The 144,179-nt window shown below is 41.7% G+C and overlaps 4 protein-coding genes, 1 long non-coding RNA gene and 2 other non-coding genes across 8 annotated transcripts; 2 read left to right on the top strand and 5 right to left on the bottom strand.

The window, feature by feature from the left end:
- Positions 1-115: 115 nt before the first annotated feature.
- Positions 116-204, bottom strand: Trnay-gua. The gene is given in 2 exon segments: positions 116-151; positions 168-204. It is a non-coding gene; the product is annotated as a tRNA-Tyr (tRNA).
- Positions 205-33,186: 32,982 nt separating this feature from the next.
- Positions 33,187-52,884, bottom strand: LOC112557320. The gene is made up of 7 exons (XM_025227101.1): positions 52,760-52,884; positions 49,259-49,889; positions 39,248-39,412; positions 34,496-34,622; positions 34,107-34,205; positions 33,797-33,844; positions 33,187-33,426 (listed from the first exon to the last, which is right to left on the bottom strand). The coding sequence occupies exons 2-7, from the start codon at positions 49,269-49,271 to the stop codon at positions 33,249-33,251; spliced, it is 630 nt and encodes a 209-aa protein (XP_025082886.1). The 5' UTR covers positions 49,272-49,889; positions 52,760-52,884; the 3' UTR covers positions 33,187-33,248.
- On the top strand, positions 37,963-38,035 carry Trnaf-gaa. Its single transcript has one exon. It is a non-coding gene; the product is annotated as a tRNA-Phe (tRNA).
- A 6,294-nt stretch (positions 52,885-59,178) lies between the features above and the next one.
- On the bottom strand, positions 59,179-60,587 carry LOC112555254 (growth hormone secretagogue receptor type 1-like). The gene is made up of 2 exons (XM_025223573.1): positions 59,655-60,587; positions 59,179-59,250 (listed from the first exon to the last, which is right to left on the bottom strand). The coding sequence occupies exons 1-2, from the start codon at positions 60,585-60,587 to the stop codon at positions 59,179-59,181; spliced, it is 1,005 nt and encodes a 334-aa protein (XP_025079358.1).
- A 1,417-nt stretch (positions 60,588-62,004) lies between these two features.
- LOC112557083 (beta-hexosaminidase-like) lies at positions 62,005-84,790 on the bottom strand. Of its 2 annotated transcripts, XM_025226710.1 has the most exons (24): positions 84,422-84,781; positions 77,439-77,788; positions 76,943-77,303; positions 76,205-76,650; positions 75,853-76,073; positions 75,082-75,226; positions 74,501-74,668; positions 74,153-74,241; positions 73,643-73,745; positions 73,146-73,386; positions 72,763-73,015; positions 72,301-72,441; positions 72,006-72,052; positions 67,616-67,964; positions 67,222-67,292; positions 66,722-67,003; positions 66,455-66,622; positions 65,847-66,112; positions 65,203-65,650; positions 64,653-64,915; positions 64,162-64,402; positions 63,706-63,946; positions 63,303-63,443; positions 62,005-62,999 (listed from the first exon to the last, which is right to left on the bottom strand). In XM_025226710.1, exons 1-24 carry the CDS (start codon positions 84,477-84,479, stop codon positions 62,840-62,842), a joined length of 5,253 nt encoding a protein of 1,750 aa, XP_025082495.1. In that variant the 5' UTR covers positions 84,480-84,781; the 3' UTR covers positions 62,005-62,839. The 2 variants fall into 2 exon arrangements, with proteins under 2 accessions (XP_025082495.1, XP_025082497.1); XM_025226712.1 differs by lacking the exons at positions 62,005-62,999; positions 63,303-63,443; positions 63,706-63,946 and having other exon boundaries at positions 64,233-64,402; positions 64,653-64,940; positions 84,422-84,790.
- A 5,130-nt stretch (positions 84,791-89,920) lies between these two features.
- LOC112556419 (alpha-mannosidase 2x-like) lies at positions 89,921-123,346 on the top strand. Its single transcript, XM_025225409.1, is given in 24 exon segments — positions 89,921-90,187; positions 91,150-91,491; positions 93,501-93,645; positions 94,095-94,266; positions 96,150-96,277; positions 96,697-96,870; positions 97,735-97,921; positions 100,574-100,751; positions 101,658-101,848; positions 102,350-102,532; positions 102,750-102,864; positions 103,197-103,264; positions 103,607-103,778; positions 103,872-104,005; positions 104,410-104,509; positions 104,680-104,749; positions 104,752-104,801; positions 105,160-105,271; positions 105,569-105,705; positions 106,108-106,249; positions 106,820-106,953; positions 107,245-107,568; positions 108,242-114,273; positions 118,287-123,346. Coding segments are annotated over 23 exon segments (3,525 nt in total). The 5' UTR covers positions 89,921-90,061; the 3' UTR covers positions 108,383-114,273; positions 118,287-123,346.
- On the bottom strand, positions 115,096-117,590 carry LOC112556421. The gene is made up of 2 exons (XR_003097729.1): positions 116,639-117,590; positions 115,096-115,910 (listed from the first exon to the last, which is right to left on the bottom strand). It is a non-coding gene; the product is annotated as an uncharacterized LOC112556421 (long non-coding RNA).
- Positions 123,347-144,179: the final 20,833 nt, after the last annotated feature.

Raw genomic sequence — 144,179 nt, 5'->3', positions numbered from 1 at the left:
CACCCGCAAATAAACGGCTGCTTCATTGAGTGTTACCATTTCGCAAAACCATGAATTATTGATGATCCAATATAGAAAAGAAATAAAATAAATGAGCAAATAAAATAAAATAAACTCCCGCGAGACGGATTCGAACCATCGACCTAAGGATTGCCATCATCATCCAACTACAATCCTCCGCTCTACCAACTGAGCTATCGCGGGGCCGTGAGAGCATCCTCCATCATTTTCTTTATGACAGTCAAAGGACGAGTTTGTGGATCGCTCGGTCAAAGGGCGAACTTTTACTGCCCAGAAGAAAGGGGGAAGAGGGAGGTCGACATTCCCTGTACCTCCATCTGACATTGACTCCTCATCTCCACGCCCAGCACATCACACGGAGTGACAGGGGCAGTGGCCTCAGCCGCTAGGTGTCGTGCAGCGCACAGCGGCCTCGTACAGGACAACACGAGCTCAGCTAGAATGGCTGGAAGGAGAGCAGAAGTATCACAAAAACATATTCTGGGGGGATTTTTGACAAAGAGGCAAGAGAAAAAGTATTTCTAAAAATAGCATCATCTGCATGAACTCAATTCGAAGACAGAAGATGCTCAATGCTCGATAACAGAAAACAGACGAGGACACTCTGTTGCAGTGTTCTCTTCGACACTCGGAGTTTGTATTCAGTTAGAAAATTCTTAAAATAATGGCAGCAAACACCAGTGGATTAACTCTGCTATGTAGTTCAAGCGTGCCGAGCGAACTTCGTCCCCACACCGGACTCCAACATTTTTCTCAAAACATTTCAGAAGTGATTGTTATTCAGTCACTTATACAATACAGGCAAGTCTTGGACTTTCAGTACAACAAAGAGATTTTCCTGTAGCTTAAACGGGAACATGTGCGAGTAAATAGTAAATGTTGCATGCAGCTAAATTAGGGGAAAAAAAAGATTTTATATCGATATATATATATATCAAATGTTTATAAAGTTACATTATGTTTTAATGGTTAAAAAAGTCATTATCAGCAGTCAGTCGTAACTCGTGTTGTCCTTTAAGCATGCCCATTAGCGCCTGTCATTGAAGCTGATGGATAGACCCAGGCTGGCTCTGCTTGGAGCCAGCAAACCGCCATATTGCAGCTCGTCAGGCGATGCTCTCGCCAGTTGGAAAGTCCTCTCATTTTTCATAAGCTGTCAAAATTTTGTTTTGCTTTGACTACTTTTGGTTTCTAAACAGAGGAGTTATCAGGTTTATGTCTGTTCGTGTTTCATGTTGGTATGTATGGCGTTACAAGTGGTAGATGGTGCAGGTTACATAAGCGGCACGCGACATAAAAATAATACTCGATATCGGTAAATCGCATTCACTCCCATGAATCCATGAAACGGAAAAGTGTTCTTGTCAATGCCTGGTTAGTGTCTTAGGGGCAATTTGTTTCCCTGCAAACGGAGCTCTTTCGGTAACGTCTACGTGACCACCACGTAAATGTCACGTAATAAACCATCATTCTTGCGACACGTTGACGTTTGACCTTTGTGCTGTGTGACTATGCATACGATGCTCTCGTAGATAGTCATGTCGCCGTTTGTGAATGACAGCTGAACGCCGACACTTGGACTGTCGCACACACGTGCAGAGACTCAGTTCCTTGCACGGTTCCCCTCCTCCACTTCCCTTGCGAGTTGTGGCCCGTGCCTGCTGGCGACTTCAAAGGCACGATACGAACACTTGCATGAGCATTCGCCGACAAAGGAGAACACGAAACGTAAACATGACCTGTCCTGCCGCCAGTGGACGCTGCGCTTCCGGTGTTGCCTCTCCCTCCCCATCCCTTCCGCGAGACCTCTTTGCACTGCGTTAACAGGCGCTGCCTGGTCTACTTGCCGAATGACTTGAAACTGGTCCAGTTAATTAGCTGAGAGGCTGCGGTGTCAGGTTCTGGTATGTATTGAATAGCTTTTTCTGGGTGGTGATGCCGGGGCTTAAACTGATGGCTGGGTCCATGGGGAACAACTGTCAAGAGGGAACATGCACATAAACATACAACCAAATTAATTTCCGATTCATTAAAGTTCTCTCTGTCCCCTACAGATAACGGTTTCATGTTGTTTGCGCATGGAACGCTTTCTCAAAGTCTAGAACAACGAAATCCATGGAGCCGACTGCATATTTGCACAAATATATTTCCTGACAACAGTATCATCGGGGGGAAAGGCGCCTTATTTAACTGCTTTCATTTTCGTGTCGTCTGACATGGAAATCTGCTCTTATTCATTATTACGGGTCGAGAATGAGGTTAAAGTTTGAGTTCCATGTAAGGTCCGCCCCCTAGTCGCAGTCCATCGTGTGTCGGAAAGCCGATGGCTCTGAGATGACGAATCCTGATACGACGTTGACTCGCACTCCGAAATCCGGTCAGGTGTCTTGTTTCGACTTACGAGGTACATCTGTCGCCACATTTAACTACGAAAGCTTCACCGAGCGGTCGTCTTCAGATCACGGTCTTGTGTTTCATTCCCACAGCGCTCGTGATTTGTGTGTTGATTACCGTGATCATCGAGCTCCCTCATTAAAAAGTAAAGGGCAAGAACACAGTAGATAGACAAGCGGGAGTACAAGGGAGAAATGATGGGTGGTCTGCCTAATGAACCATGGCAGTCAGTATCTGCACTGAGTAGGGCTCAGAGTCGGACAAGATGAGTAAGGTGGGGGGGGGAGTAGGACGTGGAGGAGGGGGAGAGGTGACGGAACAAGAAAAGGAAAAGTTAGTTAAGTAGACATGGCATTACGTTGTCTCGGCAAACACGCTGCTGTCCTCATTAAGTTGGTTTCGAGTGCAAAGCCCCAACCATCAGCAGTTCCGCCGACGACCGCCATAGGCGTCATTTGCGAAATGGAGCGCTTTGTTGGGGAGAAGGAGGGGGCATGCGCAGTGTTGACTTCCGCCGTCGCTTTGAGGGGACCAGGCGGCGAGTGCTGGCCGAGACTACGTGCCTTGTTGGCAAGACAATTGTTTGCCAACAGCTGAAACCAACCAGACGACCACGGGATGGAGGAGGTGGAGGAGGGAATTTCTACGCCAACATTCCGACAAGATGTCTTCTTCATCTAGTCAGGAAAGGATGTACTGGTGGAAGGAAGAGTAACTGGAGCTTGCCGACATTTTGTACAACAGAGAGAGAGAAGGGGGGTATGGTTGGAATGAGGGTTACCGGTCAGTCAGTGTCCAACTTGGCGCACATTTTGTTAGCTTGGACAAACACGACGGTGATTCTGCCCCCAACTTCCCCCACAACTGTTGTCAACACCACCACTACCACCACTTTGGTGATGCATTTTTTATGGTGTACTTGTGGAGGACAAGGGAAAGAGCTATTTGGAAATGGTCGTGGAAGAGAGGTGGGAGGGAGAGAGAAGCATGTTTTAATTCTGACAATAGATTCATCAATGATTGCCACAGTGTTCCCGGCGTGGTCACATGGGACAGTGGAAGAGAGAGAGATAATGTGGCCACTCGCTACCCAGGACCCGCCAAGCAAAGAGGACAGTTCGTGACGTCACACACCGATAATAGCCTTTCATCCACTCCGGCCAGAATCTCGATTTGTTCCAAGACTTGCCTTTTTATCAGATTAATGGGTGGCGAGCGAGTGACGGCGGGTAAACTGACGTACATGGCGTGTAAATGAAACAACATAATTAAGGTCAGTGGGCGGAACGAGCGTTGTCCGGACGCACTTGGGACTCGGCATCAGGAGCCGAGCGCCAGGCGCCAAGTACGTAGAATAAGACTCACGTAACGCGACGTAGAAACTTTCACGTAAATTGAAACGTCAAACACGTAGCTGGGAGAGTACGGATCACGTAACGGGATTGGTTGAGGGGTGAAGTGGGAGGATAAGGGGAGATGGACATTTAACCAGCTTAGGAAATAAACTGTTTACAACTGGCAGCCCCCAGTGTGACGGTTGCGAGGCGCGAGAGGAGGAATCGGTTGGCGTGGCCTCGGGTGATGGCGGGGCCCAACAAAGCGATCGCTCTGTCCTAGATGTCGTGTGGCGTCGGATGAGATAATCACCATCTCGTCATTTCCGGCCGGACGCGCCTGCGCGAGCCGCGCGGCTGCTCCAGCTCCGGTCGCCCAAGCTGTGGCTGCTTCCGTTCACGATGTCGCCATAGCAACGGAAATGAGAGGGACACACCTCTAGGCAAGTTGAAGGGATTGAAGAGTTGAGCGCTGTCTCGCTCTGTCGTGTGTGTGTGAGTGGTCAACTCGCCCACGTGTGTCGGGTTCCACTTGCTGTCAACCGTCGATCGTGGACGTGATGTAACCGTCGGCGGTCTCGCGGTCGTTAGCCGGGCACTGAACTGTGACGGGGGCACAAAGGTGGCGCTGTCTGGCGTTGCTGGCGATGGCTGATCGCTGTCCTCGCGCGCTGCAGCTTAGACATGGCCTTTTGTAGTCGTGGTGCTGATACCATCTCTTCCGATCACCAAACATCGTCGTCGTAATCGTCGTAATGGCTTAATGGCTGTGAGAACAACGACACCAGGATGGATGCAGAGCACTGGTCCATCCGTGACCCGTCTTCTCTACACAACCATAGTATCACATCATCACATTCTATTTCTCGCATCTTCACATTACACTTCTCAGTCATGCTTCTCACTTCGTGAAGGTATGCGCTTTCTTGAAGGATAACATTAGTGTAACAGCGTTTGAACCTGAAGGAATGCCGGTTCGATACCCGTGTCACGCAGCATACTTCTCCAGTTGAACCGGCTGTGGATTGTACACCTGACCTCGTAGAGGGTTGGGGAAGATAAAGCAGTGAGGAAATGTACTCACAAATGCTGACCCTGAGATGAGTGAGGGTTTTGACATCCTCACCTCCAACCGTCAAGTGACGTGACTACATTACCTTATGTATGCGTGGGTATAACACCTTGAGCCCGTTGTGAGGAAGGGTGCATTACTATTTCATTTGTGATGTACTGTTGCACTACATTGTTATTATTTTGCAATATTACCATATTTACCTACTTGTTCATCATCTACTTGTCTGATATCTCCATCATAGCAGTCAGTACACCATCATCCATCATCCTTGATACCATCCACTATATTATAATATCCTCACAGCATCAAGCCTGTTTGCTCCAGATGAATTATTCTCATCAAAATGTCATCAGGGACAAAGGTTTGTCAGACTAGGGACTTGCATCACTTCTGTGGATGTTGTTGGCCCCTCTTTAACCCCCTGTGAGCTGAGCAGTGCTCGGCCTGTCCTCCAGCAGTGAACAGGGAGATCGCATTCAGTGACAAAAGACTATTTTCTCGGCAGCCAGCAATAGTTCAGCTAGTTGACTGTAGTTGAAAAATGATGGCAATCTTTCGGTCCATCTCACGGGAATTTTAAAGAAATTTTATTAATTCCTCAGTTGCTACGCACGTCTGACGGAGAAGAAGTGGAGCAATGCACGTAGAGAATAAATTAAAAGTTTAAAAGTATCACAAACGTCAAGGACTCTAGGTCATCGCATCATTTGCACTGTTTGGAGTTCTGAACAGAGAACAATGGGGAACGGTGTCATGTTGTCAGTTGAGTAGTGATGTTAGTGACTCACCGTGCCACATCATGACAAAGTTCATTCATGTCATCATGCTCCTTCTTCAAGATTCTCTCAGTTGTCTTTCCCGGGTGTGTCCACATGGATAGTCCTAGTCCTCTGTCTGCATGTTGTACGTCCTTCGCGAACTCCGTTCGTTGTCTTTCTCTTACTTTTATTTCCCTCTCTTCTTTTTTTCTTTTTTCTTTCTTAATCCCGCTTTTATCGTTTCATTCTTGTTCTGTCTTGTCTCCACCTCCCTTTCTCTGTCTTTCTCATTCTGCTTTTATAAAATTATCGTTCCATCCATCTTTCTCTCTTTCTCACACTCTCGAGCTCTCTCTCTTTTCTCTCACACACGCCCCCTCCTACCTCCCTCCTCTCTCTCTCACCATTTTCAAGAGCCCGTGTTAGCAACAGGAAGTACTCAACACTCTAGGCCTCTACTTCCGGAATGCCGTAGTGGCAGATGTAGGTTAATGTGATGGCGAAGTTTACTTACCACGGACTAAATTCGCTTTTCGGAAGATAAGAGTACTAAACACACAGACGACGCGTGAATGCATGTTATACCATTCTCAAAACACTCGGGAATAAGCGTTACATAGAACGTTGGTGTCACGTGCAGCCTGGAAGGTCTGTGGTTGTCAGTCGCTATGGAGATTGAAACAGCGAAAAGTCTAAATACTGCAGCATCAAGAGATTGAGATTATTCAACTCTTCCTGTCTTCCGTTGTCTGTGTAACCCAACAGAGAGAGAGAGGAAAACACAATGCCTCAGTTTCGGTGACTGTCGGCCGGTTGGGTTCGAACACTGAACTCCCGTTTCTTCTGACTCAAACACACGTTGGGTGACACGTAATAGAATGATTAAAATAAAATGATTAATGATTAATAAGAGTTAAACCTAGGGCAAATGTAAGAGACCCTCTGGCTAAGAGTCTACGTTCCTCAGAGGCCATTTGACTCAGTATGCCTATTGTACGTTTAATTCAAAGTCAAGGTGAAGTTTTGCCCCATGGCCTAGTGGCCTTAGGGGCAGTAAATGTAAGTGGTTCATCCTGCCCAGACTACGGTATTTGCGGATAGCGGGGTTCATTCAGTTCTTACGCCGCTTTTCTTTTTTTCTTCTTCATCATCATCTTCTTTTACCTTACCTGAAAAATCAGCTAGGTGAACTGTGTGTGAAGGTGGGAGGATTTTCCAGTCGCAAACCATTTGCTTTAAAGTCTCACCGAGGTCACACGTTTATAATTATGCAATCAAATTTCCAAATTAAAATATTACAGGAAGCGTTGGTTGGGTTGGGTGGAAGGATGGTTCGTTCGATTGTTCGTTCGTTCTCCGTCTGTTCTATCAAAACATGTCTGGAAAATATTTCAGAACCTTGTGCTTCTGCTTGTGCATTTATTCAATCATTCACACACTTTCCAGCAGAAGACATACTTAAACGATACTCGTGCGCACACACACACACACACACACTGACTCCGCTCACTGTTCAATCTCTCGCATGTTGCGAGCTACACGCTTGACTAAACAGAACCTTCTTAATGGATCAGAGGTCATGGCTTGCTGTTGGCCACCAAAGATCTTTCACACCAAACCTGCGACAGTGACAACGAAGAAATCGACGAATCGTTGTTCGGTCGTCGACATGTCGATGTGTTTGTCTGCGCGGCGAGGACATCAAACAATGTGGCTTTTTCTCGATATGTGATCAAACTATTGATTTTGGTTTTGCAAATGGGAAAACAGCTTTCCAGTGAAGTCCGCGCCACAAACTTTTTCCCGTAATTTTTGCTTCAGATCGATATCTCGGGAGCCATTAACGAGAGTGGCGAGAGACAGAGACATCTCGTTCAAACACTCTGATGTCTGAGGGACAGCTTGATGGATGGAAGGAGAGAGAGAGAGATGAAAACAAGAGGAGACGAGAGGCAGGAAGAGATGGAGGCACGGAGGGACAGATGGGAGGTGTAGGGGGCTATGGAGGTGAAATTATTACAGAAAATAGTGCTTCTGTATTTCCTGTTCAACTCGTGCAAATGAGGGCATGCCTTTGCGAGCTCACGCATGCGCAATCAGCGGCAACAGTTTTTGGTTTTTTTTGTGGTATTTGATTTTGGCTTGTTTGCTTTTTTCTTTTTGGCTTTGATACCAGCCCCACACAGGTGTGTGAACGGGATGACGAGGTAAGACGTGCGGTCACCTGACTGCTAAATCAGAAGGACTCACCAGCGAACAAATTACTTGCGACGCGCATGCGCGGGACTGAGATACACTCCCATCACTTCCGGCTTTCGTTTAAACGATGTTTTGAGATGCCAGTGTCTGTGCCCTGCATGCACAGATCGGCACAGGTTTGTCATCTTTCCGCATATGAAGACCAGACAGTCTACACGTAAGGGGGGAAAAATCTTGTGAGACCTGTAAAAATATTGCAGAGATGATAGAGACAGAGAATCTGGGTACGTTTGAGATGAATTCCATTTTAGTGCATTTCTTTCCATTTGTAAAACTTTGTTAGAGAACCTTGTTTATAACTTATTTCATCCAATATCGAAGAGTTTTTAATAAGCGTTTCACGAACACCGAAAGAGCAGGGTTAAGATGGACGAACATTGTAGAGACTGTTGCTCAAGGAAGTGGCGTGGTTTAGTGCACTTTTAAAGGATTCAATGGTGGGTAGGTGGCGGATATGGAAAGGAAGCGAGTTCCATTGTTCTGTTGCACAATAACTAAAAATCCTGTGACCGTATTCTGTTGTTGTTGTGACATGAATAGTTAGGTTACTGTCATCAGACGGAGTAGATGTATCAGAGCCTAATGGAGGGACTTTCTACGATATCCAGAAATTTCATGCTTCAGTTGGCACAACACAGAAATCTCAAAACTTCCACCCGGCAGACGAGAGCCTGTCAGCACTACTCACTCCACGTGCATGGAGTCTGTGTTTCTACGTCTCTGAATAAAGAATTGGTGAGATGTGAGAGGCCACGCGACTGCTTCACAATAAGGCAAGATGACACAAACAGTAAGTCACGTGACTTACCATAAGCCACGTGTAAGACATAAAGTATGTCAATATGGCACTGGTATAAAGAACGACAGATGTCACGTGACTGTTCTGAAATAAAAAGATTCTTCACAGGCTGCGTGGCAAGTGTTTTCTAAATAGATAAAATAAACTAGTATGTAACAGTAACTGATTAATTAATAGTTGATATTCAAATTATTCATTAATAGTTCAGCAACGAGGAATACACATTTGAAGCAAAACGTTTCTCGAAAAGACTTTTATGCCTTTTTTTTTCCTCCTGGCATTCTTCCTTAATTCATTTAATCCTTGTTTACAGACTGTTCAACGCTAGCTGTATTCAGAAGACAAGAAAACCTGTGTGTGTGACTGTGTGTGACAGTGTGTGACTGTGTGTCCACTTCCCCAAAGCTGACTGCCACGGCATGAATACGATTTTTGCTATTTGAGTCATCGTGCGAGCAGGAAATAGCAAGGAAATAACAATTTTCCCGGAAAATCAGTGTTTCTGACTGTGGCGAGTGGTGTTACACAAACACCTGCATTGTCCCTGATAAACACACGTAGTGTCCCGTCATGCCGTTCACTGGACTAAACTACTACAGCTTGTATAAAAATCTTGAATTTTCTGGAGTACGTTGTATCAAAGAAGAAACCATTTAATTCTGATCTTTTAAAACAATAAATCTGGTTTATTTTTATTTTGATATACATTTAAACGTTCGCCTGGCCAACATTTTTAGCAGAAGTGCTTTTACTTTCTCCATGTCATATAATCTGAGGTTTTCTAATAAGACAAGACTCAGACCAAGGTCTTTAAAACCGTTGATGACACTTGAAGACAATTGAAAATTGATCACTTATCCTAATTACACGATCAGGCCGTGGAATTAAACGTCTCATGACCAGTGTCTTGTCTGTAAACTGCAGGCTCCATAAATTTCAAAAGTTTTTTTTTTTTAACAGTGCATGAGTCTGAGCAGAAGGCCTGTGAGCTGTTTGAATTCCTACTATTTTATTACTTTTATTTCTTTATATTTATCGTTTGGCACGAGGCTGGCATAGAAGCGTAAACGGCTTTTTCGTGGTATAGTGGCCTGTGAGTGTGTTGTAATGCTACATTGCTCGTGCAGTCCGCAAAAAACATCGCCACCTGGGCGAGTCGACCCTGCCTCTAGCTGCAGATCACGTGACCTAGAGAGTGATGGATGTGAAACGTCAGCTTGACGATAAGCGATGTGAGGTGACAATGGCGCGCTGTCGATCGTCTTAGTGCAATGATGATTGGTAGATGACTGACGATAGTGAATGAGTTCGGACAGTCACGAGCAGAGGCAGACGATGTGTCGCAGTATGGAGTGATCACACCATGAATGTGTTGAGAGTTGGTGATTTATTGAAAGCGGCGATTTATTGGTCGAAGCCTGCTTCAGAAAGAAAAGCATCCAGCTGAGATGTTTAGGGACATCGGGGATTGGTGTTGCCAATGTTTACAAATAATTGTTATTGTTCTGTGTGAGACAGAGAGAGAGAGAATCCTTTCCTTTTATTTTTTTTTGGTGCATGAGTCTTGGTGTCTTCAGCCACATTAGTCTGACATGTCTCGTGTTGTCAGTGCATGCGTCCTGAGGTGTGCCAGGCTTACAATAGGACACCATAGTGTGACAAGACATGACTGCCCTGCTGACCTCCTCTGGAGGTCCATAGATGCAGTTCTCGAACATGACGATACAGTGAACCGATTCTTTTGCCGTGTACTTTTCCTGACTGATTTGCTGCTGTTGTTGTTGTTTGTTTGTTTGTTTGTTTGTTTGTTTGTTTGTTTGTTTGTTTGTTTGTACATTTGTGTACACATGCTACTTTATAATACATTATAGATAAATATATTTCTTACAGTGGAGCACAATGGGTAATTCAACGCTGAGTATTACAGAAGAATATCAATACCAAAAATACGTTATTGTTGTAACAACTCGCCATACTTGATAATTCAGTTTTTTAAACAATACACTGTGCCTGCACATCATGGATTTTCTTTTATTACTTGGGTACAGTAAACACATCTAGAGTGTATTATTTCTGGCGATTACCGGACATCCGTGACAATGAGATTGAAAGGCACAACGGGAAATACCCTTCACTGCGCTTACGTCATCTACATCAGCAGACGACAAGATTCCTCGAACCCTGGTTGAATGGGTTGGGGGTGTAGAGTGAACCCACCCAACATCCTTGTCGAGAAAATGAACCATAGCGATATTACGTATCGAAGGACCTACTCTATATTATTACACCTACGCAATATTCCTTCAATACTCGCCCAGGTTGTGTTTCACACTCGCTGCTTGGAGGAAGATAAGCAGACTAGGTAGGCATGTAGGACTCACAAGCCCTTGCTCACGACAGCCACATCGTCAAATAGCCTCCCACCTCTCACATTGCTGCACTACTTACAGCACCCGCCTGCTACCCTGCAGTGACAGCAAGTGACGGTGCTGGCGACCTGACCCCGTTCCGCCCACCTTAATGCCTTTGAAATTCTTGTCAGCCCAACCCTACCGCCACTTAATCACCAGAACAGACACTTGCCGTCTCTCTGCTCCTTCATCACTGCCACCCGTATTATTATTTCTCCACCCACCGCGGCACGTTCTCTCCCTCACCTGACTTCAATATCACCTTCCTCACCCACCCACCCTGCCACTCGTGTACTATAGTCGCACCTTTGTACTGTGGCGTGGATGCGGGTGCACAGCACACCCCACACCACAGAGATTTATTTACATTATAAACACATTACCTATATCCACAGTGTGAGGGTGGAAGCAGCACACGGAGCCTCCTGTGCGTGTCGCGATCTTGTACCTACCTGGCGGTGCGTCAAAGCCAGCGGCTGACACACACCTGGCGATAGGTGCGCGATAATAAACTCTGAGTTATGAGCGGTGTCTGCTGGGCACGACGCCTTCTGCCTCTCACCATCTGCGTGTTTGAACCTGTACCCGATGTCACTTTTCTAACCGACACGACACTTCGACCCTACGAGCGACACAATTCCCAGTTCGTGTTGAGTCTCGTTAGTTAATTAGTTTCTGGTCGAGTTGGGGGATGCACGCACACGAGCAAGCAAGCACATGTGCAGCACCCCACCCAGCCACCCACCCAGAGGTCAACTCAGGTGTGTCACTGACTCACCTACCAAGTCACTAAATCATTCAGAAACCACCAGTTACCTAGGATGCTGCTGGAAGCTTGTTATCTGTTTGATTGCTATGCATGGAGACAACATCACGAGCACGGGTACGTGACACAGGGTACACAATACAGCAGTAAGCAAGGCACACTAGAGTCTTTATAGGATTACGGGTGCAATGATGGTTAATAGACGAATAAAAGGACAAAAAAGAGAGGGTTCCCATCCCCTTTCCTTCCAAAATCAGTCCGGACGATATATCTTGCATACCTACACCAAAGAGGGTAGGTATATCTACCCTCTCTGCCTACACGAGACAGTGACATGCCACGGGCGGTGGAGGCTTAAGGCGTAGTTGCGATGCACATGTATGAGGTGTCTGCAGGGTGTGTATCTTTAATCTTGTCGGGGCCTGTTTGACAACTTACCTATGCACCCCGGGTATGCTTAACCGCCTTTACCATCCGTCGAGTGCTTTTCCTTCGGCTTAAAAAAGACTGCACGCGACTTGGAAGGTCGACTGAAGGTAGTCGGGTCCTCAACAGTCGGGTACTTTGCGTCACGAGTATATGACCCATAAGTACGAGTTGTTCTTTAGTACGACTGTTCGGGGGTACACCGTATGTAGGTGTGAATGCTGACACCTTTAATTTTTCGCTGTCTCTCTCTCTCTTTTACATGATTCGATGATGATTAATGTTTGGATGCATACATGAGGAGTGAAATCATACTAAATATACCCATATACATTGTATATATCATCATGTACATTTATGAAACTGAGCCACAAAGCCTAAATCATAAAATAGTCAAATCGTATCATATCTCTCTCTCGCTCTTTCTATCTCTCTCACACACACAGGTTCCATACACTGTTGCAGACGTTTGAAAATGAACCGTTCACACGACAGCACGCTTTCAATTTCAATCGTTTCAGATAAGCGGTCTCAGTGGAGCAGACGTGAGGAGGTCACGTGACCCTCAGCTCGGCAGGCCATGTACGTCAGGGAGGACTGCCAGTCATCAGGTCTTGCAATGCTGCAGTAAGTAGGTCCTTCGCCCCCGCGTGCCACCCGTTGATTTTCTGTCCTCCTCTTCCCCCCACCTCCACACAATCTTTTTTTTTTTATTATTATTTGATCGTCGGCGGTGCCACACGGGTGCGGGGGTCAGAGTTCACCAGACGTCATATTTCGGGGCTGAGGGGAGCTGGTAATGTCCCGTTTGTTCACTGTTCACCTTTCCTATTCTCTCCTACATAATTATTATAGAAAATGTGGTTCTAGATTTGTTTGTCTTGGAATTTTAGTAAACTGCATTTCATTCATTTGGGGAAATCGGTGTGTGAGAGAGACACCGCTCGTAAATGTTGTGAGAGAGAAGGAGGGAAAGAACGTGAATGCATGCGCGTGTTGTGAGCATGTGAACGCGGAAAGGGATTGCTTCAGCACCCAGTAATCACCTCGCCACGTCAGGCTCTTCAGCACCAGAAGGATACAGAGAGTCGTGTGAACTGTCCTTTTATGCTAATCTGAACAGGGCAAGCCGGTTTGGTTACTAGGGCAACGGTACCGCGGCTTTCGGTTCGCTTAAAACAGTTTTTTTTGCAAACCGTTGTGGTAGACACCCCTCCCCTACCCCCCCTTTTTTATTCTCTCTCTCTCATTTGTGGTTCAGCAATCAGGTAGAGTGCGCGGCCGAGAGCCACAGAAGTATGGTCCGTGTGCGTGTCACCGGCGATTCTCCACCGGCGCTGGTCCACTCGGGCCAACGGGAATATTCGCGTGGCTGCCATGGCGGTCTGAGGTGAGAAATGTCCACCAAACCTCCACCACAACTCGCGCTGGTGGGTGGTCTGACGATGTAGTCGGCGTTTGACGACAGCTGAGAACTGATGTCTGTCTCGGAGGCTAATTTTCACGGGGTGCTGCTTCCACTGAGGCCGGCGTCTGGGACTGTTCTCGCACTGGAATATTTTACAGAAGTCGGTGTGATGCACTGGGGTGACAAGCAACGAGATATAATTAAGATGAAAGAGGTAGAAGTGTTAATAAAACATATTTAGGTGTATAATCAGGCGAATAAGAACTGATGTACAAAATTATCTTAATACACGGCTGTGAGACAATATCTGCTTATTCTCGCTTAGTCCATTGTATATTTTTTCAGCACAGTCCAGTTCATGGATATATGTTTACAGTGCAGTTCAGTTCACACCTATATGTCCACAGTCCTGTATAGACACAAATTTGCAAAGTGTTCAAGTTTAAAGGAAATCAATCAGCAAACTTTAACTCACAGTCCCACCCCCCGACACGGCCCTCCGCTAGCCCTGATTCTTGGGTCTCGGCAAGAGGGACTAACTATTGGGACTTTGGATTTTGGTGAGGGGATCTTGCTGTTAAAACCCTGAATCTTAGTGAGTTGGTCATTGTTGAGACGTTGAAGCTGAACTTTTTCTTGCTCACGTTTTGTCTCCTGTCTTCGCCCCACAAGAATGATGCCTCGCTATTATCGCCGTGTCAGCCCTTCAAATGACAAAGAACGCAAAGCCAGGCGGGAAAATAATGGAAGAGGCAAGACCCTTAAAAATGAGGTTTTCCGTAAAAGCTCACTTTGAACTTTGCTGTCCCTTTCACCCCAGCATTTAGTCGTCACCATTGCGGTTCCAAGAGGGCGAGGAGTGTAGATGGAAGTTGAATAAAGCTGGGGGCGTCATTTGAGAAGAAGCGCTGTTCACTGTGACCAGAGGCCTCGGAGACGAGGGGGCTATCCATTTACCACTTCCAAGCACACGCCAGCTCAGGTCCCTCCTTCCCACTTGCGTGGTCCTCAGTTGCCACACTAATGACCTCCCTTGAGCCGTTCTCCTGTCGCAGAGGGAGAGAAAGCCAACAGAACGGCTCGTGTCGTCACGCAATGGCGTCGCCAGGACCCGGCCAGGCTGTTCCCTGCGTGACGGCAGGTCCGGAAGCGGCCAAGTCTGCTGGTTGTTGATTGCGACTTTAACGTCCAGTCGGCTGGCTGGCTGGCCCGCCAGATAGTTGTTGCCATCCTTCGGGAGCCCTCTGACTTCCGCTCGGGCTAATGGGCAGGCGCACGTGTTGGCGATTGCGGCACAAGTCCATCACCACGTCGGTCATCGCAAGGACCGGTTCTGTGGGCAGAAGATGAGTATCTTGGGAGCAAGGTTTTCTTTTGTGTGAGTGGAGGAGGGAGTTTGGTCTTAATAGTCTCTTGATTGACTCGTATCGCACGGAGAGGATAACTGTGCCCACCCAGTCAACTCAAAGCAGAAAATCTGTAAAAGAAGCCATAGTCACACCTCACTGCATTTATCGAACACGATTCAGCATCTTTGGTCCGAACCTTAACCTTTGTATAGCTCGATGTATCCCAGACAGCTGTGGCTTTCTATTATCAGTGATTGTGCGAAAGAAAGATAATGAGAAGGAGAAATAAGATAGAGACATTGGATGAGACTTCCTTTCTCCAAGCAGCCTGCTTTGAAGTCAGTGTAAGCGAGTTATCGAACCTGTTCAGGTGAGTGGGGCAGACAAGTGAGTGAGTGCACGGTCTGAGGGTGCGGGAGATGATGAAGCAGCTGGGAGACGACAGCTCGTGAGATGGAGTGTTGGACACGACGGGGAAGGTGGGAAGTAGGTGATGTCTCCCACCTAGAGTTCTGTTTAGTCGATGGTGTGTGTGTGTGGCAACACTTTTGACAGGCCAGGTGAGAAGTGGTTATATTTAATATTTTTCTTCCACTTTTAAGTTCTAGTCGGATGGAATTGTTTCTAATGATTGTCAAGATTATTGAGAGATACACTAATCTGGGGAAACACACACACACACCTTTACGAGGTGAGCTGGCCCAAGCATTGAGACAGTACTTTCGGCAGGAGATGAAATAAATAGACAAGGAGTTTATTATTTTTCTCCCTTTTTTTTAATCTGAAGAGGCAGTCAGGAAGCAGGGTTGCTGCCTTATCCACCACCCACTCACTCCCCACAGTGATGTAGCGCCACTGGAAATAAAGTGCCAGTCTGGACCATTGTGCATGCGCGTGTCCTGACTGGAAACTCCCCTTTCCCACCACCCCCTCCATCTCCTCCCACCCCTATCGGCAGGGGCAGACAAACAGCCTCTAATCCACCGACACTTTGGGTTCGGTCGATCACTCAGGCCCTGCAGAATATTTCGCCATGTTGATCAATTTTGTCAACGTTCGGCAGAAGTCCTCGTGGCTGGGGAGGAAGGGGGACTCCATTCTTCATTGTCCTCTCCTGACTTTTAAGACTGAAGAGCCCGGTTCTTAAAGGAGGCAACTTCAGCTTCTGGGCTGTTCGTTTTCGTGACCGGGCTGCCACTGCGGGGCGGTTTGTCAAGCGCCGCACCTGTCTAGGTGTTCATTAGCGTAATTACCTTTATTGCCGAAGAGCGATGGGCATTTATCACGGTCCCTTCCCGCGAGTGACGGGTGGGCAAACAGCAGGCTGGCTAGTGTCCTTCAAGTGGCAGCCAAGTCGGTTTTTTTTTCACTCGATGGTGGCCGTTCCTGGGCTTCTTCATGGCCGGGACCGACGCCATCTCCGAAAACCCTGCTGATAGCACACTTCCGCCGCATTCACCCGTCGATATACGGGTAGAAGTCACACAAGCGAACTTTCTGCCGTTTTTACCACCAGGGTTAACTTTGCCTTCCCATCCTTCGCAATAACCTACTGTGATGACCGGTACTTGTCCCCATCTATCTATACCATGACACTTTAGCCCCTCACCAGGTGATCAAAATTCCTCATCCCCTTGCACCCTGGCTTCCATTGCCAACAAAAACGGGGAGGGGATAGTTCAAGTCTGGATAACTCTGCAGGCGCAGTAGCTTCCTGCTGTATCCTCGTGCCATGTGCGGTAACCTCCCTGTTTTGTAGATGCGGTTGCCATGGAAACAAACACACATACCAGCTGCCTGACTGTGTATCGACAGAACAATAGTGGCAGAATAGATGCACGGCTCTTATTTCCTCCTCCTCCTCCCCCCAGCTTTCCTTGCGTGCAAACGATGGTGTGTGGAGGTCATCGATAGATGAAAGCTGACACGTTTCGAGCCTCGCACAGAAAACTCTCAGTTTCCTTCTCTGGTCTCCTCGGCACAATTTGTGAACATCTTGGCGTCAGCGCGCCTGCCGTTAGTGACCTTTGACAAAGGACAGCGAGTGAACATCACGGACTCGAGCGTCGGCATCGCTAATCACGTGATTCTTGGACTGGTTGGGAAGGAAGCAGGAAGTAGCTCCCTGGCTTTTTGGGGTTTTTTTTTTTTTTTTTTTCCCCCTACCCTGTATTCGTGCGCTTTTTCACTACCCCTAGCAGTGTCAAAGGTCGCGTCACTCTTCTGTCGCAAGGGACGCATTTTAAAGAGTGTCGGTGAGTGCATTGCGGTCACAGACTAGGGTTGAGTGAACTTGAGTCTAGTCTTCGGACCAGTTACCTTCGTCTCGACTTTTCTTCATTCATCCACCATCATTTGTCTTAGTGTGTTCATGCTGGTGCAAGAGACGCACGCGCTCACGTCTGTCTGTCTGTGTGCGTGTTTGCGTAAGCATGTGTGTGCACGTTTGATGCCTCGTCCACTTTACAAACGGTCCGGCAGATTATGTCAAAGATTTATGATCACGATTAACGCTGTCGTTGAGCTATAAGCATGAAAGTTTCATACCCTTAGGTGGGAGGGGTCGGGTGTTTTGCAGACATCCCAATGTCCCACTGAGAGAACGATATTCGTGTTGGTAAACTGATGATAAATATGTAGTGTGTACCTAATGTGAGACAAGTCACCTGCTTCGATCACTTGCCCTAATTTTTTTTTTGCAGCGCAGTACAGATGTAAAGGCAACAATAGAGCTTGTCTTGGGTGTGAACACAACCGACTCTTGGAGGAAACCTCTGACCAGAACGTGGCGGACAGGAAAGGTGTAAGCCAAAACTATAAGTTCACGGAGCGATTTTTATTAAAGTAGGCAGAATCAAAATTCTCGAGAAATGCGAACGCTGCTTCAGACACAGTCACACATACACTCAAGAACAAAAAACAAAACAAAACCATAAGAGCTAAAACTAATGAGTAATGGGGGAGACGGGAGGTAGACTCAAGTAGGCGCCTTTTGTAGTGTGCTTGGCGAGCTGATTAGTCTGCACGAGGGGTTAAGTGTGCAGGCTGGGTCTCGCTGGAGGTTTGAAGCTGTCGTCTGCTTCCTAGTCGCAACGTCTCATGAGCGCAGCTCACACCCCTCCAGCCACCCACAACAACCCTCCCCCCCCAGCCTCACCACGCCTTGTCTTCCAGTCGAGGCGCTTATCTCCCTTGCAGGTCGGTGACCTTTCCTGGGGGCTGAGTGGTCCTCCTGTTACCTCACGTTTCCTACGCGGAACGCACGAGCGACAGACGGAGAACAACAGAGAGTAAAAAAGAAAATTGTTCTGTTTCGTTTCTCTCACTCCTACATCCCCACCCCTCCACCCATTCCGACCCTCACCATTCACACATATTATACCCCATCCCTTCCCCTCCCTGTCTCGAGGGCCACTTGTGACGTCACTGGCAGCTAGCTACTCGTTGAGTTACAGATGAATCAATGACTAGATCACGCGTGGCAACAGAGCTACAGCGGCACTAAAGACCGGGGAAATGTAGCTCTACGTCTCCGGCGAGCGACGTGAGGGCACTTACGTGACCCGCTTAGTTCGGGGTTGAGGGGAAAACGTCAATCAAAGGTCACGTGACTGCCACAACGCAGGAGGCGGGGTTTCGCGAGTGGCACTGTCATATACATGTACGTCGATGATATAGCTCTGGGTTAAAAAAAAAAATAGCCTAGCAATATGAGTGTGTGTGTGATCGCGCTTAATCGATGTTGGTGTGTGTTGACAAAAGTCGGTTATATGTTGGTGTGGGAAGTGAACTCTAGCCATTAGCAACTCAAGAAGCTGCGTCTTCATATATAAATAAACTCATCGCACGCAAATGAAATGAAAAGGAAAAGGAGTAAACAGTTATCATTCTTCTGTTATCACTGTCGTTTTCAAACGCGCTATGCCTCGGGATGTCGTCGATGGCAGCATCTTGTCAAACGTTGGCATCACATAAAATATACGGATGGAATTATGTAGTGCAATCAGGAGTGCAGTCCTGTAGCTCAGCGCGGCATGGCATCGCGTACTGCAGCACTGCATGCTGTCACGTGATGCGTTACTACTTGCACCCTCTCATACACCCTCCTCCTCCTCCTCGCATCGACTCCCCTCCCTCGCCCCACCGTCATGACTCACGGCCAGTGAACTTAACTCTCCATGACATCCATCCACATCTAAACTTTTCTGTTCGGACCGGGCCACCGTCGGCCTGCCCCTACCACCGCCTCCACCCCACTTTTAATAAACCTTTCTGGAACTCTGTCAGGAATCCAACTGCCAGAGGATAGCGTGGCATGCCGAGTCGTGTGAGACGGATGGCACGCCAAGTGTAGATGGCAAGTAGAGTCTCTTACGCAGACGACAGAGCAAACAATTATATCTAGGATCAGGTCTTGACCTCCTGTTCTCATAATTTCTATATCTTTACTCGAGGTCTGTAGAAAGGTGGTCCGGTGGTGCAACGGTTAGCGCCTGTTACAGTGAGAGTTGGTTGCTGGGTGTTTAGGTGCCATCTTTTTACAGGGCTGACTGCTTTGCCATGATCTAACTTAAGTTGCTGTCGGCGTAAAATACTGATTTTCCCATATCTTATCCCCACCCCCACCGTCTTCCCGTCCCGACGAGTACTGAAGTTGATCCTCAACCATGCAGAACGCGGCGATAATTTTCCAGTTTAAGTCTTTTCAGATTCTGTCATCTGATAACAAGTGTCATTTTACGGCGCATGGGTAATTGCCACACTCTTCCCATCCCCCACCTCGAAAATAATAATAATATTAGCTGAAATGCAACTTAGAAGATGAGGTCTATAGTTGTTGACGGCTAGGTTGCTCACGGTTCGCATGAATTCCGATCCAAGATGATGCAAGAACCGAGATCCGACAGTCGTGGGCTCACTTGTAAGCACATTTCATCTTGCGGAAGCAGTTTCGGCCTCTTCGGAAACGAATGCAGGTGTTTTGTTTTTTTTTTTTTTTTTCAGAAACAGTGTCAGGAATACCCACAACGACCCACAGAGAGCTGTGGTCTGTCGGAGTTTCTATTTAATAAACAAAACACGATATATGTTTCATGCCCACATTTCTTCTGCCTGTCCTAAGTGTGTGATCTGTTGGAAAGGAAGGCACACACGTACAATAAGGAGCTCGAGACAACGAAGGAGATGATGACAGGTGGTGCCGCGATGTTTGCGTCACAGGTGCAGGGAATGCGGTTTCTATGATTTAGGTCAGGGCGCAGGAAGATTCTCGAAAAAACCTGTATGAAGGCGTGAAGCACTACAGGGCGAAGATGAATAAATAAAAGGGAAATGTTGGAGGCATAAATATGCCCCCTCAGCGACATAAAATGGCACAGCAAAAGAAAACTGAAGGAAAGACGAGATTGATTCCAACGGTCTGATTGGTAGATGTCCTACAAGGTAGACAGCCAGAGGCGAGAACACGTCCTGGTGCGGATCTTACAGCAAGAGTCGAAAGACAAGGGATCATGTGGTGCAGGCTGGACCTCACGTGAGGTTGTCCTTTCTTTCCTGACCCCCTGAGTGAGAACACAACCTCCATCACGTGTGTGTGCGATCTGTATTACAAGGATTAGTTATTCACAGTTTGAATACCTTTAGAGATGTTTTTGGAATTTGAGATTGACACACACACACACGAACGCACGCAGATAGAACTAAGTGAGAGGGAGGTGAGTGTGGACAAAAATTAGTCAAGCCTACAACGTATTAGGCTAGATTAGATTGAAGTTTTTTTTGTTTTGTTTTGTTTTTTTTCAATGTGTCTTGTTTGTTTAGAACTCTCGTCACAGAATGTCTTCTTGTATTTCGTCTTAGTCACCGAACCAGCGAAGGTAAAGGAAAGTTTCTTCGGATATAGTCTCGACAAGCACAGACATGTAGGGAACATTCCCTGTTTATTATCACAGAGCCTACATTTCATACCACAGCAAGAAGTTATAGGGGAGTCTTAAGTGGTCCACTGTCGACAAGGAAATACCACCCGCAACAAGGGACACGTGCACCCGGTGCCCTTACTAGACTCAACCTTCCAAAAGAAGTCTATTATGTGATCCTACAGTCAGCCTTTCCCACTCACAAAGTAAGCCTCTGTATGCATGTCTGCCAAGTCCTAAACGCTATTCCTGAGGACCTACCTGCAGCATTGTCCTTGTATATTTCTCGGGATCGCAGTGGAAAGACTCCGTATTTACTGGGCTGTTTACTGAAGACGATGGCAGTGAAAATTAATAGAAGGAAATGGAAAAAATTCCAGAAGTACTTTGGTTGAAAAGCATGACTAATGCGGAACAAACTCAAGGGAGATGCGATCATAATGAATGTCCTTGTATGGGCATCCAGAGAGAACAACCCCGACCCCGGCGATGTAAAGGTTGTGTATATCTTTGTTTGGGTTGAGTAACACACTGTGTCCGCATGCGAAAGACCATCTGGCCCTGACACAACAGACCACTGCACCTAACAACTTCTATATGAGATGTATCGGCTATGTCCACAACAGGAAACGTGGGTGAGAGACAGATCAGGGGAGCCTGGCTGCATCATTTCCGGAGGAGACCTGGTCCTGGGTGCACTCTCCAGACGATCGAATTTTATTTTACAAAGCATCGTCTTGGGTTCAGAGCAGTTCCTCCGGCGCGATGTCTTTCTCTCCAGTGGCCGGAAACGACTACTGACTTTTTCCATGCGCATGCGCGGTGAGCATTTTATTATTGCCTGTGCTGAGCTCAGCTGAAGAGAGTGAAAAAGTGTTTTGATTGTGTGTTTTCTGAATTGCGTTCCTGTAAGACAACACAGGAAACTGAGTATGCAGACCCAAAAGTGAGTTTGTCGGATATCCTTCCTTCATCTCTAGGGAACACCTGCAATGCCATTTTGGAATCCTTTGGGTGGCATCTTCTGATCAAGTGTTTCGAATGGCATCCAGAAGACAGGCTTTCAAGTCACTGACCTTTCTGCAGAACAGACAGAAGTAACTAGAAGGTCGAGGACTGGACTCGTTAATGACTGTTCTCCTATGCAAGATGTGACCTGCTGACCTGCTCCTTGTGCTCGGTTGCGGGTTCTCCCCAGTGCAATGACCTACGGCATCGTATCACCAACTGCTACAGCACGTGCTTGTCGAAGTAGCAAGGAATACATCGTGAAGGGCAGGTGTGCGTTGAGCTTGTGCGCCGTGAGACGTGGGCATTACTTAGCTGACCTTTTTATTAACACTTTTCTCGTCCCCCACTCCAGACGCACACACCTTCTCTTTTCTCTCTTTTGATGTGGCTGTTTCCACTTCCGCCTCTCAAACCTGCACCTGGTCCTTCACATCGTTCAGGCCTGTCGAGTCGACGTTTCCTGCTGCCATGCTGCTTTCTTGGCGGGGCGGTGTCATTAGCTGCTACCTTTCTCTTGGGCTTAAAGTGTGTCAGGATCAATTAAGAGTTTCTGTCGTTTTTTATGAGAAAATAATTAGTAACCGGGTTTGATCTTCAGCGAAGCATGTCCAGACTAGCAATCGGTTCGGTTGCAGATCCACCATTGCGATATATGAAGCGCTTCGAACATTCAGACTTGTCTCTAGGTAATTATTTAATTAGCTTCAGTTGAGCTAAAATTTCTACAGAAGACAACAACAACAACAACAAAAAGTTTGTATTTGTTCCAGTACCGTATATATTGAACTTCTTCTTTCAAATTGTAATTTCTGCTGTAATATCACTTTTTACGAAAGTATACTGCTGGAGTGTTCAGCATTACGATTTTTTTCAGTCAATTCTTTCGACCAATTGTGTGGAACCATTTTTTTATAAACGACCTCAATGTCTCCTAGACCCGCTACTACTTCCCGGATCATCTCAGCACCTAATAAAATGCGATAGCGCTTTTTTTTTTTTTTAAAGGAAACTCGTGTTTTTGTTTTATCCCCTACGAAGCAGGTCGACATTGGTGTGTCAGCTCACCGTGTGAAACATTAGTTATCTGTAGGAACTCGCTCGTAAGGTCTAATGTGCCACACGTGTCCGTTTGTCGGCTGTCTCACTTATTCTTGTCCACGTCTGGACTGAAGATCGTGGATTCGATCCTCAGGGCTCGCTTTATTGGCATCTTTATCTCGCAGGTCTATATATCTCTGACATCGGGTGTCTTGTCTACACAGGCTGTGACCCGCCCCTGGTAATAATAATGCAGCACTGCGTAGATTTTACCGGAGTCTTGATTTAAGGGCTTGCAGACCGAGGGTAGCTCTGATAAAGCATTATCCCAGCGGCAATGTTTGTCCTGCATGTTCCCTGCACGAAGTGACAAGCTTGGAGATATCAGGCGGATCTGTGGACATTTCTGTCCGCTTCTCTCTATCAAGTCTTCTTCCCCTCCCCCCTGAACTCTTTAGCCTCAAAGACAGCCTTACAGTGCACTGCAGGCAACGGGGGTCACGTGACAGGATGGCCACCATGGGGTTTGAGTTTCGACTTGATTGTAGGGACTTGAATTTCACAGGGAACAGTATATGAGTCAACGAAACTCTGAGAGAGCTTTATGCGTGTGTGTATGACATTAGCAGCTTAGGCAGTCTGAAAAGCCTTTACTGGCAGGAGGTGACTTTAAGGTTCTGAAACAATACAAGTAATGATGTCGGGGGTAATTTAAATAATTGGGATCGCATTGGCACAGACAGCTCGAGAGACCGGGTGGCGGGTGGCTATGATAGACAACAGCACACGCCTTGTACAAATGGTAGAAATCAACCGTGCGTATCGCCACACGAGCCCCCCTTACCTCTCAGCTTTTGAATAAATAAAAAACAAAACAAAACCATAGCTCTTGTGAAAACCCGGATATTTGTATCGCTGTAAACACCGCCGCCGTTACGCTTCTGGATTCGCGCCGCAACATCCACACCAACTACTGCGCGCGGAGCCAAGGCGGCAGCTGGGCGATGAGGTGGACTGTCGCCGGAGAAAAACGAGCTACTCGTAGGACAACAATGACGTCCTCCGTCACCGGACATCTGCTCGTGTGTTGACCAACGATCGGCCACCGCCTCGCTTGTTACAGAGATAACTATTGTGTCGGGTACTCGGTCTAACACAAAAAAATCATCACGGGTGGGTGTCGTGCTTAATTTGCAGGTCGTCGCGACTAGATTAACCTTTTCATGACCTCCAACAACACAAGCATAGCAAGCGAGCGTGGACACAGGCGCACACCCCACAATACCCGTATAAAACATAAAACCCGATTCGGGTGGCTCGGGCTGGCGGAAAGCAAAGTAAAAAAAAAAAAAAAGCAGGCCTGAAGGCAAAGAAGTATTTTGAACGTCGACTGCAAAATCTTTGTGTGTGATCTTGTAGGTGATTCTAGACGATATGCTTCTCCGTAATGTGTCAGTCAGTACAATGGCAGGAAAACTACATCCGCGCAGGCCGTCTGTAGGAGAGGCTTGAAAATAAGTGGAACAGATAAGTAGACATGTGATGACAGGCGTTGGTACGTTCGTGCTGTGTACTACTAATAGCTTCATGCAGTGATGTGTTAGCACGCTCAAGCTACGAAGCAGATGTAGAAAGAAGATAACGACAGATCGGTGTGCGAGTAGGGTCACCGCAGTTCTCGTCGCCATGAATGCGTCGTCTGCTTCAAATGTGTGATCATCAAACGATGAAGTTGGCGTGTTCTGTCCACGCCAGTCTTGTCTCTCCTGTGCGGGTTTGGGGTTGGGGAGGGACAAAAAAGTCAGCACGGAGCTATCCGTGTAAACTGCAAGCACATTCGGTGTGGCTCAGCGTGCCGCACTGCGGGCTGAGGTCACAACAGGGTCACGTCATGTGAAGGTGACAACAAATTGGCGATAGGCGCAGCGGACACGCGGAGTGGGCGAATGCAATCAGTTTAATTTAGAAATGGAAATCCTGTGGGCTGAAGAGATCGAAGGAATACCCAGAGCCATCAGCGTGCCATCACCTACGATAGATCAATTGATATCCGGACAAAAAGAAATCTGTCTAACCTTTTGTGTTACAGCAAAAGCGATTCCAGTGTTCGCGATATATTCCTGTCGCTTAGCTGTGAGGATTATTAAGCCGACTGAGCCTTTTAATAGTTAATTATGCTTCGGAAAATCACTTGTTGACTGAAATACTGACTGATCAAGACGAAGGAAATTGTCTACCCAGAGGGAAATACTGCCAGCACGAGGACGGAAACTCTTAGTCAATCATGACGACGCCCATTCATGAAGCATGTGCGCTTAACTCTTGTAAGAGGTCAGTTTGCAACACGGAGTGGTGTCCCTTTCATTATTCTCGTCACTGATTGGTGGTTTGGTTTGGAAATTTGCAAGGTCATGAACCCTGACCGGCGCCCTTGCGCACTCAGACGCTCTCTTACGAGACGCTGCTTCTGAATCTGGGACAAACGACATTTTGCTTCGCCGAGGTAAATTACATTTTATACGCTGTGATCAGCGCTGTTGACCTTCAAACGCTGATCCTTTTTATCGAAACGTATTTACGAAAGGCTTTTGAATCGATTACAGTGACACGAACGAAGACTTTAACCCGCATTACCGCCTGGAAATTGTTGAAACCGTGAGTCAACACTTGGCTCGTTGGCCTGTGTCGTCTGCGTGCCATCTCAGTGACAGGCGACATCATGGGCTGAGCCAGTGTGCTTCGCTTGGCTAGACACGTGGCATGTACACACCTCACCATAGCGCTTTTTTTTTTTAATCATCAGAAGAGACGGGCCGTGGATGCTGCAGGTATGGGATATGATATATTCTGGTAATTAATCTTGTAGTTTCGTTTTATGTCGCAGTGCCTTTGCGCTGGGTACAGCGGGGATCTAAAAATATATCTCAGGATAAATCATTGAATGATTACCCTCTCTGATATACGACCTTCACATAAAGGCGGCGACATCGGATGATATGATAAAAGTTTACATCAAGCTGATGTGGGTAGCTATTCGCAAACGTAATGGATGTATGGTGGTAAAGCCTTTTTGTTTTTGAATTGATATCAGCACCAAACGTGGACAGCAAATAACCATTTTCACTGTTGAGCTGGACAAGAGGAAGCGAATAAGTCGTCAGAAGTACCGACCGCTGGGACAAAACGCTCATTAACTGTTCATGCACCTAATGTATTCTGTTAGCATGGTTAAGTGTCGCACTTAACATCGGCGTATTTGGTCGCTTAATGAGGTGGGCGGAAGCAGAGTAGGAAATATTATGTGCAAGTCTGACCTAGGAATAAAAAAAAAAAAAGTTAGATAAATGACAACCGAGTTGCTTTAGTTCTAATATTATTACTTATTCAAGATTTCAACCAGACATTTTTAAAAACTAATTGCTAAAATTAAAATGTCCTAGCTATTCCGCCAAATAATTTTTTCTTTTCAGTTTGTTAGCTGTAAAGAGAAAAAACTAATTCTGTAAAAAAAATCTTATGTTGAATAAATATTTGTATTTGATGACCTTACAAAGTAATGTTGGAAAAAATGTTTCAAGTCATATTAAAGTAATAATGATAATAATCCTTATGTCCCACATTGCATTATCTTAGTTAACCTTCATATTGTCAATTTATTTCAAGAGGATGCTTATCTTAAGACCTATGGATGTTCAACAATAACTAGGACACACAGCAGTGCAATGTCAGGATGAATAAGATAGGGAAGAAAATATCCATCAAATATGCCATTGAAGCAGAATTTGATACTACTAAAAGAGAAGGCCCAAAACAAAAGAATTAGAACCTTATGAAATGAAGTCGGTTTGTACTTTTACGAAAATGAGAGAGTGAGACTTTTTAGTCAACCATTGCCTAGGATGACCATACCAATCAGTACTCAGTATTATTAGCAAACCATACCTTTGTTACATATGCTGATATGTAAGGGAGAGTTATTCTGTGTTTAAAGATTTCTAAAATGGCATAATGTGAAAAATGAAGTAGCTGACTTTTGCCCATGTGACCACGATTTTCCATGTAAGTTTCAGATGCACATTTGACAGGAAGGATAAAGAGGAAAAGAAACCATATTCCTTGTGTAATTTTCCTTGAATGCTAAACTGATTAAAATGTTTCCTTAGTAGGTTGCTCAATTACGTCTTTAACTTCCTTAGTTAAAAATCATTAGGACAGATTTGCCAGAATTGTCTTATATTGCAACCCTTTACTAATGGCACCAGCACCCCCTTGCTGACTGTACTTAGTAGCAGTTTTTGATGGCACCATCACATCTAGGTCCCTCACATCTGGCCTGTGATCAACATTATAATGTCAGATTTGATGAATGAGAAGGGATGTGTCTTTGTACAGAGTGCAGGATCAAAATTAATTCTGCAGTCCCCATATTTTTGTTAAGTAGCAGTGAAGATGATGTGTCAAAGATTTGCTCAATAGCTTATGTTTAATATTGCTGAGGGGAAGGGGTGTCAGTGTGTACAGTCAGACAACTGCTGTTTATGGTGATAGACATTACGATAACTAAGTGAAGCGTAATGCCCACCATCTGAAATAAGTAGGATTGAACTATCATCATATTTCATTTGAGTACTGCTGTCCAAATTGGGGAAAAGTGCACCACAGGTCATGTCAGGGGACATCACCCTACTGGACTAATTTATTGAAGAAAGAGCAGGCATTTAGCTCTACATTCTTTCAACGAAAAAGAGACAGTGGTCCTTTTATTCTGTTATTTCAGTGTATGACCTACATTAGTAGCTTAAAACATCTTTAAAAAGTCTACACAACTAATGTAGTCCAACTAAGATTTAAAATGCTTTATACAGTGGTGTCTAAGTTTCTTGTTGTCACTCTTGATCAACTCCATGTGACACTTAGCTTTGTAATTTCACCATTATTTACAGACAATATAAAATAGTGTGATAAGTGTCACATGTACAGCTTTGGTGTTGTATGAAGATTGCTTTTGTCCCTAGAGGAGGGATGGGGAGAGGGTTAGCCCTTGCCAAGTTTGATTTGGCAGGTTATCTGGTAGTCCCAGTAGCAAGTGCTCTGCTGGGTGCTGAAGTTGCCGGGAGAAGCTGGCTGGTACAGATAGTAGCTATGACATCACATCAACAGAAGGATGCAGCAAGTCCACACTTGTTCTTTTGAACTGTTACAGTGACACAGTAGAGCTTCGAGGTCAATAAATGTCTTGTATGGTCATTGTCGCCACCTAGTAGTCTTTGAAGTTTGTTAATAGAATTATAGTTTGGCTTTGTCATTGTTTATGATGAAGGGTTTTAGCTAGCTGGTCTAGATTAACAAATAACAAAGTAAAAGGTTCTGCTATATCAGTGAGAACTGCTTTTTACAAAGATCTTTGGTAATAAATCACTGTTAATAGAGCTTTGAAGGCGGTGTTCAAGCCCATTTTTAATTTCATTTTTATAGTATCCCTACTTCTGAAACTGCAAGGGTGGTGAGACATGTGCATTATACTTGCTTCAGAATTTAACTTCCTGTCCCAAGCACATCGAGGCAGGGTGGGAGGGCGAGACTACTGAGAGCTTATGAGCTGAAGTAGTAAGTGTTTGCAAATGTGATCCATGCCTCGCCGATTCACTGTAACTTAAGAAACAGAATGAGGGTGGAGGGGCGGGTGGTGGTAAATGAGGAGAGGGGTGGTGAACAGCGCGAGGCTTTGATGTATGTTTGCAAGGGACCGCGCGGCAGCAAGTCTCCTGACTGGAGCACGGGCGACAGGACGCAGAGAGCGAGCCGAAGCCTTAGACTTTGGTGGGGGAATAGAGTGGTTAGGTGTAGCTAGTGAACTCACCCAAATCACGCTGGTAATGTCCGCCTTTGGGCGTTGTAAGTTGCATTAATCTGGACATCGATTTTAAAAAAACCCACAACACTCGTAAGGCACTTTATTGATCGTCGGCAAACAATGTAAATAATGATATTAAGAAGAGCACGTTAGGCGAGACATACTATGCACCCTTGTTGACGATTTGCGTGGCTTTGGTTGTTGGCTGCATTTTGCTTGAATTACCTTGCAAGCAGTTTCAGATGATAGCGGCCTGATTTGCGAGAAGGAATGATTGGCCTGCAACGGTTGTGTGGCTGTTGATACAAGCATTATCTGGTGATGTGATCGAAATGTGCAGAGTAGTAAACCTGTAATATATCCAGGCATGTCACAAGTGACATTTTTGTAGCCAGTGCAAAAACGAATCACATATTCTTAAACATGCTGGAACGAAGCTTAATGTTGTAATGCATTTCTGTTATTCTATTTACAATGCAGGTTCGTCGGTGGTGAATGCTGAATTAGACACCCAATCCAAGTAGGAACATCCCCCTCCCCCCAGCATTTATCTCTGTCAAGTGCTTGTCCTCTTGGTAAATGGTTTACAAACATTCGTTACCTGCCAATCGCTTCAGGGCAAGCTGAGTTCGGAGATGGTTACGCTTTTTTGTAGACTAATGAGTTGTTGATTGGGTAATACAGGACAACAGTGTTCACTGTGATTGACCATTTAAGAGCATCAGCTGCAGCCCAAGTATTTGTACCTGCTTGCGGTATCTTGCAGCACGTGACCAGCTAGTTATTACTGTGTATGATTAAATAAGGCCACATGCTTGCGTTACTTAACTAATCCAGACGTGGAGTGTACTCGTCCGGGCCACCCTACTTCCCCCTCCGACCCAAATGATATTTATTCACCCCACCTCCACCACCGAATCCCAGTTGCTCGCATGTTGTGGGTCAAAACCAACAAGGGACTAGCCTTCATAGGAGCGCGAGGGTGAGTGTAAAATTAACTGTTTGGCATTGGCAGCAAGGATTGCCAAAGGGTTAGGAGCATACAGTTGCACTGGAATAGCCTCATCTTAGTGGCCCCCTGCTATCAGAGGAGTGTCACAGGGTGGGTCAAAATCCTTCAATAGAGGGGCGGGGCCTGGCGACTGTTACGCTAGTTGTGATAGGAATAGCGCGGCGTCAGGCTTGGTCACACGGGTCTGGGCACGATTCTCACAGCATGCTCACCTGTAGCTACTGCCAGCTTGCCCAGATAATTGCTAGGATGATATAGTGAAAGAGGAGCAAACCGCTGTACTGCATTCTGGCGGACGGAGTATTTGCCCATCAACAGGGAAACTGTTTGAAATTATCCGATCAGGTCTGGACATGCAGGAACCAAAGCCCCGATCATGGCCAGCGTGCATTTGATGTTCTCCCTTCACTGTGTTGGGGTATAAATGTGCTTGCAGAAGCTGTCGTGGGACCAAGGGTGTGGATGATGGTGAGCACAGAACTAGCAGTGTGAGTTAACTGGCAACACTAGCTGTGCATCACATTACCAGAATAAGTGACGGTGGAGCTGTTTGGTACTTTTGCTCCAGTAAGCTTGGTTAGATATTGATTCTTTCAGCTGGATTATTAAAGGACAACCAGCAGTGGTCCCAAAGTGTTGACAGCTATAACACTTGGAGGTGTCTAAGGTTAAGTAATATCAATTGTCAATTTTGGTATGAAATGAATGAAGCAATTTTGTGAAATTGTTTTTCAGAAAGCGTCAATTGTGCTCAGTAATAATTGGAAGAGTGCCAAAGGCAGCAAAAAATCGCTATTTATTATCAATGGCGTAGGGTGTAAAAGGCATCAAAGTTTTCAGATAGATTGTTCATGCTACTCTTTGTATAGTTTTTGAACTAGCCTCACTCTCTTATTCTGTTTCAGCTGCAAGGTTACAGTTTCTAGAGGCAGCTGCTGAGGTCATCCAATGTTTAAGACAATATGGTTTGTAAAAGTCCTTATCAGTTCTTCGTCCAAATTTTTGTTAAAAGAGAGTGAAAAAGATGTGTATCAGTGTGTGGGTGCGTGCACATGTGGGCATACTTTCTATGTGTTGTAGTCTGAAGAGTTTTCTTGAGCATGTTTAACTAAGAGATCAGTGAAGAAATGGGACATGCAAGTTTTATAATTAGTCTGTAGCAAATTTTTGTAGTGTGTCTATTAATCATTAGTATATAAGCATGAATTTAGGGGTTTTTTTGATTGAAAATACACCGCAGATGTTACAGAATATGGCTTTGCACACCACCAGCTGTTGCATAGATTGTGGTGGATAGTTAATCACACCATCTGCAGTTATCTACATGGAGGTTTTCTGTTTCTAGGACTGCATATCGGCTGGCTTTACATCAGCTTAAGTTTTGAAGGTTTTAATATGGTAAGCACTGTTCTTGAGTCATTGGGTATTTACTGAGGCATCTTTTTTGGATGAGTGGATTATCTACAGTCGTGGTTTTCAAATTTACATTGAAGGGCAGTTTTGAAAAGTGTAAATATGGTGTATCTTTCACCAACCCCAGTTTATAAGAAGGATCTCACAACTTTAGGTCACTATGATTTATTTTGAGCCCTTTCAGATTAGGCATTATTTCATCTCTGTGTACAAGGCTTACAAACTGTAAGCACTTATAGTACTAGTGATTTACTTCCCAAGTACTCTGTAGCAACTATTGTCAGCATGATGATAGTCACAGCAAGGGACAGCACTATGCCAAGAAACAAGTTAAGATTCCAGTTCACCTTTTTCACGTTTCCTTGTCACTCCTCCGCCCCGTCTGTGAACAAGCACTGGACGGAGAACTGATAAGGGCTTGTGGGTGATTTGACAACAGGAACTTATCAAGGCGGCCAAGATCAATCAGTGAATGATATGCAGAATGTTGACACTTGTGTTTTGAGAAAGAGCTCATTTGAATGCGCTGTGTTCTTCCTGTGTGCTGTATAGTGCAAAGGTCAGCTGACATGCAGTTTTTGTCTCCACTTTTTTTCTTTGGTTTGTACTAGTCACTCCACTGTTGCACATTTTTTGGGTAATTCGATGTTGTGGTCTTTAAGAAGCTCTTGTACGCATCTTCCCTCCATTTTTAAATTTCTTTTTTCTAATAAGGAACAATTGTCATCAGGCCTAGTTCTCTACATTAGAGTTTCTGAGGTAGTCTGCTTATTTGAGTGCAGCTAATGCCTTTTAATACTTTTTTTTTTTTTAATTTACCTTATATAACCTGAGGACAGGTTGCAACATGATTCTGTGGTCATCAAAGACTTCTGAATGCTGTATTTTGTGCCCTTTATAAAACAATGGCCAGAGATTCAGCTGAGCGTATGATTCTGTGGTCATCAAAGACTTCTGAATGCTGTATTTGTGCCCTTTATAAAACAATGACCAGAGATTCAGCTGAGGAAAAATTGATTTTGAACCATGAATCATTGATGGTTAGAGGTAGGATAAAATGATCGCAGTTAGTTTTGTTTTAAGATATAATATTAAACATGTGATATATATAATGCATAATCATGCTCAGGAAGGAGCATGTTCTCAGCAGGAGACGTGAACAGAATACAGAAGAAGGAAGGAGATGGAACTCCAGATAATAATAGACATAGAAGACACAAAGAGGAATCAGGGAACAAATAATAAGGATGGAGAATACCAGAAATGCAGAGAAAGACAAGCAGGCAGGCTAGTCAATTGACTACAATATAAACTAGTGACAGCTGTGCTGATCAGTGTAAGGACTAATGTTCATGAAGCATAACTCTGTACATTTCTTGTTTATTTACCTAATAACTTGATTTTTCATTTATATCTCTATTTCCAGTTCACTGCAATATTGAAACAACAATCTAGGGCAAATAATTTTGAAAAGCTCAACAATGATAGAAACAAATTATATCGCAATGTTCCGTTGTGTATGATGATACAGTGAAACTGTAGCTGTACTTCATAGCCCTTGCATTGATGGTCAACTTTCTACATAAATGTTATTTTAAGCTATTCTTTGATATTCACCCTCATGTTTCTAAGTAAGTGCTTAATTCCACATTGAAGCTATCTTTGTATGAATCCCATTCTGGTTTCTAGATAATACAGTTTGTTGAGCTGGAGGTGACCTTCAGATTTATAAAAGCATTAGTTGATTGAAAACGGACTAAAATGTTGTAGTCCCCATTTAACCCTGTTCATGTGTGTACAAGCTCACATGCCAGAGAGAAGAACCTTAAGTTCATCTACATGAGTATGGCGAGTTGGGTCTTGACCAGATGTACCACTGTTTACAATGTTAGTGTTTCTGAAACACCTTTGATTAAAATAAAAGCACAAAATCAAGCACACAGCATGCGACTAGTTTTATTTTCTGTTAACATTGTAGATGTAAGGTGATATACCAGAGATGCTATAATAAAATACGCACACACGTGACATACATTCTCACCCACATAAGCAGATAAGGAAAAGACGACTTGGGTTTGAAGTTATCTCCCTTTGCTCTGCACCCACATTTGTAACGGGACAGAGAATCTTCACTGATAGTTGACTCCACCAGCCACTTAGGACGAGGTATGTAGCCCAGCCTACAAGGAGAAATGTGTTAACTAGTTAACTTATCGTTCCTTTTTCTTAAAGTTATAGTTAGTTCTTGACAGTGTGGTTCAGAGAAGACTGCACTTTTTTTGCAACAACAAATCTAGAACTATGTATTCCGCATTGTTCACTTTTCATCTTAAAATAACATACCTTGTGAATGCTTGAAAAAACCTAATTAAAAAGGTACTTAAAAAGTACTAGAAGATAATGCATAGTGTTGGTTCCTCTTTGAAGCAGGGACAATACTGTTGAAACCAGTCATGTTTCAAAACTTCACTATATCAAATAATCACATTTCAATGTCTCAAGAAAAAGAGAGAAAAAAAACATACCACTGACAGTCAACAAGCTACTTACCATGGGCGATCCACCGTACCAGACATTTGGTCATTTTTATTTGTAACACTGAAAAAGAAGAATTATTATTTTTTCTTTGATCAAACATTTTCCCAATGACTAAACATGCAATTTTATTTCATTTGGTTACACAGGGATTTTGGACATCCTGATTAATGATCCTGTCATACCTGTGGTCCACAGAGATCCCTTAATGGTTTGTCATTCTACTGTGAAGAAAAGCACCAAATGTCTGGAAGGGCTACTTAAAAAAAAATTATACAAGACTGTAGTACATAGTAGCTTGTACTTGTATTTTTATTTGACTTACTCTTGATAAGCAAAATATGAATCTGCATAGACAGCTGGCTCATTGTCTCCTGGTGAAGGTTGGTAACCATGATTTTCAGCTTGCATTGTATCATATGGTCTGAAATATGCATTACTAACATTAAAGCACTTGGGTAAGTGGACAGTGAAAAGCATATTTTGTCTGACTATGCTCCTTTTTACATGCTGATAAATTGCACACTTAAGAATTTATTGTAGAACAAAAGGAGTTATTTCCAAGTATTTTACTTATGGCATATTTATTTTGGAAAGACTGACATTGTAATTACAAAGCTCTTATATACATACTGACTCAATAATAAACAGCTAAGAGAGGCCAGTCAGTATGGTGGGGATTAAGTTTCAGGTGTATTAAAAATGACAAATTACTTCTCTTTATTTTGGTGACAGCAACAGCAGCTGATTGTGATGATGAAGAGAATGATGATAAGGAAGGCAACTGCAGCCACAGAGATTCCAAGAACAACCTTCTCATAAGTTGTAAATTCCCAGGTCCCTGAAACATCATGAAAGGTTTTTCGGACAGAAGTTAAAATTAAATTTTTTAAACATTTTCATGGTGAGGCTAGTGACTTCTAGTCAAAAGCTAAGTTCTTGTCCATTAATCACTCATTTAATGTTGTAGCCTACACACAGCTCATCACTGCAGGTACTTCAGACATTGACCAACAATATGATACACTGATGGCTTTCCTATTGCTGTATTGTCAGGTTATGCAGCTACTGTAATAGGTTAACTGCCATGACTAGCAGATTAATGTGTAGTCAAGAAGGGACAATCTATTAAAGGTCTTCCACCGAAATGCAAAAGATTTTTTTATAGTGCATGTAACAAAAGTGTTTGATTACTAAATTATGCCATGTTTAGCTTACTGCATATTAGCTTTGTTGACAAAAGATAAGTGTTTTGAAGTCTTGCAGATGAGAAGGGTTCTGCTTGACTGCCATGTTTGTACTGCGTTGGGAATGATGCAGTCTTTGCTGGGCTATTTTCAGATTTATGAAAAGAGCTGCTTGCTCATGCAAACCTGTGCAGGAACAGCATAGCGAAATGATGGTTTTTTTTCAATGTGTTAATATATAAAATAAGATTGTTATTATGAATTTGATGGTATGTGTATGGATAACAATGCTATTGGGATAATAATCTTCATTTAATGTCTGAAAGCTACCCACAGAATTTGATTGCATTAATGTTGGTAAAACACTAAAATAAATTGGACTGGTTAGCAATTCAGTCTTGTTCTTGTTGGCTGTGGTGTGCCAGAGAGTTAAAACGACATGTGGAATGAATATGTATTACTCGTTGCTTCGAATGAAACAGCTAGCAACATGATAAACCATTTTGAAAATAGCTCTCTCTCAACAACAATATTGCTTACAAGGCAATAACTGCGTTTTGGGCATAAACTGGAACAAAATACGGGATAGATGTTTTCTTTGTCCAGAAAGTGTCAAACACCAGCGGAAGTGAGAAAATACCACTTGCTTATTCCCTTATCGGAGCTATTAGGACGTAGTTGTGGGAGTTGGGTATGATTACACCAGAGCGCTGCCTGAGCATGCACGTCATCTTACAGGTTGTTAGTGTCTGTGTGCTGTCACTGGCAGAGGCAGTCTAACATGCTTTTAATCACGGAATAAAACTCGTGCTTTTATAATCGTTTTCACCCGATGCACAGGTGGGAACGGCTTCAGAGAACAGCGAAAAACAAAATTTGTTCCAAAAATAATTAGCTGTCTCCAGACCGTCATAACGACTTTTGAACTTAGTCAAATATCATCAGTATAAAAGATTATTTCGGAAACGGATATGAATACGACAGTGCGAACGACTTAAATTTCTTGCTTTTTATTTAATATGCGGTCTGGATTTTTGTATAGAACAAGAACCTCCATAATTTTTTTTTAATCATGGCATTTCTCAATATTTTTGCCAGTGGCTAGCTGTGGGTTGTGCTTAGGGCAGTAGATGTAGACTACTAGATAGAATATCTAAGTAACGAGTCTAAGATTATTATACACGGTCTGCAGCTAACCGTATTGAAATTTAAAACCGAAAATGACAACCGTTTACGGAAGAAATTCGATATGCACCATCAGGCTGTTGATATTAATAAACTAAAGATCAATCACTTATGAAAACAGACCACACAACAAACACAGAAGGCTTCATCCACCCACTACACACACATCACGAACTTGTATTACACTAATTATATATGTATGTAGTCACCAATTGATTGGGCTACAAGAGCCAAGCTCGTCGGCACACTGTTCACTATGACACGTGATTTCAGCAGGAACAATCGATCGATATTCAAAAATCTTTACTTCCTTCTACACAGGCATGCGCTGTTTCCTGTTTGATCAGTGTCAAAAGTACAAGGAAGCAAATCCAAGACGGTTCATCTAAACAATCATCTCACCCTACATACTCTTTTCCTGTTACAATTAGATTTAACTCCATGGGTTTTTAATTTTTTTTTTCCGAGTTATAAACGTATTTCATGAATTCTAGGCACGGATGTATAAATGGTTCTGCACCTTAGGTACAGCAAGAACGTATATTATGTGGGTACCAGTGGTGGGTATAGTACAGTCGACATGAGCTCTACACGTCACTCGGTGGAATACAACTAAAGTCGAAGACGGGGACATACACGTTTATAGTTCTATCGCTCTTGTTAAAACGGCGATTTTAATGCTTATGGCTATGAGAACATCTGGTGTTCATTGTGGTGAAACTTTGCAATCACGTACGTGGAAAATCCTACTGAGCGAAGACTGTACAATATGTTACAACACTGTAAAGTAAAAGTAAATAAAAAGTGTCTTCCTCTCGAGTGTCGACTAAAACTCACTAATCCATACATAAATCATCATATAACAAAGTTAAATTTTAGCCATCTCTGGCATAGGACAAAAATGCGACTTCTTGGAATCTTCTTTTACATTTTTTGTTATTATTATTTTTATTTATTCATCCATTTGCATTCAATATCTATGAAGTGTTGCAACATGTATGAAAAAAACTCACTTCTATGATTCAGTTTACAAAGAAGGGTAGAAGCTGTTTTCTTAAGACCATAAAAGATTATGAAAGCATGGATTTTACGTAAGAGAGAACTTTCCAAACGTTACAAATATATTACAAATCATAATTATATATTAATCTCAATAGCTAGTTGTTTTGCGAAGACAAACGCATTTTCTTCATAGGAGAATTAGACATTATAGCTATCAATGTTTTAAGTGAAAAGGAAAAAAAAAACTTTTTATAGCAAAGTAAATGGCACTTTATAAGCTTAAAAGCTTATAAGCTAAAAAAAAAAACCCGCAGTAAAACATATAAATTTTAGGGATAAAAAAAAAAGTGAGGCCAACGGACCTATAAACGAAAGTGTATGCTCAGAGTTTGTCGCTTTCGACAAGAAATGGTAAAGGGAAACAACTGTCACTGACCTTGTTAAACGGAGTTACATACCCCCATAAATGCGATTTCTTTCTCATTCTGCGAGAAATATCTTTGAATTAAAAATTGAATTAAATAAATTTACATGCAAGTGAAAAACGAATGCAGTGTGAAATTGCAATGTTCTTCTTCAGTGAGTTTTGTTGTTGTTTTTTTGCCTTTGTGGATGCAAAAAGCAAAAAGTAAATCGCTGACGCAAGTTTATGTAATTTCAGGTGGTGAATTAAGTCTTTCTTAAAATACTATTAAATAATTAAATATTATGCGCGATTTTCTTCAACGAAACATTTACTGTATGTAGTAGGCATATAAAAACAGGTTGAATAGTATATTTATATAAATTTGCCTCTTTCGTACGTCAGCCGAAATAGCTCAGTTGGGAGAGCGTTAGACTGAAGATCTAAAGGTCCCTGGTTCGATCCCGGGTTTCGGCATCCGGCGGTTGACAATATTTTTTATTCACTCTTTCATTATAAAGTGTTTTATTATTCATTTATTTATTTTAATATTGTCGTCTTCATTTTAAATGTACGATAATGTCAGTTTATGTTTACGACAGTTTGATAATAAGGAATTTAATTTGTTCCAGGAAGGAATGCTATAAAACCAGTAGACAGTGTTGTCTTTTCAACAAAACTACGGTGTAACAGACAGCATTTCCAATCAATTATGCGTAAGATTTGCGATCAATACACGTGGTAGGAGGAGTCCTCATTAACAGGGATTATGATGATTTCTGTGTGTGTTGTTATGCTTGACTGCAATTGTTGTAAAGTTAATTATAAGTCCAAGATGGTGGTGTAAGCTGTTCGAACAACGATAGCAGTTGACGTTAAAAGCTACTTGTGTCATCGGTAATCGATTCGTCTTCTGGGCCTGCATCGATTCATCTTATGGTGTTGGGACGATGTAGTCGTACGTAGGACATGGTCACGGAGAAGGATAATGATGTGGTTGAGCTGTATAGTCACTGTGACCGCTCAGCAAATATATAACAGGTAAATCCATCGGAAGGGGTGTAAAACATTCTGTACCCCAGGTATCGAACTGTCAGTTTCCCTTCGCTCTCTCTATCTCCGTACGGAATTTGCACAAATGTTCTTCACAGCAGTACGTGTATATTCACCTTAGAGTGAATGTTACCTGTGCCAGGAGGGCAATCGCTGATGTGACACACAGCTATGGCTTCTGTTAATCAGAAGAAGGATTGTTCTAGAAAATTAGTCAAACTTAATGGAGAGCGCGATCAGGACTTGCCAAATGTTTTGAATAATTTCTATGTACATTTTAAGAATCATGATTTTTCTGATAGTGAGGGAACTTCGACAGTCGCTTGTCTCCAATGATGACAGTAATTTCTCAAGTCTGTGTTGCGGAATTGCTCAAGCGGGTTAAGAGGGTTAATAAGGCGCAGGGGTCAGATGGGGTCACCAATGATCATAATTATGTTTTGTCCTGCATATATAAATATTGCATTCTATGTATTTTATGTGTGTATCTGTGTAATCAAATAAAAAAAATTGTTGTTAAACAACAAATCTTAACTTGCACGTACTTCAACAGGCTGTGTACAGTCGAGAGGGCAACAAAAGAGCGGACAGATCGACAGACAGACGGACAGAAGACAGACAAACAGCGTGACTCACACTCGCAGGTGGGTACAGTTGGTTCCCACTGAGCGCTCTTGTTGCAGGTGAGGGTGGGCGCCCCCACCAGTCGATACCCAAACTGTGAACAGGAGACGTTGACGGACGTTCCAAACGTGACGTTGGACGTAGTGACGTCAAGCACGGACGGCAGCGTAGAGCATTCTGGGAGCGGAGAAAAAATAATTAATCAGGCTTAGGATCACTGCTGTGCGGGCAAGACGTTGAGTTTTCAGCTGGAAAACAAAAGCTGTCACGTGTAGTCAAACTGTAAGAACTGTGCATGCAGTGTATAGAGTGTAAACACAATTATTAACCCTGTATACGTTATGTTCAAATGATTACATGTGAAGTACTTCAGTGTGTCATCGAGTATTCCCCATTACAATTTTTCATACTGCGCGAGTTCTGTAGTCATGCAGTGTGTTATATGAAGAATATACACGGTAAGCCAGAGTCTATATTCATAAATGAGCTCTGTAACTCATTGCATAACGCGATATAGGTTGCACGCATCCCCTACTCTATCCCCTCCCCCTTCAACACACACGCGCGCACGTGCCGTTTTGTGCCTACAGACATGTAACAGCATATTCTTAATAGCGACTTCTTTCAATCAGAAAGGTCTAGCCATATGGTTCTAATCCTGTGCAGTATTGATGCATCATTGATTCAGCTGTTCCTTCTGCATAAATGCATGAGACTGAGACGTACGATCGTTACGTACGCTTCAGCTTCAGCGACCAACGGGCTCTAACGGCAGTTTTTAGCATCGTGTTTCAATAAAGACAGGATCTTAGCATCTTAGCTAACTTGTTGGCACTTTGGGCTCAGATTAGCATGATCGGCTAAAAAAGGACAAAGCATAGACATCCAAAATATCAGCCAGTCCTTACTGATCGGTCATCACTTATTTACCTCTACGTCCCATCTTCTAATTGATGTCTTTCACTACTTCTACACTTTTGCAAAGAAAAAGGAAATGAAGGGAGAGATTGCACGGATTTCCCATAATCGGTCTGAGTCATGCACAGACTCTTGAAGGACTCTCCCAGAAGACGAGGGTACAATTCCAATCCGTGGCCGTGCACTACAAATGATGACAGAGTCGGTGTTGCATATGGTGTGGCCTACACAGAGCAGAAAAATTTCATCCTCAGCGGCTTTGGTGGAGACACATTAACACCCTCGAGGTCTTGACCTACTCTTCACGATTTAGGGTAACACAGTCTTCACCAGACATTACAAAATACCGCAATACTTATAATTATTAGGACAGAGTCTAAAATTTCCCTAGGGAATTGTTCGGAAGAAGCCGTTAGAGGAAACGACGGACATCTCCTTCTAGTTATTTTTAACCTTCATCTATAATAGAGAATTTATCGCCTAGAGTTGAGCAAAGAATTCTGGTATAATTCTCACACCCACTGAACAACATGCCGTTATAAATGTTGTCCATTAACAGAGACAACGACGAGAAAACAATGCTTATTGAAGATAGGTTTTCTCTCCTAACATTTTGCAGAGCCTCACATGAACCAGACTGTCTTCTCGTGTTGCAGTTATAGTTCCCTCCCCTTGTTGGACCACCCCCTTGCCATGGTCAGGGAGCTTGCGTGTCTCCATGATCCTTAGAACTATGCCAATGATAGCACTAGCTCCTGTCTGGGTCACCCTGGTCGAACAGGTCGAGGGTAGAGATTCGACAGAAGTGGTTCACCGGTCCTTGAGGTCACAATGAGTTGGCTAATGGACTAACAATTCAAGGTACTGTTACGGACAATGAGACTACAGACAATCCAGCAAACAGTGGATCGTTAGACCAGGTGACTGGATTATGATGGTTGGAGACTGAAGCCGCGAGGTCATTCCCAACCTGACAGCTGACCTCCTCTAACAAAAAATCATAAATATTGGTTGCTGGAATGTGAGAACATTGAACCAAACAGAACAGTTAGTACAGACCCTTCTAGTAATGCACCAATACCGACTTAATCACCTTGGAATTACATTGGCATGTGTAGAAAACACTTGCAAATGTTGATACTATCTTGTGATGTGGAAGAAATGACCAACACACAAAGAATGGCTTGTGATATCTCAAAAGAGCACAGAACCAATCAGCATACGCCTGCTGTATACCAGGAACACCTTCAGATTCATCAAGCTTTCCATCCTGACCTCCTATGCACCTACGGATGAAGCTGAGGAACAGGACAATGATGACCTGCAACAGCTCACAGGCAGCAATGGAAAATACTTCTAGCTTAGTACATGAAGATTTTAATGCTACAAAGGTAGCAAAAACAAAGGAGGACAGAATTAAAGGACTAGAAGGTATAGCGGTATCACAGAAAATGGCAACAGGCTACATGAGTTTTTTTGTAAGAAAATGACCTGGTAATAGGACGAATAATCTTTCAACATAAAAATATTCCTAAGGTGATCTCACTTCAAGAATCAAAGTAGGGCAGAGATAGATAATGATCATAACTTGTTCACAGGCAAAGTTTTTCTCAAACTAAAAACAAAGGCAGAAGAGCAAAGACATCCAAGCTTTGAAAGCAGCAACTTAAAGACTCAACAATTCAGCGAAACATTTTCATGGGATTGAAATACAAGTTCAGTGTTCTAACAGAAGATACTCAAATGACATCGTCAGCTTTAATCAAGCAATGCAAGCGGCTAAGAAGAATATTGGCTACAGGAAAAAAACTGTACAAGAGAACAGAATCTCCACAGAAACAGGGGAAACAATTAAGTAGAACAAATAGAAAAAACACCAGCTGCTTAACAAAGCTCGTGATAAAGTAATTCTAAACAGATAAAGGGAATTAAAGGAGCATTAGACGAGAAAAAGAATGTTTGAAGAAAACCTAACTTTAATAGCAGAAGAAGCTGGACAAAGACAAGACATGAACGTGGTTTACACGATCACAAAAGGCCTGACATAAAAATAGAACTGACAGTTAAGATCAACCTTTAAAAACTCAAAACAGGAAAATCATCGCTGAAAAAAGTAAGAAAGAGATGGAAGGAGCGCTTAAAGCAACCGACCAAGCCCATCAGTATTATCGAATACCGAAGAGAATGAAGAAACCATTAAACAAATATGGGCCCATCACCGTGACACAGGTAGAGGAAGCCATCCAACAACAACAAATGGCAAAGTCCCAGGACATGATGAGCTTTGTCCTAAAATGTTAAAGCTGAAAGTAGAAGAAATCCTGAACCTGTTTTGTAAGATCTTCCAGAATATTTGGGTTACTGAACAAACACCATAAGAATGAAAGAAAGGTATAATCTTTAAATTGCTAAAGAACGGTGACCAGTAGAATCGTTTTGAGAAAGGCTCACCACTGTTTTTATCATCAGGCATAAACAAGCAGACTTTAGGAAAGGAAGCTCAGCAGTGACAAGTCTTCACCTGAAGGCAGATCATAGAATAAACCAAAGGATGGAACTATGTCATCTTCGTAGACATTAAGAATGCGTTTGGTGCCATACACCGTAAGTCATAATGGAACACCACAGAAAATAGTAAATGTAATAAAAGAACTACACAGATTTTCATTGTCAGGTGCTTTATAGCAATGGCAAGCTAACAGACAACTTCAACATTACTACTGATGTCAAACAGATGTGAATTATCTCGTCATTCCTATTCATGCTGGCCATGAACTGGTTGGACACTTACATCGGAACTGGAAGACTTAAATTCTGCTGATGTTATGCGATCCAGCCAGCACAAGGATACTCAGGAGAAAACGGATTCACCAAAACTGCAAACGCTCAAAAACAGGACTTAAAGTAAACACAGGAAAAACAAAGAAATATGAGAATGGTGTTGCTTCGTGGTGTCTGAGAAAGTGTTCAATATATTGTAGCCAAGCACAATAACAAAGAAATCCCTACAGAAGCCATCTGCTCAAATATGGCAAGCAGTCCAAAAAGAAGATGAGATGGGTAGGTGCTACGTGCGGAATGAAACCAGAGGCACCACCTAAAATAGTCCTTCATTAGACAGCTGATGGCAAGATGAAATAAAAATAACATGACAAAGGTCGGAATAGAAGGAGAACTAAACGACCACAAACTTCCTGGAACAACACAGCTAGACTTGCTGCCGACCGACAAAACATATAGAACACTTGTGATGCCTGATGACACCACCTAGACACCAAGAGGATTAAGTTGCTGACACTGCAGAAAATACGTGAAGGTGCAAATTACGTCTAGCATTTTCTGCCGCCGTTTTAACGACCTCAACGGAAATTTGTCTCGAGGATCTGTTACATAAAGTAGGGAAAAAAAGACGATGACGTAATATATTTGATTGAAAAAAAAATATCTCGAGACGACAGCAGAAATAATGTTCCAGACCGGCAGTTATCGTCTTTAAGCGAGGGCTTAAATTAGAGAAGTGTGTGTGTTGGGGGGTGGAGGTGGGAACGTGACAACACCGTCGCTTTTATTTAATCCTTCATCATCTCACGTTTCCTCCTTGCCCTTTTCTTATCCCTTTTTGCCAGACGAAAGGTTAAGCGAAGGCCGCACGCCAAAGGCACAGCTCAGCAGATCCGCTCGGCCACCTGTCTCATCTACTCCTGCTGCACGTGACAACAAGTCACCGTGACTCCTGTCACGAAAGAAGATGAATCTCGAATAATGGTGTGACTTGAAGTGACTATATTTTTTTTCGGGGGAAGGGAAGGAGAATGTAAATGCGTGGGCGTGGGGGATGGAGAGATGGGAGGAATGAATACAGAGGAAAGAATGAGAGTGGGGTGTGCGTTAGGCTCACTCGTGCCTCCAGAATCATCATGGCGGCCTCAAAGGCGAGCCGTCCGTCTTAGCGTCTGCGTTCCTAGCGTGGCGCGGAGGACAGGGCTCGGGATGAGGACAGGAGGGGATGGAGGTGTTGGCTGATGAACGACTCCCCCCTCTTCCTCCCAAAAGAAACACAAACACCACACACCATCCCTGCGACGTTTCTGTGCCGCTGAGATAACGAACTGCCTACGTCGTCTAAGCCCCTTAGTGTGCGAGACAAGGCAGACAACTCTCATGTTTCACCGCTGCCCCCTCCTCCCCTACGTCGCTACGAGAATCAGTAGAAGCAACGTTTTCTACGTCTTCACCAGCTCCACACACAACTAGCCATCAAATCTGAAAAACTCGAGATTATGCATGGAATGTTCTCAATTGTTTTGTGAGGCTCATTTTTTTTTTTTTTTTTTTTTTGTTTAAAAAATAATTTTAAAAAATGTCTGACACAATGAGGGTAGGAGGGTGATAACGGATGCGTAGAATTATCTCTCCTCTGTTTTAGGTGGAAAGAACACCGAGTGACTAACCTGTTGACTGTGGAATGTCACAAAACCGCATCGTGACCTGTCTAGGGGTTAGCCACTTTGAAATCAGTGTCTTAAAAGTGTTCCAAAAGTACAGTGGGTCAAGAGGTCAGAGCGAACACTCCGTCGTCATGACAACATATTTCCTGTATCTATATAGTTTCATTTGACCCTGAAGCTAGCATTTCCTTTATCTCACCTTGGTTTCTTTTTTAGAATTATCAGTTTTGGTATTTTTCTAATTTGAGAATCGCAATCCACAAACCTCGACCACAAAAAAAAAAAAAAAAAAAAAAAAAATACATGGAGACTGTCTCTGATCTAAAACAAACAGGAAGTGGAGTCTAACATCAACCAAAACCAAAACAGAAATAGAAGACAAAGATATTTAGACAAGCATCGACTACAGAACAAATGAGAACTGGAGAAAATAAAAGACAGGAAGTGGAGACAAACATCGATGAAGAGAACCTGAAGACAATCCAGTGAGTGAGAAGGGTGACAAACGGTTTTGTTGGAATGGCTTTCTGCTTCAGAACAAGGCTAAGTGGTCGCCTGCTGGTGGCCTGCACTTTCTCGGGAGTTCTTTGGAGTAAGAAAAGTCGAAAAACTTCTTGACACCTCATTTACACACTTCATGTCCTTTTCTTGACTCCGCAGCTTTTCAAACCCTCTTGTCCCTGGCGCCGACTATTCTGCCTGCCCCTGCCCTTTAGCCTGCCCCTGGTTCACCTTCAACCTTTTGATGTTTGGTCAGTGACAAAGGTCCCTGCCTCAGTGCAGTGTTCTACACTTGCCCAGCCCCGTGATTGGCCAGTTCATCCTCTAAACTGCAAGTGAAATGAATTTTAGAAGAAAATTCCTACAAATAAGCCTCGTACATTCAATCCTCGGTTTTGTTGCCGTTGGTTATCGTCGGTTTCGGTTTTCGTCGATTTTTTTCCAGCGATAAATTTGTCTCTGTTTTCGTCGGTTTCGGATTTCGCCGATTATCTTGGAACGGATTATCGACAAAAAACAGAGGTTTCACTGTATTAGCTATTTTTTTTTTTTTTTTTAATTGGGAGACTAAAGGCCAACTATCAACTACCCCGTGCAACGGACATCGATCAAAAAAAAAAGCAAAACAAGAGGCGGACAGAAAGAATGAAACAGTCGAGCTTGAGTTCGGTTGAAAAATGTGACGTATCAATGGTCAGCAGTGGAAGTGGAGTTGGTGAACAAAAAAGTACAATTTAAACAAAACAAAGGGAGATAAAAATCCTCTCTGAAGGCTTGAGTCCAGAAGCTACAGAAATGCTGAAGATTGTAAACGGCCGACGGAATGAAAAGCGTTCATTCCCAAACATGTAAATGACAATTCTCACCAAGATTTTAACCCCTACCCACACCTTATCATTCTTTCACAGATGTTGCAGGGACTATCCTTGCACTATCCTTGCACTTGCTGCTTCTCTGGCTTGTGTTGGTTGTGATGTATAGCCAAGCTTTGTGATGGCTTTGGAGCTCCCCCACAAATCTCTAGTGGCGGAAACGCTTGACACCGAGGACCCGGACAGATGACGAAGGAGAAAGTCATGAGGACCGAACTAAAGAAGACCGAAGGAACGACTGCGGGACATGAGAGGCCTTGACTGGTATGAGGGGCAACGGCTGGGGGGACAGTGATAGATGTTGAAGGAAGTAACGGAAGAAATTTACTTCACAGACACAGAAGTTAATGTGACACAAGAAAACCACGAAAAGGATGAGATGGAGGAAGATGTGAAGAGGAAACCAGAGAGAAAGAATTCTGTCGACGATTTTTTCGAGCAGGAGATAAACATGGAGCTATGGACACCGCCGTACAACAAAAGTGTCAACAGACCGTAAATACTGAAGTCTAGACAGGCATGGGTATCGACTCCAGGGAAGGTTCTCTGTTAAGATTGGAATTTTCTCTGAAGTTTTGTCCTCAGCACGTACACGAGAGAGAGAAGTGGGAGGGAGGTGGAGACTCACTTGTGCCAAGCTTGTTGTGGTCTTTATACTTCCTACATCTCTTTCGTTAATGCCGCTCTTCAGTCGACACATATACACAGAAGTCTGACCACGTCTGGCAAAGTGTAAAAACATGGCGGCTAAAAAGTATATAGAAATGTTAGTCCATAATTATTGTATCCGGTTAAGGACGGCATTAAATCTGTGTATATCCTATAAGTACACCTACTTCAAAGAAGTACATACCAATACTTGAGTATGTACCGTTTATAGCATATTATGCAGCCACAGCCAAAACTTCACATTTTATAAAAATATAGAGAAATAATTGCACTTCCGCTTCTTTTTCGTCCGTACACAGCTATATAAACAAATTTTAATAATTTTTACATGTCTCAATAACGAATGTCTGGAGGAAGGTGATTTGACCTACAAAGTGCAAAGTTCATGCAGGTCGACAACACCCGAGCTGAGACATTAGCATGGAGTCCGCCTGAGAGCGACACGGGGTGCGTACGGAGGGCTGCCCAGCGCCATCTTTGATCCTGTCCACGTGCTGCAAGACGCGCGCGAGGGAGACGGCGCACTCCGTCTGATGTATTTATGGAAGGTTCGTGCCCACCGACACTGCAAAGGGGATTACAACACGATCAGCGGACCGCCACCAGCAACCCGGTGCACGACTTTACGATCTGCAGTGTTCTTGCGACCAGCCATGAAGCTTTCCACACCCAGCCACATCCTTTAAAGACATACCCGGGTACAAAATCATTTTCAAACAAGTAGGTACCCAGTCACCAGATGTGACCAAACAGCAATGTTTACGAGGTAGAAAGAAGTCTTTGAACAAGTGTTTGGAAAGAGGCCAAAGCTTTATTTCTCTAGGTTTGTTGTTATTGCTTGTGCTCAAATCACTGTGATATAGTATATGTAGCTGACACAAACAAAACTGTGCTCAAAGCTCTCACATCGACCTCGGAGTTCAATCTACACCACGTGTGTGTGCGTGCGCACTTTTGTGATAAATAACAATCTCATATTCTATTGTCATCAGTTTGGATCTTCATATCTTGTTTGACTTTAAGTACGAAGTCCCTCTCTCTCGTGAACAGACGGAAAATACCGACCCACCGCATCCGATGTTGTGAATCGATGGCCGGAGAAATACAGTTTCTGAGAAGTCGTTAAAAGGACTTGTTCATCGGAAATCGAAACAGTACTGTGGCACGAGGTTAGGCCCAGTGTCTGGTTGCTGCTAGTGACCGACTCACACCGCCTTCACCTCATGCCACTCCCTGTCTGCCCCCACTAAGCAAGATCGTGAGACGTGTCCTTTGAAATAAATATATTGCAATCAACTGAGATTGTGTATTGAGAAGTTAGTTATTCAGCTATAAATAGCCACAAACTGTTTACACGATAGTGACACAACGGCGTGTGCGGTAAATGAAATGTAATTTGAAAAGACCAGTACAACGAGTTACTCCCTAAGGAGTGTAACCGCGCAGGGTTTGCTGGGAATGACAAGGACCTGCCTTCACACACCACAAACAAGACAGAAGTTAAAATGCATCCCTCATACTAGTCGTGCAATCATCAACACAGTGCATCGGACTAAAGCAGGAAAAGTTTATTTTTTTAGATGCTTTCCAGAAAAAGCTTGTTCCAGAAAGTGGTCCTTGAAAAAAAAATCACTTCTTAACAAGTACGAATGAAGCATCGGGATATGTGACTCTGGGAGGATGTTGGTGGAATGTCAGGTCGCGAAATGAGAGAAGGGAGGATGTGTGTTCAGTAATGTGTCCCTAAAAAGCTTCACGTGGTTAGTCACAGCCCATGAGATTACTGTATTGTCTTACAGTCGATGTCTATGGGACTGATTCTGACAAACTTCTGGGAACATTCCGCATCCTTGCAACATATAAACTAGGGAACACTTAAGCTGGTGAGGAAGAGGATGGCGTCAGTAGTTTTAACAGTGCACGTAGACTGGACATGAGAATTAAATACAAAAGTTTCTGACAAAGCAGTTGTATTCAGTATCTGTTGAGAAAGACAGCCTCTATACCAAGGTTAAAACTCTAGTAGCTACAAAAGCATAGGGCGGGTAGACACAGCACAACCAGGTGACATCTGTGTGAAAGGCTCGGAGACGAGACTAGCATGGTAGAAACGGTACAGGATAATCGGTCATAAATATTCTGAATCACCTGTATGCAAAGGTAGCAGGAGTATTATGCAGGTATGTCGGTATTGCCCCATGAACATGTCTACCGACCTGAGCCACGTACCTCCTCCGACAGAGAAAATACAGGGAAAGCACGGATACTTGTCTTTCACTCGTACTTACAGCCAAAGAAATAAAAAGACAGAAAAAATGGAAATATGAAAAATGAAAAATACACGAGAACAACACTATTCTTGTTTCACCAAACTTATCAAGATTTATAAACCAATCACATCCATTTAGTAGAAGCAGCAACTGGCAGCAGTTACTATGTATATAGTAGTAAATATTTAGATTCATACAGAAGTGGATGACACTGTCACAAAGTAGATAAACAGACTTTAGTGGCGAATGCTATAGTTTGTGTAATAATTATTCTTTGATAGCATGTTTAGTGCATGTGTCCACACACAATCACAAACGCACACACCCGACTTACTGCACACCTACCTCCAACTGCCATTGTTGTTTTGAGGGTTCGCCGAAACCGATCTAAGCTAGCTCGCTGGTTGTCTCTCACCTAAAACAGTGTTCACACACAAAAAAAAGGTGTACACAACACGGCGAACTTTCCAAGACAAACAATACTTTGCCCGATCAAGTCGGCACGCTTGTGGTGGAGTAAGTACAGGGTTGTTGTGGTTGCACAGTCGCTGACAGGACAGTTTAGCCAGTCACTCCTCACGTGGCGCGTGAATGGCGGACATGTTGACAGGGGAAGTGCTTGTCACTTGCAGGAGTCGTCTGCTGAACTTTCGCCAGTTGTTTACTAGCAGCGGCGGGCCGGTGCACTCTTTCCACCAAAACTTCTGAAGGAACGCGGGGATGGTTATCGTGGATGTTGCTTACGATTGTTCACAGCGATGTCAGCTGCATTATGGGAAAATACATTCATGGCGAATCGTGCTGTCGTCCAGAAGTGGCTTCCCACGGCGACAACAAACACAGCATCTCAGGATGAATCGGTCGTCGGATGTTTTGAAGGCCGCAAGCAGTCGCTGGAGGGAGAGACGGAGGTATGACAAGGGAGAGCACCTGGTCACATCGCACAAATCCTCCCAAAATGACAGCCCCTTGCTTCCTGCACGCGCACACACAGAGTAAAAATGTTAATTAATATAGTAACGGGATGGAGAAAAATTGAAACAATCTGTGTAAAGGTGTCACATCTAGGTACATCGACATTCGTTATTTTTAACAGTACTGCTGTGAAATATCAAGAGAAGGGCTGTATCGTGTCAGTCCTTGCACATAGCATCATGTCACACAGCTTTACTATGACATTTATTGCAGTCTGCCATGTGTCACGTCACTAAGGTAAGAGCTATAGACACCACGTGACCACAACACAGAGAGGGATCCCTGTCCCCACCACCCCTGAGGAGCAGGAAGCTGTCTAGCAAAGTGTTCACACATGCTGTCAGTGGCACTGACACTTCCCTGGCCAGTCTGTGGACAGTAGGGACCACACCACCCCTCTCTTTCCTTTTCTGCACTGGCTACCCATCCGTTCTCGCATCCAGTACTAACGGTCATCGCCAGGTGCACGCGAGCTTACATTAAACGACAGCCACCAGTACAGACTGACGGGTACAAAACTGTGGTACACGGGGAGACGTCTGTCCGGTAGTCTAATCGTCACAAAAGTTTAACACATTACACAACTCAGGTGCATATAATATTTTGTTACTCGTCAGCAGGGACATTTCCACGTTTGTACATTGAACATGTTTTCTTTGGCATCAGTGCACGGTTTTAGCCAGTGAACAAAGGTCACATAGTTTCTCGTTCGTTTAGCGTTTGCTAACGTAGAACGAGGGTGTGACTGTAGATGCCATCTGAGCAACTCGCACCGAGTTGAGCTGCTGTTTTATAATGGTCTTAATACTGCATACCAGTGGGTTGAGACAGTAGGATTTTAGCACACTTAAATAGAACCGTTGTAAACACATTCGATGTTCATCACAGAGTTTGGAAAGCTCGATAATAACAACAATATGAAACCTCTCTTTTGGAGGTTGATACCCTCGTTATAATCTAGTTACATACGCCTGCCTGGACCAGCTTACTTCACTGCTTTTCTACAACTATTTTTAACAAGTGGCATGATTTAATAATTTAAAAAAAAAAGAGTTCGAGAGAGATGGGGGGAGCGAAGAAAGGATGTCTGGTGCAAAGTCTTGACACGATAAAGCTCTGAGGAAAATGTCAAATGTCTGATCCAAGATTTTCCTCTCGCTTGTCACTGAGGGCCATTATGGCGGCGAAGATGACTTCGCAAAAAAATTCTATATCGCGAGTCGAACATGACATACGAGCAGGTTTCATATATGCAACGGAGGAAAAAAAAAACACCGTTGACTTCTTTTTTTAAATTCATTCGTATATTTAGACCGGCTCGCCAAGCAAACATGCAGCGGGTTCTTTGGGACCTGGGACCGCCACGTCTGAAAGGCTGACTGAGCCTCCCCTCCACACAATGGGTGCCGCCTGGCGCCGCCGCCTCAAAGGGCGACTGCCGAGTGACAAGAAGTCTCGTCGACCCTCGCTGCAGCCCCTTCTATACCCTACCTGACTGCAGTGCGCCTGGTGAGGGGTGCGGGTGGAAAAGAGAGGACCTGTCTCACCCGTTCGTCCCCCTCCCCACATGTACACCTTCCGGTGCACATCGTTGTCTCGCCCACGTTGCACGGGTTGCCTCCATTCCCTGCCCTTGCGTTCAGCTAAGTAGAGGGATTTAGCCTGCTAGTCAGCTTCCCTCCGCAACCATATCCTTGGATTTTGTTCATGATTGTCTGCCCCAACATTCATTTATTCAATCTTCTTCATCATCGTCGTCCTTCGCCTCGCGAAGACCAAAGCTCTAACTGATGATACAAAACCGCTGAACAACGAATGACGCATGCCCAGTGGGACCTGCTGCACCGGCTCTTGCTCTCATGGTTCACTGATTTCACATGATGTCTATGTCAGGAATGGTCAGTCTGTATCGCGCCTACACCTACATGCACGTGCATGCGTGTGAGAAAGCGGGAGCGAGTGCTGAAGACATCAGACATCAGGACAAGAGGTGTGTGCTTGTACCAGTCTGCCGACCAAACCCAACCATCCCATGACCGAGAGGAAACAAGAATTCAGGAGAGAGAGATGGACGTAAGAGAAGAATAGAAAGTACTGAGATCTTTGAAGAGAATAAATAATCAGTGCACACCGTCTCTCTCGGCTTTTGTCCCTTTCTAATGAAGAGTTACTGATATCTTTAGCAAAGTATGTAGCCGAGGCAAAACAATATGCGATTAAAAGAACTCTTTGATGAAGAATCAATAACTTGCAGAGATAAATCTTTGTTTGTTTGTTTGGGTTTTTTTTTTGTTGTTTTTTTCTCTTTTGTTGGGGGGAGGATGTTGCTTTTGTTGGTTTTTGTTTGTTTGTTTTTTGCAACAGTCATCTTTATGTAGACAGGAATATTTTAAGTGCAACAAAGCTGATATATGCAAGAAACGTAGTGTGTGCATGTGCAAAGTTTCAGTGCCTGATGGTCGTGGACATACTGCAGTATATGGAAATGTACATCTGATTGTTGTTGTATGCTGCTTTGTATTACCAGTATGCATATATCCCCCCACCCATGTCAAAATGACTATGAGCCATTGACATGAAAACGTGTCGTCTCTCTCTCTCTCGCCCGCGCATACACACCCACACACACAGAATAAATAGGTTGCTTTCATAACCAAACTCTCACTAATTGTGTAAATCAGTATAGTAACTTGTGAATAAAGAAAACTTGCGACAGAAACAGAGACTTGCCACTGCTGATCATTGTGATCAGCGCGGCTATAAATAATACTGAAATTGTTTTCAGCAAGTTTATGTCTCTACTTAACCACACATTATTGATTAAACGAAGGCATAACTTATGTTCTGTTATGGAAGAAATGGTATACTTACAAATACTCGATTGTTATCGAAGATCGACTCTCTGGGCCAGACTGGCACGCCTCACTTGTCCATGCAAGCTTTACTCATCCTCACAGGTCGGAAATCACTATTTTGGGGGACTGGGAGGAGGGGGGAAGACTTTTTTCCTTTAATGCTTTTGTAGAATAGGACGCATGCGCGATCAAAAAGAAGGCCACTTCATACAACCGTCTGCTCTTACACGGGCAGATGTGTTCACTGTATTGAAAGACCGTTACACATGACGTCACGTGGGGGGAGGGAGGGGATTGGGGTCAACTGTCGCAGTGCGTTCACCGAAGTCACGTGAGGTATGGAGACACTTGAAAGCCTTAGTTGAATAAGTTTCTCAGCAGTTAAAACGAACTTTGATTAAAGTTTTGTGGCTGCTTTTTAAACGCTGTCAGCACCTTGGTTGAGAATAAATAACAGTAAGAGGTCAGAGGTCAGCATGTTGGGGTGTCTCCTTTAATGGGGGCAGATAAAAATCACTGGTATTTAAACCCATCCAAACAATCCTACCTTGTGTTTTTAATTATGGCTTTTTTCTTTTACTGTTTGCAACTTGTTTTGCGTTTTCTATTTCAAATTGTCTATCGACTGACTATGCAAAGAAGAGCTCAGTGTGTGTTGTTATTATGCTGGCAAAGCGCGCCACACCTTGGAGATGTGAACAGTTGTTAGAACAGGTGAATGTCGAAAGGTGACAGACAGGTCCTTGCGAAATGTGGCAAGAAAACCTGTTGCATTCAGCCACATTTAGACACTGCCCTTCACAACACACCGCGTTCACATTCAGTCGCTGGGTCTTTTCTGTCTTCTAACTCGTCCGAAAAAAATGACAGACGAAAAGCGAGTGTTGCTTTTGCAGACGGTTGATCAAGTCTGTTGAAAAGTTTCCAATGAGGCCGAAAGGTCACTCTGGAACTTGACTCTCGTCTGTTCTGTTATCGTAAGACGACACCATGCAGTCTGTATATTTACTGTCCGTTGTCTGCTGCATGCTCCTGTTTACTCTGGACTAAAAAATATGCTCCACACATATATATCACGTAGATGTGCATGCATGTATATCCATTTATCATGATGTCGCTGTGTACAAATGATACTACCTCTTAAATGCTAGTTTGATGCTAGATATGCTGTTCTTCCCTTACTTAAATCCTTATGACATGAATATGTCATAACCTGACATGACATGCTGTGTGCTGTTTTGAAAGGGGGAGAATGTATTGTAAAAATGGGTACAAAGGGTTAGAGACATATTTTTATTGAATGACTGGTATTCACTAACCACAGGAACATTTCTATACTGTTCGGCATTCAAGGTTCGATTGTCGTACAGAGACTCGTAAAACTCTCGTCGTATCGTCTAGCGAGGCAAAACATTTTTATATTACGGATGTAGTTCGAAGATGGATGAATGAGAATCAAGAGTAAATGTAATTTATGTACATTTATGCATTATTATGCAAGTGAAATACAAATATTATATTTGCCTATTCACGGTTTGTAAATAATTTAATGTCGTCAGCAAGTGGCGACTATACGCCCACTAGGTTTAACAGCGAGATGTCTTGACAGAAAGAATGTAAAGTTCGAATTCCGCAGGAAGGCGTAAACCACAAGTCACAGGATCCTCTAGCCGACAGGATCACTCAGGACAAGGTGCATGACCGCTAGTGGCTTTTATCTGAAGTTGGTTGACTCGTCTCCACCCTGTAGATAACCGACAGCTCTGTGTTTGTCGTCTGCCTCAGTCATCACTGTCCTAGGCTTCATTTTCCTCAGGGAAAATCTCTGCATTGTTGTTTTCCCCGCCGAGAAGGGTGACAAGTTTAATATTTTGTATACCTTTATGTCACTGATGTTGTCTTTCCTGTGTTCCTCTCTCCGCCAGGAGATCCCACACTAAGCGATGGAGCTATTCGGAAATGTTTGTTTAAATGTAGACGAATGTCTGCACGAAGGTGTGTTACCTTATGTCCCGTGTCCATGACACCAGTCAACCACGACATGGGCAACTAAAAAGACGATCGTTTTGTTGATGTTGAGAGAATGTGCAATTGTTACTGAATGGAGCTGTGCTCGGTACCGCCGTCACGATCTCCAGCTTTATACGACCGCAACCCAATAAGCAGTTCAAGGGAAACAAACACCATGAAAGAGAACAAGAATTATGAGCAGCAGTACGCTCCCTTGTCGAAGATGAAAATCATGTACTACACAATGCACGTGCAAACTTCGTGATTTTGTACATTGAAATACTGAGTAAAATAAAACTGAGAAGGTGCATGCACAGAATAAACAACACGCTTAAAACGTCTCCTCAGCATGTTCTTAAAGGATTTATTTTTGTCATTCATGTGACAATCTAAACCATCTTTCTCGAGGTCGTTACAATATTTTAACCACATGTTAACAACAACAATAATAATAATCATCGTCATCATCATCGTCGTCGTCATCACTACTGCCCAACTCCCAGTTGCAGTCGCCTGCTGTCGTCACTAATAAGAATTAATATCTCTTTAACTAATAAATTTAATGCTTTGTGGCAAATGTTAAAACCATTTACAATAATAATATCAAACATAATAGAAAGTAATAAAAGTAACTCATCAATGGTCTTTATGCGCCCCGTATTCCTGTTTGTTCTATTTTATTCTTCGTCAGTAACAAACAGTTTATAAATGGTGCTTAGAGCTAGGAAACGGGACCACACCACCGCTCTCCTTCATTTTCAACATGGTTGTTAATAATTGTGATTATAGTCAGTTGACTAGTCGACCTTCTCGTCTTCCTCTGCAGATTTATGACACTCTCCATCCTTATTATTTGTTTCCTGATTCCTTTTTGTGACTTCTATGTTTGTCTTCTATTCTTTGTCTGCATAGCTCTTTCTCCTTCCGTCCTTCGTGTTCTCTCCATGTCTCCTACTCGTCTTAATCGCCGAGAACCTGTTCCTTTGTGAGTGATTATAGGCTGTATAAACACATGTTTGTTATTGTTAAATGCAGCATTATTTACAACTTATTTATTGCATTAACGTTCCACCAGCAAAGATTTTATTCAGGTATTTCATGAGACCAAAAAATTATGTCAAGAGTTTCTTCAGGGTGAAAAGATCGAGAAAGTTTTAATTGTCAACAGAAGTTGCCTGATCCCTTCTGTTCTGTATCCTTCCTCTAATTCATTCGCTAACTGTAATGGGATTGCTAATGCTTGAGGTCAACGCAAACATATAATTTATAGAGAATGGTTTTTAAATACAATCATAAACCTGTCTCTTAAAGTATTTAAACATGAACATAGTATGTTGCCTGTTAAGAGATGAAAATCCAGAATCACATAGAACGTCTGAGGCAGGTCCCCTGCTTTTGTCGGTAGCATTATCTACACATTTTTACCCAGGGCAACACAAGTAAACAACACTGACTTGTCTCGTCAGGGACCTCTAACATCACAAGTAAGTGCCACGTGGTCACCATGACGACAAGCAAGCTCCAGATGTATCCTGACTGTTGTCCATTTGATGTGACTCCGACACTTACTTCCTAGTAGGGATAGAGAAGCTATGACTATTTAATTTGGGATCAATTTGTTTTATTTTGTTTCTAGACATATTCGATAGAAGAATTTCTACAAACTCTCTTGTCTGCGCCTGTAAATGCTATGCAGGGTAAAGACCGTTTTAAAGTTTGCAAAATTCGTACAGGACCGTTACACCTTAAAGGTCTCCAAACCTCAAGACTTGTGTATTGCTCCCGAAGTGTAGTTACCTTGTGTCAGCAGTCAGAGGCCGCAAGCAGACGATCACCTACTCGTATCACAGTGAAAGTCGTACGTGATGTGAACTGTACATCAAATCACAACCTTCTCGTCTGTCTGTAGTGAAACTTTCTTGTGCACTACTTTTCCTATGAGAACTCTCATGCTGCTTCTTGTAAAAATCTTGACAGATTACAGTTTAAGAAGCCATCTTGTAAAGGGTCTACCAACATGACTTTTTTTCAAGTGATTGTTTTTTAAAATTTAAGCACACACTTTCCTTTTTCTTATGTCGATATACAAACATCATCGCGTACACACACACACAGGTCAGAAACATCACATCGCGAAATTCCATGGCTACGCCTCATTAACCTATGGCCGCAGCTCTCCCATTGCCTGTGGTTCAAATATTGTCACCGTTACCGTCGTTTAAGTGGCACAACAGACTAAAGATTGCATTTTTCCATTTTAACAGGACCAACATGGACGAAAACTAAGGTTTGACAAAGTTTTTACATGACGACGACGAAGGCAGTTGTTAACTGGGCACAGTGCTGAAGTGACCCAAAGTTCCACAGACTTAGTTGTACTTTGGCCAGTTCATCTGCCACATCTCAACCAAAGTTTTAATGCTCCGAACGTTTGACACAAACCTATAGGTTACCTTTCATCTTGACTTACAACTTTGTCATGAGTCGGATGACATTTCCTCGTAGAAAAGATTTTTAAAAAATAAAAAACTTTACTATACTTGGTGAAATGTTTGCATCTATTTCGTACATAAGTACGTATTTAACAAATGCAAGGAGCTATTTTTGGATTAACGTGCTATAAACACGTTTTTGTTTTCGTATTTTTAATACAATCAACTATGTTCCCATCATCATTGATGTGATAATTAGTGGCCCCTGTGGCACGCGCAGCAACGTCAGCAACCATGTCGGGTGTCACGTGACCAGGATGAGGTAGAGAAGAGTTTTGACGACCTGTACAAGCATTACTCCGTGTGTGCAGCGCGTCTCACGCGCGGTGTTGTAAGGTAACCATGGTGATTTAGCCCAGAATTACACAATGAACAGGCTCGACCTGCTTCTTCACTCGTCTTGCTATAAGTCTTTATTTTAACGTGACCACACCTATGTCCGACCGGAAGTCACATGACAACTACTTACACTTTCTAAAGCCGGTCCGGTGACGCAAGCCTTCAGCGCTTTCTATGAATACAGTGAGTATCGGTTCAGATCTCGTCTCCGGCACGCTGTTCTTTCCTTGCTTGTGGCGCTTGTTTACAGAGCAGGTGACTTTGCTGTGATATAGTTTTAGCCGCTGGTTTCCCCCTGACCCTCCTTCCCTCCTTACACGCGCACCGATATGAAAGACCCGACTTGTCTGAACTCCGTAATGATATACTTATTTTTTTAACTTTGTCTAGATCATTGTCGAGAGACTGGGAGCAAGACTCGATCTCTTTTTGAATTGAATTCTGAATAAAGGGCAAGACGATCAGGATAAAAACGGTCATTTGGGACCCGTGACTATTATTAGTCTAGTCGGTTAGCTGACGATTATGTCAAACGATGAACGTCTCTCCAGTTGCATGATTTTATCTCAAAGTTTTTATTTTTGCCCAAGTCCGTTATTTACTCACCTGCGTGTCTACTGGCCAGAACTCTACCGAAAGCTAACAAAAAACACTATCAAAAGTAGAATACTAGAATCAATGAAAAAGAAACTTACCAAATTACAATCTTTAGCCTCTTCCAGTGTTCACGCTCTTTTCAGTAGTTTTTAAATCATGAATTAATTAAATTCGCTTCGTTACTTAAGAAAAAGAACAGAAGCTGTTTCCAACACAATATATTATCGCAACATCACTAAGTAGAGGTCGTCCCATGACCGATTTCAGATCGTCAATTTTTTCGGAGCTAGCTTCGTGTGAGTTTTGCTTTGCCCATCTCCTCTACAGTCAGATACCCATTCCTGCCAGCTGGGTGGACTGGGGAGAATGGGCTGAGCTACACGAGTAAAGAGACGGTGCACCTCTCAGTCTGACACCAGCACTCGAACCACTCAGCCATCCGCTCCTCTACCCGCCTGAGTAAAGTTAGACTCATTTAGAAACATCACTGTAACTCATTGTAAGGTACTAAAGAATATGACTTATTTACAATCACCGTAAAATACTGAAAAATGTGGGACTAATCAGAAATACCCCTGAAAGGAATTTCAGTGAAGCGGGACCGATTCAAATATGACCTCGTATTCATGAAGCAAGTCTACGCAGCCTGTTATCCTACCTGAGGTGAGAAAATCAGTTAACTGCGGGTAAAACTCCATATTTATTTTATTTATAATCTGAGTATCCGACTCTAAGAAACGAAACAAAACTTTGCAGACGTTCTCAGTGGCTCATGAATCAGGAGTTCGTTTCCCCTATTGGGTTAACCAGTTGGTGTCATACCCACATTGGGACAGTTTTAATCATGGACAAATTGTAGATGTCCATGAATACGACCCCAGAGCAGCCTGACATCACCTGACAGAATGTGAATCCACCGACCTCCAGTTTCGAAGCGACATATTTCCAATCAATGATTCTGCAAAAGAATTTTTCTGCAGAATGTTCACTTCCCACATCAACGATCAAGCGAATAACGGATGACTTTTGCGTTTGACAGCGAGTAGACAACACTGTCGCTGATAATTAGCTGTCAAAAGACCAAAAAAATTATTATGAGGTATTATAAAGATAACTGCTCGAAAATCTCCACTAATTAGATGTAGGTTATTGATAAAATTTAAAAAAATCATTGACCCAGAAGTAGAAACTCGCTAAAAATCAAAAACAACAATAAACACCGCGCTAAATAATTGTTCACAAAGTCACGTGACATCCAAAACTCAAATAATACATTTCTGCTTTTCGCTATTCTGTTTCCATATCGGACTGTCTCGTTTCCATCCTGAAGTTTATTTCCGAACGTTTATTTCCGTGAAGCCACTTACACCACCGACCAGTAATTATGCTCACGAACTGTTTCCTAAATCTACTTCCGGTAATGCAGTACAGGTAAAAATTCAGGGCACTGTAGGAATCGACCGTCAGGGATACCAAGGACCACAAGAATCGATGCAGGGCCCTGAAGGCTCTGTCGTTGGCTGTCCTTTCCACTAGGAAGTTGTTGTACACCAAGGTGTAGATGCTGAGAGGGAGGACCATGAAGAAGTAAGCAACGGACACGGCCATGACTGTGACGGTGATTGACGTCACTGTCTGCTCGCGCTGACGTCTCTGTTTCTCGTCACATGACCTCAGCTTGTTGCCCGCGAGGCGCACGGCGCTGCCGACCTTCCAAGCCAGCAGGCTGTTGCTTATGAACAAGATGGACGACGGCAAGAAGGCGACGAGGACCAGCGACATGAAGGACCACACGAAATAGTAAAAGTGAGAGTAAGCTGGGTCCCCGGCCATGCAGAAGCGTCTGCCGTTGAGGTTCTGCACGCCCATGCCAAACAGGAGATGAGAGCTCATCACCACAGCCACGAGGCCCACCACGCAGACGACCGATCGCGTCATCCTCGGCGTGCAAGTCACGTTCACGCGATGCGGCCACACCACGGATGCTGCTCGCTGCAGCGTCATCGCCACCAGCAACCATGATGACATCAGCGGTGTCGACTGCGTTAAGAAGCTCAGAAATTTGCACAGAAGGTCGTGATGCTCCTCCAGGTAGAAGCCGAACTGGCGGAAGATCCAGGTAGGCAAGACCCTCCCGTACAGCAACACCAGGTCCGACACCGCCAGGGCGGAGAAGTACACGTAGAAGGTCGACTCGCCTCCCTTGAGGTGCCGCACGGTGAGCAGGGTCATGAGGTTGCCGCAGGTGCCCAGCAGCAGAACCAATGGCCTCCCGGCCTTCCACATGACGTCGGCAACGTCTTCCAGGACAAAGGTCGGAGGACTGACCTCGCTTTGGTTTACCGAAAGGTCGACAAGTTCATGGGTCGTTCCCTGAGATGTGGAGTCAGTGTGAGAGACCGACATCACTGGCTGAAGGACAAATGACCGCCGAGTGTGTTCCAAATAACCGTTTCTGTGGAAAAAAAATTCAGGAGGAAGCTAACATGTGTGTCGTCTTGTGTATGAGTTCATTGTGCAAACCCCTCTGTGTGTGTGTGTCACCGGGGGACAATCTTATCCTAAGAATGAAACTAAACATTAATCCACCGTCATTCAACGGACTTGCTGACGTCTCACATGATTGTTCTGGTCCGTTAGCTTCATACTATTAAACAAAATTGTTTGCTACCCCAAGATTCACATAACTACCGAACATTTCATTCGATTTTAGACAAATGAAACCAAAGAGAGGAGAAACAAAGAGGCAAAACCACCATCCGACCAGCCTCCAAGCATGCACCATTCAAGTATGAGAGTCTCCTTCTCATCAAGTGTATGTATAGAATACTCATTAAAGTCCTGGTTTCTTAACAAAAGAAAAACTTTCAGACACAGAGAGTAAGTGAGAAAGAGAGAGAGAGATACCTTAGAGAACATTTGCAGCTGTTTTGACTCAGTTTAATTACACGAGTCGAGCTTGAAATATATCGCGAGCACTACTGATTTTCTGGAATATTCATGGCAGCTCAAAAAATTAAGAAATCAGAGATTTCTGAAGAAAAATATATTCTGCACAAAAAATATATATGTGTATGTAATAGGGCGGGAGGAATAATACTGTCTGTAAAAACTTAATGACAAAAATTATGTAGTTGTTCCCATCAAGACGGAAAAATGTGATTGATTCTCTGCTAATGTTATAAAAGACAAATAAAAGTATGAAACAAATGTCTGCTATTAAACATTACAAACAAAGGTAATTATGATAGAAATATTGATTACAAAATAACCTACCACATCTTACTGCTCAGCTCTGTGTGTGTTTCATATATACGAGAGAATAAGCTTTTTTTTTTTTTTTTTTTTTTGACATCGAAAGAAGGAGGAAACGGGTGGGTGACGGACGGTTGGTGTGTGAGTACGTAGGTGTTGTTTAACATTTTTACGTTGATGCGCGCGTCTGAAGACCAATTTTTCTGTGATATGATGGTGTTGTCGAGGGTTTCTACCCGTACAGGTTTAGTCTAAAGTCCAGTAGTCATTCTTGTTACATTTTTGTGTTCATCCTGTGAAGTAATCTCCCACTTGACCGGGTAGGAGACGGTTTTTGGTCCTGACCCGACTTGTTGGAATGTCTTGTCCTGATCCGCTGAAAACATGTTGAGGTGAGTCTGTGAATGTTTTCAATGATGTGATTCAAATTATTGTTTGCTTCCTGTGATGTAAATTAAGCATATTTTAATAGGCAGTATCACAAATTTGTAATCTTGGATGAAAGATCAAATGATCCTCAACGTCAACCACACTCCCCTGCAAGCTCACGATCATCAACACCTCCACAACATTGTATTTTTGTGTTTAATATCATGGTGAGTTCTATAGGCATAACAAAAATATAACATCACGATAAACTATAAAGACCAACAACGACAGAAGACTAAAATCAACATGAGAACTTGCTATCACACATTATTATCGCCTTTCTCCTTCTCAGAGGCGACCTGGGGTAAACTTTCCTGGGCATCGTACCCTGGGGGTTGCCACACTCCACGAAGGAGTCAAAGCTTTGTGGCTGAAGGTTTCCCCGGCCTGGGACTGGGATAACTCGACCCCCCTCCTTGCTCACCCATCACGTGACTTCCTGCATTTTCATGGGAGGTAAAACGTGGCCAAAAGAGAGGGGTAGGCACTGGCGTACCCTAGATACAATGAACCACTCAGTTTCATACCACTACACCACATAGACTATGGATACTTCAACATGGATTTTCCTCTTCCATTCCCATTGGTTCTTTGAAGCACGTGACTTTGATGACCCTTCTATTAAATTTTGTAAATGCAGTTCGTAATTACATGAGCACAGAGAGATCGCTACTTAAATTATTTATACACAGTTTTAAAATTAAAGATGGAATCTCAAGTACACCTTAAGCCATAAGGGAACACTTATTTTGTTCTCTGAATAGGCTTGCCACAACGAAGGTTCTAGAAAACTGATATACAGGCACGTCCATGTCTAATACGAAGTCATTATTTTTCGAAAAAAATATAAACAATTATTTTACAAATTAATAAGAATGTTTTTTCTGAGTGCAAAATGACTTTTCAGATCCAAGAGACATTAAGTCTGTTTAAAGGAAGTTCTAGGAAGCTCTACACGTGACCAGGTGTTTCCATTAGCTCACGAGCATCTGACAGAGAAGTAGGATCGCACATAGCGAGAGACAGTTTATCCACGTGTACAGAGGCCGCTGACCCCCGGGTGACCCCGAGGTCACAACAGAGAAATGCACCTGCACTTCCACAGGTGCGCTGTAGCGACTGCCACTCGCTGACCTGAAAAAGACGAGCACAAGGCAATCATGTTTGTCAGGTAAATGTTGATTAAATCATGCACGACAAACATTTCTCAAAAATCATCAAAAAAAAAGAGGAATTATTACTAAAGATGTGATGACAAAATAATTAAACTTTTAATTGTAAAATGATTAAGTGCACTTGGTGTCTTCATCAGCAATCTCTTTCTCTATATTTTTTTTCTCACTCACTCTCTCAAACACACACACAGGGAGGAGTGAATGGCTTGTATCACCAGGACACTCACTGACCTAATCACAAGTACACGTGTCACTTGCCTACCTGGTTCTCAACCAGACTGTTTGTCCGTCCTTCAGGACGGTGCTGTCGCTGTTGAACACCACCCACTCACTACCATCAGTCTTGTACTCCACCTTCAGTCCTGGGAACTGTGTGTTCGTCTTTAACTCGCTGTTAACCGACCTAATGACAAAAAAAAGACAATTTTACTGCCAAACATTTAGGGGAGAGAAACGGAAAGTTCTTCAAGGTCTAGCAGGGAGCAAATGTTTTTCCAAGTGACTGGACTGAGCCTGGTACAGGCTGCTGTTGTTCTCAAGTCATAGCAGATAAATCATCTACGTTTTCGTCAGACACGACCGTTCACAGAAAAAAAGTCAAGTTTGTGACGTCACAAATCTCCAGGGAAACGCCTAACTAGCATACGACCCTCGCCAGTACTCACTTCGCTCCAGGCGGAGGAACTCTGTAAGCTATGCCAAGGCGGTCTAGGACCCCCAGGTGTGCGTGCCCCAGGGCATTGGCGAACTGGATCCAGTTGCCCTGTTTGAGGTGCCCCTGTCCTGCCTCCTCCCACTGGGCCCGGTGCCAGGCCCTCTCGGCCAGGGCCAGCAGTCGCGGGAAGATCATGTACTGCATCTGTGGTATCGTGCGCACCGTCTCGGACCACAGGTGGCCTTGCATACCTGGGAACACGTTTTGTGGATGTTGCCATCTTTACACAAACATGAACTAAGACATAAACAACATTTGTTTTCTTTTTTTGTCCCATCAATTGTAACAAAAGTCGACATTTTAGGGATGAGTCGCCATCACAACATCATTCAGACAATAGAAGAAATCCCCCAAAGGTCACAGACGCACCTGGCCAGGTTTGACTTCAAACACAAACAACTCTCACCGACAACATTTTCACGCTTGAGCAGACTGGGGCAGCCCACGTTGTTGTCGCCACACACGGTGGACAGGGTGAGCGGCTCGCCGAAGCGAGTGATGTCCACGTTGGCCCACAGGTTGTCTGGCTGGAAGTAGAAGGCCTTCTTCGTGTCCGTGTACCGGGTGGCCCAGTAGAAGCCCCGCTCCTCGGGTGAAGGTTCTTGAGGGTGGTCAAAGTACAGGTGAGTGGCCTGGCTCATGATCACCTGGTTACAGAGGACGACATTTCAGAAAAAAATTGTGTGAATTGGGAAATTTAAATATTTGAATGTCCGGTTTGCGACTTATTCTAAAGAGCGATTTGGTCGTCAGCGCGAACATGGCGGAGCGACACACGTCAGTCCTGTGTGACGCTCGTGCAAGAAATGTCGTGAGGCAGTGACATCACTGTCTCGAGATACTTTGTAATCTACGTCACTGGAGATACATTGTATCTACGTCACTGCCCGGGGGTACCTTGTAGCCGAGGTTGGCCAGCGTGTAGGCTCTGGCAGCACTGCCCCACTCCCACACGTTGTCCCAGGCGTTGACGAAGACCTGCTCGGTGGCCATGTCCTCCAGGGGAAAGGGCGTGGTACCGTTCATCAGTCCATCCTCCCAGGCTTGCACGTGCAGTCCTAAGCTCGCCGCGATTCTCGCCACTCGCGTGTTGAAGACGTGCTTCAGGTTGTCCCCCTTCTGGACCAACGGCTCGCAGGCGTCCGACTTCTGCCACGCACCTGGGGGCAGCGTGCATGTTGAGGTCTTAAGCAGTAGGCAGAGGGTTGTAGACAGAATGGAATATGTGGCAGGTGCCATGAAGAGAGTAATTAGTAATTGCAATTAGTAATTGCTGAGCATGCAAAAACTATAGCGAGAGCGATCTTCAATAACAAAATCACACTCTCTCGTCAAACTGAGCTTTCTGCGGACGGTTTACAACATTCGCCATTAAACAGATGACAACACGTGACAAGAGACAACAGTAATTAGATGACATCAGCAAAGAAACTTCGTTGTCCGATACCTGCAGCAACCTCGTCACCCCCGAAGTGATAAGTCCGCAGAGGGTTGACCCCGTTGTGCATGCGTTTGACCTCCTCCATGACGTGGGCGATGAAGGCGAAGGTGCTGTCGAGGCAGGGGTTGACGGCGTTGTCGTCGAACATCTGGATGGAGGAGTACAGCGACTGATCGCCGGCCTCGTCCAGCGAGAACTGGCTGGCGTTGACGTCACCGGCCTCCCAGCGCAGTCGACGTCGTAGCTGCATGGCCTTGATGGCGGCGTGCGCGTGACCCGGCATGTCGAACTCGGGGATGACCTCGATGTGACGCACTGCGGCGAAGGCAAGGATCTCCTTGTAGTCGTCCTCGGTGTAGAAGCCAGTGCCGGAGTTTGGAGTCGTTGGTCCTGAGCCCAGCACTGGTGTCAGGCAAATTTCTTCTGAAGGATCGTAACAGCGGGTACTTCCTACCTGCAGCGAATCCACATAAACTTGTGATTTGTGTAGGTCCACCCGTATTAAATATGTGCAAAGATTCACAAATATTTTGAACATATTATTTATGCTTCAAATTATGTTCTTTATTCACGCTGCAATTAATTTTTTAATCATAGTATGATAAATCTAACGAAATCTCCCCAACGAAGCAGTAGCAGAGTTCACTCACCTGTGTTAGCTCTTCAAGACCCGGAATCTGAAGTCGCCAGCCCTCGTCATCAGACAGGTGAAGATGCAGTTTGTTGAGTTTGTACAGACCCATCGCCTCCAACAGCTTCAGCACGCCGGCCTTGGAATGGAAGTTGCGCGCCACGTCCAGGTACATTCCTCGATAGGCAAACCTGGGTGCGTCTAGTGCTGACAGGCTGAACAGGGTGGCGCCGTCGTCGCTTTGCAGCATCATGTTTATGAGGCTCTGGACGCCGTACAGGACACCTGCAGTCAGCAGCACGTGCACAGACATTGAGCGGCAGGTAAAGGTGCTGCGCGAATCTGGTTACCTGGAGTTCAAAGGTCAACCGCTGCTAGCCAGCGTGAGGAACTATTCAAGGGGACAAAATTTTAACATCTCGGTTTGAATATTTTAAACACGAAGAGTACTGTTTACCATTTCAAAAAAAAAAAAATTAAAGGTGGTTGTAGCTTTGTCGTTGTGTGACTACCCTCTGAATTAATTTTACCATCAAACACTAAACCAGCGTTGAGAAGTTTCAGAGATCATTGACCAAACTAACACCGTTTTAAGGGTTTTTTTCTACGACAAAAGGAAGTAATCACCGCTTGAATTCTTGCCGACGATTTTAACGGTTTGTTCATCTGGGCTGACCGTCAGAGAGTAGGCTTCAGAGCCGGCCACATCCACTGGTCCCAGCTCCAGGCTGATGTACTGCTTCTTGGGCGGCGTCTGCACGGTCAGGACAGTCCTTCCGGTTCCGTTCAGGTAATCTGAGGAGGAAAAACACGATTTGAGTCGATCTGTGCATGCTAAGGTTCTCTCTCTCTCTCACACTCTCTCTCTCTCTCAACACTTGTGTTGACACTTGCCTTTCAAGTAAGTGGCGATGTCGGCTAGCTGGGACGATGCTGCGATCACCCACTCGGAATCCAGTGCTATTCGTTTGTCGCGGTCCATTTGGAACTGGAGAGGTGTCGGGAGGTAGGGCAAGGGCGAGGTTCCCAGGTCGTGGGTGTCCGCCTCCCGGTCGTAGCGCGCGCCAGGGGTCCAGGGGTCAAAGCGATCTGCAGCATCGCGTTTCCATTGGTTCACGCGCCTGAAGTCGGCGACGAAGTCCAGGGACTCGGATGCTGTGTTGTTGATCGTCACCCCTGCTCACAAACAACCACTGTCCAGGTGTCGAGTAATTGTCTTGCCCTTCTTTAAATAAAGCTGATTATAAATAGCAATCTACTTTGCTGACTCTCCTGTTTATAAATTATAAAACAACCAAAAATGAGAATAAATTCAGTATCGATGAATGGCGATTTTGTTGGCACTTCTTTCTTCAAGTTTCGATGTCGGAATTGTGCATGGACTGGTCACTCACCGTTGGCTCCATCAGCAGCTACGAAGTAGTTGGGAAACTGCTCGTACTTCGACACGCTCCAGTACTGGATTCTGTGGGCAGAGGAATGTAAAGCGGGTGGCAGTAACGGGTTGACCATTACATTGTAATCAAGGCTTCGTATATCATCATTTGTGTCATCTGAGTAAATTTGTCTAAGTCTTTTTTGTACATATGAATAAAAGGTTCATTAGGAAGGATGTAATCATCTTAAAGAAGAGAAACAAAAAATTAAAAAATTATCTTAGGTGTAGAACGACTGCAGACATGCAGAGACTAATAAAGGACTAGTAAAAATATGTGCAGACAGAAACAAAAAATACCCGTGCATAAATACGCACGCACACACACACACACATCTCGAGAAGATGCTCACTTAAAAACAATGTCCCTGGACTCGCCGCCTCCCAGGGGGACAAAGCCGGGGACAGGCGCCAGGCGGAACAGGTAGCCTTGCACGTGCGACACCGCCATCTTGTACTCTTGCAGCACAAAGTCCCGGCCCTGCAGCATCACCTGTGTGTCCTGAACCCACTGCACGCTGGGAAAGTACAAGGCCCAGTTGCTGGCGGGGATCGGGGTGGCGCCGGTGTTGTTGAGGGTGATCTTGGCCACGTAGAAGTCGGTGCCGTAGGTCTGGTAGTTGTCCACCACCTCGAAGTGGACGTTGAGAGACGAGCCGATGTACTCCAGCGTTTTCTGGGATGTGGCAGGCAGCCTTGGAACTGGAAGACATGCAAAAAATGTTCTTGACAATTGGATATGAGCACTCACGCAGACGAACACACATACAGACATATCTCACCACCACTCAACACAACAGCACCTGTCAACCTTGACGACAGCACCTGTCAACCTTGATGACTGTAACGGATAAGTATTTAGTAGAGGGGGTTAGGAGGGAAGATCGACAACCGTGGTAGATCTGATTTAGCGTAGTGGGCTGGAAGTTGTTTGCCCTTGAGCAAATGACGCAAACTGGGACGTCAAAATAAGGTGACGTAAAAGATTGAGAAAAATAACGTTAGAGAAAATAACGGAAAGCAGAGAGCAGACGGCGAAACAAAAGTTGGAGCTGGTGGATTTTTCTCGGGACTTTCTCGCAACTGCTGCGACAGCGGAAAAAGTATTACGGGAAGTAATACCGTGGGTAAACTACAGGTGGATGTACTTCACAGGTCGTGAGTCACTGTAGTCCGTGTTCGCACCGTGGGGGAGCTCTGTGGCTTGGGCATCCCAGTTTCTTGGCGGGGTCAAGAAACTAAACACTGGTATCAGCGAGAAAAGAACAGAAAACTTGGTGCAAGACTGGGCACCGACTTCCATCTGTCGCCTGGAAGGGGCAGCTCTTCACAGCCTGAGAGTAAGCGCCGGTGGAGGAAAGGTTTCCTCCCGGCCTTCAGCGAATCTAACATCATCCGGCCAAACATCTAGGAGACGGCCGCATGCGCAAGATCGAGACGTCTGCTTATAAACTGTGGGTACTGTGAAAAACCATTTATTTTCAATCATAAATAGACTTCGTGGAAAGAAGATCAGTGGGATTATTGGAATAGAGGACTTGGGAGGGTCTCAAAGACTTTAAAATAAGAGGTTGATGTTTCATCGGGAGCGAACATTGGGTTCTTCATCAGTGACAATAATTTAGGAGAGTCGATTTTATTGTTACCTTTAATATTACGTGGGATGAATGATAACATATTGGTAATACATCTTGTGTGGCGAATGAAGGAGTGAATCTATGAGTGTGGATTTTGCCTTTGTTTCATTTGACTTTGTATTTGATTTGAATAATTATTTGTGCCTCTAAGTGGGTACGCCCACCCTAAAGCGATCAGGATATTTTGGTTTGTGGAAAGAATGCGCATGTCTGCGGACGGTCCTGACATCTTGGTGACCCCGACGTGATCGCTTTAGGGTGAGGCGGTACTAGGCGAGTGGTTTACAAATATTGTACAAAGTTATTATTTGGTATCTGGTGGATTATTTTGACTACTCGTGTTTTGCCATCGTAGGGTACATTTCTTTAAATTGTTCTTGGAGACATGAAATTCCCGGATATAGATAGCTTCATAGCCCAGGGTGAGGAACTGGTTATACTAACAGTGCCCTGGAACAATACGTCGAACAGTGTCTTGAGAGGTTCGACGAGAACAAGAGAGAGAATGGGCAGCAAGAGAAAAGGAAAGAGAAGAAAGGAAAGAGAGAGAGAAAGGAGTTTGAGTTAGAAAGACTTAGGCTACAAGCAGAAAGATTATCAAGAGAAGCTGAAGCTGAAAGGGCAGCTAACGAAAGAGAAGCTGAGGCCGAACAAGATGACGGTCAGGAGTTCGCCGCTGTGAGCCAGGGTGCAGGTGAGGGCCCGCGATCACCTCGTAAGAATGGGCCGCGTGACGACAGCACACGGTGTCACGATTGTTCCCCAAGAGATCGGTATACACCAGAGAACAGGTCTCCAAATTTCAGTAGAAGATCAAATGTTACGCATGTAAGGGATTCGGACATATTGCCAGAGTGTGCGCTAACACACTAGGACTTCCCGGAGGCAATGCTACAATTGTGGACGTTTTGGTCACATTGCCCGGAACTGTCTCTACCAGAGAGCTCAATATTTAGGACCCAATAAATTCATACTGAGAAGGAAGAACCAGCTTATGTCACAAGAAGAAATGCAAGTAGCTCAGAGAGAATCAACTCTTCAGAGGTTCATGAAGAAACTGAACCACAAAATCAACGACCTCAGTGATGAAATCAAAGCCGTGCAACAAGTTTACAGAACTTTAAAGAAAATACAGAACATCGTGAACGCAGATTGCAGAGAGAAATCAGTGACCGGACAAAGAATTATTCGGCTTAAGGCTGAGACAGAGGTTTGGCGAAAAGAAAGAGATGAAATGTGTAAACAACAGTGGGTCACAGTTGGGACTTTGAAGAAAAAGTTCACGAACTTGAATTAGGTCATAAGAAACAGTCCGATGACCTACAGAAGCCTTAGCAGAAATCAAATTCTTCAAGGAACATAAAGAAAGCATGAAGAAAGAACGTGAGAATACTGTAACACAAGAGAAATCTCTGGAAATGGCAAATACTGAGACTAACAAAGTGTGGAACGACTGACAAAACTGATAAGAGAACTCAAACAAAATATACGATGACGAGAGAAAAACTAAAAAGGTGTATCTGGGCATGAGACACCAGAAGTCGAGTGAGATAGAGAAAAGACGGACATTAGCATTACAAGGATTCCAGTTTTTGTAGAAACTATCAAAGGAACAGCCTTTTAAACCACAAAAGGCTTATTTCAATGGATGCTAGCTCTTCAAGAGTTTTCAGTTTTCAGTTGAGACGATTAAGGGAACAGAGAATCTTCTCGCTGACAATCTATCCTGGTGGAGTGGGACCAATTTATCCCGTAGAAGTGAAAGAAGAAAAAATTCTTAAATTGATTTTTTTCATTCTTTTTTTTCAGGAGGGAGGAATGTAACGGATAAGTATTTAGTAGAGGGGTTAGGAGGGAAGATCGACAACCGTGGTAGATCTGATTTAGCGTAGTGGGCTGGAAGTTGTTTGCCCTTGAGCAAATGACGCAAACTGGACGTCAAAATAAGGTGACGTAAAAGATTGAGAAAAATAACGTTAGAGAAAATAACGGAAAGCAGAGAGCAGACGGCGAAACAAAAGTTGGAGCTGGTGGATTTTTTCTCGGGACTTTCTCGCAACTGCTGCGACAGCGGAAAAAGTATTACGGGAATAATACCGTGGGTAAACTACAGGTGGATGTACTTCACAGGTCGTGAGTCACTGTAGTCCGTGTTCGCACCGTGGGGGAGCTCTGTGGCTTGGGGCATCCCAGTTTCTTGGCGGGTCAAGAAACTAAACACTGGTATCAGCGAGAAAAGAACAGAAAACTTGGTGCAAGACTGGGGCACCGACTTCCATCTGTCGCCTGGAAGGGCAGCTCTTCACAGCCTGAGAGTAAGCGCCGGTGGAGGAAAGGTTTCCTCCCGGCCTTCAGCGAATCTAACATCATCCGGCCAAACATCTAGGAGACGGCCGCATGCGCAAGATCGAGACGTCTGCTTATAAACTGTGGGTACTGTGAAAAACCATTTATTTTCAATCATAAATAGACTTCGTGGAAAGAAGATCAGTGGATTAATTGGAAATACAGGACTTGGGAGGGTCTCAAAGACTTTAAAATAAGAGGTTGATTTATATCATCGGGAGCGAACATTGGGTTCTTTCATCAAGTGACAATAATTTAAGAGAGTCGATTTTATTGTACCGTTTAATATTACGTGGGATGAATGATAACATATTGTAATACATCTTGTGTTGGCGAATGAAGGAGTAATCTATGAGTGGTGGATTTTGCCTTTGTTTCATTTACTTTGATTTGATTTGAATAATTATTTGTGCCCTCTAAGTGGTACGCCACCCTAAACGATCAGGATATTTTGGTTTGTGGAAAGAATGCGCATGTCTGCGGACGGTCCGTGACAATGACAGCACCTGTCAACCTTGACGACAGCACCTGTCAACCTTGATGACAGCACCTGTCAACCTTGACGACAGCACCTGTCAACCTTGACGACAGCACCTGTCAACCTTGATGACAGCACCTGTCATCGTGACAGTGAGTAAAGCACAGACTCGTAACCTTCACTGGGGACGGAACCACCTTTCAGACATACAATAATATAACGGTAGGTAACACCAAGGGCCGTAAGCAGCTTGAAGACTTTTACAGGGGAAAGAACTCTTACCAGGGAAGAACTCCACCACTCGGCTATAACGCTGTCCATCGCTTGATCTGTGAATTAAAAATAATGAATTATTGAGATGAAACAACTTTTTAAAATTTCAGTTCAAAGTATTGGTGTGTTTTCTATGAACCAGAATATTTTCTTCTTTTTTTTTCTGTCTTTGGTCACTAAGCCAGAGAATATCATGGTGGTGTTCATTGGATTATGTTATTATTCAAGACACACGCGTGAGAGAACCATCACGGAATTGCCAAAATATTTCTTGGGAACTCTTTACTCTTTGTAGTTTCCTCACCTGGTTCTCAGCCGCAAACGTTCTTCGTCTTTAATTCTCTCTGTTCCATCTGCTTCCACCCAGATGTCGCTTCCGTCCTTTTGGTACTCGACAGCAAGACCTGGAAAGGTGGTCGCCACAAACAGGCGCTGTCTGTCCACCCTGAAACAAAATCGGGCAAGATAGTCAGCTACACTGCAAAGTATACCAAGTGAATTTGTTTAAATTTGTTAAATTTGTTGAAAATAAGACCCACGCTGTTCTGTAGCCAATGGCATCATTTGCCGCTAAAATTTAATCTGAGATGGGTGGACGATTATCCCCATACCTCCCCCTACCCATGACTTCTCACAACAAGCGATTAAATCAAATAATTGAGGGAAATAGTTCAGTCGATCTGACGATCGACTGAACTATTTCCCTCAATTATTTGATTTAATCGATTTAGGGGTGGGGTGTGACTTTAGCTGCTGGTTGTCGTACTTGGCGCCAAGTGGCGGCACGCGGTAACGTATTCCCATCTTGTCCAGGCGGGGCAACTCCCTGTGGCCAACAGCGCGAGCGAAGGAGTACCAGTCGGCCCTCCTGGCGGCGAGACGCAGTGTCACGTTAGTCTCAGTCTCCCAAGCAGCCTGGTGCCAGGACCGCTCGGCCAGCGCCAACACCCGGGGGAAGAGTTGACCCTCCGCCTGCTCAGAGGTGCGCACCGCCTCCGCCCACAGGTTGCCTTGCATACCTGGCGAGGACACAGGTAGGTGTCTTACAAAAGATATACAGCTTCACTATTTGCAGTTTTGTGCATTTTCATCATCATAAATATCATCACTGAATATTTTTGGTGCAGTAGACGGTTGAATGCTACTCACCGACAATGTTTTGCGGTTTGAGCAGACGAGGGCAGTTCTCGTCCTTATCGCCACAAACATCAGCTCTGGACAGAGGCAGACCAGCATTAGTCTCCTCGATGTTGTCGTAGTATGACATCGGCATGAAGCCGAACACCTTCTGGGTGTCGGTGAAGCGAGTGGCCCAGTAATACCCGCGTTCTTCGGGGTGAGGCTCAGACGGGTGGTCGAAGTACAAGTGAGTTGCGTGAGACATGATCACCTGTAGGAACATTTCTGTCATCTTCAGAATGAGTAGTAATCTTTTATATGGGTAGTAATCTGCACGCGCACACACACACAGACAGAACATGGTCAAGCAGTATGTTCCTCGCGGTGCAGTCCATCTGTTTCAAAAGTTGTTTTCATACATTGCGGTCACACTCACTGACAGACCATCTTGGCTAAACTCAACGACAATACGCAATCTTCAAAAGCACAGAAGTAACAGACTAGTGACTACTCCAGTGTCAGCTCACCAAGAAATTCTTGTTGGCGAGTGTGTAGGTCCGTGAGCTTGTCCCCCACTCCCATACGTTGTCCCAAACATTTGCGTACACCTCAGGGTTCTCAGCCATGGATCTGTTCAAGAATTAATCTCTCGCAAGATGGGTAGACACATGTCATAATTATATCTATAGTAGCTTTAAATGTATTTAGTAACTGTCAATTCCTAGAGTAATTATAAACACCTACATAATTACAATGCGATGAAAATATTTGAAAACATCTCGTCTTCAAGAAAGAACAATCAGAAAAATAATCTGAACATCAGAAGCACAGAATTCGAAGATTTCCTGTTCTCGTCGATTTGAAAATATTGAGATTGGCACAAGTGGTTGTAATAAAAATAATTGTGGTTTCTGGCATTCACATTACAGAAGTACAAATATTTGTCTGCTCTATCTGTGCGTGCGTGTGTGTGTGTGTGTTTGTGTGTGTGACGGGGGAGAATATTTTAGAGCAGATGAAAAAAGATAGTCGCCAACCTGTCAAATGGTTCGTTCCCTTGTAACATGAGGCCGTCCTCCCATCCGCCCACCGCCAGTCCCAGCCTGTGTGTGATGCTGGCCACGCGCTGCAGCCAATAAAATTGTCTCATGCTGGTCACATGGCAAACTGGTGTACACCACGTCATCGGACAAAACCCATTGTTGTTTTTAAATTATTGTTAGGCTATACTCTACTGTTACAACGAACACGATGGATTAATCACTTATATTTCATTCCGATTTTGTCTTCTCTGATAATAACAACAGAGGCTACATTCATCTTTACATCAAAACATTTTACAATTTACCTATGTCCGTATTTACCTATGACACGTGAACTCTGACCTTAAAGAAATACTGCTTCAGACTGTGGTTGGCCATGGAGTCGCTCATCTGAAGCTGCTGGCAGAGAGAAGAGTTGACCCAAGCTCCCCGCCCCACTTCGTCGCCCCCATAATGGAACTCCTTCAGGGGCTGGATCGGTTCATGCAGTTTCTGGATTTCCTCTACCACCTGTTTGCAAAGGACAATTGGCAGCCTGTGGTCTTTCACTCTAGTGCACTTGGTAGCAGATGGATGCACAAGAGAGTGCGCACCTGCGTGCGTGAGGATGGATGTTTATAACTATCACGGAGAAGAAAATAAATGGGTACCACATGGAGAAAAGAACAGAGTGCCGAGACGAGATTTGAACCACTGAACGTCTGAGTCACCAGGGTCGTCTTGTATAGGTAAGGAATCAAAGTGAGATTTGCGGGTGGTCGTGTACAGGTGTGTGTGAACTAATGTATGTAACTAATCTATACGTGAGTTCATGTGCACTTGCGTGTGTGTATAATGTTTACCTCACGAATGCACGAAGCACACTATAACCTCTGCCCTCCGCTGAGCCTCCTATAACTTCTGCCCTCCCTCTGACCTCCTACCTTGCTGATGAACTGATATGTGCTGTTCCTGCAGACGTTGATAGCATTGTCGTCGAAAGCCTGAGGTGAGGTGTAGACAGAAGGGTCTCCCTCTTCAATGAGCCGATAATAATCAGCGTTCGTTGCGTTCTCTGACAGAAGTCGTCTGCAACACCACAACAACATGAGAGTAGCAGTCTACCTGACGGTGCCAGGTCACCTGCAATGACAACATCATTGACCTAACCAGGGGTGGGGGGAGCTCTAGGGTTTGGCGGCCCTGTGCAGGTGCACAGTTTGTATGTGCCTCAAGTCACCCATGCCTATAAAGTGAGACGATGTGTTGGTGTGACTGTAACACTTGCATGGCACGACCCGCGAAGTGACAGGTGTGCTGTTCAAATCCTGGATGTCAACTTGAGGTCTGGGACTGTCTGGGGGTCGTAAAGTACCTCCAAAGTCGCGGGGACATTGTGACTATACTCGCTTCACTCAATGACACCACACAACATGGTCGCAATGACACAACAAACACGGTCCTTACAAAACGAAAGTTGGAAGTGATTGATAGATATGAGAACTCTGGATCGGGAAAAAAACTTGATATGAGTGAGTTATACTGTTTCAAATAAGCAAACGATGTGCGAAAGTTAGTCAAATTTGACTTTTAGTATTTACAAGGACACTGTAAAAAAAAATTTTTCTTCTTTTTCGTCATGAATGGTCGTCAGAGTGGATTCAGTGACTTGAGCTACAAAACCTGATCCAACAGAACAATTACATGGTGTATACCTGTAGCGTGCCTCCATTGCTTTGATGGCCGCACGTGCATGTCCTGGCATCTCAATTTCCGGTATGACCTCGATGTGCAGCCGATTTGCTGTCGCCAGGAGGCGCTGGTACTCTTTACGAGACAGGTACCCGGACCCGGAGTTGTTTGAATAGGGGCCGGAGCCCAGCTGCGGCAGAAGGCACGTGACTTCCTGCAGGTCGTAACAGCGCTGCGCACCCACCTGCAACACATTCTTTTTCTATGAACTGCCTTCCGCTTGTTGTCATTTGGAACAAGCACAGAATCCTTAATAAATGTTTGGTACAGACATAGCAGCAAGGGATGTGTGGGCGCATGCGTGACAACACTCACACTCGTCAGTTCCGGCAGGCCGTCGATCTGGATACGCCAGCCCTCGTCGTCGGCAAGGTGCAGGTGCAGTTTGTTCAGCTTGTACACAACCATCGCCTCCATCACCCGCTCGATCTCCTCTGCCGTACGGAAGTTGCGTGACAGGTCTAAAAATAGACCCCGGAACCGGAAGCGCGGTGCGTCTCGCACGAGTACTGCAGGCACCGTCCTCGTGTCGCGCAGCAGGGCCAGCAACGTCTGTATCCCGTAGAACACGCCGCTGGCCCCCTTGCCTGTGATGTCTATGGAGCTGTTGGCGCTGTTCACGCGCAGAACGTAGCTGTCGTCGCTGTCCGAGATGATGGTAGAAGAATTTCCGTCAAAGGCGACAGTTCCTGTACTGAGTTTGATCACGTGGGTGACAGGCTCTGATGAGGTGTTCACGATGGAGAGATCGGACAGTTTTCCTGCAACAATGCACAAGTTATAAGCTGTTATTTCATTGTGCGTTTCCTCGCACATCTTTTGACCGTGTTGTGATGTCTACTGTGGGTGACCCGGATGTCGCTCTTTCTTTCTTACTTCCTTAGTCTAGAGTCGCTGTGACAAACTGAATGACTAGACAGGTGTGTGATGCTGTTAAATAACGTTCAAGAAGTCAGGAAGGGTTTTTAAAATTCAAATCCAGATCCGTCTTTTGTCCCAAACAAAGTCATTGAACCATAATCCTCTCACACTATCCCTTCACTACCCCAGTACCTTGTAGATAAGCCACCTCGTTGGCCAGTTGTCCGTTGAGGGAAGCGTCATAAATGCGCCACGACTGCGTCAGCTGCACAGCGCCACCCAGGAGCGACAACTGGTGAGGCCTGGGCACCACCCGCACCTCGGAGGCATCCCCGGGGAAGGGGACGAAGTTGCGGTCGTAACGTTCCTGTGCCGTGCGTGCCGCGTATGCATCAAAGTCGTATCGCTTCTGCTGGCTGAGGTCGGCGAAGGGGGCCACGAAGTCGAGGTCGTCGCCCTGCGTGCTGCGCAGTATCCGGGGCTCTGTGCCCGCGGGACCCGTCAAGAACCAGTTGGGGAAAAGATCAGTCCGGGCCACACTCCAGAACTTCATCTGAAACACGGAAACGAAGATGAGATTTGTTTATTTGGTCTTACATCTGCAATCATCCTAAAGTACAACTGTGACGTAGTTTAAATAAACATCTCTATCGGCGCTCATTTTCATTGACGGTTATTATCTGCTCACCCTCAGCCGCAGTACTCGTTTGCCACCAGCAAGTAGAGGTCGGAAATCAGGAGTCGGGGTAATTTTATACAGCATTCCTTGGACGAAAGTCAGTTGCAGCCCTTGTCCTGGCAGCTTGTATGACATCCCGGTTCTTTGCAGGTGCTCCGGTTCCATGGTGTAGACGGAGTACAGGTACAAGGACCAGTTGCCGTAACTCAGCGCCAGTGACCCGCGGTTCGTGAGGGTCAGACTGGCCTGGAACCTCTCCACCTCCCTGGTGTTGGTCACCACTGCCCACCGCACGTCCAGGTCCTCCGCCCAGCGGTCGAGTTCATCCTGGGTCACGGATATCTGACCTTTCACCTTGCCTGAGGAGGAACGAAACATGTGTTCAGTGAAGGAAACGCAAACATCTGAAAAAATGCGTAAACGCTACGTGCGACACCTGGCGAGAATTCAGGCTTTAAACAGAAAAGTTTGTCGTGTGGGTGGGACGGGACTCAAGACTTGCTGGCAATGGCTGGGCCCACACGCACGGCGCGGCTCGAGGTGTGATTAGCGCCAGGCAGTCTGCTTAAGATGGGTTTATCTTTACAACCATTTTAACAAAATACTTTGCATCAGTCCTCTACCAATTTCATTATGTTTCTGTGGCCTATCCATTACTGACACTTATTACAAAGCTTTTTCTATTATATTCTGTGTATCGCCTCAATTCCATTAAATTTAATCAATTAACGAATAATAAATTTTGAAAGTGAAGTTATTTATTCATTTCCTTGGAAAAGTACTTTATTATTGTGTAGTTTTCTCATCACATAAATGTCTCTTTGCTTGTTTATCATTTAGTATATTTTACGTACCTCATGAGTCTGAAGAACATCATGTATATGTCATAATGCTATTAATGATATATTTCTTTGACATCGTTTATTGCTCATAGGTAAAAATTATCTGGCTAAAAGGCACCAAATAAAAGAAATGAGAAAAATTCTCAGTGTTATGCACCCAGCAAGTACCCAGCGATGTACTGGGTCTGTTTATAATGTGTTTGCGATACTGCTTACAGTGTGTTGTTCCTACAAGGAACTGTGTTTACAGAATTGTGTGTGACAATCTCCACGTGACCACCATCTTTACAAAGAGGCGGATACAAAACAAATTTCACAGTCTTTTTTTCTGCTATGACTTCTCCGACCGTTTTTCTTACTAGTATTGATAATTAGTATCTCCTGGTGTTAACATTGTTTCCACAAAATTCGTCTGCAACACCTAGAGCTCGATCTTCACTCCGTGTCCTAACTTGACCTTGCATGTTGCACGTGAGACTCGTTATTACCAACTGAAGTGTAATAATTCAAGAGACTGGAGCCCTGATTATTTCCTCGAACTCGACAGCTTTTTTGCAAAATAAACTACACGCAGACAAAGAAGCCTAAGCGTGAAAAATCCAAGTTTGTTATCTCGATGACCGCGTGATAAGACGAACTGTTTGCACCTGACGACTTGCAAAAAATGAAGACCTACATGAACGGTTGCTGTTTGTCGCCGTGTCATAACCTCGCCACTCGTTGATCTGCTTGCAATATGCAATATACAATATGTAATGTGCCTCGTGAAACCTGTGACAGTCGTCTGGTCTCCGCACGTGCAACCGATATACTTTGCGACTGTCATGTTGAAGAGGACACGTGATTTGAGCGTTTGTTTGGTTTTTTTTTCTTGCCTTCTTTCCCTTCATGCTATCATCCCGTGTAGTTTCAGCCTGTGGATTTACAACTAACCTTGCCTCCATTTAGCACTAAGCTCGTGTCATTTCGCTTTTCAAATCACTGACGACCTCCTGTTCTTGAGTTCCCACCCTAGAAAAAAAGTAGCAGCTCCTGATGTCACGAATGTACCTAGATACACTCAAGGGGATAGTTTAGACCGGACTTAATTTATGTCTGCGTAGTTGTTCCTGACCTTGGGTATTTTTATTTTTTTTTTAACTTTGCACTCTAGCAGACCTTTCACTGCAGCTAGCACGATTAGAACAAATAGTTGTTTGTTAACGGGAACTATCCGCCGAGTCGTAATCATGTCACGTGGTGGCCACCCTGTTCGGACGATTATCACGGGTCCGCGCGCGGCTCGCCAGGTAACAACTGTAGTGGCGACACTTTACAGGAAAGCACGATGGATGCAAGACCACGATGACACTGCCCGAGGTGATTTGTCTTCTCTTTCACACCTGTCCTACTACATGCGTGAAAACCGGATGTGCTTAACCGGATGGACCTCTTAACTTCTCCGTCGTTGTCGCAATCATTTGACTGTAAACATCGCGCATCCTGGACGAGGAATCCCCCCACCCCCTCTCTTTCCTTCGAGTGTTTCGAGGAATTTTATTTTCATTATGCATACACACATGTCCCTGGGATGGAATATAACAAAATGTAACAGAGTTGTATTCAGCTCATCACGAAAAGGATCTGGCGACGCCCGTGAAAGCAGAATACACCCTTCTGTAAAGATCTGGAGAGGCAACAGAGGCAATGAAAAGGTGTTGGTACGAACTAGCACCAGCCTTGATCACATTCTGTTCTTTTTATTCTTTCTTCTTGTTTAGGGTGGGAGTAAGTTGGCGATGGCAGATGGCTCAGGTCACTTGTTTACTGTTTGTTTATTAGTAAATGTCATCTGAGAAATATCTTTCAGTATGTCTGCTGTAATGGATGATGATGGTGATGATTGATGATGATGATGGTGATGATGATGGTCGTGAACGCATGATGTGAACCATTCAAGGGACGAATGACTGAACGACTGAGTTCCAGAGGCCGTGCTAGTCAGACCAAGTGTTTCAGTGATTATGAAAAGAGTGTCCAGTACGCATTCTAAAGATGGCAGTCTGCTGGTGGCGCTCCAGACTGAGCATCTCGTCTGATGGCGGCTTGTGTTTCTGTACACATTTCAAAAAGTAGAGCTTGACAAGATCTTCACTACCTTGGTGACAAATGCTTTAAGCTGCGCAACCGGAAAACGTCCTTGAGCGACAAAGAAGAAAGAACATAAAACCCAGATAGAGATGAGAGTGAAGAAAGAGAAAAACGAGCGAGAATCCGAGTACCACAGGAAGGGAAGGAAGGTCGTCGAAAGTCTCATTTCAATTCACCTCGCAAACTCCGAGCTTCAGCGTGAGTTTAGTCAAGCCGTTTACCCTCTAGCCGGCCTCGTTTTCTACATGTCTTCTCAGTTGCTGCAAACAATTCGAGTGGTCAGGAGGTTTTGTCCTCCGAACGGCCTGGCTCTTGCAACAAATTATTATTCACAGGCTAGTCTAGTTTCTGCTGGCTGAAACTTAATGAAGGAAAAGGTGCAGCTTCAGAAATGTTTAACTCGTCCACATCGCAATTCTCACCTGGATAAAAGGCAACCGAATCTATGAGGTGAAGGTGGAAGAGAAATGATTATGCTGTGACCACAAATAAAGACAAATGTTAATCATGGTTACCTAGGTCACAGATTTCCAGTTCGTAAGATATAGTTCTTGTGAAGAAATGCGTCCAGACATGCTCGGCTTCTTAGGGCGAGGAGTAAGAGCTGTTGCTAATAAATGTCACTCAAGGTAGGGAACCTCAGAGGTATGTTTCGACCTTTGCTCCGAAAAAAATCCTCACTTTACCTTATGTGTATAGTTAAGTACCGCATAGCTAGACCACTGGTCCAGAGATAGGATCGGACGGTAGGATAGGACGAATCTGTGGTTACTTAGCCTAGCTGACCTCGTTCGAGAAGAATCTATAGTTCATCCGGCTCGATAAATTCTTTGCTCTGTTAATTTCAAAGCCAAGTCATACCGCAATTACGGGAGGTGCCACTTGACAAGATAATTTTTTGTTTCTTGCTTTATAACTATTATGCGTCCACAGGAAAAATTGAATTATGTACCATTTCACGTTATTTGTGTATATTATAATAACCTGCAACACCAACACTGTACTCTGACATTCATTTTTTCAATCTGTGCATCATGGCAGCTGTTGGGTGAGCTTTTTCATCCCATGGAGCTCTTCTTCTGACTTATGACTTGATCTTAAACTAGACTACCGAGTTTTAACTAGTTTTTGGACAGCCCCCCTTCAGGTGGGTCCAATGGTTTCGATGTCCTTTGCCTCACTTTCTACTGTTCTTTTCCAAGTCTGCTAACTAGACTACCAAGAAAAGGCATTAAATACTTTTCAGCCTCACTTCTGCAATCCTTAATAGCGGTGTGCCGCCACCTGAAATGAAGAGAAGATAAATAATCCACCGTGAGTAGCATGATTTAAAAGGATGGTGTGACGGAGAAGATATACTTCCTGTGAAGGAATGCGTCCAAACAGGCTAGGCCTCTTAGGGCGTTACATAACAACTGTTGTTGCTAAACTTCACTGACTGTTTGAAACCGTCTGTTGACAAGACTTGACATCGCCTGCTTCGCTACACGGGATCGAAGGAGTGACCATAGGTGACTGTACTCGTCCATTGCCCTTGCACTCCACAAGACGAACACTCCTCATTCTCATATTTTATATCCTTGAATGGTACCTATCCCCATTTCTACATTTTATATCTTTAAATGAGACTCTTTTGTAAGCCGTATGCAGATCGTCGCCAAGTGAGGAAATGAACAGGATTTTAGTAGATCTACATTGTTTTCTCTCGTTGGAATCAACTGAAAGGAAAATTTGGTAACGCACTTTGTTTACTTTTTATGTTTGCTTGGATTTGTGCGAAGTAGGTCCTGTACAGGAAGTCTTAGCATGTAATCTAAGTTTATATCTGATGTTTGTATGTATATATTTTTAATTATTAAAATATACATATTGCATATGGGAAAGGAAGAATTATAACAAACGCGTATCTTGAGGCAAAAAGTATATAAGGCAATATTTTCACAAAGGCAAACGGGCCATTGGTAAATTTATTTATGGACCATTCCATTTGAAGGTACCATTCCAAGCAGGCCCGTTCTTAGCCCCCGCGGGGCCCGAGGCAAAGGGCATGTGCGGGGCCCTCACGCCACGATCACACGGTTTTAGTTGGGATCTAAAGTCCCTTTTTTCCTCAGGGATATCTTGTCTTTTATCATTGACAGCACGCTGCATACACATTACAACATAAGCCTACGATTAATTTATTTGTAACACTTTCATATGCCTAGTTACCATATCAATCAAAAGCGCGGGGCCCTAGGCAGATGCCTCGTCCGCCTGCCCCTAAGCACGGCCCTGATTCCAAGCACCATGCCACCATGGTTGTACAGCAAGCAGAATGTCACATATCAGGACAGTTCTAGAACAAGCAGAATGCCAAAACTTTTCTAGCAGTATATCAAATGTAACAAGGGTTCTGTGACGAACAGGAACAAATACTGATTCTGTGGCATGCAACATGTCAAATTACGTATCAGTAAGCAATAAACAACAACGATCTTATCGAGTAACAAGACACAATGATCGTTTCAAAAACCTTTTACAGCAAGGAGCTGTCACTACTGAACAACGTTTTTCAGAAAGCTCGTGTGGCTTACTTCACCTTCAAGGTAAACAAGAGCTGAATGAATTACAATCGGGAGTGAAATGTACTCTGGAGTAATAGGGTTTGTGAGTGGTTTTTTTTTGTTTTTTTTTTTCCTGTTTTGTTTCTCTGAGCTGAATCTGTTGTCGACGAAAAAATTTACAATGGTCTTGGCATTCTTTTCAAGAAAGAATTTTATTGTCGGTTTATTGTTGGTTCAAGAAGGTCTTTAGGAGGAATACAAATGGGGCGGAGCACTCACTTTCTGAAAAATTTTCGCAACCATCGCTTGCTCTGCTCCTGACAAAGAAAGTCATAAATGTTGTTGTTATTGTTTGTTTAGCAGAAAAGTACTTCCACCTTGCGGCGGTTTCACACTATGGAAGGAGGGTGGGGAGGAAACCGGAGTACCCAGCCCTGCGAACGAAGGCCATAAATCTCTCTCTATGTATATATACTCGTCAAACTCGTGAGGTCACATATATTCACACATCCACCTCACTACCATACGGTCTCAGCTCTCCCATTGGTTGTAGCCTCTACAACGTAAGCACTTACGGACTGTCGTGTCTGTGTTGTTGACCTCTTTCTGCTGTTCAGGATGATGTTTATACGAGGACAGAGGTGTGGAGGGAGGGGGTTATATAGCGTTGTTATTTGCCTTCTTGTCCTGACAGCTCTGAGCAGATATTGATGGCCTGTCTCGCCACTTTCGTATTGTTATCAAATATCAATGTGCGAGACCAAGATCTTGTAAAGATATGGATGAGCTTTCTCACTATCTCCTCCTCTTCCTTAACTAGCGTGATTCTGTGTGTCAAACTCGTTTTGGTTGTTACAGACTGTCAGCTCCCCATCATTACATCGCCCTTTATCTTGTCCCCTAATTGAATACATGTTCTACTTGTATTCATTCCCTCTAGAGCACTTTTAACATCCTTAATCAGAGTACATGCTAACCTATGTTTGGTATTTAAAAATAATTTAAACAGGATATCAGACACAAAGTGGGTTTCTAAACGGGCAATACTCAAATAAAACCCTGTAAATAAATCATACAAGTGATCGCTCTGAATATTCTGGTTTAGTAAGACATTTTATTTGTCATATATTATTATTATATAACGCACTCTTCTAACCGGATCTGTTTACCATCATATATTTTATTTAAAACTTGGAATTTATTCACACATATACGCACATGCACTGGCTTATTAATATGCATTCTATTTCTATGGCTTATATATATATAGATGCGTGTGCTCTAGAAGAATTTACATATAATTAGTAATAATATTATTTTGTCAGCATCGTATTTTGTGGTATTCAGTGGTATTCGGTTAAACATTGAGGAAGATACGACGTTACGCTAATTTCTTTGAAAACATTGGTTACAAGAAGAGAAAAACCACCTTAGAAAAAAGCTATGATAAAAGAGTTATTTTTGCAGTACGCACCCAGCAAGGAGGTCACAACAACGACTATGGCCACCAGAGACATCCCTGTCAGCGTCATGGCCACAGTGAGGTCCTTGTCGTCTGCTGTCTGAAGGACAGTCCTCCTTTTGATGAAGAAGGAAAAGAGAAAACAATGAGAGTGGGAGAGCCCCCTGATGCTATGATGAAGTGCACATGTAGACACACTCGCCCTCGCATACGGAAGAGTCGTGCAGGCCCAGCAAAGTGTCCTAATATAACAGGCGGTATCAAGTGACAAGTTGTGAGTTCAGCTTGTTTGCGTCGACAGGTCTCTATATTCGTGACACTCTGTCTTCGCAGTGTTTCTTTAGGCCACGAGTTCAGTGTCAGGTGTACAAGAGGGTGGAATTCTTCTTTTTTTGCGTGACTTTCGTTTCTTTATATATTTTTAGGAGAGGTAGCTTGCTTGACGTTTTGCTTGGGTTATTGTTGCTGTTGTGTTGTTGTTCATGATAATGCCTATTAGGGAGGGAAGGGGGGAAAAGGTAAATCTAGTTTTTTCTTTCTCCAGGATTTTCTCTGCAGGCTGGTATGTTCGACTGATATGTTTTTCTGCATTTATAGTAAAGCTAGTTCTGTCCACCAGACCACTGACCAATACGCCTGAACGATACTGACCTCTGCATCTCCGAAAACTTGACCATGCAAGCAGACGTGACTCTTCTGGAATGGCGTCAGATGTGACTGAACATTGAATAAATAAAGTTTTAATAAAGGGAGGATTTTTGTTGATGATATTGTTGTGAGATTTGTATGCAGTACCTCCGATAATCGTCCTGCTTGAAAAGAGTCTTGGACAAACTATTGTCGTCTTCCAACAAATAAAACCCACTTCCTTCACTAACCCTCCCTCTTTTCTTTCTTTCTTTTTTTTTTTTTTTTTTTTTTTTTTTTGGGGGTTTGGGGGAACAACAGCTCAGCAGAAACATCGACCTTCGAAAGACAGGGCGAATCGTGTAGCATGCTTGTCCCATTTTTTTTAAAACTCTTACTGACACATCACATTAACGTTCTTACAACGCAGCAGGTCGAATTATCACCCACCCACACCTCTCACCACCCTACTCAAATGCACCTACACATCCTGTATTGTCCACAGACAAACAGAACTGTTGTATTTTAAAAGAGAACAGAACAATGTAAAACAGAATTTTCACACGAAAAATTTACTTTTTTGGAAATAACGAATTTCTTGTCTTCATTTCACAATCACGTGCTGCTTGTTGATCCCACAACTTTATCGTACCCTCCTCCCGACCAGTGAACCGTGACAAGAAAGAAGATTAATAGCCATAAAGACCTGACATATCTATACAACTGCTGGTTCCAGTTAATGTGTCAGAAAATTAGCCATCGTTCATCTTACTCGAACATCTGATCAGAACCCCGCCCGCGGTGTCCACTGTCTTCACGGTGCATAGCTGCAGTACTGCATGCTGCGATAAGCGGCCGACGATTTCGCGCTGCCTGGCGTTGGGCACAGCGTCCGTTTCTAAAAAACATTAATTAATCCGGAGGCTGCTTTTTCATAGCACAGATTTCTCCGGTGACGACAAGGATGCCTCTGTTGCCAACCTCTGGAGAGTCAAACCCCGATCATTACCTTTGTTTTATTTTCATGTTATCTAGGTCGCCGCTCCTTCGTGCTCTCTCTCTCTCTCACACATACACAGAGTACGTGTGTGTAATTGTGTGTGTGAGGTTTTTTAATTAGTGTTTGTGTGAATAGTTCTGCGCTGAGTCATAGGCAAAAACTAAAAGCAGCTAGATATTTATCTATATGAGATTATTTGTGGGTGTGTAAGAGGAATTATTACTGCCGAGAGAAGTTAGCGTCAATCACTCGATCAGTAGCTGGAGGTGCACTTAACAACACAACAGGTTTTTAAGAACATCTCATGGTCTACCAGTCGAAGTAAATACTTTTTCTTATGTCCGAAATTATTTATGCCTGCGAGATATAAGCATGCGAGAAGCACAATGTTTTTCTGTTTTGGAGGGGGAGAGGGCAGAGGTTTGTCACTTTATCCGACTAAACAGCACAAAGATTAGCTGCCCTATAAACCTTATCAGCCCCAGAAAAAAGATAACCTTTATATGGGGCTGGTTCAAGCTGACATACATTACACCTAAACAACATTTCAAGATCCTTTAGCCACCACACAACCCAAGCTATTTATACATATGGATGTCCGGGTGCATGTAACTTGGAAATTTAGTGGATACTAAGAATAAATAAACCTGTCCAGGTGTTTCAATTTTCTTTTAGCCGTCATTAGCTGTGGATTTGACCGGCCTGAAAGCCTCCGGAAATGACGTAATGCCATGGAGGTCTGTGTGTTACGGTTAATCTTTTTTGTGGAGGTTGATTTGCTTTGCTGTGGCTTTGTTTTGTTTATTTTCCAAATTCGGAAAGGAAGCAGGAAAGACTGAGCAAAGCTTCACAGAGACTTTCTCAAATAGGTGACCTTGAACTCTGTCCAAAATCAACACGAGTGACTCTGCCGTTGACCCGATTGTCGTGCAAGGTCGTGATCTATGTATTTCTTCTTACGCTCACTGACAGAAGCCCGCAGCCCTTCCAGGTGCAAGACGCTTGCCTGATGTCCTGCGGGACAGATCGGCCCTCGAGATTCACTTCACCTCCACTCCTCCATCCCTCCCTTCCCTACTTTTTTTTCACTAAAATCATGCTATGCATATAGCAAAGAGAAATGTCTTCATAGGTATTAGAAGAGAATTTTATGTGAGAGCAAGACATTTAATTTGAAGGCAAGGTTTGCATAACACATCAGATTTATACCTCCTACAATTTACAGTTTTGTTTGAAAAACACTTAAGATCTTTACATACATCTACAGCTAGCCTTGTGAGCTTATGTGGACTGAGCCAAGAGTGTTTAAAAGATTATAGATATATATCTTCGTACAGCATTGGAGAAAGAAGAAAGAACGTATAACACGATCGAGGAAAAGAGAGTGTCGAGATTTTGTTGCATTCGGATGCGTGTGCGCATGTATGGATGGACTGATGTCTGTATGCCGAGACTCACTCTTGGCCTCTTGCGAGGTGATCCGCGGTTAGTCTCGGCGAGCCGTAACAAAGAATGTGAATAAACCGGAAGCTATGTAGTCTAATGCCTCGTTTTAGCAGTTAACTGGAAAAAATCGTTTGCCAGCAGTCCAGGGATATTAGTTCGTGTGTGCGTGAGTAAAAATACAAGAGACAGACGTGCCAGGCGAAGCAGTTAAATGCAACGAGTACAAAAAAGTTCATGGAATAGCAGGGTACTTTTCAAACGGGAGCAAGCATTGTTCCACAGACCTCCTGTGTAAATATCGGACACACCCTACTACTGTCACTGTACATACATTCTCAAAAACCTCGAATGTGAGACATGACATGTTTTAGTGTTTACTTAGTTGGTAAACAAGCAATGTAATAGAAAGATCTTTAGAACTGGAACTCGAACTCTTTATTGACATCTGGCTATTACTGCCACTATCACTAGGTGAGCCTCGTTTCTTTAATTTCACATTATCAAACGCTCTTAGTTTACGTGCCCGGATATATATCTGAATACTTAAAAGAAAGCTTTACTTTTGAGTTCTAAAAATATTACAAAGGACATATGTTTCATATCTCAGTAGTCGTTTTAACCCTTCTTAAAATGAAACTCTTAGCATGATATTGCTTAAAGAAGTTTATTTTCTCTGTATAGTGAACAATTTTGAAGGAACCTAGAGTGGGCATTACTGTACTGTGGGCAGTGAAACAAAAGGTGGGTTTCATCCTCAGTGGATCCTACACAAAATGGACAGTCATTTGTAGCACGAGTGTTCTGGTTATGAATAAAGCGGTTCTTGTGAATATTGATCTCATTGACTCCCGATCGAAAAAGAACCAAAGAATCTCTAAAACATTTTACATTTACATGTTCGAAGTACAGTTCTGCTGAGATGACATCCTGATAGACACAATACAACTAGAAATGGTTGATGTGCCTCGTGCGAGCAATCCATTCCTGCTGACCAACATCAGTTATTCTTTTCTTCATGGCTAATAAAAATATTTTATGATTACCCTGGTTTGACCATACGTGGCTGAAACTAATAGATCCCAGCATTACTCGTAATTTTGTGACCCAGTTCTTTTTACCTTGAACATCTATAAGCTGTACATTAGCATGTATGCTTGTTTGGGTGTCTATGTACGTCCATGTAAGGCGGAACCAAAATTTGATAGCTTTTAATGCAGCATTTAACCAAAAGTGGGTAGCGCCAGAGTTCTCTATACACATATCTGACGGTGTGAGGACTGGAACATTTAAAAACTTGTTACAAGCAAAAAGTGCACTTTTTTCAACTGGGCTGTCGTCTTGCACAAGCCCCCATATTTCAGCTGCATACAATTAAGAGCACAGGATGCTAATGATCGAGGCTAAAACACTGACACACACACAGCATTCATACACATAAACACTGGTGAACAAATATAGCTTTACTTGTCTTAAATATAAATTATAAATTTAAAAACTGCAATGTGTCAACTGGTGGTATCAGCCTCCCTCAAACTCGATCAACTGTGCATGGCACGAGAAATGTAACCAAAGACAGCAACATTCAAGGGACAGAAATCTGCAGGTCTCAAATCGAACTACTGTACACAGTAATTCGCCCCTGTCGTGCCCGTCACATATAGTCATCTTAATTGTGCGAAAGATTTAATTCAATGATTACATTAATATTAACACGAAGTAAGAAACATGCTTGCGGTGATAATATAATCAATTACAGCGATTCACATTGTGAAACTGAGCGTTTTTATTCCTATCGATATGATATTAGGAAATTTAGAATCCCTAAATGTTATGATGCATAATTTATAATATAATTGTCTATGATGCAGCACACCCTAGGTAGCACTATTCTAGTAGCATTCCACTTCCTGATACTTTCAAGACAAATAGATGAGGCCTCTAGAGATACCTCCCAACTCCAGGAAACCTTTTAAATATATATATATACACATAAATTTTTTTCATAACCACTACTTTTGTACATATCCACCTTTCTTTATGTTTACTACAAATTATTCTATAATACTTAATTACTTCATTTACTTAGTTTATTTTTTTCCTGTAAAGGTTGAGGGCTAAATGGAAAAAAAATTCTTGCTTTTATATTTTGCCTCTCGTAAATAAAGAACTGTCATTGTCATGCTATGCACGCATGCTGAGAGAAAACGGCTGTTGCTCACAAACACAGAGAACTAGGAGGAACAAGAAAGATAGCCACATGTAAAGTTGCTGGAAGGCTCTGTCCACAATCTAATTTTGTTGTTTTTGTTTATATATATCTGCACACAACTTTATGATCTCTTCTAGCAGACAGTCTATCATGGCGTCTGCTGACCTACCCAACTCTTCCCTACACACAGTTTGTCGATGCTGCTTGCTACACATGAGTGGATGACGTAGTTCACGAGAACGTAGCGACTTAACTATCGGAGAAGTGCATATGGTTATCGAGTAACGATGGCTAAGCAGTGATACTGAACACGTGAATGATCGCGTATTGTAGCTAACGCTGTAGTAGTCACTTAGTAGCGAGTACCACTATGATTCTGAGAATGAAGCGATATATGGTGCTTTGGGGAGCCCTGTTTTTTATGGTGACACTGATGTCTCTGTATCTAATGCTTGAGACCATCAACAGTCCCAAGCCGTATACCTTCACTGGGAATGTAAGTACTAGAACCTTTTCGGATATGCTGGGAGAAATCTCTATTTATGAAACAGTCGTTCACAAAGAAGCTGTGCTAAATTATGACAATAACTTCATTTCGTTCAAATAGTTTTGCTAAGAAGTTTCTACCCCACCCCCTTTTTGTCCCACTGGTGAAAAGATCAAAGCCTGCTCTAAGCTCGCGACTCGCTCATATGTTTCTGGGTTTGTTTTTTTATTATTATTATTTTCACATCCAGTGACACTTTCTTTCCAGAATCACTGAAATGTAGTTTGTAAAATTAGTTTCAATTTTACTATGCCAAAGTGACTGCAAAGTTCAAACTTCTAATGCTGATTTGAAGTCTTCACTTCTAAGATGTAATAGACTCAACTGTTTGTAGGCTTTGACTATGTCATCAGCAAAATCCAGGGGCAATGATTATGAAGCGAGGTGAAACGTTTCCCCCAGGGCAGATTGAGTAAAAGAAGAACAAATGTCTTATCTCTGAAGTAGTGTGTTACTTTGCATTAATTTACCTTAGGGCATGTTTGCCACAGCTTTATAAGTACAGTCCCAGGCATAAAGCTACATCTCTGATGTCTGGACATCACTCTATAACTGCTGAGGCAAAATGCATACCCTGGAGTTCCCCATGTTATCCAAGGGCAACAATTTTCCCTTGCTTTATAACTATAATGGTCTCAGAAGAGTTATAAGAACACATATAGCAACTCATGTTGCTTTGAGTGTGTAATATAATAGGTATGTGCTCTATAAAGTATTAATTCGTTGGTTTCTGAATACTGATTTAAAAGAATTTGTTCACCTACCTGAATAAACCACTAGCACATTATTTTATAGCTGTACAATATAAAGATCTCAAGTATCTAAATCTTTAATCAAGTTTACTTTCACAAAACTGCCATTAAATCAAACGAAGTATAATTTTATATAGCACACAGTATTTTTGTTTACAGCAGGTACTTGAGGGCATTGAGATAAAGATCCAGAAGATTGAAAAAGATCTAGCCAAGAATCAGGAAATGGTATCCCAGATCAAACACTGGGTTAATATGCTGAGCAAGGGAAAATCAGGTGTTGAAGAACCATCTGTACCTTTTGGCCCACAAGTAATTGAAACTTTGTTAGGGGTAAATGCACCTGTGGAAGGCCAAGACAACCATGATAGTCAAGGTGGTGCACCAAATGGGCCAGAGAAACCACGAGAGCCCTTTAAGATTGAACCAGGCCAAAAGGTTATGGTGACATCTAGCACATGCACTGCCACTAAGCATCCACCAGCTGAGGCTGACATTGACGTGAGTATAATTGTCAGCTTTCTAGTAATACCAGCAAGTTTTGAAAATTGTTTTCAGCTGTATAATTACATTTCATTTTTAATATATGCAGCTGAACATAATGAGTTGTTTCACCCCGCATATCATGTGAAATGCAGTCAAAGATAATGACCTATCTGACAGACAAACAGCCTCCTTATCCTATGTTGCTCAGTGTTTACAGTAGAGGCTTTGTTTGGTATATTTTAATAGTAAAAGTTAATGTAGTCTTATTCTAGTATTAATCTCATTGTTGATAAATAAAAGTGTACCTTCGTTAGTATGGAAGTGCCTTTTTTAGTTTTTAGTGATAACTGCATTGATGGCAACTATATAATGTTTTTGGCTATATAAGTGCATTATATGCAGATGGATGAGCATAACTGAAACAAAGATAGAAATGATACCCCCATCCTCTGGTTATTGTTTTATTCTTCAAGTGCTGTACTTGGTTTCCATCATAAGGGACAGCGATATTTAAATCAGCATTATCATATCATCAACTTTAAACTAGTAAAAATTATTTTTCCATTTGACTTAGATTTTGATGACAACAGGCAAAGTGAAAAAGTGAGGGTTAGGCAAGGAGAAAAGCAGTCTAGTAGCAGTGTAAGTGAGGGTCAGACTAGGAGCAAAGCAGTCTAGTAGTAGTAGTAGCAGTTTAAGCAGTGAGGAGCTACAAGAAATAGGTTAGGCTAGAATCAGGGAAGAGTGGACAGTGAGAGTAGATAGTTAATATTTAGTGTGTCAGAACTTGGTGTGCTGCAGAGTTTTGAACATTCTAGTTTATACATAAGGCACCTTTGGCAGCCAAAGAGCTGAGAAGTACAATGGTCAGGTTTAACCACAATATAAATGTAGACAGAGTGACAGACAATAAATGGCAGATGGAACTGATCTGGAAAAATGTACGATAAGCAGCTATTAGAAACCTGCTTGTCAATTTTAGGGGTTAAAAACAGCTGGATCTTTCATACCATGCACCTCATGTGTGCACATAAAAAATATATATATAATATATAACAAGGAATAAAATTTAAAAAATACATGTGTGTGCACATGTTTTGTTTCACTCTCCTCTCTCACACACACACACACATGAAATATTGCAATCATGCTTTAAAACTTCAAAACTGAAAATAACCGCATTCGCAACAAATAGACATTATTTTTTATGATCCTGATAGAAAAAGCCTAATTTACATGTAGTGTCCATTTCTTGACATGCAGTGTAACTTTGCAATTGCCTGCCTTTAAACTCTAGGGCACACTTTATTTGGAAGGGGGTGGGGAGTATCAGCATTCCTTTGATTAAACATCCGTTTCCTTCTAAGAGGATGCTTTATGCACGTTCACATATGCTGATGATTTGCCCAGCTAGTGTCATCTAACCTTTGGACTGCCTTTTTTTCCAAAAGAGGTTTGTTGACAAAGCATGTTCCATCAGTTTGACCCTAGCCTCTGGTGCAGTTAATTGATACCAGACTGGGTGAATCATTATAATTACCATGCAGTTTATGCCAGACACTTGTCACAACTTTGGAAAGGATGGTGAATAAAGGGATTTTTCGGTTTGCCATGGAGAAAAGTGTTGTACATTTTGATAGCTGGATGGCACTGGCAGCTTTGGGATTTCCTTATAATTGTCTCTAGTAACAGCAGGGCTCTCTCTCTCTCTTTCTCTTCATTCATATATACATATCTACATCCCTTGACTAGTACCAACTATATTAGAGTTTGAACAGATAAAACATTTTACATAAAATCATGTTTCAATCTAAGGAGTGAAGTAATAAACCATTCAGGTGATCTATCTTCAAATGAATGTTTAGATGAGCTAAATTTGTCGATGAATAATGCAACTTCAGTAATCCAAACAGTTATCATGGTGGATTTTTTTTAAGACTAGGTATTAATCTGGGATTTTTATAAAAAGCTGCGTAATGCTTTCCTTGTTTATTAGTTCATATGAAGAAATGAATATTCGGCAGATGCACAAGGTGTTTGACGTTGTGCCTTTTGACAACCAAGACGGGGGTGTGTGGAAACAAGGTTGGGAAATTTCCTATGATGCAAACCAGTGGAAACAAAAGCCCCTCCAAATTTTTGTTGTTCCTCACACTCACTGTGACCCAGGTATGTGTCAACCCTCTGTCTCTGTTAGCACACCTTAACACACAAAGGTAAATCATCATTCTCTTTCAATGATTTATCATGTTGCATAAAGAGTTTGAAAGCAAGAAAATGAAAATGAACAAAAACCTCAATTTCAAATCTCGCTTTTGTTTACCGAGACAGTGTTAGGAAGCCGACTTGAGGAGATAACCAATGGTGTAGATTTGAGATTGGCTTAGACTTGTCTTAGGGTTCAAGAATATATATTAAAGTCTGTCAATTCATCCACTACATGCATCTGTATTTCTGCTTTCTAACCATGAATAGATCTCTGAGAATTCAGTTGAGTTTTTTCTCTAGTCTGCTGATGTAGCAACAACTTTATGGCATGAAATCTTAAAGCTTTCAAGCTTAAGATATCATACAACTCCTCAGCATTTAATCAAGTCCTGCTGATTTTTTTATGACAGGATGGATTAAAACACTGGATGACTACTACAGACAGCAGACAAGGGGCATATTTGAGAACATGCTTCCCAAGATGGAGGAGGATGCTCGACGCAAGTTCACATATGCTGAAATAGCTTTTTTTTCCATGTGGTGGGAAGAACTTAATGACGATAGGAAGGAACGTGTCAGGAAGTAAGAATTATTTATGATCTTTTAAAGGCAGCTTCATTACTTTAGTACAAATCATTTCTTGTAATGTGCATGTGAATGTATTTATATGAGGGCATACTGCATCTGGGCTCATTCCTGTAATGAAACAGGGCTGAGAGCAATATAGATTGAAGATCTAGGAAAAAAGCTAAACTAAATTAGTAAATGTTGAAAATGATAGCCGTGATGCTAGGTCATATTCTGTCAGGCTCTTTTGCATATTTCCTTAAGGTCTCTGGGTTACTTGAAAACTAAAATTGAAGTTCATGTTTTTTTAAGACCTAAAACAACATTTAAGATCAAAGGTTTAATTCCTTAATCTCAGGTTTTGTTTTATATCTTCTTGAAGGTTGTTTTTACTGAGTAAGAGCTTGTAGTCTCTTAACCTTGTCTAATTTGCTTTTTATTGCCTCGTGTTCAGTGTATGGGTGGGTGAAAGCCTGTGTTAACAAGGTTCTTCTACGTAGAATACAAAAATGCCTTCCCACCGTTTACTGTCTTTTTTGTTGGGTGGTTGAGGGGAGTCAATGTAGACACATCCACATTCAAGAACACCCATATGTTTCAGTGTTGGCCGTGTTTACCCAGTCCCATTCAGCTATTGTTAAATGCATTTTATCCTTGTTTTTTCCTGATACACAGATGAGGCTTAGGTGTGAAACATTTTGCCATAAGTAGCCAAATAGTTTCAAGAAAAATACTATTTGAGTTATGAGCATGTAAAACAACTGGGATTTGCTACCAAAATCTTTGACAGTGAGTAAGCAAGCAATTTCACCTAGCTCTGGGCATAACCTTGACTTGATTTGCTATTGCTAAATATAGGGTCAGAAGAACTGTTCACCTAATGTCATTTACTTTTAGCTACTTGCTGAAAAAATTTAGCAAATGTTTTCATTCATAAATGTATACTTTCAAATCAGGGAAACAGAAGGACTACAGCTTTAGGTCCTTAAAATTCATTATCAAATCATACATAAATAATACATAAAAAGAGGTCCTAATGCTATTGTGAGGATTGTGATGAGCTAACAATAAAACTGGGCCTTAAATTAATCACTTGCTTTAACAGTTATCTCACACTTACATTTCAAACACGATGGTTAATAAACCAGTGGCTTCCAAGCGAATGATGTTTTTTTATCTGAAAGTTATGCATTTTTATTTGTAAGTTCTTTAGCTTAATGAATGATGATCCTCATTATTTCAATGCCATATCAAGCACAATATTACACAAGACAGCAGGTAGCAAAAGAAAGAAGCTAAGAAAAGAAGACAGTTGCATATAGTTGAAACTAAACAAAAAAATATCAGGGTTTCTACAGCTTCTTGAAGTAGATATTTAGCTATGTGAAATTTCTGTTCTGTCTATGCCAGTGTCTTCAACTTCAGACCTTTTTTGGTGGAAATTGTTCATTCCTCTTCCTTACCTATCCTGCCCTAACAAGGCAGTCTGGTGCCACAAAGGTTTAGCGCTTGTCACCAATATACTGAGTCTGTACTGATAATCCTGAGTTCAGATATGGTTCTGCATGTGGTATCTGTTTACAAGGCCAGCTGGTTTGCTATGGTATAGTTTTACTTGGTCATAATATGGCTTTCCTTGCTTGAAACATCACTTCTTCCCTTTGCCTCTCCCTTCATCGCACCCTTTACTTATTCCCCAATTCCCTCACTGTCATTAATTTTCTTATCTCACTCATCAATACTGGGGATGCTAAAAGGTGATCAAAGATGATCAGACTGTCCAGGGACTAAACATGAAATAATATAATTACAGCTACTAGTGGATCCGTAGGAAATTCTGCCATCATCTCTCTATCATAAGGGATGGATAAAGGTGCAGGCTATGTTATGTTTTTCAGGCTGGTGAGTGATGGCAGACTTGAGATTTTGACAGGAGGCTGGGTGATGACAGACGAGGCAAATTCCCACTACTTTGCTATGCTGGACCAGTTGATAGAAGGACACCAGTGGCTGAATGGAACATTAGGTAAGTTGTGCTCATCATTGCGACTGGTCTTACTGATGTTCCTGTCAGAGCTACTGCCACTCACATACATGTTCTTTACATTGTCATAAATGTAACCAGTTTAGCTTGGTTATTGTCAGAACTATAACTTTGTTAACTGTTAACATTTTTCATGTAAATGTTCAACATGTAGCATTAAAAAAAAGTTACTGCTTAGACAAAAAAGAAATTTAAGCCCTAATGTTTTAGCATTCTTGTCATATTTGTAATATTTAGTATGATGTGCACATGTGTTCATTAAAATGTTATAAGGTCTTCTTTTAGTTATGGGGTCTTTTTTAAATTGTCTAAACCATCATGTTCACTCTCCCTTTGTGCTGTTGGTTTTGAATGATTGTTTTAACAGGAGGCTCCTGTTGTTCTTTTATTTTTATGTTAAGGTGTAAAACCTCAATCTGGGTGGGCAATTGACCCATTTGGCTATTCATCAACCATGGCTTACTTGCTGAAGAGGTCTGGATTTGAAAATATGTTGATACAAAGGGTCCACTACTCCATCAAAAAGCATTTTTCACGAGAAAAAACCCTGGAGTTTATGTGGCAACAACAGTGGGGTATGTGCTATTGTGTTTAAAACTGCTATTATGAGTGCTCAATGCTGCTCTTTTCTTTCTTTCCTTTAACCCACCCTCTGCAAGTTTTTGCCTTTTGTCCACCCCCACCCTTTGTTGCTTCAGACTTTCTCTATTATCCTTTCCTCACTCATTTGTATTCACCTTCCCTTCTATAGGTAGGATCTCTAGAAATTATATTTTTGGAAGGAACTGTCATGTTTAACTGTCAGAGTATGTTTATAGTTGAACACATTTTTTGAATGTGAAGTGTTTTCCTCTTAACCTACTTTTTGGTACCATAAATTCACACTGGCCATAGGTGAAGTGTAAATTTTTAACTATTAAGCACATTTTTGTGATTGATCATGTCTTTAGCCTATGATCTAGTGGATCTCTCCTTTGAACTGCAGGATGATGTAATCTGCTAGAATGTGAACTGTAATATTTGAAGCATATGAAAAGGGAAATTATTTGTTTATCAGTAAACAGCATTGTTCTATTGATTTAGGTAATGGAAATGGAATAGGCAGCTGAACAGCTGAAATATCAGCAACAGTTTTTGATGGTGCAGTGTACAAGTTCCTTTAACTGAGCCAGCACTAATGATGTGTGTTGTGTAATAACTTGAGTTTATTGCTTGCTAAAATAATGGGCCAATTTTTGTGCATATGAATATCTTGAGTTCATTGTGTTAGAGAATAATATATTAAGTAAATCTTAGATTGAAAATATCCACACTAAAATGTTTATTTTGAAATATCCCTAGCAGAAACATTGTCAGAGAGCCCATTGTCTGTAACTGATCGAAACAGTGTCATATTGAGCTTATAGATCTTTAATAAAGAAGGCAATATCTTATTTCAGACCATGAGAAAAGCACAGGCATATTATGTCACATGATGCCATTCTACTCCTATGATATCCCACACACATGTGGTCCAGACCCCAAAATCTGCTGTCAGTTTGACTTTCGCCGTCTGCCAGGAGGTCAGCATCGCTGTCCGTGGAAGATTTCACCAGTGCCCATCACACCAGCCAATGTGGCTGAAAGGTACTTGGTTAAATTTACCTCCATGAGAAATGATTAGAGCCAGGCAGCGGGAAGCACCTGCTGTCATAACTATTCTTTACCTCAACCAGCAGACAAAGCTTTTTTTCTTTTTCAGAGCTCTTCTTGCTCCCATTTAAGCTATCTCCCTTTGACTACATCTTCAGTAGTACATGTATGCACTTTACAGTTTGATAAGTCAAGAACAAATGCATGATTATGTGGATTTATCTAAAGTGCTGTACTGATTACTGACTGCCTCGGTACATGTACAGTGAAACCTCGGTTAACGAACTTAATCCGTTCTGGAAAGTTGTTCGTTATCCGAAATGTTCGTTATCCGAAACAGTTTTTCCCATAAGAAATAAAAGAAATAGATTTAATTGGTTTCCAGCCCCTAATGACTCGTTATGTACAACTCTGACGTCTGTACGAGTGGCCTTGACCTGTGCATGCTGATGTTTGTGGGTGTGTATCTTGAGAATGGAAAGGGTGGATTACTTTGAATTCGGAAGTCTTATCTTGAACGTATCATTATCGGGTATCATTAGACATTATTCCATCATTAGTTTTTACTTGCATGTAAATCTTTCCAAAGTTAACGTACAAAAAATAACTGAAGAATTTACAGAAGATCTTCGTAAGGATGTTTTCTACATCTTAAAAATTAAAGTCTTTTTTACGGTAGACTTTCCGACTCCGTAGCCTCTATGTTTTTTCTTGTCTGTGAATATTTTCACTGTTAATGTTATTTGCGTAGCTATGATATACTTTAATGTGAAATCTGTATGAAAGACCCCTACAGTCATTCAGACATTAAACAGCGCTCCGGCTAGGAAATATTTCTCAACGTGCAAGAGAGACATAAATTGAACCTGCAATGCCAACAACTATACTGAAATCATTAAATTCCACACACTCCTCTATGTTAACATCATTAAATGCCACACAGTTTTCTATGCAGCAAGAAAGCTTTGTGACTCCTTTTAAAACGAAAATAAAATCCCTCAAGTAGAATTTGACAGAAGGTAAACTCTGCTCCATAACGACAGATGTTGCTGGTCTCGGCCATCTTGCAGACAAAGAAACCCTCCATGCTTATCATCACTTGGAAGGCAACAGGCGGTCAAAATGTGTTGCTGGGTGCACAAAACTTATCCTCCTCCTCATCATCATGATGTAGAGGAGGTCACTTCTCGATTGTTCCTTCTCCCGAAAATTCAAGGGTCCCATAAAGTTTACTGAGATAGACTTAGTAAGCAGGGTTCTATCTGTATTACTTTCTTATTTTTCTTGTTGTTGGCTGTCCAAACTCTTGCTCAAAATCCAGCTATCCCAGATATATGCATATACAAAATGGTATATGAACTTCATACAGTAGTACAGCAGTATATACCGTAAAGCACAAGGTGTATACACATGCATAGAAGTATGTGTACTACATAAACACAGCAGTACACTGAACATGTTTAGCCTCATATTGCCTATCGCACTGTTAGGGAAAGACTCTCTACAGACTTTTCTTTGGAGCCATGATTGAGGATTATTTATTTAAATATCTTATCACTAAATAAGAAGGATGCACACAGATAAGGAACGACAGATCGTAACTGTGTCTCGAGCACGAACGATGACATGCTGGTCGGTCACGTGTGGTTCACGTGGCTTTTGTTTATCCGAAATTTTGTTCGCTATCCGAGACAAATTTTTAACGAATGTTTTGTTCGTTATCTGAAATATTCGCTATCGGAGGCGTTCGCTAACCGAGGTTCCACTGTATCTTATTAAAATAAAGCACAACAATCACTAAATAAGAAGGATGCGTACAGATAAGGAACGACCAATCGTAACTGTGTCTCAAGCGCGAATGACATGCTGGTCGGTCACGTGTGGTTCACGTGGCTGTTCGTTATCTGAAATTTTGTTCGCTATCCGAGACAAACTTTCAACGAAAGTTTTGTTCGTTAACCGAAATATTCGCTATCCGAGGCGTTCGCTAACCGAGGTTCCACTGTATAAGGTACCATAATATATGAAAATGATTATACACACAGAATACCAAATCCAAGCAGAGGTCCCTTCAACAGACCAACTGAAAGGAGAATTAAACTCTTTCCAAATCAAGTTCTTGCATAAGAATTCAATGGAACAATTTATGTTTACCATTGTATGTAAGTACACAGATTCCTAAATAAACAGTCTGTCAAGTTCTCAGCCTGAGCATTGACACCTCAACATTTCTGATGGAGGTCAGGACTGAACCTGAGCATCCCTCATAAGGAACAATCATAAATGTATTTACAGAGTGTCTACTTAATATGTCTGATATTCCATCAGGGCTGAAGGGAATGAAAGCTGTATACAGCAGCTTGGTTGAAGGTGGGAGCCACACAGTCACCTCATCTTGATTGACTTTCCCTGTTCTTGTTTAATTTCTCATTTTCTTGTCTCATTTTTCTATCTGTTTTCGCGGGATGACAGCATGGTACAAAGGGTAGTGGGGGAATATGGTTCATTCATACTCACGTTACTTGCTACTATGCTTCTTTTGATCCTAGTTTTATTTGCTGCTTACTGGGCATCTTGATAGTCAGCACCATCTTGCCTCGTTAAATGGATGAATAAGCATTTTCGTATTTGTTTGGCTGTTTGCAGGGCTATGTTGTTGGTTGACCAGTATCGCAAGAAGGCCCAGCTATATCGAACCAATGTGCTGCTGGCTCCTCTTGGGGATGATTTCCGCTATGAAAAACCTGAGGAGTGGGATTTCCAGTTCAATAACTACCAACAGATCTTTGATTACATCAACTCACACCCAGAGATGGGAGCAGTGGTGAGATTCATTTATTTACATTTGAAGACAAGAAAGATGCAGACAAGTGTGTTTTGTCTTTATCGGATGTATAGTCATTTAAAGTAAGATGATATTTTGAGTGCCTGTTATCACTTAAAAAGATATATGATTCAGCACCATGCTGTGTGATGTCTTTTGGGCTACAGATTCATTTCCGCATTTAAGAATAACAACAATAATAAATAAATGTGTGATTTTTTTAGTGAACACTCACACTCATAAGGATCTTTTAGCAATTTCACAGATCCACATGATCAGAAACATGCATATACACATACACTGGTACCTACATTAATTTTGCTGCTTTAAGTTGATGCACAAAGTGATGCTTTCTTCTTTGTTTCACACCGAAGCATCATGGGTAAGCGTGGCATCTTATGCAGGTTTTAGAACAATGGTTGAGTGTCAAGTAAGTAGTCAAGTACCAAAGCAGAATTATTTTGAAAATATTGGCAAAAGACCAAAATGTTTAAGCATGGAGCAATTTAAGTGCTGTAGCACCTTTGCACTTTCACATTCACAGAGACAGCTGCATTTTGTAGATGTGTTTTCATATACACAAGTAGTACATACAGAAGTTTAAATACCCATTATTATTATTATTTCACTTAAGTAATATAAGTATCCCCTGGTACTTAAAGTTATATTTTCAACAGTATGTGTCTGATAATGAAGAAAATTGTTGGTCATCCATCATCTGCATCAGGATTTGGTGTGAAAGGATTTTGCAGTCTTTTTCGCGTGGATCATTTGTATTTTCCATGAAGTCTTTGCATGTTACATCATAACACAAGCAGCGTGTATGTGTTTAATAGTGATGTCTAGGTCTTTTTCACATGCTCCAACTTGCTATGGCATGATCTGAGGCTATTTTTGTAACTTCAGGGTCAGTTTGGCACACTTGCCAACTACTTTGACGCACTGCACCAAGATGCAGCGTCATCATCAGTTTCCTTCCCTTCTTTGACTGGAGACTTCTTTACTTATGCTGACCGAGATGACCACTACTGGACTGGCTATTACACGTCTAGGCCATTCTACAAACACTTAGACCGAGTTTTGGAGGCAAATCTGCGGTAAGAACCCAATGCCTTAAATGAAAAATGTAAGCTTTGCTTTAAAGATGACTGTATTTCAAGGTTTTGTAGATATGATTGTCTATCTCTTCTCTCTCCCCACCCTACCTCTTACTCTCTGCCTAACTTCTATACTAGCCGTCTCTCTTATTTTCTTTTGCCTGTCAATCTCAGTTTCTCCACGTTCTCTGTCTTCCCATTTTTCTCTCACAGAGTCACTTTTGTTATTTCTGTCTTCTTCATTTGCTCTCCTTCACTTTTATGTTTTTTTTTTGCTCTCGTCATCATCTACAAATTGTTGCACTGTCCTCTGTCTTCCCCTTTATCTTTTTCCTGGTCATTTTATCAGTCTCTATTTAGAAGTATTTTTAAAATTCCACCTCCCCATACACTTCCCTCATTACTAACTTATTAAGGGGATCAGGTTGACCACTTAATTCCACCTGCAGCTTATCTCATCAAAACTGTGGGCCTTAGGGATCATGACAATATCTGTTGCAGTTCTGCAGAAATTCTTTTTACGCTAGCTTTAACCTATGCCAGAAAAAATGCAGCTTCCAACTTTCCCACTGCTGCCCTTATGCAGAAAATAGTAGAATCACGAAGAAGCCTCAGTCTCTTTCAACACCATGATGCCATTACAGGAACAGCAAAAGATCCTGTTGTCAATGACTATGGCAGAAGGTGAGAATCTTATAGTTCCTTGATTGTTATTGTAATAATGACTTTTTTTGTAGAGCCTCCTTCGAAACTAAAAGCAAATATGAATGAACATTGGCCTAGATACCTTCTTTCTGGCTAACAGCATCTGTGTCATCTGGTTGTATCAATGGGTGTTATATATGTGCATGGGCTGATTCATTTCATTAACCCTAATGCTGCTACATTTCTTATCTTTAAGACTGATGCATGGACTGGTGAACTCAAAGAATGTAATGATGGAATCTGCAGCGTTCTTGGTCTTGAAGAATAAAAACGATTATGTCTACAATCCTGAAGCACCTATCTTGAACATGGTGAGTGGAGAAACTTTGTGTTTGCCAGAAAGACTCCACGGAGATTTCTTTGCAGCCAGTCTGTAGATGCGAATCAAATATTTTAATTTATTTGATTTCAGGCCTGCAGTCATGTTCATGCCAGTTTTGTAAACCCTAGTGTGCTGAAGTGCAAACCTGTTGCTAGAAGGGTCTGCTAGTCCAAGATTGCCTGAAAGATTAAAATGTGCCAGATATTGTCTTCCTCTCATACTGTCATCATCTTTATGACAGACATCTTTTGTTTTGTGTCTTTCTGTTATGGCTACTTTTTTTGGGAGGGAGGAACACTTATTTTCCTTTTGATATTTCAGGATGAAGTACATGAAAACTATGAAAGTCTCTCAAGCAAACCAGTCATCTCTCTCACCAGTCAACCTGTGTATGTATATATGAGATACAGTTTAGGCATTCTCCTTTATTCCAAGAGCATTGCAAAAATCAGATCTTGGTGTTTTTAACTAAATCTTGACATAATTTTCACTTGATAGAATTTAGGCTCCTTCCCCCTTTGCTCTCTAAAGTGATAGTTCAGCGCTGAAGATGGCTTCTTTGCTTAATTAAGATTTCTGTTTGAAACCATTCTCTCCTTTATCTCATATTCTTGCTGCATGCTCTTATTTTAAGTTTAAAATCATTTACTGTCTCAAAAAATGAGAGAGATCAAAGAAATCAAGAACATTGCGAGCCTTCACTAAGAGTTTTCTGCCCTTTTGCTTTCTAGTCCAGTAATTCTGTACAACTCTCTGGGCCACACAAGGGTTCAGCTGGTCACCGTCTGGGTGTCCCAGCCACATCTGAAAGTGCAGGATCCTGATGGGAACATAGTCCATTCACAGATTGAACCTTTTTGGTTGGACGAGAATCCAGAAAAAATGGATTCCACAAAGTACAAGGTAGGTTGCAGTGAGAGGGTTAAGTGTACAAGAAGGGAATGGTTTTTATCTTTCTTTAATAGCATTGCTATTTACTGCTCCTTGCTGTTTCAGGCATCCTTCATTGCACGAGTGCCTGCTCTTGGAGTAGCAGTGTACACTATTCATGGTGTTTCTGGGTCTGAAGACTTGCAAAACCATCTGGTGTCCACGGTGTTTATCAACTCTAAATCTGGTCAACAGCAGAAGTTAGTGTTCTGCATGCTTTGTAGTTGATATTCTCACCTTTTTTTTCTTGCAAGCTCTCTCTCTTTTTTTATTTCTTCCTCTCTCTTGTAAACAAGCACACACACACACCAACTCCCTCTCTCATGTATGCACATTCCTTCTCACTTTTGGTGTCTCTCTACTTATGTTGTCTCATTCTCCCTGTGGTGTCTCTTAAGTCTTGCTTATCTCATACTGGACTCCCATTTAGTATGCATTTAAAATTTCATGGGAATAGGGAGAACTACAAGAACTATGCTGGTCAGTTTGTTGGATTTTTTTTTTTATTATGTTTATTTTGATTAGAGCATAATTTGTACTGCTGCAGCAGACTGCTGTTTTGATTGACCTAAAGCCTTCAGCTCGTTTGTACTTCTGTTGACAGTGGCGAGTTTCCCATCGAAACTCTGAGTGGCAATGAGAATTTTTCCATTAATAACTCCATGCTGGAAGCCACCTTCTTTGGTACCACTGGCTTTCTGAAGGTCAGTTTTGAAACATAAGGACCTAGGGTTATACCCCTTGTTGTTGGACTTCATACAGATCTTTATTACTTTTCTTTACCATTTTTTGTTGGTAGGGGAGGGGTAGTGGTGGGAACTGGAAGTGGTGTTCTGTAAAAGTTTAATTTGAATGTTGTGTATTCTCTGTGCAGTCTGTGAAGATTTTATCAACAGGCACAATTCATCAGACAAACTTGCAGTTTGTGGTTTACGGGCACGAAATGGCAAGGAAAGATCTGGGGCTTATATCTTCCTGCCTGATGGCCCCGCACAGGTGAGATGGGATCACAGTCTCACAAGACACTTGATAAGCATATAATAGAATTACTGGAAAGACCGCTTGTTTTGTAAAAGAAAGTTATCATTTACACAAAGGTGACAGACTTTGCCGATTCTGAATCTGGTGATTGCAGATATGGCAAAAATACAATTCTCTTTATAGTGATATAGCTTAAAGGAACATCAGCCACTTTCCTTTTCAAAAAGCTATTTATTTCTTGTGGGATAATCTGCGTTGGGGTGGGTCTTAAGAATTTGTTATCTCTTAACACTCATTGATCATGAAATTAATTTGATATGCTGATGAAAGTTCACTAACCATTTATGTTTTATTGCTTTACTCAATATTACAGCCTCTCATAGACAACTTGCCGCTGATCCGTATTATGCGTGGACCATTAGTCTCTGAAGTGCAAGTGAATACTGAATTTGTCCAACATGTTGTTCGACTTGTTAACTCCCCAGGTAAGAATATTTTCTCTAGAAAATGTTTGTGTTTGTAGTAGACATGTTCTCAGCTGCTTTTGTCTCTGCATGTGTGAGTGTGCATGTGTGTGTTTTGAGCTTGCTGCGTAACACAACATTTTAGGAAGAATTTTCCTTGAGGATTTTATACGTGCCATGTATGTCTTTTGATTCCAGGCACACAAATGAGAAAACTTAAGAATTTAACTGTAAAGGCCAGCTTTTACACACCACTTTTCAACTTCATTTAATGTTTCTGCTTTTTCCTGCTTTTAAACAATGTTATTATTTTGACAGGGGTTGATGGAAATACTTTGGACATTCACAACATCGTTAATATTCAAAAAACAGCTAACAAGGAACTTGCATTACGTGTTATGACAGACATCCGCAATTTAGAACGTGTCTTCTACACTGATCTTAATGGTTTCCAGGTAAGACTACAAAAAGGTTTAACTTTTAAAGACCAGGTACTAATGCTATCAAAGAAATTGTTGTGAGTGAGAAAATTGAAATTTAATATTCAAAATATTTTAATAGCTGTGTTTTCAATTAGAGCACAGTTATCAGAGTTTACAGAATATTAGTCATTAGACAGATTCTAAACCAATATTTTGAAAAATTTAGTAATTGTTAAGTAACTTGTGCTGTTATTAATTTCTGATTTGAATTGTTTACCTTTTAAAATTAATTTATAATTTGCCGAATATTTCCCATGGCATCTGTGTGAGACAGGCAGGATAATAGCCTTCAGATTTAAAACTTTGATACCGCTATATACAGTTATCTAACCTAAAAACCATAAGCCTTCACACCTTACTCTATTTTTTCTGCAGATGCAGCGACGGCAGACACTAGACAAACTCCCTTTGCAGGGTAATGTGTACCCTATGTCAACTGCTACATTTGTGCAGGATACTTTGTCTCGCCTCACCATCCTCTCAGCACAGGCTCTTGGAGTTTCCTGTCTCCAGCCAGGTGGGACTGCAAAATGTTTTTATGCCCACAGTTTATCTAGAACATAACCCTATTCGCAGTCCTTAAAAAATATTTTACTGTTGCACTTAATTTGCTTAGTTTAGTCCTTGTTACTTCTTGAGGAGCATAGGGCCGCAATTAATTTGCCTGTACGCCAAATTTTACATTCATTGCATGCCTCCTATCTTTGAAAATTTTCTTGCACTGAGCTTAAATGATGGCTTCGTGTAGTTGCGGCCTTATGCTTCACTGGGGGTGATTAGAAACAAGAAGAGCTTAAGTGATATATTTAGAGATGTTTGCATTTTAAGTTAAGGTAGTTTCCCCCTTTTAATGGGAAATGGTTCAGCCTATAAACTAAAATCTTTAAATCAGAAGAAATAAAATTTTAAGATGTACCTAAGCTAGTTACATAGAGAAATGTGCATTTTGTGTTGACTACGTTCAGATTCTTCACTTTTCTGTTTTGGTGGATAAAAGGACAAGATCTTCAGATTTACATCATCTGATTTGTGGACAAAATCAGAACTTCCAGAGTATGTTTGTTTCTTTTCATGGTTATGGTAACAGGTCAGATAGATGTGATGCTGGACCGGCGGCTGAACCAAGATGATGGACGAGGTCTGGGCCAGGGAGTGTTGGATAACCGGCGCACACCCAACCACTTCCGCCTTTTGTTTGAGACACGAGATACTCCACTTCAGGTCAGATTACTTTCAAGACTTACAAAGATGCACATATTCAGTTGTTGTTGTTTTTTTTAAAATTAAAAAATGGCTTTCATTTGAGACTGCTGCTGCTACCATATGTGTGTTGAAGAAAAAAGGAGGCAGGTTTATGCTTTGTGTTTCAGTTATTTTCAAATTTGTTGTATATGGTGATTTTTATATAGTGATTCAAGAGATGCCTGACTCATTTTCTGTACTATCATGTTTGTTGAACTTCACATGAGTGGTTACAAAAAAAATTTTTTATCAACAAATCTTTGTCTCCAGACAAGTATCCAGACAGTAGGCTACCTTTCCTTGACTGCACACCTGTCTTCCCTGTACCTGACACAGCCCATTTTCTTGATGCCAAAGAGTGGGGTTGCCTCTGGCACTAGCTTGCCTCTAGCATTTTGGCCAAGGTTTTCTCCCCTCCAGACAGAACTGCCCTGCCAGCTACACCTGCTGAACCTACGTACAATGCAAAACAAGGATGACAGCCCAGACCTGCGATTCATTCCCAAGGATTCAGCTGCTCTCCTGTTCCACCACTTTGGCAGTGATTGTGACTTCCCCATCTACACAAACACCTGTCAGCCTAACGAAGGACAGGTAACAAAACAAATGTCATTATTTTCTGTGATTAGAAAAAGTCCTGTTTTCATATATTTCTCAGATATGAACTTTATATTTTTATTTATATTTTATGATAAATGCATCAAAAGTTTGGAAAGTGTATAGCATTGAGAGAAATAGCTCTAGGACCACACTTTAGGAATGCTACCTCTCGTCTTTAGGTACAAAAAAGAGTTATCTTTTCATGTGTTTGTGTGTGTATGTGTGGTCATCAAAGTCTTTGTCAAGTGTGCTATATCCCACAAAGGCTAAATGTCACCACAGAGTCTGTAGTCTTAAAGAATCTATTAACTGAACACAGTGGCCACACCCTTGGGCATCTAAGTTATTCTGACCAGCCTTTTTAGTTCACTTCACTTGCCTGATCTCACAGGACCACCAAGCTTTATTTACTTGTGTTTTCTTGTCAAAATGAAAAGCACAATATGCTCCATTCATGCACAAATGGCTGCCATATACGCCAGTTTTAAGTCTTTAAAAAATGTTAATGAACTTGGAGTCTTATTGAGACTGGACTGAGCTTTTTATTTCTTTTAAATCCCTTATTATGCTTCCTCTTAGATGATTGCAAAATCCATACAATCAACTTCTGTTTTGTATTTATGCCTGTTTGAGGGTTACTGATTTCTTTTGTGTGTCTCTTTTTCAGCTTACCCTGGCAAAGCTGTTCAAGGACATACAGTTTCATTCTGCAGTGGCTACTTCATTAACTTTAATGTATGACCAGCAAGAAGTGGATGTATCATCAGAACTGCATATTCCTCACATGGAGATCAAACCTTTAAAGTAATTCTGTCATGATAAACAGTTTTCAAAAAGGTCTTTCATCTGCTGTAGCCTTGTTGAGATCATAGTGGTGCCTACTAGATGGCTCAGGGTTGTTTGTACAAGCACCGGTGCAAAATGATGTTTCATGCAAGTGAGCAGTTTATGTCATTGTAAATCTTGATAAATGTGTGCTGTGTGAGTGAGGATGAAGCAACGTGGTTTATGTGTACAGATTACCATCCTGGGTGATTTTCAGCCTTAAATTCTTCTCTGTTCTCAACAGGTTTAAAACTGCTAAAGACTTTTAGAAATACCTAAAAAAAAATTCCCATGCATCCATACTGGCAAAAACACATACAGACACATATCCATATTCATGCTGACCTTTGCAGATTTAGAGTTAACTCAGCTTAGTTAGTTGTCACTCTAGGATTTTTTTTTTTCATACCAACATAAAATTTATATTAAGTGAATTTTAATAATAACATAAATTTTGAGGGACAAGCAAGGAGTGTCCATTATGGGACACATAAGTTTATGACAAGACAGACACGTCTTGCTGGCTGACCGCAACCTGTCTGCCATTATTGTGGTGACTCAAAGGACTGTCAGTTCCAGGCAGGCTGGAGTGTATGTGCTGCACACATTGTGGTGAAACTACAGCTTTACAAATATTGTGAGCTCATTTTTAAGTTGATATTTTTGTATGTCCTACAAATGATATTATAAATATCCAAATGGTTCAGAAGGCAGAAAAAAAGCTCACCACCTGTTTTAAAGGTGTGACATTGTGTCATCAAGATGCCTTGTGGGTAGCTGGGAGTTGGTAACATGAAAGATTAGTAATGAGGTATTTCCAAAATAAAAATGTGGGGGTCAATGGTAGCTGCCACATTTTATCAAGTCAGTGTTGTATTCTTGTTTTCTATGGTTTGACCATGATTTGTAGAAAGACTGATAATCATCTGGTAGCACATTTTTATTGTCATGGTGGACATGAGAGCTTTCCTTTCATCTGCATGGGATGTGACACCAGTGAATCACATAGCAACAACTTTCCACCTGTGGATTTTTTCTCTTAGATCCCTGATAACAGTTTGTAGCACTGTAATAGCATGCTACAACATTCTATAATCCTTCATCCACCACATATCACCAACACAAATACTTCTAAACTTGGCACCTATACAGGGAAAGTCATTGCAGGCAAATGATTGCTATGTGTCATTCCCTTTCAGTAATTCAGGTTTTTCTGCAGTGGATAATTTTTTTTGAGAGAGAGAGAGAAGGAGGATTTTAGGTATTTATGTCTTGCTTGCATACATATAAGTAGGTTTACCTCTGCATGTATGTTTTTATGTATTGATGCCTTTTTGTGCATCATTAGCCTGTCTCCCTCTTGTGATGAAGATTCTTCAAATTCTAATGTATTTGTGGTACTCTTTCCACCCTATTATTTTCATGCAATATCAAACTTATGTTTAACTACACCACAATGCTGGAACTACTTTGTGATCTAGTCTACATTCACTTGCCACATTTTAGGAGGATCTTTAAAAGCATCTGTGTCAGATGTCATTTTTTTATTGTCAGGATTGCAGCAGTAAACAATATAACTATCACTTGATGCAAAACTTAGTGAAATGCTGAAGGTTTGTAAGTAGAGCCAGCTTCTTAATTTTATGCCTTCAGCAGATTTTTAAGAAAATGCCATTGTAAAGATGTTTTGTGAAGATCAACTTCAAAGGAAAGTTCTGTGTTGGTAGGGAGGGAGTAAGCATAAATAATGATTAAAAGCACTGAAACATTGTGTTTGAGACTAACATCCATTATAATTATGTTTGTGTGCTTTTTTTTTTTTTTTGGCTTGGCTTAATTTCTCATAATTAAAGTAAAATAAATGCAGTGTGTTATTTAGAATTGAGAGCTCCTTTTTCATTTTTTTTTTCAATTTCATTGTCTAACTATATTTGTTGAAAGTGCCCCATCAAGGGGCTTTTTCTCTGTGTGGGCTGACGGAAAGAATGCTGTGGAAAGATGTTTACATATCAATGTAGGCGATATCTGTAAAATTATAGACTATATCTTAATTACAACATTTCTCTAAGCTTCCATGCAGCAGAAACATTTTAAGTCAAATAAGATGGTGGAGATGGGGGACTAGATTTGAGTGTCTAAAGAAGATGTAGGGATAACATTTTTAGTATCTAATATTGATGATCATGTGTCCTTTTGTACATTCCTGTATGCACCAGCTGATTGAGGTGCAGTTATATGCCCGTGAGTGGATCCCGTGTTTATTTAATTCAGATGATGTTAATACTTCAGGTTTATGTAGAACTAAAAGCCAATCACTTATGTGTGTTGTTATGTGTTTGTTGTGTGGATTGGGGGTAGGACTTGTAAGGTAGGGAAGGAGTGTTTAATATGTATGCATGATAATGCAAAGAACAACATAGGCAAGGAATGTTCCTAATATAATTGTTACTTGCTGATTTCTGCATGTGCTTCATTTACCAAGAACAAGGAGCCCACTATAGCAAAACCACCAGTTTTCTTTTTCTGTGAAAGACAACAGATGGCCGCTGTACAGAAGGGGACGTATTCATAGACCTCCCAATACTTATGAACTCAGTGTTATTTTAATGTGTATTAGAAGTTATAAACCTGAAAGCAATGAACAGACATTAGCATGACTATCATGACTGTAGGTCACCAACCTTCACACAGCTAGTGTGAATTAATATTAATGTGATGAAATATATTTTATCTGCACAAATGAGATGAGTGTATGTAATAAGCATATTTGTTTCCATGAATATGATGACTGCTTAGCTCTCACCAACATGTATGTGGTGACGATGATTATGTAGGCAAAATATATTATGCGTTCAAGAATTTAACATAATTTTGATGATAGTGTTCAGCGTTTTAAATTCAAATGGTAAACTTTGTGGAACATTTTTATGACAGGAGAAAAAGAACACTTGTCATCTAGCATCCCTGCATCTTAGGGTAGTTTTCTAGTTGATGTTTTTCGAGTCTGTTGTTAAGTTTTTTTTTTTTAAATTAGCCTTTTGAAAAACTTTTGTGTGTACATGTACTCCTAGATTTCTGTATTGAGTTGTTTGATTAATCTAAATTTTGCTTCTAAGTTATAATATTACTTGCTGTCACTACAATATCTTATCTTTGATGATAATATTGATTTACCTATTGACCATTGTTTCACCTAGCACAAAATTCAGTAGAGATTTTCTAATTAAAAGCAAGAGGTTAACGAATGAGCAAAAAATGAATTTAAGAGAAAGATTTACTTATAAACTTTTAATAAAGATGATTATATTCTAGATCTGCTGACTTTTTCAACTTGTGTCTTGTTACTGATTATATTACCTTTTTGTAAATAGTTTTTCAGTGGGCGTTCACATTTTCCAATAAGTTATTTTCTGGAACCTCTGCTTCTGGCTTTCTGGTCGAGAACTGTGTTAAGTAGTGTGTTCCAAAAACCACTTCAGTTTATGCAACAGATTTTCATGGCATTACATTATCAAACCATTTATTCCATGCCTTAACCTAGTGTCAAGAACAGGGCATTTTAAATGGCTTTAACCCACTGTGATGTTCTGTTCCAAGTTTGTATTTTTTATTGTGTTATTGGGAGTGAGAAGTAAACATATTTTTTCTGTATTCTGCATACATCTTGAGTGGATATGGGTTGGGGTTTTTTTGTTTTCATTACTCGAGTAGATTTTAAGTTCTAAGCAATATTTTATTCTGTCCTTGGTGCAGGGTTAAATTCTGTTTGAATAGATTCAGGGTGACCTAGTATACAAGGTATAAATGCCATTAATTAACCACTATTAGCTGCAAATTTTGCAGAATGTCATAATGTTTACAACTGTTGTTTATATTTTGATGAAGTTAATAAAGTTCTAATTAATTCATGGTTATTTTCATGCAATTTCATCAGGAATGTGTGTACTTGGATGCATGTGTGTATGTACATATGACTACCCCTTAAACTACTTTTCCAGTTTTTGAATCAATCTTGTTTTTGACTACCTATATTTGCTATACATTTATTTCCGTATAATAAATATTAGATCCCACAGTCACCAAGACTTTTGCATCAGAAGTTTTTTGAATAGCATTTATTATACCAATTTCATGTAAGGGAATTTAAACTAAAAACTCGGACGCCAAGTCTATCACACTTTTTTTGTTTATCATATACACTGACAGATGTAGAAGAGGAGAATAGCTATTTCATTAAGTTCTCTGATGATAGCATTGTTGACTGTTGAAGGAACTTAATAAAATAATGTTAATGCCTCAACAAATTTTGTACATTTGTGCAATGAGAACTTTTTTGAATAAATATAAATAAAACATGAGAAATAAATGAAGACTTTAACAGAATCAAAGATGGTACTGTTGCTCCCAGTGTGATATATAGCAAACCTGTTGAACTGTTAACTCCTTCAGGTAGTTATACCCACTGTTTTTGATTGCTAGCTTAAATGGAATATAAACGCCAAACATATCGATAAACATGGATAACGAGAATCACCTTCTGCACAATCTAGTTTTTCAGTCGTCAAAGCAATCTTGGGCCATTTCTATCAGCCATTTTTGAGTTTTATCTTTTTTTGTTTTGCATGGTGGTTCTGCAATCTGTGACAGCAATATAGTCTGAACAGTACTATCCATATCTGTTCTATGATAATTGGTATCAAACAGAGGGATTTCGCTTCTTTTTGTGATCAACAATTAGAAAAACTTCCCACATTTTGTCAATACATGCACTAACGGGAAAATTTTTGTTATTAAGTTCAAATAAACGTTATGCTATACCTGTATGTAGAATAGGCACCTGAAATCGTTTGTGCCATCTGCAGTCCAGCTCAATTGTCAGTTGTGTGTGTAGACGTGTGATTTTGTAGGTAAGCATAAGAATGGTCTAGATTTAAGTTTGTTTTTTTTTTTTTTTGTTTTAGATTGAGTCACCTGCTCATTTTTTTTTAACCTTAAACTTATTTTGTGACTAGAACTTTTATATATAGTCGCTGAGAAAATTTCCCATGTTTAAATTACCCACTGGCACTAATAAAGTTGGTCATTGATAACAGCTGCTCAAGACGTCAATCACTTTGTTGTAAGATGAGGTACAGAGACGTACATGGCCATCATCCCTGTACACCACAGAACGAATTCTCTGTATTGTTGTACTGATATCCAAATAACATATTATGAAGTCTGTAAAGGATGGAGAAAAAAAAAAACTTAAAGGGATGCAAACCTTTCTCGTGCTATTCCTTTAACGCTATAAAGTCCTGGTTGTTATTGTGTTATTTTTGTGTTATTGTGTGTCTGCAACCAATCTACCAGTATGCATCACTGCCTTACACTAGTACCATGCCTAAACAGAGACAGGTCATGGAGTCGAAAGCTTTAATACTTTTAACATGAAGACAACAGAATGGCCAGTAAAGAAGTTTCTCTTATCATCCACTGTTGCTGTTCGGCCAACGCCAAGCAAAAGCATCAGTTCACTCCAACAGTAAGGTGTCGTGTTCCTTACCCCCTTTAGTGTTAATGTACTGTATTTTTCTGTAAAATATTTCACCAACACATCAAAACGTTTCCTAGAAAGCTATACAAGCCGTGCGAAAGGATTGTTCCTTAAATTAAATAAACTTCAAACTATATTCTTCTCATTTGGATTCAATTGCACGTCGTCCAGTTTCACATTTATCAACTTCCGGTGATCGTCTGCCACACCGGCGACTTATCGAGAGTTTCGTTAAACATTTTATGCCATCATGGTCGACTTTGGCTCTGGACCAGTGAAAGAACATATCGACAACAGTGTTTTTATTATACCAACAATTATAATCATCTTTTTAGTGGGTAAGTTGGGTCTAGAAGACATAAATGCATAGCCATATGGGGTATGCCACGCTGTGATTTAGGGAGTTTAAAATCAAGTCATGGACTGTCAATGCCCATTGAAAACTGCATTGTTTACCACCAACATTTTAACTTAAACCTTTCTTATGTCAGAAAGTCAGGATGTACTCGTGTTAGTGCTTAAGATCGTAGGTAGCATGTATCACAATAAATCAGAAACTCTTGGGTAACTGTGTAATTCATACGCTCTCTTAACCATTCCTTGTCGACTACAAACTTATTGTATATACGTTTTAAAACGAAAGTTTGAAGTTGTTAACACACTGCAAATGGAAGCATTAGTATATGATGCTGCAACAATGGTTGCTAATATGTAAATCTGTTAGTGACTTCAAAATAATGGTTAACATTCTTGAATGTAGCATTTCATAAAGAAATCGCAGGGTTTTATTAATATTATCACCTTATTTCCAGTATATGTTTATGCAAGTGTTCATACAAGATTAGTATTTATCACTCACTATTTTATGGGGCATAGTTTGCAGCATTGCTCCCTTTATGCTGCATCAATTAACTGTTATGATGTTTACATGGTTTTGAGCAAACCCTACTTCGTGGCTATGGATATACATGTATATGTTGCTGCTTATTGCTTCTTTGTAATTCAGTACAAGAAATAACAACTTTTTATTGACAAGTGTACTCTTTGGCGGGAGCACAAAATATATCAGTGGTACATGCAAGCTGATTTCCACATAAAGCTAAACCAATAAAGCCAAAGAATAACTTCAAGATCCTCACAAATGAAACATTGCTCTCATGTTTGCATGTACAAAGTTTTATTTCTAATTTCTTCAAATTATGCAAGCAGAGATCTACTGAAAGAACTAAACATCAGAAGTTATTTCCTGTTACTGTTTTCTTTCATATACCTTTTTATTTCTAGTATGTGATGCAACAATGTATCTTAATGTATGGATAAAAAAAATTATGATTTTGCAACTTTATTCATCTCTTGCTTTTCCTCATCTGATGGAATGTCTTGAAGTACAATGTGTGCCTTTCATCTTTTAGAGACTTTTCTAATTTATATCAGCATACTATATTATTTACATCTGCTCAATGTATATTTATACAAAAATGACATTTTGGTGATCTTTTTTTTAGGGGTTTAGGGAGAAACACTGAATTGTCTGGGCTATCATTTGTAAGGACCAGACTTTTTCTTAAACACATATCTGGCAAGAAAATGAATTTTCAAAAAAGTTTAGATTTCATTACCATGTGACCAATAAAACAACAAAATACATTAGTGAATCAGTGGCCATATTAGATCTGCCAGTCTCAGATGCTATCTGACCTGAAGTGAAAATATTTTTCCTCTATTTTTCAATCTGTCTCGTATGCGCTGCTGACCTTCTCTCTCTCTCACACACACACACGATTATGCAAATTTTCACCTGTGCGTACAAGCTATGATGAAGAAAAAGCATACTGCTGCTCCCTTTGAGTTTACTGTGCTTTAGATTTCTGTCATAAATATCCTCCCTTCAGGCAGTAGGTGGTCAGAATAAATCAGTCATGCATCAGTGAACTGAGAGCAGAAGCCTTCCCCACAGCATCTGAAGAGTGTTTTCCTTAAATGCAAAATTTTAAAAGACGATAACATCTTGGCACTAAAACTTCATGGGCAGTATTTGCATTTGATAAATTTGGCTGCTAGGGTTCTTATTCCACTTGTGAATTAAAATCCTATCTATAGTTCTTTTAAGTATCATAGCCTTTTCTTTGTGTACATTTTCTCCAGTTGTCACCAGTTTTTCTCCAGCTGTATTTGGAACTATGTGTCAATTGTACATCGGACAGGTCAGGGGACCAGGTTTTGCAGAACACTGCCATTTTTTTGTGTTTTTGGCACCACTTCAATATTTCAGTGCGCAAGTTTTCACTGCTCCACTGGTTTTATTTCACTGAGACAACATCTTGATCATGCAATGATTTCTTAATATTTCAGTTTTAGACATTTGTAACTTTTACGTGACTGACTTGCAGATAAGTGGCTCCTCTCATCACTTTTTTGTGTTATTGAAAGTAAAAAGACCTAGGTTCATGAGATCATATGTGCACACATACTATACACCATGTTAACTCCCCAATTAAAATGACATTTCCCTGTGAACATTATACCAACATTCAAGGCGTTCACCGTAAAAGGCCCTTATGGAAATTCCTTGTAAAATGAAAAAATACTAAATGGCGTTCAGAACTGTTTAGATAATGGGTTAAGAAAAGTTCCTAAGCACATAATGTAAGAATGTTGATTGAGGTGAAGGACGAGTTGAGACTCAGTAAGGGCCTGACTTACGTGTGTGGGTAGAAGAACAGATGGATCGAAGCACTGCTGTCTGCTGCTAGCGGATGCATGTGGTCCCCATCGGGCTCTAAATTACAGCCGTGAGCCTAGCGTCAGCAGGTTTGGTGACGGCGCACAGCTCCAGAATATTGTGTTTAACGCTGTGCCCGCGGCTCCAGTGACTGACACACGATTGGGTGGGTACGTACACCTGGGACAGTGAAAGGGGGGTGGTTGTTACGGAGCGCCTCGGGCGTGGGTAATGGCATGTGGTCATACCTCTGAAGGGGGAGGGGCAGAGGGCCTGCGTTTCTTCCACGTGGACTTGCGACTTTTATCTCCAGACCACGTAGGCAGATAGCGACACTGCCACGATGCTGTCATTTCTACGCCCCTAACCCCCACTTCTTTTTCTGCCTCCTCCTCCATGCTGACCCCAACCCCCTTCTTTCGGTCACCTTACCACGTCAACGCGAGGAGAAACTATAGTTCGTCACATCGCCAGCCTCGCCAAAACCATTGCGCACGTCCGCGTCAACAACTTGCACTACCAGAGAAATTCGTCTGCACCGCGGTACTGAAGGCACATCACAGTTGCCAGCTGGCAGGGACTGGATCCCATTGACAAGAGAAATCCGCATTCACGACAGTCACGAGGCGTAACTGTTCAAACTGACGTATCTTCGGCAGCATATGGCACCCTGAGCCGAGCGACTGCTGACGAAGTGTGAAAGTGTCCGTTGAATAGACAGGTGGCAAAAACACTGCTAATTGTCTTCACACCGGATATCGAATATTAGCAGCGGTTTCGTACAAGTACGCTTCCTCTTTATTTGTGAAACATGGAGAACATACCAGATGGCGATAGTGTTAGCAACGACACAAGTGTGAAAGGCGGCAAGGAGACGCACGCCACCAATCTGATGCTCTTCCTCGTCTTCACCCTCCTCTCTGGGGGCCTGATAGGTGAGTGCCGCGCAGTCTGTAGCAAGATAATCTGACAGACAGAACGTAGCAACAGAACGTTTTTATTCTGCGCTGCAGGAGTATCGTTTGTTGGTCCGCAGACCCTTTTCTTTGTATCTTCCCCTCTCCCACCCTCATCCGACTGCAGCCCCATCCAGCTTAGTATCTTCATCTTTCGACCACCTGAGCTGTCCCTCCTCCCCGTTAACGCGATGCGCACTTTATCGAACAAGGCGTGCAAGGGTTAGACGCGTATATCATCTATTGATTCCACCATACCATTGTTCTAAACAATATGTCTTTAGTATCACTAAGTACCCATTCCACCTCCAGCCACAATGGTCAACTACCTAACTAAACATGACAATGAGTTAAAAAGATGAGGCAGACATTTGTAGTCAGCTAGCAATGGCGAACATCTGGTGCCCAATGGCAAAACTAGAAGCCAGTATTTAGTTACATCATCTGATGACTGCATGAGAAGGGTTCTGTGACAGGTGGTTTATACAGCAGCAAGAGTTATTTTTATTTCTATAAAACTCATCAGAGGGAAAAATATATTGAAACTCAAGCTAAGCTAGATCATTAATACTAGTTTGCTGGAAAGTCTTTGCCTTGCAAATAAAAATTTCTGTGTGCCCATGCTATTCTTGTACCACGAGGAGGTAATGTGTGTCACTGTTTATGTGTGCAGCTTTCTTCACATACAAACTGGTGTCCAGCCTTCGGCAGAAGCAGAAAGCTAAGGAAGACAAGAAGCGGCAGAAGCAGCAGAAGAAGGAGAAAGAAACACACGAAAGCAGAAAAAGAAATGATCACTGTACATCACCTCCTTCCCCCAACTGCAGTAGCTGTGTATAGCCTTGACCTCACACAATCATCAGCACAGCTCCACAGTCACCATCACTGATGTGCAAGATACCTTAGTTACTCCTGTTGTAACATCAAAATACACTTGTTGAAGGAAAAACGTTGCACCTCTGAAGTCCAAAGCCGGCTTTCCTGCTTTGTTAATGACTTGGATGTCAGAACGAAGGGAATATTCAAGATCACATAATTTAACAGTGCAGCGTGTATTAGTACAGAAATGCCTGAAAAGCATTTTGAGTAGTGGACAATTAAATATGACTCACCTCTATCCTCTCTTCCCATACTACATGGTATTTGCTGCCTGTCATTAGAAACAGGATTATCATGGTCATGCAATTATTTTCTATTGCCCAAGTTACAGTTGTAAATATGTGAGAGACCTATGTAGCGTTTTTTTAAAACAATTTTTTTAATTAGTTCCAGTCTGCTCATTTGCAAAGTCTTGCATAATGTTGTGATATTACAAGCTGAGCTTGTCATTTTTATGGTCAGTTTTGTAAAACTTGTTTAAGTTCACAATAGATTATGCCTTATAGAGATGTGTTGGTAAACTTTATGTCGCCTACCCCCTCAAAGCAGTCTAAGAGCTCCTGTGTGACTATGTACAGTGAAGAGGTTGCAAATTTGAAACCTTGAGATGACACCCCTAAGTTCAGACACAGTAGGTGATCCAAAGAACATTGAACATGACACTTCTCAGTCGAGTCTTATTGGCAGAGAGAAAATTGAATAGATTTTCTAGAATTTCTCTTACTACAATTATGTCAGTGTTGTACATTTTTCCACAAAATTTTTTGTAGAAAGACTGTCAGTTGACAACTAAAGGACTATGAGCAAATTTTAGGCAGTTTCTCCTTGTGTTATAGCAAATATGTAAGTACGCCTATTCCTAGTAAAAAGTTTTGGTTATAAATGCCTATCTCGTGTCATGAAAAGGATACCTGAAATAACTATTGATTACTGATGACAACTAATTAATAAGAAAAGTAACATAAACTACAAAATGTCAGTAATCCTTTTGTTAGCTTGATGCAAATTTGTATTCACTTTGAATGTCCTTATTTGACATTAGAATTTTTTTTAATTTAGTTTAGTGTATTCTTCAAGGAGCACAGCATTTATTTTTTTTTTAAATACCAGAGTGAAAATGCAATCAGGGAAAATGTAGATGGTTTGTGTGATAGACTTTTGGGTACAAGTCTGCCAGATCATCGTCTTAGAGGCAAACCAGAGGGGAAAATTATTTTCAAATGAGTTAACAGATTCCAAAACTCTGGGAAATCCCTTTTGTGGTTTACATCAGCATTTACTGATTTTTAGAAAGTCCCGTTCTTGCTGGTAATTGTAAGCCTGGTTTGGTCTGTTTTCTACGCAAATTGCTTTTTTATTACTTTTGAAATATGCATGTATGAACTGCTTCAGCTGGTGGTAGTAGTAAATGGATAGAAAGTTTTATTAAGGCTAAATGGGTTTATTTATGTTTTGATCAATGTCTCTTTTTATATCTTACATTTGAAATGTATCAACGACTTTAAAATGTCTCAAATATTGTAAAACTGCAATGCTCCAGTTTTTGCTTGCCCAGTCTGTATTGCTAGATTACCAAAATTTTTGCTAAGCCCTTGCAGCAAGTGTTAAAATTTTATTTAACATTATCACAAATTGTTCCTATGTTATATATGCATTGAAATTCTATTTTATGCAGGTTAATCAAGACAATTTTCGTTTTTTTAAGTGCCAGAAGAATAGGAGTAGTGAGATTTCGAATTTTTTTTTTTCACACTGGCCTTTGCAATTTCTAGTTTTTAAATTTTTGTTCTAGAATTTTTAAAAAAAAACTAAATTAGATAGGAAGGAGAGGGTGAAAATAATGAAGCTGAACACCTTGAAAAGGAGAAATTAATAATAATGTGAATCTTACACAAGAGGTGGGAAACTAATGTTGTCAAAATAATCTAAATCAGAGAGGAGATACAGGAAAGGAAATGGATGCAACGAAGTAGAGTCTGTCACATACAAGAAAAAACAATGTGCGAAATGACTGAGAAAAACACTGATGGTGCCTCCGACACTGCGTACAAGATCATGAATAAATGTGTGTTGTATACAGTAGTTAGCCTACTTGAGTGCATCTGACTGAAATTAAGACTGCTGATATGATTAGATTGCAAGTTGGCTAACTAAAAATCTGGTGAACTTGGAAAGCAGGTGTGTGTACTGCAATAAACTGCAGCATGTTGTCATATTTGAATTTTACTCATCCGTTATGCATGCAGAGGTGATACCACAGATTTTTTTTAAAGAGTAGAATGTTTAACTAGACCGTTTAGTAATTATCAGTTCCCATTAAGCATTCCATTTTGCTTGTGGTTAAGTGTACAATGAGTTTGTAAACATGAATGCAAGTGAGTGCATGCTTTTATTAATGCATAGTTTTGTTAAGAGTAAACGTGAAAAGAAAATAGTCAAGGCAATTGGGTGCATTGCCAGTGGTTTGTGATTTGCATAGTGATTTAGAAAAACAATGTACAAGTAGCCGGTCGGTCTTTTGGCATTTTTATGCCAGCAACACAAGGTTTCCTTCCCTTGATCTTGAGTGAGTACCAAATGTGACCTCTTAAAATTTCTGACACGCCTGCTTGCATCTACTAGGCACAGGTACATTGCCATGGCAGTGCAGGTGCCGATGCCTCGCACGCACACAATGTACACCCTTGTGGCAACTCTCAGTACCACTATACAATTTCTCGAGGGGGGAAAATGTTTTGTAAATTGTTCAAGTGTGATCTGTGTACAAGAGGAAGCCAAGGCTCTTTTTCATGTTCATAACTATACGTGCAGCTCCTTTTCCAGACTTTTGGTCAATGGTTTTTGGTATCAGGGTTTCCCTTAATGCTGATTGTAACATCAGGAAAATTCTTTGTAATCATTTTTAAAATCTTTAGAAAATATTGCTGTAATTATTTTCACTCCTCATGTAAGATATCAAGCATGCCATTTTACAGGTATGATTATCACATTTACAGACTTGGTAGCAGTTAGTGTGTCTGGTGGAAGTTCTCTCCCCTGTTGAGGCCATCAGGTGGCAAGCTCATGTGTACAGCTAATAAAGCACGGAGGCAAGAGCAGCCCGTTAAAACAGACAAGGACTTCCCTTTTATAAAATTTACAAACATTACTGCATTTCTTCCACATAATGAAATTTACTGGCATCAAAATTAAGGATTCAGCTTGCTGCTACCATTATCATCATTCTCTTTTTGAGTATTTTCTTGTATTATTTAGACATTAAAATATTCAGCTATGTTTCATTACATATCTAAGGTTCTACAAGGAATTATACCCACAACTTAAACATTACACAAAAGAGTACTTCATGCTGACTGCTTCTCTCAAACCCTTTAAGAGATAACAAAAATACTGTTCTGCTCAAATTAAAAGAAAACAAGCTCATTGACAATTAGGAAAATGCTGTGTAGGATGGACAATAGAATGAGGGAGACAATTCCTTTGCAAACTTGAAAACTCAAATAGCTACATTCCCCATCCCCATAATCTAGTAACTACATCTAAGCCAATGCTTTATTTTGAAGGTAGTGGTCATCCCTGAAACTTTTTTTTTTTTTTAGGTGATTAGAAATATTTTTTACATGTAAAAGATTACTTTCTGGCTACAAATTAGTATGCGCTATGATCCATTCCTTCTTCACTGATATTTTACACAAGTACAGTTTACTAGTTGCCCGTTCTACCCCTTAAAATACACCCAAATACAAAAATAAAGCATTCTGCTGTTACACATAAGAAGTGATGGCGACTAATAGTGAAAATGTTCTTAACACACGACTTTTTGTTGATACATTTCTTAGTCTAGCTCAACAATACTTAGTTCTTACCTCACTGTGACCAATATGCAAGAACTGAAAGTCTTTGTATTATCTCCTGTAGTACCTACAGGAAACCAAAGGCACTTTTTCTCTTTTGCTTTTTTTTCATCTTATGTCTGTATAATTAAAGGCCTCAAAAAGTAATTTTCATCCTACTGTCATTTGTGCATATTAAGAAGTAAAGCAAGTACATCTAATACTCTGTAAGCTGTATTCCTCAGTTTCTTTAAAGTCATTTATATTTTGGGGTAGGGATAAGAATAGGGATTAGCTGCTCAAGCAATCATCCTGTTTCAATGCCGAGTAGTGAAAATAATGCTAAATACAGTAAGAAAGAGGAAGGCAGCTTGCCAAAAGTAGTAATACCATCATAGCACCACTTACAAAAATTATTGCCCCTTCCACCACAAGAGCTCCCTGTTGTCATAGGGCGAGTTCCACAAGTCTATATACCTGTTTATTCAAATAAAGGAAGGCAACTAATAAAGCAGGTCATCTGGACCAAAGCGGCATCATCCACTGCTTTTATACTTCAGTTGCAAGCCAAATTTTGAGGATTCCGATGTTTTTCTAATTTATAGATTATAAGACTTTTTCTTATTGATTTTTCATCATGGTACTTTTTTTTTTAATGTTTGCATTTCTTTGAAGCCTTTCTCCACTGTTCTCAAACATGAGTTTACCCTCTGATGGCCAGCACTACAAATTTCTCATTTGAACAAAAGACTGCACAAAATTTTTAAACCACTGATTTAGATTTATTTATATCTGCTTATCGCAAACAATGCACATTCAGATTAAGAAAATGACATTCCATTATGTTGTGCATTTCTATGATTAGTACATCATTTAAGTCTTTGTCTAAGGTGTTGCTTGTCAGTAAAAAAAAAAAATGCCTAAAAACATGTTAACTTGCTGACTGAATCAGTCTTTACATGAAGCAACCAGGTGGACAAAAGATAAAAATATATATATAATAAACAGGTCTGGAAAACAACATATGCGTGAAATTTGTTTAGTGAGTGCTGAATGAGTGCATACTTCTCTGAAGGTGTTGAAAACATTTTGATAATTTTTGTAATTCTGAAATAGAATATGTAGAACAGATGTTAACATTTTTGGTGAGAGAAATACAAAAATCTCCCTTCGTCATTTCTGCTTTCACTTTGTCATGCTTGTTCTTCTATTGTTGCACTTGAGTGAAGATTTATAGAGGAACTAATTCTACAAGTAGAGCAACTGATCAATACGCATATACCCTGGTAGACAAAGATGGGCTATTAAAATGGACTATTTTTTATTTCTGAATATGATTTCTGCAAAAAATCACAATAAAGCACAAACAGTTGGTCTCAAAAATTTTATTTTTATGAACACACGAACTGGAAAACATTTGAATAAAATGCAATCAACTTCTGTGTTCTGATAAAGAGTCAGCAATACATGTACTCATTTTTTTCCCAAAGACTACACCACTCCTGCTATACTGACCTCTTGCCCTAGTCAAATCAACCCCACCAGGACCACATCATCCCACTAAGACCACATCATCCCAACATTGCAAGTTGAATCAACCTGGCCCAGGCTAAAAAAAAAATGCCTGAGCAGCAACACCTGCTTTATATTAACCCTTAAAGCACGATAAGCCGCAATCGTGGCTTTGCCAGGGAAGGCGATTTTAATTACTTTTATTGCAAAGTTCAAGCTTTCTCCTTTCCAAAAAATGTAAAGGTTTCTTGGCCTCTTTACCTGAGAGCAGCAATAATAATAATAATAATAAAAAAATCAAAAAAAATCAACAACTGTTATCTTCACAGTCTTCTGTAATACTTATATACTTTTATTAAGTTATCAGAGGGTTAACCAAATGTCTGCATAAACTTTGACTAGGTTTTATTATGCATAACTGTGCCTATACATATACCTCAAAACTAAAGAATAAGGACAACTAAAGAATAAGTGCTTTTCTTAAAATTTGACTGAAGAGAAATCTTAGTATATCTTTAATATTGTGACTGAAATTGTTCAACCAATGACACTGTTGGTAAATATTTGACATTGATAGCATCACCTGTCTTCGGTCTTTTGGGTCTGGAACAATAACACTTTCAGCGCTGAGACTATATGATCATTACAGGGTCAATTCATCTCAGGCAGGTAGCAGATATGACTAGAGTTGACATGGCTGTATAAGCAAGCAGTCTCTTTCATGTACTTAATTTATAATACGTGATAACTGCAGAAAATCATAATATAGGTAAACACATTGGCTAGAAATAGGCTACTTTAAATGTACTTTTTTTTTTCAATAGCCAACTTCTGCAAAAAATTGTAATGGAGCACAAAATGCTGGTTGCAAGTGACATCGGATATGTAGTTGTGTAAGACATGTTGTTTACAAAGTGGAATATGTCTGAAAACTCTTTCGAGTCTTCACTAAATGGAGGTCATAATAGGGAAGGTTTTATTTTGGCGGTTTTACTGCATTAAATTAAAAAATTCAGAGATCAACAGAATCTTTTTTTTTAAAACAGCACCAATAGGGCTAACAATCCTTTGCTTATGAGACCAGCTGCATGAGCTTTCTTTTTGTACAGAGCTTTGAGCCTGTCTGCATGGTGGGGTAAAGCGCAATATAAATCAACTTTATTAAATAGCACTTGAAGTACAAACAACAATTACTGTTATCTTTTGTTCAGTCCCATGCCTGAAACTGTTAACAAAAATATGTTACAACTGAAATGCTGCCAAGTCCAAGAAATAAGACCTTAATATATTACATGATGATCCCTCCTTTTTCACCTTGCTCACAGTTTCCTTCACTCTCATTCTGAATCAGATAAAGAGATAGAGACAATGCCACCACTCCCATCCTCATGTTTGTACATGATGAGAAAAACGAACTTAAAGTATTAATACCAAATATCTATGGAGAATTCTGCATGAATTAACAACTATGTTGACTCTAACTCCTACCTGTCATCACTATCATTTGTCATACAATTTTCTGCCTTTTTTCTTTGTAATATCAAAAAAGGCACCAGTTTTGCTGCTAATGACAAAACCTTTTTTATTCTTTCTGCCATCTATTCTAATATTGAAGAACTATGCAGGGGCAACTAATCTGTACTTTAAGAGTTAAAATAAGCCTCCATATTATGACTCGCTAAAATCCAGTCATTACTTAATGGGGCTGTGGTAGGGAAATCAACCAGTCTGCTTTTGTTTCACGAACCATGACCTCAAACACCTGAACAAAAATGCCTTTAAAATTTAACCCAACACTCTGTCCACAACTGTCCTCTGAACCACTTGAATTGTGTGGAGTCTCGGTTTATAATACAATTCCTGCACCAATGAGGTCTTCTTGCTGACAGCATCGTAGAAATGTCGGCCGGGACAAGTGCAATTTGGATTTTTTAAACAGGCAAATTGCACAAATCACAACCCAAGCAACTACGCTGCATCCACAGTAGATGGCATTTTCACAGACTTCTGCCAAAATTAGAGCTTGTTCTGCTTAAGAAGGGCCTTGATGGTTCCAGAAGATGGAATATGTCTACATCTCAAACTGGGTGACTTAGTAACATAATTCATAAAAGAAAAGGAATGTTTTTGTAAAGGCAAAAATGCTTCTTTAAATCTTACACTAATTAATGACAGATAAGAGCTTTCAGATTAACGAACAAATTCCTCACTGCCAGAAAACTGTCATTTGTTTTTTGCAGCTGCATACCCTGACCACCAATCACAGAAAAAAGATATACTATCACCTACCACATCGGATGACTGTCATAAGATAGAACTGTGGCTGCAACAAGCATCTAAAGGTTTCTGTACATAAAAACATGCATTACTTCATCTGTGCTTCCACATGCCTGCTACACTGACAGCTTCGTGAGCTGTTTTACTTGCTGATTGAGTGAAGGCTCTCTCAATGCATAAAGACGTTAAATCTCACTGGTGTCAGCAAAGGTCTATATTCAAGTAAACATCAGGTGGTCAGTTTAGTCTCCTAACCTATAGGTTCGAGGAGAGAGTGCTGTAGATACAGACATGGCAGTTGATAAGATGCATTGTGGTCTATCATCTGCATAGCAAGGCTTAGAGTTCGCAGATAGGCCCAAACTTTGATGTTCTCAGACCAGCTTTTTGTATTGGCTGGCCTGCTTTCTCCTACCCCATTCCAGGTAAAAGCAATAACATTACAAATACAAAGCTTTCTCTCTCAATGCGTACTGTCCAGAATACCAGTAGGAATTTATCTCTGCAACACTGATTTCTCTCTCCACAGATACTTGAACTGAGCAAGATGTAACCATAGACACGCTGGAATAATTCTGTCACCTACTTTCTTTTTCCACAATGCAGCAATCTTCCACAGCCAGAGATCTGATTTAATTTTAAATATCTTTGACATGCATTCTTGTTCCCTGAAGATAAAGGAAATAGGTGACTGCCAAGGGGTTCCTAGCAAGGCAGAGGAAAAAGGGACATCGTCACTCTAAAAGTGGCAGGGTCAAAAAAAAAAAAAATAAAAAAAAAAAAAAAATAAAAGCCTGGTGGGGAGAGGACTAGCAAAATGAGGAACACAATGAAGTGGATACATGGTAGTGCAATGGAGCACAGAAACAAGTATGAAAGAGTGGAACTTGAGGGGCAAAAAGAAGAAGGGACAACAGAAACAAACAGCCACTCGCACAGCTGGTGTCTGCGGCTGATCAGACCTGGGAACAGCAGGCTGGGACCAGTGCAATTTGACACCCATATCACAAATCACTACCCTGGTCACAACCGCTGCACCAACGTCCCCACTCTTCTCCTCCTAGTTAAGTGCACATATTTCATGCATGCAAACATTCTTTTTTTTTTTTTGCATATTTTATGGCCAACAGTCGCACCATTTATAATATTACTACAAATATATCTGTGCCAGGACAATGTAACAACAATAACACTCAACAGAAAGGGTTATTTACTCAGGTTGGATAAATGGCATTTTGCAAATGAACTGATGCTATTAATCTTGAGGGAAAAATATGTTCTTGTGGATCTTACAAACTGCTAATAAGAATTTCCAACCTCCTACTACCCTGATTCATTTCATGCAGTTAATTCAACATGGATATGATGCAAATGAGCTATAGAAGACATTTGCATTCATGGGTGCAAACTGTAAGGGAAGAGTTAACAGAAATCAAGCAGTCCATTATATTTTTTTTACATTACCTCATCTCGAGCCACATTGTCCCCCAATTTTTAGCCGTGCAGTGGTTCTTAGAAATGCAGGTCTTTCAGCACTTTATCATTTATTATCTTGCTGACATCTAAAAAGACACAAACCATTCATTAATACTTTTGCAGAACCCCGTTTCTACAGGAATCCTATTTACCAAGGCTTGATTTCATGCTGAGGCTGTAAACTATTAACTTGTCATGCGTACCTCAAGGTGTTTGTCTATCATGGACACTGTCAGCTCCATAGTTAATTGCCCCTGACTAGAACGTTGCGGCACCCAAGACAAAAGATATTGGCTTCTTAATGGCCTGTAAGTCAGTTTTACAGACTCAACATGAAATCCAGTCCATTACATGATTTATGTCAAAGACAAGCAATTTCTTTCCTGAAAAGTTTATTTAAATGTAGTATCAGGGTTCGATACAGTTCTCACAAAACAAAATTCTTCACTTTCCAAACCCCTTTAACAATTTTTTACCTAATTGTTGGGCCTTCTTGCCAACACATAAATGTTTTCAAGGTCAAATAAAAATATCTTTGTTACATATCTGACACCGTGTGCAATTAAGAATGCCCCTGTGTCTCTTACTACTGTAAACTCATTCCCTGCATGTATAGGCTAGTTAAAACCTCTCTAATAATACTGACTTCTGCTTTCTCTTATCTAGTTATTTGTCTAGCAATAAAGCACAATTTGTTACTTTTAAAAAAATCTTTGTAACAGTAGAAAAAGTATTCTGTGAATAGCAGCAAAAATTGAATATTTTAGTGCAAATTGGGAAAAGGTTTGAATAAATTTACTTGTTACCTTTAGGCAAGGATTTATATCAAAGTGCAATTAAGGCACCATATGGAAATCTATTACTCTTGCTTTATGTCCCTTTTCTGAAGGGTGGGGCTGGACTGCATTTATTTGAAGGACTTCTTTTCCTCCCAACTCCAGATCATCCTACAGTTGTCACCAGTCAAGTCTCTTTGTTCTTCACTATCTCAGCCAGTGTAGTTTCAAAGTCTTTTCAGCTTCAGCTTTATGAAAACCCTTTTACACAACAAAGGGCAATTTTTTCACTTTAGAAGGGTAATCATATGTCGACTCTAAAAAGTACAGAGTTCACAGTGATCAAGTTTAGTCTGGGTGAGATTTTTTCCTTTAGTAGAAAACATCTTCATTAATAATATGAACATGGGCAGCCTTAACAAATTTTTAAAGACTTTTTCAGACCTTATAAGTGTAAAATTTCAAGGACATATCAGACTTAAAAAAAAATTTATACAAACATGGTAATTTTATTTTTGACAGCTGGCCTTCACAACAATAGACAAAACTGATAGACACACTAAAATATGCCAGCATGTTACGTGCACAAAAAACCCTTTAGTCCAGCTGCATGTCAGACTTTAAACGATGTAAGTATCCATCATTGCACAACTAGCTGAGAAGCAATCTCACGCGATAACCATTCCCCAAATTCTCTTTTAGAAGAGTAATGGGAAGGGGAAGGAAAAGAGAAAGCAGATAGGCATGCCAGTATTGCAGTGCACAAAGTTAAACATTGCTTGTTATCTACACCTTGTAAAGTGTCTCAGTAACCAAAACTACTTGTGAAACAGTAAAATGTAGCCAGCTTTCACTTCCAGCAAAACGAACATGCTGACACTGTGTACATAAGGCAGGCCGGGACAAGTGCAATTGGTTCATATTCACCCAATCATTGCACAGGTCACGACCTCCCTATGCTAACTCTTCTGCTTGTCCCTGGACCCACACCCTTAACTCCAACCATGGCTATAGACGTGGCCTTTTCAAAAAACAAAAACAAATTAACAACCAGAAAATTAAAGCAATGGATCTTCACACCTGCTGACACATCTCCAGTTTACTGGAACTCTTTCTGAAGATTCTTCCGAAAAAAAAAAACCCAACTAATGTAGCTCTTGTGAAACAGTTCAAAGTACTATCTATGTAAAATAGATTTTGCTCTGCCACCATTCTCAAGAACTCTGAAGAGTTATAAGGAAAGGACAGAAAAATAAGTTCTAGACTTCAAGTGGACAGTTTTCTCTCCAGCACAGGTTTTGATGAGGGCAAGTGAATGAAGAGAAGAGACTGAATTAGCTATTGGCAGAAGGCCGGGACAAGTGCAATCTGTTATTTAATGCATCAGAATTGCACCCATCAAGACCTACTGCTAATGCCAGCTGTTTTATGTCAAAGGTCCAAATTCAGAAAAAGTATGACACTGACCAACATTTAGCTGTTGACAATCAGAAAAGGAATTTAATCTCTTATATCAATGGCTATTTGCTGGCATATTTTGATAGGTATATGGATAAACTGTGATGAAAAGCTAATTCATATATTTTAGTAACTGCCATTATGTAAAAATCACCTCTTCATCCTTTGGGACAGATCACGTCATAATAATTTCTGTAATGTTTTTTGCAGCAAGAGATATCCAATGAGTTGATTTTTCATCCCCAGATCTTTCTATAAATAGTACTGCACACATCTTGTAATACTGCAACAGAACACCCATTGGTTTCTGAAAACTGATGAAAAAGAACTGGAACAACTGGAGCATATCTCTCTCACACACACACAGCAGGTGGACCAATGACAATCTAGTTAACAAGTTTTTTAAAACATAGTTTGTGCATTTTTCTGTGTCAACAGTGACCAAAAGGTCATATAACAGGTATAGTGGACAGACAGACTCAGTGTGTTGAGAAAGAGAATAGGGGCAACTCAGAGCAAAGTTTTATTTTAACACTTTCTTTCCAAACATCATTACTACTAAGATTATAAAAATAATTTTTAAAATTTGTTGTGAGAACTAATACAAGCAGCTAAATGATCATACACTCCGTTCTGTTAACTACATGGCAATACTTCCTGTGTTACTGAACCTTTTCCCATCAATGTTTGACTTTAATGACCTTATGACTAGCAGAAAAATCACTCAGTTTTACAAGAATAAGTTTTATCTTCTTTCTGTATGGCCACTCAAATTAATCACCTGTGTACTTCTACCTCTATGTCACCTACAGCCGCTCTTAATTGCAGCTAGCATGCAAGCAGTTCCAGGTCACTGGAAACAAGAGGAGGTCAAATTAGTAATGGTTGTAGGGATCAAGCCCCATAAAAACTGATACTCTGGCGGCACAGCATGCCACAAAAAAGCTGCATGCTACTTGTATGTGAATGGAAAACCCCATTAGACCCCATGTCCTGTAAGTCTGCTCCATGGTTACTATATCTAACATTAGATTTTTGTATTGCTTAGAGGTCTGAAATTTTTTTTTACCAGTTTACTCATTTCCAATATTAAATCCAAAATTTCCAGCAATCCACAAGTAGTAAAATAGCTTTCATTTTCAATTGGTATAAGAACATATAGGCTGAATAGGGAGATAGCTATAGTTTACTGCTCCCAGAGCAGTTACCTAACCAGATGACACAGAGAATCAAATAGAGGAAATGAAACAGAAGACTTGTAGTGTTGTTCCCAGTTTCTCATTAGATTTAATATTTATACTGAATTAAAGATAAGCGGAACAAATAAAGTAAAATGAAAGAAATTGATAAAATTTAGAAAAAACTAAAAAAAGTTGAAAATAAATTAAGTAACATTTTTATTTAACGCACTATTACTTGAAATAAGCTAAAACATGTCAAATAATTTTCCCCTTAGGTTTGGGGGTTTTCTTTAATACATATAACTAAAACATAAAAGTACATAAAGATGCAAGCCATCGTCTGTATCATTACCCACACAATGATGGCAAACTTCTTTCATTATCAAGTTTATTTTATTGTTGTTACTGAGCCACCCAGTAAAATATTTCTCCATATGTGTCTCCCAGCACATGAAATAATCCATTGTTAAGTTATTTAATATGATAAAGAACAGCAGTTGTCTGGATGGAAAATATTTCTTTGAGATTTTCCACACAACCATGCACCATGGCATAAATCTACCGACTTAAAAAAGATATTTCCTATAATCCTAGCCTTCAAAGTCTTTTCAACTATGAATCATGGGTGCTTTGAGTGCACAGTGACAAAGTCTGTAAGGTCCCAAGTCTAGACAACACAGAAGTGAACAACTGTAAAGCTAAGCAGACTTTCAAATTCAGACCTGTACATGAGCCAGCACCCAGGAGAAAGCATGCATACTGATAACACACCAAACAAAGGCTACTGCTTTTCTTCTGCTCGCTAGAACTATAATAATGTGTCCTCAGCAAGCTATAAGAGGCTTTTTTTTAGAGCTGGGTGCTTGCCCTATACTTCAAATGCCGACATAATTAAGGTTGTCGCATGTACAAACCACAAGGCGCTTTCTTGCTAATGGGACAAAACTTGTTCAGACAGCTTACAATCATATTCAGTGTTCAAATATATTTCTGAGAACATTTTTTTTTTTTGTTTTGTCCATTTCTTGCCAATTCAAGCTGTCCAGATATTTACAAATATGAATGTCTTCCAATCCAAATATTTCAGAGAATGTCGATGTCACCAGACTGGAAATAAATGAGACAAGAGGGAGGAAATCAGCCGAAAAAACATAATCACTCATTCATGTCATATGGATTAGTATCTTTGTCATGCTGTGGATACACATTCATACGATCAAATATTAGCACATTTTTTTTTTTTGCACGAGACTTTACTGAAATATATTTAACTCATAAGATTTTTAAGAAATCAAAATCCACGCAAAGTGTCTTGTGCATGCTAGCAAACTTAGCTATGATTTAGTATCCTGCAAAAAAGATATAAGATATAAGAGATATAAAACTAAATTTTATTCTTAAAAATTACAAAAACTGATAAAATGTTGTGGCAAGGGGATATGGGAAGTCTTCATTCATCCATACATGTAAACCTACCTACTTGTGCTTCTTAGGCTTACATCTTCCTACAAATATACCAAACTCCTCCCCCACCCCGTCAAGCGAGAGAGATGCTGAAGCTTTCTTACTAACTGTAAAGTGTGAAAGATAAACTTTTTTTTATTTTGCCAGGATTATAACTATTACTTATCTAGAACAAAGTTATAATATGAACCCTCTGCTGAAAAAGGACAAAGTTACTATAAATATCCAGTCAAAACATATCACCATTGCTGCATCAGAATGAAGATAACCACAAAGTTGTGTAAAAGCTAGTAATGACCTCCTGAAAGTCTTAAGTGATAACACACACACCAAACACACAAAAAAAAATCATAACCTTTCTATTGCTTTTTGGAGGCTAGTAACATTCACAAGCAGAATGACTATAGCAGGATTGACCATTTTAACTCTGCATGACTGACTTAAAAAACTTTCTTTTTAGCCACTACTTTGTCAGCAATAACACAGGACAGAGAAACCCCATTAAAAACCACACATTATAAACAGTGTTTTTAACTAAGCCTTCTTTGACCTCTATCTTTTAACTCCCCCACCACCCTAGTGTTTTTCCATGATTCTACCAATCATAACAAAAGCAGAGCAAGAAGTCCCTGAAAAATACAGTGATAACCACCAGCCAGCAGTTTTTTTTGTTTCTTGGCATGCTGACAGTGTCTCAGCACCTTGTTACATGAATAGAAAATGAAGCCCCAAAACCTGCATGCAATTTGCATATCCACTGCTTTACATCCTCCAAAACACAAGGGTTACACAGTGACAGATGAAGACTGTCCTATGGTCTGAAAAAAAGGGATGACACCCTCAACCACCCTACCCTAATACAAAAGTATCACAATATACTTACAAAAATATACATGAACAAAATGGGCACATTCCAATACCTGTTACAGATGGGTATTTTCCCACTCAAAGCATAACAGCAACAGAAATAATGGTCACTGATACAGTGAAAGAGAAAGTTTGAGGGGGAAGGACCATTTTGTTAAAGTGTGCTCTGCCAGCCCCTCACTGAAGTGCTCTGTTCACAGCCACACAGGTGCTGGATAGCTGTGCTGTTAGTCTTCAGGCAGAGTGTTTTCTACCACCTGCTCTGTGCATGAACCTTACAGCGCCCGCTTATCAGTCATTATTCTTCCCTGCCTTTGACCTTTGGTTTTGTTACATAGCAAGGTTACTCTCAGTAAAATGAATACAGAAACCTCCTTTCAGTTCTGGATAATCTCTAGTCAACTGATTTTTTCAATGGTGCACATTTAACTGCAATCATTTCTCATCCTAAAACTTGTGTATTAGTACAGATGGTACCATCACAAATGAATAAATGAGTAACATGATTTATATTATTTTGTAACCTACATAAATGTGACTTTGTAAAAGTTTACTTCTGTACGCCACCCCATACTTTCATACATGTTGATTCCATACTAAACAATTAAAAAGCATACACATGAAACCTCTTTTAAAAAACAAAACTGTCTACACATCCTTTAGTTCAGTTCAGCTAAATCAGCTTGGTCATGAAGTACTCTGTGAAGAACATGGAGGACCCCCTCCCCCAGGAGGGGCAGAATAGTACTCTGAACGGGTGCTGGGGAAATATCAAGTCCCCTGACTACTAGCCGAAATTTGGCCCGACAAGCACCCGTGATACCGCCAGTGCAGGCTTCACCCACCCGGATTATGTGGCGCGCGGAACGTCAGTGGCATAGTACTTGGATTTCTCCTTGTCCCTTAGCGCTCGCCATGTCGTCTCTAACAGCCGATCCAATGGTGTCACCAACACACACACAGCTGACCTGCCACAATGACGCCACAGGCGGGAAACTCGAAACGGGGCATGTCCACACCGAAGCACGCTCCTGTCAACGCTAAGCCCGCACAGGTAACAGACTGCAAGGGCTTCTGCTAAAAACGTGAAAATCTTACAGGCTGATACGACATACCCTTGTGCCGTCATAGGATTGATAATGTGTATTTTCAAATCTCACTGACCAGACGTTTTCACCATCTTTTTCTTGTGTCCTACATCAACAGTCATCTAAGTTTCTGTCACAGCAACCAAGCTTACCTTTTCACTTCTTGAACTATGTGACCATAACAAAATCTTTATATAACCGACTTTTTATTTACATTTGTTAACTTTGAGAAAAACTGCTCTCACACCTGCGACAAGTGGATATGTAAGGTTACGCGTAATTAATAATAAAAGGTCATATCGCTTAAATAACGTTTAATGTGTAAAACTCAATGCGCTAGGGATGACAATTTGGTTTAAACAAACTTAAATAGAAACGCAGCAAAGATGTATATATACAGGTTTATAATTCTCTTTTGGCATACAATTCTAATACTAGAAGATCCACTGTGGGGACAGGTCAACCTCAGTGGAATCTCAAACGCGCCAGGCCTAAAGCTTACCTTGTAGCATCCCTCTGCTGCAGAATGTTCAAGCTATGTTTCCTATGAGCAGTTGCAGACACCCACCCTGCAGTTTACACACTGAACCTTACAAGAACTGACAAAAGATAGCTTCTTCGCTCACACTTATCGCGTGCACAACATCAGATATTTCAATGTAGTGAAAAATGGCTTGAACTTAAAACATGTGCATGCATGCAAGAACTGTGAGAGACGCTGATTAAAGAAATGTATTACACTATCAAAGTTGCTAACTGATCACGAACACAGTTTCCAGTAAACACAAACCTGAAACTGATAGCCAGTTTAATGAGCAGTCACGACTTCCACATTTTCGCACATGCCGACCAAAAAGTAGTACTACACCACTTAGCAGCAACCTAGCCATGGTTGTAAACAATGTGAAAATGTCTTTGTACTGTCAACAAATCGTGATCATTTGTAGGAAAAAAACACCTTAACACGTGTGCACGCGCGTGTGTTATTACACTGGCTTCCAAAGCTTAGTGAAGGAATATTTTTATAGCATCGAGCTATCACTGAACAAACATGTGTCGTTATTACCTCTGTTAATGACCGCAGCCTGGACAAGGCGGGAATACACATGGGTGACAAGGGTCCCAGCGCGAGCGAGCACACAGAACTACCTCAGCCAGCGGGATCTACCTGTTCACTCAACGTCAACATCGTACCACCGTCACTGTGCGTGTCTCCTAGGTAATCGAGGCTCGAAGCTCCCCGCGCTCTCGTGGTGGCCAAAAGGTGAAGTGGGGCTGGGGAGGGCGAACGTGTACCTCCCCGCTGGTGGCGAGGTACTGACGCATTACGAGCAGACGCTAAGGAAACAGCGTGTACACTTATCAAAGGTGACAAAGCGTCACTGGGGAACAGCGCAAAGCCCCAGTGCTGCCCACAAGCTTGCAAGCTATACTCCAATGTTAACAATGCCGCCACGCTTTGAGCAGGCAGGTAAGAAAGGCAATTTTACCGAAGCCCACGCCCAGGAAGTCCGCTAAATCAGTTTGCAGTGGGTGGAGGGATGGAGGGGAAGTCAAAGAGGACCAAGGGTAGCGACACGAGCACGCTACCCGACCACCTTCACCTTAGCCCCCGTGCCGCAGGAGAAGAGCGCATGGCTTGAGTCTGAACGCGAAACTGGTCGCCATTCTTGATAGGACTCACCACACTGCCCACCCAGGAGACTAATGTGTTGATATTACAAATAAAGCAGCGAGGAACTACCTTTCCTGGCACAAGTTCTCTAGTACATACGTCATCAAGCGTCTCGCTGGCCAAAAAGTAAAACACTAAGTTCGTGATCCAGTATTACTCGCCCAAGCTCCACAAGCCGGCAGATGTCTGTATCAACAGTATTAAATCAACAACAAAACTGGCACATTCCTCATTTACCCAAGACCTTCGCTTCAAAAATATTACGTTCGCGAGATTTTTAAAGGCTTTTGCTATTCAGATATCTTCATATCTTCGTTCATCACAATGTTGTTATACACGCAGCTCTCTCATGATGATAGTGTATGTATAGTGGAATTTAAGAAGTCAACAACAGTTTCTTCTTGTTGACTACCTTCAAACCAGAAGCGAAGCGACATAAAGCTGTCCAGTGCGACGTTTACATGCTGCTGGATGACGTCACGGTGTCACAAACGGACAAATGCATCAAAAACTACAGCGAAGAAATATGAAACCACTTAGCCCCAAGTCGCCAGTGGTAATGACAAGGTTTACCTTCTGTTCAATCAGTTCCATCACTCAGACAATTCCTATCAGTCACTATCTAAAGTGCAGGCCAAGTGCTCAGCCCTTCCTGCCTGATTATGCGACTGGCCAGCCTAGGATGGAGGCGTGCGCGCCACAACAGGGACACTATCATTCACATGACGATAGCTGTTACACGGAAGTAATCAGAAAGACGGTAAAGGTGAGAGCGAAGACTACCTTATACTCGGTGCAAGTCTGGAAGCCTCACCAGTCAGACCCACCCCTACCCTCCAGGCCCCCTTTGTTTGACTGACAGTCTCACTTTGAAATGAAGACTCACCGACATGTGCAGGTCTCACGACCCGAATCAATTCCGATCGACAAATGGTTTATACTTATAATAATTGACAGTAACTTAATGATATCTACCAAAGGTATATATTAAGACTTAACAGTGCCAACGATTTTTAAAATATTTTTTCTACACACCTTGACTTTATTAATGTCGCTTTAAACAATTGCCATTTCTCGAACGCACAACACACGGAGCACACGTCGCTGAGGGTTCCAGACGTTCGCTGGAAACAAGACATTATACATACATCGCATGACACAGGACAGTCACAACCTAAAACGAGGATTTACACTAAGCACTATCTTTTAAGCATATGATTTCGATGGTTTGCCTTGTATGATAGTTTATATTTTAACAATCTACACCTCACTGGGTCTTTTGGAGGACCAGAAGTGGATTGTCTATTCTGGCGCCGTCTGATGACCTGCCGGGTCACGATCTGGGTTTGACTCAAGGCACAAGGGACGCCGCGCGCGCCATTTGTAGACGAACTGGGTAAACTCTTTACTCGTAAATGACTATCTGACAAGAACGATCTGCACGATGACTACAACAGAAAAATAATAAGAGATTTTTAGGTCGGTGAGGGCTGCAGTTTTATTACTGATCGCAATTTATACAGCAGGTAGCAAAGTTTGCAACTCTCTTAGTCAAAAATATCTCCAAACGCATTTTTACTCAACCATGTTTTGTTAAAACTATATTTCTAAGACTAGACCGCATTTGACACGATCCAGTACTATATCAGGTTCCCCATTATACCTTCAAACGTGAGAAAAAGAAAATTTTCCACCCAATCGCCGGAGGATGGGTTGCGATTTTTTTCCCACTGTTGTGCTCTCCGCAGTTACAGGTTCAAAATCACTTGAAACTGGGGTTTTTTTTTTTCTATACCATTAAAATGCTCAAAGATTATACAAAATGATTGAACAGAAAGGAAAATTTAAATATAAGCGTTGTATAAGATACAAGAATGAGTGCTCATTTAGCAAAATGCTTCACCCTCTGATGAGTACTGACATATTCAGGTCAATTATCCTCATAACATACGATGTAAAACCTACACAGTATCAAACATACAAATCTACACAAACATTTTATAATACTGACTAAATTAGCATTTATACCTGTGTACATGCACGCACACTATGGTTAACAGTGCCTCATACATTCACACCTCATTTTATCTCTTGTTCTTTCCCTTGTGCGTGTTTTTTTTTAGCCACATCATATATAGGTCACCAATTTGCAACCAAATTTAAGTATACAAACATATTTAGTTTGGACTAAACTTATGGGGAATATTTCCTTGTCACTCTTACCTAATTTACAATATACCCATCTTTTATTTTGATTGGTTTAACCAGCAGATAATTTTATTAATGCGAAGATAATCATAAAACAGCAGTACTGTTCTAGGAGAAAAGGTACTTTTGGACTGTTTCTTTATATTGGTTTTCAATCTAGTTCTTCTACCCAGCTCTAGATATGCTGGTCCTGGAGGACCAATCTATTTTCTTCTTCAACCAATCACATGATATATTCATGTTATTCTGAAGGCAAAATCTGTAGAGTTGTCTTTAAAGGACTTATATAGTTAAGCCTTGAGAATTTCTCTTTCCTGTAAGTTAGTAGTGTTTTTATACAACTTATACAACTTTTCACAATTATTTACATTAATCAACTTAAACCAAAACCATGGCATTCTACTTTTTGTGAGAATAGAGACTCCACACTCCAAGGACTAAGCAAGATACCCATCTTTTTATCATTTTGAAGAACCTTAACTGTAGTTTAACACAAGTTAAACTGTAGAAGTAACACACAATCAGATGTAATCTAAGCACTTGAAATTAAAATTAGTTAATCAGGCGATCAAGACCTGCTAAATCTTCTCGCAACTGTCCGCGCCTATCACAATCATTCAAAATACTTAAATAAGGAGCTCAAAACGGAACACATCTGTGGAAACTGGAAGTTTCCTGTCTACTGGTCTGAACGAGAAGTGTGCAGTAAATAAGTTGTGTCCTCGTTGTGGCTTCTCGCGCGGTGTCGTCTGCACAGTTTACTACCGTGAAGAAAGGCCACGGCACACACTAGGTCGCGCCTGTGACTGGGGGCTCAGTACAGCGCACACAATGGGAAGACCCGCGGCTCGTCTTCCCCTCTCCCCCACTCCCCTTTGCCCCCGACCGCCGTTTACCCTGCCGCCATTCACACCATTCATAGTAAATCAGCCTTTTCACAGAGTACGGGGAAAGTCTGACTAGCCCCATCATGCACAGCAACAACTAAACGGATCTAGTAGCCTTTCCTGCACTGATGGATCGCGCTCATCTGACCAAGGTTATGTCCGCAGTCAACACAGGGTGACAGCCTAGCTCCCTGCATTTCCCATACATAATAGGATGCGGAGTGCAAATGGTAAGGATAGAATGTTTCAGTCAATGCACCGCGTTTATATCTACATATCAACTGCTTTTGCTCATGAGTATTCGCTGTGATCTAGTTGCAATACTGTTTACTCACATGCTCATGATTACTGAGAAATAGAGGCAAAAGTACCATCAGCCATAACATTTCTACACTACCTATTTCACCTCGCAAAATACTCAGCAGAATATTATAGTAAATATTATCAGAAGACTTCAGATACTATGTCAGATACGTGCATGTCAAATCGCACTCCGTTGTGCCAACGAATCACTCGCTGATGTTTATGATTAAAAAATCACAGAAGACACCGAGTCTTGAATCCAAACAGTCTCACACGCGGATGCTGTGCGAACATATCAACCTGTTCACGCTCCACGGTGTTTCCAGCATCGACATGCGCGCTTCAAATGATGCAATCCCATCAACCTTCTTCCCTAAAAACGCATTAACTTCACACCTTTCGGGTATATATGCAAGCATATCGTTCTTGGCTAACCCGAGGATTTCCCCTCATATGGCACTTTCAAACAAGGATAGAAACCAAAAGCATAATTAAACTGCTCCCACCACCACCACCTCTATCTGCACATAAAACTCGAGGCATAGATCACAATTACTGGCACAATCAGAAAAAAAAGGCTCGTCGAAAGGTGGGGTTAAAAGAAGATCGGGGGAGGGGGATATTTTACGCCGAACCAACAATTCAATCACGGCAAAGCCGCCAGCCTGTAAACATATGTCACATGCAGAGAAAAAACAGCGTGCCTGAGACGGAAACTGAACTCGGGATAGCCAACCGTCATTGTATATAGTATTGGTGACAGGCGTTAACCGTTGCGCCAACGGACCGCCCAAAACAAAGTAAGGAGAGTAATTCCCTCGACACTTCTGGTCCCCCCTGTCCCCGACCTAGCACACTCCAGCACTCTACGCTTTGAAAAGTCAATACTGGCAAGAAAAGGGGTACACAGGTCAAAAAGCCAGCGACCCTGTCCTATGAGCCGGGTGCCTGTGCCAGCGCTGTGCTGATAGTCGCTGCGATCAACCAAGTGGTGGGCTCGGAGTTTTCGCTATGCCCTACTCTACCACTGACGCATTAAAAAAATGGGTCGTCGGTGGGCGATGGCCAAGGTAACCTCCATGACAACCCAACGCTTGACGAAGGCTTGCGTCTGAATCACCTTGTCAATCCAGTCAACATCAACCACCCATGCCCAAAGTCAGTCTACAGGTGTGTGACTAAGAGAAACCGTTAAGAGTATTTCACGCTTGCTCTTTCTCTATCGGGTGACCAAGACCCGATGAAGCGCTGAAGTCTCCCTCCCAACCATCATCTGTTAAGCTGACTTGTCGACTGAAAATTCTGTTATTAATTAGTTAGGAAGGCTCAACAATCACAGAGCTTTACTCTCATTTGGGAAAGTACCTCACAGATGCTCAGTTTTAAATGCACTCGCGTCAAACGCTGCTTAGCTTGGAATTAAATGTACAACTCCGTCTGGATTAACATTATGATCAGTAACAGCAAGGCAATTACCACTTAATCTGCCACCAGCAAAATCTGCAGGAGCGAAAATGATGTTTAATACGCAGAGCACATGCTATTTAACTGGCCAAAATGATTAGCCGTGTGGCGGCGGGCTCCATCAATTTACATTAAGACTAAGGACTTAATAATTGCCTTTTATTTCTTTGTTTTATGCGTAAAAAAACCGAAACAAAACATGTACAGTCGGACCTCGATAAGTCGATCATCCCTAAGTCGAAAACCTCCCTATATCGAATTAATTGTTAGTTCCCGGCCAAATACCTGCGCCTATTACGCCATTTTCCTTAACTCGAAAACTCCATAAGTCGAATTTTTTTCGGGTCCCTTTGAGTTCGACTTATCGAGGTCCGACTGTAAATACAATCACGACAAGAAGTGATTTGCGTGGCAGATGGCATCACTGCAATTTGTTTTCTCTTCTTTCTCAATGACAAGCAGAGTCTTTCGCCTCTCCCTCTTTCGTTTGTTCTTCGGGAATACACTGTGTACTGAAAATGTCAAAAGACGGGATGTCGTGTACCTTGGTTACTGTTGCAAATGGTATAATGTCAGAGAGACGATCTTGCTACTTGATTCCACTGAAGGCATCAAAACACAGAATAAGCAATGTTTTATCAACACACAATCCCCGCTTTCTCCAAGAAAATCAGTATTTTGCATACGTCGTCTGCAGGTGGTATAACTCATTCGCTGTCAATTCTAGCCGGTGCTTAAAGCAAAAGTGCCACCTTCATGGGACTACTCCTTTGCTAAAACTTCTCGGTGATGAATATGTATATTCTTCAGCTAGTGTATTTAAGGTAGACACTAACCCTTATTCCTTCCCTGCTAGAACAAGCATGCTGCATTTGGAACTACACAATTCCAAAGGGACACCTAAAGAGACTAGAAACCGACAAGAAAACTTTTCGTCATTCAATGGAAGCGGATGGCGCAACATTTCATGCATGCACCATTGAAAGTACATAAATACCCGTGTTAAAAAAAGAAAGCGTGTCCCAACGTTCATAAGAAACCAGTCCAGAACTGCCGTTATGCCTTCAGTTGCTGGGTTTTTTTCTTTCTTTGGGACGCCAAGTTGCTGCTATGAGTCAGATTGGATAGGCCGGGACGAGTGCAATACAGACGACTCAAATGCATTGCCCCTGTTCCGGTCTACACAACCCTGATCGCTGTCCTTTCAGTGGCGCCTGGGAAGCAACCGGACATGCTGCATGGAAGTCTCAACAACAAAGATGAACGAGAAGTGCCTGCCTCTGCATCAAACTGGTAAACGAAAGCGTTTAAGCGACGTGCATATCAAACTCGATAAATTACCCTTGAGAACAGGAGAGTCTTGATACTGTATGCTAAGAATGACTTTTCAATCATGTTAGTAAAGCGAAAAAAAAAAAAAGCTTGACAGATTAAAAGGCAAGAAGTAGATAATAAGAAATAATGACTTACAAGCGTCATCGTATTGAAACCTTTTGAAAGGTTCTCGCAAAGACTGGGTGGTAGGTAGTGGATTGACTTCTGGAGTTCTGGGTAACCAAAAACGCTTTCAGCAATGACCGGGTCACCTTCTCTGTGCAAGTCACCAACAGGCCAGCAGCGACCGAGCGGAAACACATTTATATCGCAGTCTTGCTCAAAACCTGTGTCTGAACTTGCTGAAATCCCATTTATCCCTCCTAAAGAAAAGGCTTCCATGAGAAAATCTCGTAGTCCCCGCTTGCTAGCTACGACACTTTTATCGCGCCACACGCTTTGGAACCCATTTCCGTTGGCTGTCAAAGATTGTATAATGACCAATCACAGACAGGCCCCTTAGTGACCAAGTTGGTATGTGCACAATAAGCATCAGTCCATACTTATCGATAGTAAACATATCAGTGGGAGGGAGGCGACTGCGATGCTTTTCCCCCCACCTGCCTCCTCATTCCTGAAGCTTAATAAAAAGTATAATAAGCTGATGAACAAGCAAGCATGCGAACCTCGTTATGTTTAACAAATGGCTAAAGGCACTTTTTTAAATATAAAATAACCTGAACATTTTGTATAATAAAAATCTCAAAAAGCATTTCCTATTTGTATTTGACCCTAAGGCGTTGTGGAGCTATCTTTGGTTTGAATACAAAGCAGTAGATCATGATGGAGGTAAACGGATTTTTTTTTTCTTTTTGAAGGGCGCGGGGGGAGGGGTCTCGCAAAATGCCATACGCTGGAAGCGAAGATTCCAACACATGAACATAAAAACTGATGATATGCCATGACTAGACTCCCCAGTTAAACTTTGCTTTCTTGCCTATTACCGTTCACCTTTAGGTTCTCTGTGATGTAAGCAGGTTAAAGAGCCGGAAATACCTTTAATTGTTAAAAACACTGTAGTATACTTTTATGAATCTCAAAAGAACCTCATGGGCGGGCTACAGGCTTCGATTGTCATGTGTTCGACGTTTTAATTCTGGACAAGAGGTTGTAGCCGATATCTGACAAGGTACATCTGTATCGAATAAGCACACGGTAGCTCGCTATCAGCATTCTCCACAATCTCCAGATAACGTCAAACAAAAGTCGATCCGCCAACCGACTCGCGGGGGGAGGAAAGGAGGGGCGAAAAACACAAAGCGGGTAGAAGTTGCTGAACTTTGGGGTGTGGTGGTGGAGGAAGGTGGATTTCAAAATAAGACAAACATTTGACAGCCTAGCAATCAAGCGTGCCCGGAAACCAATATTTTTAAACAATTTACATCAGCTTTTTACTGTATCGATAACTCCCCAAATAGCCACAATAGATTAAAAATAAGGTACTATCGTTTTTTTCACCAACATTTATACTGAATGTATAGAGGTACAGGCACAATAGCCACGTTCTTTCATCGACAACGAACTCTCTGATAACCTTACTTTGCCGTACAAAACCTCAAACATAACTCCAGGCAGCTTATTCGCTCGTGTATCCGAGCAAACTAGAAGTGCCCAAAGCGAGGGATCAATCAACCTATCAGACTTGCTACTTTTTTCCTTACTTCTCACCCGTGCGCTCGCTGTCGTCAGTATTGCCCCTAATTACCACAACCAAAAATACACTTCTGTCCTAGCGCTGGATTGCAAGACTGACATTTTAAAACGCATTCTTTTAGTAAACAACTCTTTGGGTAGCGCACAAGATATTCACACAGTGGTTTTTATTACGAAATAGGTAATCGTGG

The sequence above is a fragment of the Pomacea canaliculata genome, linkage group LG2, assembly GCF_003073045.1.
Source record: "Pomacea canaliculata isolate SZHN2017 linkage group LG2, ASM307304v1, whole genome shotgun sequence".
In the NCBI taxonomy this organism is placed as follows: Eukaryota; Metazoa; Mollusca; class Gastropoda; order Architaenioglossa; family Ampullariidae; genus Pomacea; species Pomacea canaliculata.
The sequence above is the reverse complement of the archived record's forward strand: the minus strand, read 5'-3'. Positions and strand labels throughout refer to the sequence as shown.

Excerpts from the sequence above, each read along its gene's own strand:
- LOC112557083 (XM_025226710.1), bottom strand. The coding sequence starts at position 84,479 with ATGACGCTGACAGGGATGTCTCTGGTGGCCATAGTCGTTGTTGTGACC. Across the intron at positions 74,669-75,081 it reads CATATCAGTTCATCAGCAAG|GTGGTAGAGGAAATCCAGAA; the intron begins GTAGGAGGTCAG and ends CTTTGCAAACAG. Across the intron at positions 64,403-64,652 it reads TGGCCAACCTCGGCTACAAG|GTGATCATGAGCCAGGCCAC; the intron begins GTACCCCCGGGC and ends CTCTGTAACCAG.
- LOC112557320 (XM_025227101.1), bottom strand. Across the intron at positions 33,845-34,106 it reads TCATATTTTGCTTATCAAGA|TGTTACAAATAAAAATGACC; the intron begins GTAAGTCAAATA and ends CTTCTTTTTCAG. Across the intron at positions 33,427-33,796 it reads GGTACGGTGGATCGCCCATG|GCTGGGCTACATACCTCGTC; the intron begins GTAAGTAGCTTG and ends TTCTCCTTGTAG.
- LOC112555254 (XM_025223573.1), bottom strand. The coding sequence starts at position 60,587 with ATGTCGGTCTCTCACACTGACTCCACATCTCAGGGAACGACCCATGAA. Across the intron at positions 59,251-59,654 it reads ATCGATTCTTGTGGTCCTTG|CTAATTATCAGCGACAGTGT; the intron begins GTATCCCTGACG and ends GTCTTTTGACAG.